Raw genomic sequence first — 142,897 nt, 5'->3', positions numbered from 1 at the left:
CAGTAACCAGAAACTTACAAGGTTCAGCTCTGCTCACAGTGGCTGGGTGACACAGTGGAGAGACCCACAACAAGCCTGGCACATGTTGTTTGGGTGGAGATCAAGTGGCAGTCTACAGGCTGCAATGCAAATGCCCCAACCTGCAGTTCCCTCTTATGGCCACTTGAGGCTGTGAATCAGTTCCCATAGACTAGATCTTAAAACGCACAACTTTACAGTAGAAATAAACATGTTTACAGCTACAAACATCTCTAAATCTCTAAAGTTTTTTGTGTGGATTTTGTTTATGTGTAAACTTTGACCAGTACAAGGATACCAGTCAAAATCTAAACTGAAGCCACCTACAATAGAATCAAATCCAGTGCCTTATGAGGATCATACACAAAGCTCACAATGTACAGCACACACACACAAACAGTGTGACATGTTCTTATTATAAAAGCCTCTGATTTCCACAAGTCAGAGGCTTCAGTTTCTCTGCTACCGCCTGCTCTGCTGGGCTCCTTCACAGCTCCTCTGCCTGTCCTGCCTGACAGCCTCTCAGCTCCGCCTCCTCACCGCTGCTGGCCACCTCCCCAGGGGTTCTGTTTACATCTGCAACTTCCTGCATGGCCTCCTGAGAGCTTTGCTCTTCTCCAAAGGCTTCCTGTCCGGACTCCCGAGGGGCTCTGCCTTTGTATGCAACTTTCTGCACAGCCAAGCGCTGCCTTCACTACTCCTGTCTGTCTCCTCATCCTCTGGGTCATCCAGGTAAGCTACCTCAACACTGAAACACCGTTCTAGGTAGACCCAGGTTATCCTGTCTGCTTTGCCTCCATGCTGTCATCTGGATCGTCCTCTCCTGTCTACTCAGCCTACAGGTTGGGTGCCAGGAGATTTCCTGTCTGCCTACAAAACCTTCAGGCAGCAACCGCCTGCTCCACCCATCCCACCTGTCTTCCCTGCCTCAGACCTGTCCAGCTAAACGGCCTCTCCTCTCTACTCCAGCCTTGGGTTGTTCTGTTGATGCCTCGGGGCCACCCAACTGTGTGGGCTCTTCTGCTGACCTGTCTGCTAGAACTTGAACCCTCCTACCTGGTCTGCTGATGGCAGTGCAAACTTTACTTGCTTGTGCAAACTCTGCAATGTGGCTAAAAGACTGTCAACACCTGAGTAAAAGAACGATCCACGAAGCTCACCTTTCAACACTAAATTCACAGATAACCATTATTGGAAAGGTTTGAACATCTACAGGTTCCCCGGCAGAGTGGATACAGCATTTGATGAGGACCACGCGATGTGGTCGAAAGCTACACAGAAAGCAGAAACTCAGTCAAATTTCAACACAGATGAGAACAGCTGTCAGAAATGACAGCTCAATTTGCTAATGATGAGAGCGCGTGACTGCTGACAGCTCCAGAACAAGTGAAGATTGAGGCCTTGAGTTTAAATTACTTTTTCAAATTTAAAGTTTTAAATACATCAGTTGTCAGTAAGAAAATATCATGAATTCATTCATCAAATCACTGCAGACACTTCAAAAGCTTTCCGAGAGAGGAAAACTCGTCAAGTCAGTGAGACGGTGACCTAGAAACAGGCATCGCCTTCATATTTAAGCAGTCGCTCTATGTGTGCATGTGTGTGTGTGCGTGTGTGCGTGCACGTGTGAGGCATTGTATCCTCGTGCTGACTCTTGTTTTGAGTTTTTTGCAACATCTGTGCACTGTGTCTTACCGGCACATTCAGAGCAACACTTCAAGAGCCCTCCCAACAATAACAAACACAAAGCAGTCTAAAACACACTCCAACAATCTGCAGGCGCAGTCAGGACGGGTGTGTGAGGGAGAAACAAAGGCAGCGTGCTGCAGAGAGAACAAGCAACACCAGTTCTGCTTTTGTACTGAGGGAGGGCAATGCGCTGTGTGATGTGCACGCTCCCAATCCTGCTCTTCTCTCACACGCCCGACGCTCTGAGATATTTCATGTGGTAAACAATCTCAAGACTCGGTCCTTGAACTGAGTTTGTCACAAAGCCAATATGAGTTACAGTCGAAGCCTTCGGAAGATGGCGTATTGATTTTCTGACAGGCTCGGATGTAGTAGCACCTTCCAAATGTGACACAGCTCTGCATGTTAATGAGCCCGCAAACAAAGAAGGGCTTAAAGCACTGCTAACCTGTGATGGATACAAGTAGGTTCATTTAAGAAGCCAGGCTGGGTTTTTTTAGAACGATGAGTAGACTTATTAGCATTTTTCATCCACATGCAAAACAGCCGTGACATTTATGGTCCGTAGCGTAAGGCCAGTGTGGAGAGGCTATCATGACAGAGTACCGGATTATTGTTTGCAAAAAAAAAAAAAAAAAAGAAGAAGTGTTCTTCACCACAGGATGAAATAAACACAGCATTTAATTTCAGATACTGTCCAGAGGATTACGTCCCGACAATCACATTTAGCAGAAATACATTTGGTTTGGGCAATTTTAGTGACATCATCATTTTACACTCCTGACATTTATGAGGAGAGAGGCGGCAGTTGTGTAACGTGGTAACAAAACAGATGGAATTGCAGTCTTCGCACAGTAATAGCTGTCATTGTGTTGTAACTGTCTAGTGTTGTCCATGTAGCTGTAAAATTGTGTGGAACTGGAGGCGCAGTAACATATTAGGAGTGACATGATGTAAACATGCGAAGCCAAATGAAAATGCAGAAAATAAAAATAAAGGCACGAGAAAATGCATTTTGAAAAAGTACAGTTATGAATAAATAAATAAATCTAAACAGATGGCGGTATAAAAATACAAATAAATATGAAAACACAAAAATCAAAAAGAGAGTTTAATAATTTCAAGACTTTAAAATTATAAATGTACATGAGATATTAAAGTGAATAAGATATAGAAAAATGAATTGTATAACATTTATTTAAAAACTATTTTACAAATTTATGAAAAAGAAATAATAATTGGAAAGATCGTTTAAAAAAAATCTTCAGTTTAATTATTGACAAAAATCAAACAAAAACAGTCACTATGCAAACTGATCTTCAACATGTTATGGTCTGTTATACAAATGGCAGCACCACTAACAAAGAAAACTAGTGTAGGTAATCTGTGCAAACCAAGGTCCACCGCAGCATCACCTGACTCGGCTGCCTGGAAGAGAAGGTGTCAAAAGAGGTGTGAAGAGACCCAGAATCGAGGCCAGCAGATGGAGGTCTGATGTAGGTTAAAAGCTAATACTAAGTAGCTCTACTGTTTGTACTTTTGGCCAGTGTAGACTCTCTAGAAAACAAATCTGATTGCCTTAGACTCCATCTCACTACAAAGTCTCATACACAGCCCGAAATAAAGAACTGATGCATGTTTATCGTCATATAAATATGTACAGTAACATCCCTGATACAGCCATCCAGATACAGGGATAACACCATCATGGAGGGAACACAGTAACACTGAATAAGGCCTGTGGTGGTGGGCTTTGTCTTTATATCAACAGAGGCTGGTGTGTTGATGCCTCAGTAGTTATCACTCATTGCTCGCCACTGACTGATTGTTTTTTAAGGTGAAATTCTGCTGGGTTCTTTCTATCAAGAGAATTCAGTGTAATTATGGTCATGCCAGCTTACATCCTTCCTGGTGTGAATGCTAATGAGACACTGCACGAGCTCCACAATGCCATCAGCAACCAAAAAAACGACCCACCCCAAGGGTTTTTTTTTTTCCCCCCATTGTTCCTGGTGCTTTCAACCATACCAAACTAAAACCAGCAGAAACAAAGTTTTACCCACAACACTTTTCCCAACATTGCCAGAAGGGACGGGAATATGTTTGACCTATTTTACTCCAACATCTGTGACTCACACAAAGCAGTCCCTGTCCCCCACCTGGGTCATTCCTACCACCTTTGTGTTTTTCTCTTCCCAGCATACAGATCACTGCTCAAACTATTCCGGCCAATAAAAAGAACCATCAGAGTTTTGCTCTGTGGAGCCATCACAACCCTACAGCACTGCTTTGAGAGCACAGGCTGCAATATATTCATGGAAGCAATCACTTATGACTAGCACATCTGCCTGGAGGAATACATAGACTCCGTTCACAGCGAAGTAGATCAAGGCTATCACTGTAGTAAAAGACTGTAACCACACATGTCAGCCAAACTAGAAACCATGGCTAACATCTCAAGTCCACCTCTGGGTCTTTTATGAGCTAGACAGGCCTGTAAACCGCCAACGGAAGGCAGCTGGGTGGATTTTGACTCTGAATTACCTCTACACCCACCATAGAGAAGCAGGTGCTCCATCTGGCCATGGCTGATTTGAGGAGCACATCATCAATATCTTAGCAAATCTTATCTCAGTAACTATCTCCTTGTAGCACTGACTTCCACTATAATGAAGTGCTTTGAGGAAGTGGTCTAAAGCCCTATCCTCTCTTCCATCCCCACTGCACCAACCCCTCTACAATTTGCCTGCCTCCCCAACCTCTCTACATCTCCAACACCCGTCTGCTTTACCACACTTTGACAAACGTCATGTCAAAATTCCAGCTGGTGAGAAAACTCCTTCTGCTCAACCTCAACACCTCAGGCTGTATGCTCAGCGCTCCGTTATTCACCCTGCTCACCCATTACTGCAACCCCAAGTCTGAGTTCAACCTCATCATGAAGTATGCTGAAGACATGATCAGCAGTAATGATGATGCATCAGACAGAGAGGAGGTAGAACGTCTGGTAAGCTGGGACCACAACAACACAACAACACTCTGTCTCTTAAGGTACACAAAACCAAAGAGGCCCACCAGCCTTCACTGCTAATTCAGTGATTTTTAAGTAGAGTCAGAAGCAAAGAGTTCTTTTTGTGCACATCTCTGACACCTCTCCCATCATCGATCCTTACCGTCCCCCCATCACCCCTAACCAGTCACCACAGATGGACGACCCTCCCTGAGCCTTTTTTTCCCTCCCACTAAGTGTTTGCTCAAAGAGGGTTGTTGGGTTTTCTCTGTATTATTGCGGGGTCTTCACCTTACAATGTTGAGCACATTGAGGTGACTGTTGTTGTGATTTAGCACTAAATAAATAAAACTGAATTGAACATTTAACAGAGGAACTGCAGAAAGCTTCCTGCAGAGCACAGTGAGGCAGGTGAGAACATTCATAGGAACATCCTTCCCCTTATCCATGTTCCAGACATGCTGCATTCGCAGACCCTCTGCTATTGTGAAGAACCCCACCCAACCCACATACAGCCTGGCTGCCCTTCTGCAATCAGGCAGAAGGTTCTGCAGCATTAAGAGTCAGACTGCGAGTCTCTACAGTCACTGCAATCTATCAAAAGCCTAAATCACCCCGTGTTTGTTGTTGTCTGTCTGGTTTTGCTATTTATTGTTGAATGTGCACGGTTGTGTGTTTATTGGTTATGTACTTTAGTCCATATGAAACTATATTTGCGTTCAGCTATATATGTATATGGAAGAGTTACAGTAAAGCTGACTCATTTACAAATAAGTGAAAAAAATGCAACAAAAAAGGGATTAAAAAATTACAATTCATGAAAATAAGTAGTTTGTATTTTATATTTCACATTTGCGGAGCTTCTTTGCTTTCTGCAGCTCTGGTTTGTCTTATTTTCTCTGCAACATTAAACATGTCTATTTTGATTTATTGCTGTTAAACAATAAAACACTGTAGAGATATAGAGACAAACAAACAAATAAATAAAAGACGGTGTGCACAAACAAAAAGACAAATGTCCCTAGCCCACAGGGAATTGAAGGGCCTGCGCCCTTAATTCATGTGGACACCCAAAGTGTGTTTCTGTCCTACATTCATCCATTATGGTGCAAGGAAGACACCAATAAGTGGACAACAGGATGCAGCGGGTTACTTTCCTTTAACCTGTTTTAGCCCGTTTGCTTCAGTTTTTCATCCACATGTCAGACAATTATTATTTTTTTGTGTCAATCGATATTTCTGTCCATTCATCTGTCTACAGTTTGTTTATCCACATTTTCTGTCTCTTCCCAGAGACTGAAAAAAAAGGAAATGACTGTCCACAAACCCCTCCCTCGATTTATGGACGCTTACAGATGCATCATCACTGGCATCTGGTGAGTGTTGCTCTGTGAAGGATTACATAAACACTCAAATATAACAGCAGTGGGTAAATTAAAGCCAGTGTCCCTCTTTACATCACAGCACTTTTAGTCCTCCTTCATACTGGTCCCCCATGCTGAGACAATGCCTCACATTTTCATTAAGTTTTCAAATGCCAACAATGCACAGCAGACTCTATCCAAAGGGTGTGAAACAAGCTTTCATCATGTTTTTGCTGTCTTTATCTTTTGATCACCAGGAAACATTTTAGCGAATTAAAGTCAGTCAAGTTATGGTGATTTCAGTGAATCTAACAGAAACTACTACAAAGAAAAAGGCATACAGTTACAGTAAAGACTGTGAGGCTTTCCCTAGTTTCCTTTTGAGGGTTAATAAACACTGTATATTTAGCATGCTAAATGCTAAATATCACTGATATTTAGCATTTAGCATGCTAAACCTGTAATGCTAAACCACCTGTAAAATTAGCAGCAATGTAAAACTACACAACCTACACAATCTTTTCCCTGCCTTTAGCTTGTTGGGCTCTGGTCACCCTAATGAGGCTGTGCACTAGAGTAGCATGTTAACATGCTGATCCCATTAATTAGTTTCTGTTCAGCAGGATTTGCAGCATTTTCAGTGGAAAAACCTTTAAATGACAATTTGCATATTAACGAGAGTCACATTTGTAGGCAATGCTGCATCTGTGCTGTGTATAAAGCTGGGGAAACATGCCGCCTGCTGAGAGTGAAGAAGTCACTTGGATGAGGGATAAAATGCTTTTCCCCCAATGAAAATGCTGCATCCAGATGAATTAACTTTCTGTCATGCCTTACCTGGATTATTGATCATGCACCAAAACATGAACATGCTGATGTCTAAGGCCAGTCAGAAGGCCAGAGGGATACTGGGATAGTTGGGCACTTGTGAGGAGCAGCTGAGTAAAACCATAGACTGTATATAACAGATGGACCACTGCAATGCCAGTTATTGGTTACTGAACTAACATGGACAATATGACTGCAGTGCATTTTGCTAACTATTATACTCAGGGTAATGCTGTTATATTTAATAATGTAACAATTCTAGAACATAAATGTAACATATTCCCAAATTTGGTAGGTAATGTTGTTGCTAGGAACCTTGCAGCATAATGTAATTTGAATACCAAGAAATGAGAAACACTGATTAAAAAAAATTTCTAAACAGCCTGTCTGAACTGCCATAGTTAGCCGTGAGCTGCTGCAACACTGTGTGCCGCTATTCTGTTGCAGCAGCTTACGGCTCCGTCTCAGTATAGTTTGAGATGCTTCGTACACCTTGGACATCACAGGGCTAACACAAAGAGACACTTGTTCAAATGTAACACCAGTTGCCTTAACGTGTATGTGTTTGGACTGCAAGAGGAAACCAGTGGACACAGAGAATCCACGCAGGCACAGGAAGAACTGTAAACTGTATAAAAGGCAGAATAAATAAGATAATATAAGAACATGATAAATATTCACATTAAGAACACAGCATTGTATTTAGTGGTTTTCAAGTTCAGTGTTGGTTGGGACTTGGTGGGAGTTGGTGATGCCTTGTTTCTATAATCCTCTGCAAAGCCTTCCTATCAGCTGCAGAGCGGCTCCCGTACCATACAAGGACACCATAGGTCAGGACACTCTTAATGGTGCAGCTGTAGTAGGACACCAGCAGTTGCTGTGAGAGAGTTTCCTGAGCGTGTAATGGTTTAGTCCCGGGGTTTGGAGTCAAATATGACCATTTTTGGATGAGCAATGAATAGCAATGAGCAATGAGATGTTTTTCTTTTCTTCTCTTTCATTTCTCTTCGACTGTACTCAGGGGGGGATGTGGGCCCATCTTTGCCCCCTCCTCGGATGAAGGTATCCTTTCTGGGCTTGGCATCTGCACACCTGCAGCTCATTTCCTCGTCAATCTCTGTGCACTTAAGGAACGACTAAGGCTGCTATTTGTCACCAGATCATACCATCATTTAGCATATGAACTATGTAGTCCAGTGTATAGTAGCTGCTCCTCACCTGTTTTCCAGTTGTCTGCCTGAAGCCTGTATCCAGTCTCTCAGAACTCACTCCTGTGTTCCAGTAAGATGTGCAGAATACACAGATTACACTGACCTGTGTCTCCGTTAGAATCCACTCTCCACAGTGGAATCAAACCTTAGTCAACTACCTGCCTCTCCATCCCATTCTCCATCCAACTCAGCTCCAGTCATCTGGAAACCTACCTGCCTGTCACACATCAGCGCTGCCCCTTCCCATCCTCAGAGTCTAGTCACAGTCTGCCCTCAGTAACTACTATGCTTTTCTGTTCCTCACTAATTTTTTTTTATTTCCCTGCTTTCAGAAACCTCACTTGTTTGACAGCACCGTTAATAGATCCCCAATCCACCCGCTATTGTTAACCTCCTCAGTTCTGTAAACAAATATTGAAAACTTTTTTATTTGTGGTCTGAGTCAGTTCAGTTCAGTTAAATTCAATAACTTTTATTTATATAGCACCAAATCACAACAACAGTTGCCTGAAGCCTCTTTATATTGTAAGGTAGAGACCACCGATGAGCAAGCACTTTGGAGACAGTGGGAAGGAGAAACTCCCTTTTAACAGGAAGAAACCTCCAGCAGAGCCAGGCTCAGGGAGGGGCGGGGCCATCTGCCACGACAGGCTGGGGGTGATCCTGCGATCTAGTAAGTGCAAAAATATGACAGTCTAAGAAGTTTTGCATTTATGAACTGCACGGTTGTAACACACTGACATTAACTGGTGGATGTGAGGCAACTTCTGGAGCCAGCGCCTAGTGGCCATTACAGGAACTGCATTTTTAAGTATCACATATGGCTTCACACTTCAGCCAGAGAGGTTATAATGTTTATGTGCTTCAGGTAAGGATGATAGTTTTGGGGGTAAACAAATTTCAGCTGTAACCGTGTGTTTGACAGCACTGAGGGCAAAATTCTCCCATGCTGGAGTATAGCCTGACAGGATAACAAACACCTGACAATTAGTATAGAACACAAAGCTCAGCTAAGCATGAATTATTATTTCTTTTAGTTTTCTGTTTTGCATTCTGAAAAAGCTCATTTTGATCCGAGATGTTGCTGGAGGATTAATGCATTTAATCTTACAAAATTTCATTGCAGTCAATACAAAAGCTGCTTCCATCAAAACCAAATGTCAGCTTCAAAATCAAATGTCAGCTTGCTGTATGAGGGGATCAGTGAATTATTTGAATTCATCATGTGAGAGCCAATAATAAGGTAGCGGACTGACAGTCCTGTTTATAGTTAAAATGTGTAGAGAAAAGTAATAGTAATCCATCAAACAGTTGCTGAGACATCTCCCAGAAAACCATAAAAGTCAACAGCTGGTGGCAGAATAAATGTGAAAAGCACCAAAGCTGGCATGATTTACCCTCTGGGCACCACAAATAGCGGTCACCTGGCACCTTATGATGGTCCTGGTGGAAAAGTTTGTCATCTGAGTTTAACCTCGAGGCATAATACTAACCAAGCACCAAACTAATGGAAGCCGTTGTGGAGCAGAACATTTAAAAATGAACCCGACATTCGAATCATTCGAGAATATATGTCATTTTTGAAGCAATGCTAGTAAAAACAAAGAAGAGATTTGTTTCATTTCCAGGTTTTTAGATTATGCAAGTGATTACAGCTTCTGTAATCAGTAAACATATGTTCGCAGTATGAACTGATTTAATATAAAAACAGCACAAATGTTCTTTGTATGAGCTGAAAAATGCAACAAATATAAACGTGCTGTTGGTGCCTTTTGTAGCATTTTAATGCCGTGTTCTAACAAGTAATCGTGTTTACTGTGAGGCCATCCAACAACCTTCATCTCCAGTTTTGGTAAGTGAAATTATAATATTTTATTAGCCTCCTGGGACCAATGAGCAGATATCTGTCTGTGTGATTAACTCAAAGTTTCAAAGTCCATGAATACAGATTACTGACCAAGTTAATGGTCAGGTTTATTAGAGTTAACTTTCATAATTAGCACTAAACTGTTTGTGTATTATTAGAAAGTTAATTTTGACCCAGTGATTTATTGCTGAAGGTAAAGTTGGTCTGACTCATTGCTATAGGTGGCAAATTAAAGACAGTCCCTCAAAACCACAAAATGTCAGTGTCCTGATGGTGGAAGAGGAAAACTCAGGGGCTTGGCCCCCAAAGAGGAATTCATCATCTTGCTGCAGTATTTTTGCATGAAATCCAACAAAGACCAGACTTAACAACCTGGTTAAATTGGCTGGTAAGATTTCAGGGAGGTCTCAGGTCCAGCTTGTGGACTTTTATAACAGGCAGGTGCTTAGGAAGGCGACCTCTGTCCTGTTGTGCTCAGATCATCCTCTCTTTAATGATTTTCAACTGCTTCCATCAGCTCGTCGTTATAAAGTGCCTGCAGTGAAGACAAAGAGACACAGATTGTCTTTTGTACCTACTGCTATTATCATAGTTAATAACACTAAACCATGAGTGTTGTTGCCATTGCACATTGCACTTTTTTGATGAAAAATCTAGGTTGTTTTCTCAGGCTTATGTTATATTATATTATTTTGGAGTGTGTATGTGATGTGTTGGTTGTCTGTTTGTTTGTTTGTACGGACATACTGCAAATCAATTTCCCGTTAGGGACAATAAAGTTACTAATAACCAATAACCAAAGACTTTAACTTGCAAGAAAGTCAGACGAATCCAGCCTTTGGGCATTGTGAATATATTGTTCAGAATTTTATGGCGAGCCATCCAAAAGCTGTGGAGGCATGTCACTAACGGCCAGGAACGTCACCCCTATGATGGTGCTGAGGGAAAAGCTGACGGATCACTACAATAAGTAGCCTGAATTCTCCGGGAAGCATGAGCAAAATTTAAAGCCTTCCAACCGACGTTTGTTGAAGTATTTCCATCTGTAAAGTGGTCATCTGACTCATGCTGATGCTGCCATCCACGGAGCTGTGCCTGGTTTAAAATGGGCAAGAGCTTCACACACGCACAGCATTAGGACATGTAATACAGGCGTCACAGAGAGCGTGCAGGACCAGGCACAGGTCGTGGAGAATTGATTATGTCTTGTCAGCGGTTTCGGTGTCAGGCTTTTATTTATCAAGTGGTTGTGTTCCCATGGCCCTGGCAGAGCTGCAGCAGGTGTGAAGGTCAACAGGAGAGTCATATTTTAATCAAAGACCAAGGAGCTAAAAATAAAACTCCCCCAGCGTGCTCTGCACTGTGAGACTCAAGGAGATGTGAAAAGGCTCTGTAGCGCACACGTTTTAATTATCACGCATACACACTGGGGTTGTTGTTATGCATAAATGTCTGCCAGACAGGGCTGCGCCGAGGAAGCGATAGCAATGCTCCTGGAGTCTGAACTCGAGCCAAGACTGACAGCAGGAATCAGACTGCACCAACAAAGTGACACGGGCAGCAGTTACTGACGCGTGTGCCAAGGCTCGACACTCGTCTGATATGTGTGTGCCTGTGTGTGTTTCCATCTGCTTTTATATTATATGCAGAGTAGATGCTGCGGTCAAAATAATTGCCTCATCACTATATATCACCAGGGCGTGTTGATTACTTTGGTGCAACACCGAGTGGAAGCCAAGGTGTGAATTTATAGGCAGGCTGAAAATTAAACGCCTTGGAAAAATAAACAGGTACATGAATACTGAGAAGGTGCAGAGAGAAACAAAAGACAAACACACAAGAGAGCAGAATTTTCTTTTTGTTCATTAACTTGCTGGGCTTCGTCGGCTTTCCTCAAATTGGAAAACACGGCTGATGTTTGAGGCCAAATTGCTTCATCTTATGAGGGCTGCTCTGTCTCGTAGCTCCAAATACTATCAGGAACTAAATGTACTACTCAAAATATGAGCTAAACTCCAAAGAAACTGATTTTGGTGAAGTCGGGTATTTATAAATCCGCTAAAAGTTGTTCACAAATCCTTGAAATGTCTCTCATGCAGACATAAGGCCTTAAAATGACAATAAAGCCTTAAATCCACCTTTCACAACTTAAAAAACTGCTGCAGACAACACGAGTGTCTATCTGAAAATTATTGCAAAGTAAATTGATGGAGACTTTGCTGCAGACCAGATGCAAGCTCTAAATCATGGCGTGAATGTTATTTTTCTGGCTTTCATTGTGACTCCAGCAGCATAACAGTAGGGCTAACAAAAGCAACCCTTAGTATAATAATGGCTGTAATTTCTTAATGGTCAGTGCTGTGATTTTACTCAGCCCCTCCAGTTAAAGCTGTAAGTCTGCACTTTTAGCTCAAATTCATTATGTAATCGTAACTTGATTTTCTTTTTTTCCGTGTCCCAGTATGAACCTAACTGCAGCTTTCACACACAAGTACACACACAATGCTGGCATAATGGGCAGACTGTGGGTTTCCAGGCCCATCCAAGACATCCCTGTGCTCCCTCACTGGAAATCATACATACTTTTAAAACTACAAATCAAGTCAAACTATATTTGGTAGGAAGTCATTGTAGTTATAACAGGTTCAAGCTAATGATTTGGTTAATGATAGCTAAATAGAGGTAGGCAACATGACTGAGGAGGACACAGACCTCATTAGGAAGCAAATGGGAAAGTGTGGAGGTGATTCTCACTCACTGTCGCAGTCAGAGTCCAGCTTTCCCCACGGTGATCCGTTTAATCTGCTGAGCAGCTACCAAAGACGCCTTCTGTTTTTGTGGCTGCATTTCTCTGAGTGCACAACACTGGTTGTAATCGTGCAATAATTTAAATATAGTTAGCTTGAATATCCTGTGCAGCCTTTAAAATGATTCCAGTCTATTGTTTTCTTAATTTTATAGACTTAATACGCTCAGTTTCACATTCAAATGTTTCAGGGAAAAAGTGTTTTCTGTGTACATCCGCTTATCACTATTCATATATGTGAACTTATCATTACAACTGTAACAAATATGTTTGCATTTTGTATTAACATTTTCACCATGAAAATTCAGAAAACTATCAATGGTGTAAACACAGGCACTACCACAGGGGAGCACAATAGACACAAAGCTAAGGCTAATGAGAGATGGGAGTATTTACACACAGAAATAAAGCAGGTGAAGTGGAAACAGTTGGGACAAATAGACACCACAGAAATATAATTACCAAAGTAAAGCAGGAAAAGAAGAACAATGACTAAAATCAGGAAACAGAAGCCAAATCTGTAACTACAACTAGTAACCAAAATACAGTCAAAAATAAAATTATCAGGAAACTAAATGTAATTACACTCAGTCTCTCTGGATCTTACTGTTTATCTTTAAACCAGTAAAGACAAACAGTAAGACAGCAGAGCAGTGTGCACTCGCAGCATGTTACACTGTTAGCAGTCCCACTATGACGAATAATGGAATTACTTATGCAATAAACTCAGTTTGGCAAAGCTGTAAAATAATATTGCACAACCTAATGTGCAACATAGGTTATAAAATATTTTACCAAGAAGTGAGATTCATTTTTTAAAGCGGTCAGTTCTTAAGTTCTTTTTTTGTTGAACCACAAAAAAATTTTGTTGAGCACTGACCTATGAATCATTCAAGCATAAAAAGGCACCTAATTCAAGAGATGAACAGTGTGGTGCCCACACATACACGTCTGCACATAACAGAGAACCAATTTTAATACACATATTAGCAGCCTGTCGCAAAACCATGTATATGTTTGGGTTTTTCCCCCATTTCTTAAGTTGAATCAGTGAAAAGTGTTTAAAAGGCATGAAATTTCTATTTTTATTTTTTGCACCAACAAGTTGATTCCCAAGCTGTTAGTTGGAAGTGTGACGTATCTGAGCACAGTGTGCAGCGTGATCTTAAAAATTTGAGGAAACTGGACAAAGTGGAGGTGGAGAGGTGGGCCTACTGTTTCCCAGACAGGCAGCTGTGCACCTGCAGTGCATACTCTCATTAAGACTGTGTACTTAACGACTGTGGCTGCCATTCTCTGCCTGATTGTCTTGTCGGGTCTAGTGTTTGCACAGTGTACAATCCTCTGTGCTCGCTTCGGGGCAGATCAAACTGTTTGTGTCTAACTTTACTGCATAAGGTGGTTACTTCTAATTGGATCACTTCCAAACTCTTGCTGCCTTTAATTCTGATTGGATAGTCTTGAATATTTTCATCCTGTTTGTATTCATTGATGGAAGTGTCAACACATTTCATCGTAGTTTTTGTCATTGTTTTTATTTATCGTCTCGTTTTTGTCAGAAAAAAAAACTAAGAAAAGTATCAGTCAACAAAATCAACACTGCTGTTAACTCTACATTCTTTAGGAAGGGAAACAGGGAGAAAATGCTGCACACAGTGGAGGCTCTGTCACAGTTTGAAGCAGCCTTTCAGTCAGTGGTTTAAGATCTTGTTGGATTATTAACTCACCTGCAGCAGATGGCTGCCCCTCCCTGAACCTGGTTCTCCTGGAGGTTTCTTCCTGTTAAAAGGGAGGGCCGGTGTCCTGCAGGTTTTAGATGTGTCCTTGATCCAACACAGCTGATTTAAATGGCTAAACTACCTCCTCAACATGTCTTGAAGTTCTCCAGAGGCCTGGCAATGAACTAATCATTTGATTCAGGTGTGTTGACCCAGAGTGATATCCAAATCCTGCAGGACACCTGCCCTCGAGTTCCCCATCCCTGTCATAGGGGGTCATATGATTGTTGGGGTTTTTTTGGACGTATTATTTCAGGGTCTACCTTATAATATAAAGCGCCTTGAGGTGACCGTTGTTATGATTTGGTGCTGTACAAATAAGTGTCTGATATACAATACAGTAAAAGCACACCTGAATAGAAAAAAAAAAGCACACAATGCACTGAGACAGAGCCGGGACACCAACACTATTGAAGCAGTGTGGGATCATCTTGACATAGAACAGAACAAAAGGCGGTGAAAACCCAAAGAAAGGCCTTGAATGTCCTTCAAGAAGCCTGAGTTGTCAGTAAACAAACAAATATAAGTGCAATAACTAATGAAGGTTACACAATAAACAAAGACTAAACACAATGACTCACTTTCATTTGTCAGTGGATACAATCAAGACTTTTCTTTTAAGACTGATTTAATTAACACTTTTAACTTAAACACACTCTTGATTATATGGAGCCCATGCATCCATGTTCTGTTCTTTTTTCTTTTTTTTTTGCCTGTCCCATTTGGTTCTTTAGCCGTCAGAATTGTTGTCTGAAGACCAACAAGGATACCCAAAGGATTTACTTTGAAAAATGGATCATCATGGCCTTGCCGTATTGGTCCATTTGATCGACCTTTGTTGTTATTATTTATTTTATTATATTTTCAGTTGTTACAGACGGGACAGACATGACTGAGGGATAGGAAAGAGAGAAAGAAAGATGAAGGAAAAGAAAAACAGAAGGGAAGAGGGACAGTGAGAAAGGGCACTTAAAAGAGAAAGAAGAAAAAAAATCTCCTGGCCTGGATCACCTGTTGAGAGAAAAAGAAGAGAAAACAAGCAAAAAAAAAAAAAACCAAAAAAACAGAGCAACATACTAAACACAACACCATCACGTTAATCTAGCTACGTGTAAACAGCAGTAAATACAAAATGTTGAATGTTGTTGTGCAGCAAGCAGGACCGACAGCGCACAATGTGCTTGGAAATAGCCAATAAAGGTGTAGTTTATGTCTATGAACAGTGGACACCCGTGAGCAAGTTTCTGTTCTCTACTGAAGTGGACCCATTAATTCCTCCGGGTTTACAGAGGTGACACCTCACATTGTAATATAACTGTTTTTCCTGAAGCACATATATAATTCAAATAGGCTATAATTTCACAACTCTTCAGCTGCTGTGTTATCTCAGAACAAACTTTTGCTTACAGAACGTGTTTTGCAGTCTTTCTGCTGCCTCATCCTTATTTACTGCAGCTTGTTTTGAGTTTACAAAATGATACAAAAAAATCAGGTACTGAGTAATAACAGCTTTTAGAAAATAACATGCCTCACTAAATATGAGAATTTCTTTTTAAAAATCAACATTGTCCCCTTATAATGACTTGAGAGCTGCTCTTTAAGGACACTGCACTTCACTGAAAATAGGACCGCTTGATGAATGTGTCCTATTCTTGAGCTTTCATGAAAAGAACTTTTTCACCCTGAAGCTAGACTTTTGTCTTTGGTGCTACTGATCTCAAGTGGTAGCTGACACTTTTGTTACCTACTTATTATTATGAAGTATGAACAGTAAAAAAGGTGTAGCCAGCATTTTCTGTAACAGGGCCAGAATGGAGAGAAAGACTGGATAGAAACATGCAAATGACTAAAACCCTTTTATTTTGGTCTATAAGCTTCCTTGTTCTACTTTTATCTTGCACTTGATTCACAGATTACTTTCTGAGGATGTTTTGTGATTTTAATTGTAAATTATTTTTAGTGATTTAAAGTTCGGTAACCGCTAACAAGCTAGCCCTGTCTTATTTTCCCATTGTCGAGTAGGTGTTGTGGAGGTGGGCATCTCACTACATCTCCTCTGACAGAAGATTTACTTCTGAGCATTTTCAGCTGTGTGGAACTCACCGAGGCTACATGAGGCTACAGAGAAGAACAAGGATTACTTTACATCTCAATCATGTTTTTGAACATTGGTTCCTTGCATATTCCTCCTGTCTGCATCTAATCCCGGGAATATACGTGCTCCATGTCAGTGCATCTTCACCTTTCTGAAGAGGTTGTTTTCAGATCTCATTAGGAGTCTTTCATTTAGTCCGCACAGGGTCTTTTATATAATTGTCTCTATGGCACTTTGGAATCTGAAGATCATCTGTAATTACCCCGAGAGACTAAAACCCATTTTTGTGGTGCAGAAACAGTAAACAGGGTCATTTTTGTACCACAGATCAGGTTCGTTAATTAAAAGAAAACCCAAATAATTAAGAGACATTAAAATAGTTCTGAGTCAAGAACTGCTCAGATAAATTAAGAGTGACTTATATTTCAAATTTGCTGCTTTTTAAAAAAAAAATAAAAATGTTTAATTAGATTTTTTTCGTGTATCAATCACCCACACTTTGGAAATCTCTGCAGCTCCTGAATCAAACTTCCTGGCCTCATTATCTTGTCGGTGCAGCTTGTGTATTTTGAGTTGTAGGGAGCAGAGAGTCACTTCTGAGACATCTCTGAGATGAACTGTGTTGCACTGAGTGGGATTACACTTATTGTTTTGAATGGGTGTGAGGTGGCTGCAGCTGTGCCTGATTATATCACTTTCTTCTTTGTCCTTTATTCAGATTTCGTTTTTGCTTTACGTTAAGGGTCTGTGTTTTTTCTCCACTTACCTCCTCCGCTCCTTTTTTCACATCCTTGTTATTGTCCTAATTGAGCTCACCTGTGCCTTATTATCCCTCCCACAGTGACTGCAGGGAGTAGACGGACTCATTGCAGTCTTTGTTAAGAGTGTTTCTTCTTCATGTTCCTAAATCATCTTCTGTTGGCTGCCTGTTTACTGGCTTTCATTTCTTTTGAATTTTGACATGATTTTGGACTTCATCAGCTGCTTTTATAATCTTTGTTGTTGTTGTTGTTTACCTCTCTGCTAGGCTCCACTGCCTCGTGTTTAGCAGCTGTTTTCTCCTGTTGAATTTATTTTTGACAGTGTTCTGGACTCTCCCGACTCATCGAGCAGCGCTTTTTCTTTCTTTTCTTTACGAGCAATTAAAGTTTCATTTACCTCCTTGCCAGGCCGTCGTCTTTTGTCTGCACTTGGGTTCATGTTAATCTTGTATAATCTCTGCACAGCCAGAACACTTACATGGTGAATAAAGAATCTGACTCTCTTAGCTGTTGTTTCATCACTTAAGCTCTGCTCATTGTGCCGACACAACAAAAGAGAGACCAAAACTAGATGATGCAATTTCTGGAAAAACTGTGGGCTTGGTCTTTGGCTTGCTGTTAAATAGTTTAAAGTGGAAATGTTGGCTTAAAAAAAGCTAAAGGGAGATAACAGTGAATACGTGCAAGTAATGCTTGTACTAAGAAAAGTTCAAATAGACTAGACGTGCTATTTAAGTACAAGTGCATTTGCACAGATGGGTTTAAATAGGCTAAATAAGTGTACAGGTTCATTTTAGCTGGGACTGTATTGAGGCTTTGCAGACATGTGAATAACGCCCCAATCAAACAAGCCTGGAGACCTGTCCGCTGGTGATCTGGCAACCACGCTTTCCCTCACGAAAAAGAACCATTGCTCCATCAGATGTGAGTGTTTCCTGGTGTCCTAGTCATGCTACAGACTGGTCAGTGACCCCTGAGTGAGGTAAAAAAGAGAAACAGTCAGTCAGTCCTCTACGTAGTGGAGGTTTGAGTTTGCTCACTGGGTGCAGAATGTTTCTTTATCGCTTTGTTTTGGCTACGTTTTACCACAAGTCTAGCGATAAATCTACAATAGACTAAGGTTAAAATCCCAATCTAGTAAGTGTCCCCAGGCTAAACCTGGAACGCTAATGGTACCGAATCCCTCTTTGTGGGAGTCAAGCAGAGAGAGGTTGAACATAGGCAAAGTAGCGCTAAGTGACAGAGAGGCTCTCTTTCCACTGAACAAACTCATGTCTCACACTTACCATTACCCACACGGCCCATATACATTGGCAATGCATCGCTGTGGTGTCTGGGAGTCCCTAGAATTTTAGAAGAATCAGAAGAATTTTAATGCAGCACCTTGTATAGGAATTTCTTTTACTTATGTATTAATCACATTATTTTATTGTATAATGCCTTGGTGCCACTGGATTTAACATGTTCACACTCATACAGTAAGACAAATGGTGGGGGTCCAGTAAGGAAGTTGGGGGAAGCAGACAACTCCACAGGAAGAATCTTTTGTCTGTTTGAGGACTCTGGGAGGTAGCAAGTTCTGCCTTTTGCTCCTGAAGAAGGTATTTAACTGAGAGCCATGCTAGGCTCAGAGAGACTCTGCTGACCGTCTGCCCCGCGGTCATGTAGGCTCTCCACAAGCTTGGTTTTCTGTTCTTTGTGTGTTTGGATTAAAGAATGTTAGCTACCGCTCACCGCTTGTCTGCAGGCTTTATTTAAATGGAAAACTTCCACAACAACCTTCTTTGCAATCAATTTCATCCAGTGAGAGCAAGCAGGCTTCTGGAACTACCACCAGCCAGCTGGGTAATACATAGTTTTCCTTAGGAACCAGTGGTTATCTGACAACCAGTAAGATGGACAAGTCATGAGTGATGTGCATATGAGGCCTCATGAGAATTCTCACTTGAGTTAAATAATGCACAACAAACATATAACAAGATTGTTTCTTTTGGAATAATCCCACCAATAAGTAATGGGAAGCTGAGCTGCATGCATGACTTAATGGATGTATGCGTGTGACAGAGAGGTGCAGCTCAGTAGTGGTGTGCGGATCGATATTGAAATATCGATTCTTCCGATCCCAGTAATTTATGTTCTAGAATCGATTCTCATATTAAAATATCGATATTTTAGTACTTTGGGGTAAATTTGTAGTTTTTCATTAACAGGAACACAGTGGAAAGAAACTATATCATTCAGATGGTCTAAATTGGAAGAAACTACTTCCTCTTGCGCCTTTCATAGTCATATGCGAAATACAAATGTGTCGCAGCCCCTGGCCAGTGTTGCCAACTCCTCAGTAAGGAAAATCGCTATTGGCTATGCTAAAAGTCTCTAGAAGTCGCTAAACGACGTCATCGCCTAATTTGCATAATTGGTCATGCTAATATCATTGTAACCCACGTTGTAGGAGAGAAAAGAAGAAGAGACATAAAGTGAGTAAAAAAACGTCCTAAATGCATTTAGAATTTATTTAGAATTACAAATTATTATTATTTTTTTTTTTTTTAGTGATTATTGTTTTTTGGGTTTTTTTATGTCACAATTCCAACCTTATTCCTTTATCTGCGCTTGGACCGGCAAAAGTGACCCGAAATAGGCACTCTGGTGGAGTTACTTTGTGTGTGTGTGTGTAAGTAGTTTTAAACCTTGTGATCCACAAAACAACATAACAGTAAAAGAAGAACTGATTGCGTTACAGTAAGTGCGGGAGCAGAGGCTTCACTCATACGCGATTCATTTGCAGTTTGGACGCATAGGTGGGAACATCTCCTGCCCTGATAGTAGCTGGGGGAGGACTATCTTCTGCCGCTTTGGCATGCACCCTCTTAGTGATGGTAAATTTGATTCTTTTTACTGAATCGAGTGTTAATGAGTCACTCACCAAAGTGAATCGGGTTTTTTGAGTCATTTGATTCACTGAGTCAGTTGACCAGAGAGTGCAAAAATTTTACATTTTCACTCAAACTTAATTTGTTTCCCTTTTCATGTAAATCCCACTGCTAAGATGAATGATTCAAAAAAAAAAAAACAACAACAACTATTTTATAGAGAAAAAAGAGCAAAAACATTTCTAAAATTAAGCAATTTCCTATCAAAATTGCTTAATAAACATTTATTTTGTTTATTTGTATTTTAATAATATATTCCTTAAGTGTGTCAAATATATATTTTCTCATCTAAATGTCCACTGCGCTGTGAGCCAGGGGGCGGTAATGCGCCTTAACATTGGTTGCCAACCAAGAAGAAGAAGAAGCTGTGAGTCAGGAGGGAGGGGGTGAGTGAGTGATTCGTTCACTCGCTCTATGATTCAGCACAGGAGGGAGGGGGTTAGTGAGTCCTGAGTGATTCGTTCGCTCTTTGATTCAGCACAGGAGGGAGGGGGTTAGTGAGTCCTGAGTGATTCGTTCGCTCTTTGATTCAGCACAGGAGGGAGGGGGTTAGTGAGTGAGTGAGTGATTCGTTCACTCTATGATTCAGCACAGGAGGGAGGAGCGAGTCCTGAGTGATTCGCTTATGCTTACGATTCAGCACAGGAAGGGAGGGGGTGAGTAGCTCAAATGTGTTGTTAGCATGTTAGCAGCGCAATGCTACTCTGAACCGAGGAGCTATTTTCTTGATGTGAGCTTCTACTCAGGGTTTTTTCTTCCAGTTCAGAGCAGAAATGCTTTTGTTACGAAACTGGCTGTTGTTTTTTTCCCCCACAATTTTAATTATAAGCTAGATATATTTCTACTAATGGAATTAGTTTGCTAACAGCAATAGGGATGAGTCAGTGAGTCAGTTGGGCTTGTGAATCATGATTCACGAGTCAGTAAAGTGATTCTCGAGTATTGAACGATTCGTTCACGAATCGAACATCACTACACCCTCTGCTTGTTGAGAAGAGCGATACGCGCTTTCACGTCAAAAAGTTGTCATAAATAAGTCTCCAATAACACCAGAAAAAGTCACCAGATTTGTCGCTAGTCGCTTTTTAGAAAAAAATTTTCTAAGGGGCTCTGAAAACTCGCTAAATATAGTGACAAAGTCACTAAGTTGGCAACACTGCACCTGGCGTGCGCACTTACAACAATGGCTGAGCATAAACAAAGTCATGTGTGGATGTATTTTACCTCCACAAACAGCCAAGACGCGGTTTGCGATACATGTGGCAAGACAGTGAGGTGTTGTGGCAACACCACTAACCCTGTCAAACACCTCAGAGTAAATCATATCACAGAATATGATGAGCTTATGTTGAGGCGAACTGAAGAGGAGGAGAGGGACAGGTGCTGCTAGGGCGAGACAGACGTCTCTCACGGAGTCCTTTAGTGCTGCAGGCAGGCAACATGCTCAAATAGCACACAACTTCAGGTTTTTTATTTCTATATGATTATTCTGCATCATTAAGCAATAAGAACAAGTAGTCTGATGTCCTGTAATCATTGTGAAGCTATATTATTATATTATTATTACAATTACAATTACATAATGCAATTCTATATTGTATTATGAAATACAATGAAACATTAAGTTTTTGTACAGAGTATCGGTATCGGATCAGTATCGTCGATACCACCCTGGATTTTACTTGGTATCGGATCAGAAAGGAAATCAGTGGTATCGCACATCACTACAGCTCAAGAGTTCAACATCATGTAAATACAAACAACATCTCCTTCCAATCAAGCACTTCCAGATTTCTAAGCCAAACTGTTTGCAGCTATGCCTCAGTAATGTCAAAGCAGTGTGTATATCAATCCCACTCAGGCGGTCAAAGCTGAAACTTTTAGGCACCCGCGGCATTTGGATCATGATGCACGCTTGACTATCAAATCACTCCTAAATCATTATATAAACAATGACATAAAACTAAATGTCAGGTGCAAGGAGAGCGTCTGCAGATTCTGCTCACATGTGGAAAGTAAGTCATGTAAACATCTTCTCAGTAGAAGCTCTCTCATTATGAGGGGGCAATAAACTCCCAAAGGAGAGTAAAGCTAAAGAAGGGACCCTTGAAGCTGGCCTGCAGAGGAATAAACACCATAGTTTGATGCAGAGCGAGCCTAAAAGGCCTATGTAGGCTTGATATATCTCATTTTAATGAAGAGCTTTCTCGAAAACATGTAGCTGATTCTAAAATCAAAATTAATGAGACACTTATGTGCAAATCCTTCAGATTTATCACAGAGAGAAGAGGCCCTGGTCCTGATGGTCTGGGAGGGAAAATACAGAAGTATTGCATCCATTTACCATCCTCTTTGGAATGACAGAAAGTTCCCAGCATATGGAAAGAATCTGCTGTGATGACAGCGCCAAAGGGTAAGTCTCTTACTGCACTCAGTTATCATAGTTCTGTGGCCCTCACATCAGTTATTATGAAAACATTTGATCGCATTGTTAAATCTGAAGTTTTATATGCAGTGTGTGACATGCTGAAGTCCACACAGTTTGCCTTTAGGGCACATTGGGAAACGGGCTGCACTGTTAAAACACTGCACTAAGTGGCAGCGAAAGAAATCAGATCCATGCATGTTTGCTTTTTATTAACTTGTCTTCTGCTTTTAATTTCATTCAGCCATATTTTCTTACACAAAGGCTTTCATCTGATTTCAATGTCGCAGTGAGTCGGCTCACTTACTTTTTAACAACCAGATCCCACAGAGTTGGGTTAATGTACCTGGTAGGTGCTCATCATCCACTGGATCCCTTCGGGGTTGTGTGCTTTCACCACTTTTATTTGTTTTATTTGCTAATTAAGGTCAGAGCAGTCAGATCAAGAATTATTGTTAGGTGTGTCGATGACTCTGTAATTATCTTCTGCAGGGAGTGGAGCATTATCACAATCACAATCCTTGATTAACTTAACTGGTATAACTGGAGATATCATCATGAAAATGCAGCTAAAGCCTAAAGAAATGATTATTTATTTTTGGATTGGGCCCCTTCCCTTCGTCTCTGAACCACCGCTGATTAAAGTTACATTTTTCAGTGCTAGTTTTTTTTTTTGTTTGTTTCAAGGAACTTGCAATGTTTTCATGTAAATATAATTTACAATCATTTATTGAGTTAGTACTTCTCTTTTCTATGATTAATCCTAAAAAGAGGAGCAAATGGGGAAGACGGTCAGAGATGGCTGAAAGATCACCTGAGCCGTGCTTTACAAGCTTCATCTATTTGATGTCAGGGTGTTTTCAAGCACACAAACCATCATTTCAGACCCTCAACATTCTCTACATGTTGAATTCCAGATGCTGCCGTCATGGTGAAGGTTTGATTGACACCATGAGATTCAGATTATGGTAACAGTGTAGTTACATTGTACCTTATGTATGCTTACGTGTTGTCTTTAAAGCATGTGCCCTGTGGCGAGATTAAACTTTGGACTCTACATTTCTACTCATGCCTGTTCCTTTAGTAGAATCAGTGTCACCACAACAGTTTTATCTGCAATTTTCCTTATTTTTATTCCCTTCAGGAGTCACCACAGCCGATCATCTGCCTCCATATCACCTGTGCATGTCCTTCTTCATGACATCCACAAACCTCCTCTTCCTCTTTCTTCCTCTTTCCCTCCTGCCTGGCAGCTTCATCTTCAACATCCTTTGTCCAGTATTTGCACTATTGCACCTCTGCACATGTCCAAACCATCTCAACCTTGCATCTCAAACTTTGAGCTGTTCCTCTGATGTACTTTTATTTGCTCTATGGGCTGTTTTCACTTACTCTGCTGTCAGCTTTGTGGTCACACTAAAGCAGGCTACTTAAGGAAAGATCTCCTTATTAAAAAGAGTATTTAAGTAGAAATGTTTCGATGTGAAATGCTCAAGGGATATCACCCAGGTGATGGAGTATTGCAAAAATAACATATAACAAGTAGCGTGATGTGAATAACTCCAGTATTGCATGATTTTAATTCAAAATCTCAGCACTATTTATAGCACTTAGATTTTCTCTGTTGAAAAATTCACAGGTTTTCAGCATTATTCTTTATCTCTGAGCTAAGAGAAGCGCCGTGTGAGTTTTACAATGTGCAGCTTTCAGAAAAAATAAAAGCACTGATGAAAGGCATTGATAAACTTAGATACATAAAATTACAGGAGATACGATTTCATTGGCAATTCCTTCTCCTCCCTGCTGCACAGGAGTCACATGGTGACCTGCTTTAATCTGATGTGACTCTCATACAGGCTAACAGAACTACAATTAGCATGCAGCAGAAACACCCTCGTGGATTTCAGCATCTGTATGTCAGCACACAAGGGGGATCTGATCATTTAAAGCCTGGTGCTGATCACGTCTCTGCATCGCTTTCATCAAGCCCTGAAGGGGTGCTGTGATCCCACGGCTCGCATGAAGATCAGAGGTGCTGATGGTGAAGTGATGTGCTTCATTTCAAATAATCATGCATTATATAAATCCCACTGTTCACTCGCAGGTGACCCGAATTCAGCAAGAGCACGGTGACACAGGTCACTGACAGCTGGAAACCACTTCTCAAGCTCTCCTCTGCCCCCTGCTGGTGCACTTCACTCCATGCATGTGCCAGAATCCAGTAAGGACATGCAGGTGACAGTGCCGATGCACAGATATAAGGTGTCAGTGAGGATGTAAGAGACTGCATTATTCCATAAACACTCATGTATGTAATAATAAAATATATTTTAGCTTTAGCATTTATAAAGCGCTAGTCAAAAGAGCAAAAAATATAATAGTCAAAGACAAGATTTTGAACAGTGAGACAAATGTTACACAAAAGCCATAAAAAAATTGGGATTAAAAAAAAAAAAACATCAATGGTAAACAAAAATGAAACGGTGAAGAGGACAAACAAAGGTGGAGTCAGACACTGAAAGACACCACGTTTAATGCCAAAGGTTTTAAGACGTTATTTTAAAGTATGTCACTGATTCTGTGAGGCTGATCTCCTCAGGCAGGTTGTTCCAAAACCATGAGATCCTGATGGCTCCTTGTAACCACCAAGAAGGGCAGCATGTGAGGAATTGTGAGCTGGCTAATATGGAGCTTAGGGACGGATCAAGATGAGCTTTGACCCACTGAGGTGTAAACCTAACCCTAACCTGTCAGAATAAGCCTACTTGATATTCTTTTAATGGTTACTAAATTGTTCTCCCAAGTCTTAACAAGCAGCAGTCTGTTTTACATTTCTCCAAAATGTAAGGTTAGCACTTCTGATGACTTGGATATCAGAGGGTTAAAAGAGATGATTAAAAGTTGGTTCTAAATGATCCAGAAACTCAGAAGAGTTCATGATGGGATTTGATGCCATCAGTGAGAACCAGTAAGAAACCAAAGAGGGTCACTTTGAACCAGCTGGAGATGAGATGAAGGTTGTTGCAATATTTAAACCGTAAGAAAACAAATAATTTCCCACATTTGTCATGCTGTTGTGTTTTAGAAGCTTTGATTGATAAACTTTTACAGATTTAATGAAATTAGAATTTCATTATAGCTTAATTTACTTTGCTTTAACGTGGAGCTCCTGAGCTGCACGGACTCATCGAGCCTGCTCAAACTATAAGTCGTGTTGTCAGAGAATTATCTGAAGACGTCTCAAAGAACTTCTAAACGTTCACATGGATTTAGGTCAGGTCGCAGTAAGGGATCTGCGTAACAGTAAGCCTTCTTTGGTCTCCCAGTAGTTCTTCAAAGCTCTGAGATATGTTTGGACTTATTATCCTGCTGCACTGTGGATGCAGAGCTCAGGGTGGAGCAAGTTTCTGAAGAACAGAGTGCTGTTTCTTCTCGGTCAGTGTGGAGTCGATTTAGTCCAAGTCTAGAGTAGCTAAGCATCTCAGACACCATGGCATCCTTCTGTTTCCTGTTTGCCTCCTTGCCTTCCCCCTGCTGTTACTCCCACTAACTTCTAACTGGGATTCATAAGGAAATAGGACTTTTTTTTCCTCCATCGTGAAATCCTGGTATGTCTGTCTTAGTCTGCTCCAAGGGTTTAGCCTTATTTGCCATCCTTCAAAGTGATTTACAGGCTCCGCTCATCCTCAGAGACCAATGGAGGAGACAGACAATTTTTATATGACTTGCCAGACTGAGACGATTACTCACATTTGGGATGAAACAGAAACTGATGCCCTGCATTAATATAGCAAATAGTGCTGTCGTTCCTATGATGGTTAATCAAACGCTTAATTATAAAGGCATGACTGCCTTGTACATCATGAAGACTAATAAGGATTTTATGAAGCCCTTAATTGGAGAGGATGTAAAAGTGATGGTAAAGTTTATAAGATAATTACAATTTTAGTGGTTTTGATGTTAAAATGTTTCCATGTGGAAATGTTTCCACAGCAAAATGCTTTTACTAGGAAAACAGTAGTTACTGGATGTAACTCCAGTTCTATGAGGTTTTTTGGAGCTCCCTAACAGGCTTCATGTTGAGTTTCTGTGGCCACACTTTTTCTGCACTGGCTATAACCACAGCTTAGCTCCACCCCTGTATGAGACCACTATGACACTGGCTTATTTTTATGGAACTATTGCTGATTAGAATCTGACACTGTCATTTATTTTTGAGGTTTTTCCACCTTTGTGTTGCTAAATTTCCAGCAAAAGTGGAAACTTGCTGGAAACTTGAGGCACAGTCATATTTCTAGCCCATTAAAATGGCTTTAAGTATTGATTCTCGTAAGAAGATTTACCTGCTAAGTTTGTTTCCGCAGCCACTGGATGTGCTTTTCCATTTCATGCAAGTAATAAAAATTTGAACCGTAACTTTTAAATTTATTTACATTCAAACCAGTAAATTAGCCGATTTAGAAGAATCTGGCTTCTTTAGCCTCTGCTGTTGCAGAGAAAGGAGTCAGGTAAGGCAGCAGACTTTAGTCTGAGGGAGTTGGACTTGTCATGTGTTTTCCAACTCATCCCAATGTCTGAAAAAGAGACCACTTCCTGGAAAACCTTGTGCAATACCGCCCAAGCTAAGGGTGCATGAATGCCAACCTTTCAAAAGCTGTGCTCATCTGAGTCAAGATGGCACTACTGTGAGACAGACAGCTCGCAGCGTGAAAGCCATGCAGAGCAAGGACACTAATGGCTAAACATCTCCGAATGCACAGACCCACATCTGAACAGTCTAAGAATTTTATTTACTTCTGTAATTTGGCAAAATAGGCTTCAATACCTCACAAGTACTGCCAAATGTCAGCATCAGGGGTACAGTACTACAGGGGGACAAGGCAAATTAACTTATTATGGTATACAGAGTTTAAGTTAGAAACACTTCATACAATCTCTTTATTTAAAATAAGCTGAGAAAATGTCCCTGTGAGTGGTCTGGAGTTTCTTTTAGAGTTTTGTTTTACTTGTTTAAGTAAGATTTAGAAACAATAGATCTGAGGCTGTGTTGCATTTCTGCACAGTTACAATAATACTGGCAAAACAAATCTGCACATGATCACTGACCGGGAGTCATTAAAACACAGCAGGAGCTGTATCTAAATCCAAACATGACATCAGTAAAATAATGATCACAACTCTGCTAAGAGAAGGATTTAAAGTAAAGCAGGCCTGTGAATCTGTGCTGCTCAGTTCAGAAGTGTTTGTAGTTTGTTTATATAGATAATGCAGTATAAGTACACACCAAAGACCAGCAGAAACTGAGTTTAATGCTGTCACGATTAAACAGGCAGGACTTAAATGCAGGAATGATGCAATAAACGGAGTTTATTTACAGCTAGACACCAAGTGATATTTATATACAGTGATGGGGGGGGAAGAGGGCTCCAGAGAATCCAGTGAATCCGGGAAAGGGAACACACATCCAAGCTCCTCTTCACCAGTGTTGCTCAAGTTACTTGAAAAAAGTAATCAGTAACTAATTACTGATTACTTCCCCCAAAAAGCAATCCCGCTACTTTACTGATTACTTATTTTCAAAAGTAATTAATTACTTAGTTACTTTTTAACAACACGATTTGCAACCTGAATAGGTGATAAAGTGATAGATCTTTCAGCCCAATTCGACTTTTTCTACGTAATCCATCATACAAAATGTAATCAAATGGAAAAGTCTCTTTTTTTTTTTTAAACTTGTTTTATCAGTTTTAATCTTTTAACTTTATGCATCAAGTAAAAATTGAATTATATGCAACGTTCTCTGACTTGAAGAAATTAGTTTAAACCTATTTTCTGCACATTCCAGCACATAAAATAAAATATTTTTTGTGTTTACACTTTCAAATAGATGCAAGTAAAACACAGCAGAAAATAAATAAAGTCAAAGACTAGCGGTCCTGTTGCTCTATTTTCACCTGTAAAGCAGAAGTGGGGTAGGCGGAGGTTTGCCCTGGTGCAGGTGTGCCGCAGCGGTCAGTAGAAGAATCCGCGAGTTTCTCTGTAAATTTCCCACTACGTCGTTGCGCACTCGGTGCTTGTTTAGGGGTTTTTTCGCTGTAAAAAGAAGTTTTCTTCCCACGCACAACGGACGCTAATGTTTTTGTCACTTTCTATGGAATCAAACTCAAAGTAAGGTCAGTACTTCCACACTTTAAACGCTGCACGCTCATACTGTCTCCCGCACTCGATATATTATCCATTGTTGATCTGCACACAGCTGTTGTCACGAACGTCGCACTCGCTTACGTCACGTCATGAGACATTCTCGCAAAAAAAAAAAAAAAAAAAAAAAAAAAAAAAAAAAATCACGATTTTAGTAACACAGTAACGCAGCGTGATTACGGGAAAGTAACGGTAATCTAATTACCGTTTTTGCGATAGTAATCCCTTACTTTACTCGTTACTTTAAAAAAGTAATCAGATTACAGTAATGTGATGCAAGTAACAATGTTACACTCACACTCACGCTCGCTCGACAGGATCCGAGGAAAACAGGAAGGGTTCCAGCAGGTTCTGCACAAGGACAGGAAACACATCAGAAAACCAAGATACCACGATGATGGAAACGGGACTCACGAGGAGAGTTGTGGCTACGCTAACTGTGATAAGGACTGGAGGACCCTGACAAATGTACCAGTATCAGTTTACAGTGCATTTGTTGCTTTTAGGCTACAACTACTATAATTTCTCATTATCAAGTTTTAAAAGCTCTTTGGAAAGCCTTCAGTTGATCCAAAATACTACAGAGAGTACTGGCAAAGACTGATGATGTTGCTCCCATGTTCGATTCTCTTCAATGGCCTCCTGTAAACCCCAGAATTTAAGAACTATCCTTCCATATCCTTCCTTGAATAATCAGTCCTCATCATATTTTTAAAAACATTATAGTATCAGTGTATAAGCTTAAAAGTAAGGGAGCATCTTCAGCTAATAGGCTCGTTTCCTGTGGAACCAGCTCCCCGTTCGTGTTTAGGAGACACACTTTCTCTGTTTTTGAATTAAAGCTAGCATGGAGAAACTATTATTAGGTATAGACGAACACAATCACGTACTATAAAGTGTGGGGAAAAGGAAACAAACAAAAAATATTTAGGAAATAGTCTGAAAGGGACATTCAGAATAAACTAACACAGAAAAAGAGAGACAGAAGGAACACTGGAGGTGTCATGATCCTGGGTCCTTTTGACCCAGCGTTTGGTGTTTTCTGTTCTTCCTCTGTTTAGTGTTTACTCTGTTCTGCCGTGTGTTCTTGTATTTAGTCCGCGTTTCTTAGTTTGTGTCCTTTCATGCGTAGTTCCTGTTTTATTGTGAAGGTCTGCGTCTCATGTGAGTGTTTTCAGTTTGCCTCCCTAGTCTCGTCACGTTAATCACTCCCAGCTGTGTCCCCCACCTGTGTTCTCTGTGTGTATTTTAGTTGTGTCTTCTGTCATAGTAGTTGCTGGTTCGTCTGTGTTGTTTCCTCTCGGTCTCCCTGCATTTCTCCATGTGTATTTCCCCGGACCTCCCTGCATCTTCGTTTCTGGTTTGTTTTGTTAGTTTTATCAAGTTTAGGTTCCAGTTTCATGTTCCCAGTGCCTTTGTTGTTTGTTTTTTTCCTTTGTTAATAAATACTCACCTGCACCAGAGCTGCCGTGTCCTGGTCCTAAATATTCCACACGGTTTGCCAGGGCAAACCGTGACAGGAGGAAAAGCAGAACATTAGAAGATAACACTATGAAATAAATCTATGATTTAGAACATAAACCATGCTTTCGGATACTGTATCACAAGTATGAGCAAGACTGTGGCTATTAAAAAGATTTGGTAACACGGTACAAGCAGAGGTGGAAAGAGTACTAAAATATTTTACTCAAGTAAAAGTACTATTACTTTGCTGAAATTTTACTCAAGTACAAGTAAAATTACCTGTCTAAAAATGTACTCAAGTAAAAGTAAAAAGTAGCTCATTTCAAATGTACTCCGAGTAAAAGTTACATAGTTACTTTTCTGTCAGCAGGAGGACAGCCGCTTCTGAGTAGTGCAAAAAAAGACAGTGGGATATAAATCTCAAAGTAGTTCTTTTTTAGTGAAAAGAAAAACTTACAAATTAAAGTGCAGTGGCAGTTAAACTGCAAGTCTATACATGAAAATGGATAATGGTCACCAAACCAATCAACCAAACTGTCAGGTATCACAGTGTTTTCAATACAAAACCATATCATTCTTTCACATGAGAATGTGTTCTAAACTGTCAAATAAGAGAACAAGTACTGAACTGAACGGCAGCTGCTTTAAAAATGTTTTTTCATTTTTTAAACTTGGCCCTGCCCTACTGTACCTCTAGATTAAAGTTCCTTTGTATCCATCCTAGAGTGTTACTCTCTGAACTTCCTGTTAATTTTGAGGAGCAGTTGATTTTCAAAGTTAGTAGAGTTCATCCTTGCTCACTTTGCAGTGAACAGTAGTCCAGCACAGCTAAAGAGACGCTCGAAGGCAGCTGAGGCAGGCAGGCCAGTGTTAAGTTTGAGAGAAAGTTTTTTGACGTCCCTAATAAGACATCAATGCATTACATAGCTACCGCTGGTAAATTATACCAATATACCTCGTGTTTTGTTTTATTGGACAGTAACAGGCTAGTTAACGGGAGGTTGCAAGTGCTAATTAACAAGTAACAGAAGTCAGCTGTCTTTGACTAATCTAAGGTAAGTGAGCGCTCTGTTATTCTTTTGCCTGCAGTGTGAACATATGTGGGTTAAGTAAGAAAGTAGCCGCTTCTGTCTTTAATTTAACTATTTTTTTAAATAAATTATTATTATTAACAAACAGGAAAAACGTAGGTAAACACATTTTCTTTTGGCAATTTACCAACCCAGTAAAAAAAATGTAAGTTGCGTGGACAACAACGTGCCCGATTACAGCAAGTTGCTAGTACCAACCAACGTTATCTGTGTTCTTCACAGATGTCTTAACGTAATGTGATTCATTTGAACACAGCCTTTTTGCTACCATAACGGTACGAGTTGTATTTAACTTACCTCTACATGCTTGCGCAGGTTTGATGTGGAATTTTTAAAAGCTGCTAACTCGGTCTCTCTGGGCAAACACAGCTTACACTGCACAATAAAGCTGTTGCCTTTCTTGCACTTGAAGCCGAAATGGTCCCTTAAATACGGCCAGGGGTTCACATCCGTTTCTTCCAGTTCAGGGTCAGCAGAATTCGACGGGGCTTCTTTTTTCGCTGGATCCGAAACACCGATGTCAGACTCCATCTTTAACGTGACCTTGGCGCCAATTTGTTCTACTGCCCATCATTCCCTGCAGTATTTCTGAAGCGCAATGTTTTTTTTTTATTTTTAATTTACTCAGTAACGGGTGTGATTGAAAACGTAGCGAACTACAATACTTTTTAAAAAATATACTTAAGTAAAAGTACGATTACAGACTTAAAAATGACTTTAAAAAGTACAAATACACAAAAAAACTACTCAATTACAGTAACGCAACTAAATGTAATTTGTTACTTTCCACCTCTGCTACTGGCCTGCATTTACCAGTAAGTACAAACTCTCCACAAGTACCACTTAACTCAGGTTTCCCACGGCACCTGTGCAGAGTTTCTGTTTATGACCGTGCTCTTGTTTAAGTTGACTCCTCTCATTAATAAATCTTGTAAATAGTTCAAGCGATTTGCAGATGAATTAATGTACTTTAATATAAAAATGGAAGGTGATACAACCTCAAAAGCGTGGTTGCCTCTAGATTTAAAAAGAGAAATAAGGTCTAGTAGTTTCACTATATAAAGAATAAATGCAAAATTTAAAAAGAACTGTTATAGCTGGATATATCGACGACTTATTCAATTATATGAAATGTTATGGCTTCGTGTGCCACAGTGTTTTTCTTTAAACTACTTGGGAACACTTTTACTGGCAGTCGGTGATGTCACTGAAAGGCAAGATTCTGTTGCCATAGTCTCCTGAGTTTATTTTGAAAGCTCACTTACAGAACTCGCTTAAACAGCTTAGAAAGGACCAGCACACACATTTGAAGAAATATTCACTACGTTTTCCTGTTTCAAACATTGTAAAAATTAAGATGAACAAGGAAACGAGAAAAAGTACAAGTCCAGCAGATAAGAAAGATCCAGGAGATCAAAGTAAGTGAACAAATACATCAAATCTGTGTAAAATCCCCCAAATAACAGAATCTACATTTCTAAAAATGTTGACACTCTGTGTAAAAATGAATCATTTGAATCCTGTGTTTGAGTGAAAATAGCAGAAATACAACATGTCTAATCAAAGAAAGGTTACTGGGGCACTTTGTCTTTGGTAAAATAACGGGACAAGTTTATTCTTGGACTCAGCAGTAAAAACAGACCAACAAGTGTCATGAAGATCTAAGACTTAGTAGACCTAGTATGGACTGGTGTTGCTCTGTTTTTATCAAAAGGATAAACTTATTAGAATGCCATCAAAATCCTTCCAGTCCTGATGTCGAGCACTCTTTTTCACTACTGTGTTGTTGTTGTTGTTGTTGTTGACAGACTCTAAGAACAGGATGGCTAAAAGAAAGGCCAGTCCTGAAAGGAAGACCCCCGTAAAAAGGAGGAGGGTCACTGAGCAGGCTGCTCCTTCCACCAGCTCAGACGCTCATGAGGTCAAAGGAGTGAAGCGTAAGGTCCAGCAAGATGCAGCGGGCACAACCAGTCCAGCAAAGAAGCCTAAACTTGCTGAGCCTACGAGCGGTGACAAGGAGCAAGCGTCTTCCTCCTTGGACGCTGGTAAAGGTAGACTAATTAGTTGAGTGAGGGGTAGATTAAGGAGATGAAGGAGATATTTGTGTCTATGATCTAATGAGCTGATGTGCTTTTGGTGTTTTCCACATCTGCAGACTGCAGTCAAAGCACAAATGGGTGCATGAAAGATGGCAGGAGGAAGTCTGCAGGAGACAGCAAAGAGCCACCCAAGAGAAAGAAAGGGGACAAAACCAAACACAGCGCCCAAACTTCAGCAGCTGACCAGAGACGTAAGTAGCAAGCAGCTTGGCTTTTATACTCTGGTGAAGAGCAAAATGAACATTTAGGCTACAGCAGAGAGTCATTTGTGTCACAGCTGTAGTAAAACAACACGTGTGTTTGTCTTTTCAGGTGAATTCCAGGCCAGATACGTGGAGGAGCACCATCTTGGAGGAGGCGGCTGTGGAGCAGTGTTTGCTGGCTACCGGATAACGGATCGTTGCCCAGTAAGTGTTCAGATGGTGGGAGTAAGACAGGCAGTAACGCAGATAACGGATAATATCGTAAGCTGAGACGTGTGCTGTTTCACACCTTTAGTGATGTCATACGGAGGAAATGCTCACCAATGCTCTGTGTCTTTTAGGTAGCCATCAAACACATTCCAAAGGACAGAATCCCCATCAAAGTGACGGTAAGTGTGCAACACTTGAACTGTTTTTACATTCCTGGACTGAGTGCAGCGTTCACCTGTGGAACGTCTCTTCCTCATCATCCACTTTGTTGGAATATATCAGGGTGAAAACGGGAAGCGGGTCTCGGTGGAAGTGGCCATTATGCTGAAGCTTGCAGCTGAAGCGGATGGACCAGTGGGAGCGTCAGCACCCGTGTCTCTGCTGGACTGGTTTGACCTCGGCACAGAGCTGATCCTGGTGCTGGAGAGACCCATCCCCGCTGTGGACCTGCATGATTACATAACAGCAAATGGAGGATGTTTACCAGAGGAAAAGGCCAAGGTAAGTTGACTGGAAGAGCCTTAGACTGTACAGCATTCAATCAAAGCACAGAGTATCAGAGAAGCGTCAACCCATTGACTCATTACTGTCTTTTTCATCTTTTCCAGGTCATTCTGAAGCAGCTGGTTGATGCAGCGAAGCACCTGGAGGATAAACACATCTTTCACCGGGACATCAAGAGTGAGAACATTCTGATTGAGACCGGCTCAGATGTGCCTCGTGTTCGCATCATCGACTTTGGACTGAGCTGCTTTGCTAAGGAGCGATCGGTGTACCGCCTCTTCTATGGTAACATATTCAGCTCCTGCTCTTCACACATGTAGCAATTTGTGCCTTTTGTTTTACAAGAAATTGTCATTGTGTCTGTTTATTAGGTACACCTATTCACACCCCTCCCGAATGTTACGGCCGCAAAAAATACAGGGCTGGACCCACCACGGTGTGGCAAATGGGAGTGGTGCTGTATGAAGCGCTTCATGTGGGGGACTTTAATACCATGACGTTCCTCCAAAAGGAACTGAAATTCAACAAGGATCTGTCGCCACGTAAGAAAACGTCACGCTTCAACATTCACTGATGGCTTGGATCACTGGAACTATCATCTTCATCTTTTTCCTCCTTTCTTTCTCTCCAGACTGCCGGAACTTCTTGGACGCATGTTTAACCAACGTCCCGGAGAAGCGCCCAACGCTGGGGGACCTCCAGCTTCACCCCTGGCTCAGATAAACCCGTCTCTCTCACACACAGACACACACTTCATATATTGTCATATAAGTGTGATACATTATCTAACTTTCTTTTCTTTGTCTTTTTTTTTTTTTTTTTGTCTTTTTTACAGGAAAAAATTGTTTTTAGTTTTTTTGGCCTATTCTAAATTTTGTTGTCCTGGAGTTCCTGTAACCCCCCCCCAGCCGTCCCAGGAAAGGGGATCTCTCTTTGAATGGGCTTTCCCGAGGTTTCTTCCCATCGATCTGGCCCCCCGGGGAGTTTTTCCTCGTCTTCATAGAGAGCTTGGGCTGGGTCAGGAGCTCCATCAAAATTGGCCTAATTTGATTAGTTAAATGTAATAAAATACTTTAATGTAATCAAATAAAATTTAGTAAAAGTCTGAACATTTAATTTCCATCAAAATAAAACTTGTTAAATTCAACTTTGGTGAGAATACTCTTTTATTACCATTTCAAGGATTGTTTTTTACCCAAAAAAGAAGAAAACTGAAAATGAATCAGGTTAAAGTATAACTACTGGCCAGAGGTGGAAAGAGTACTAAAATATTTTACTCAAGTAAAAGTACTATTACTTTGCTGAAATTTTACTCAAGTACAAGTAAAATTACCTGTCTAAAAATGTACTCAAGTAAAAGTAAAAAGTAGCTCATTTCAAATGTACTCCGAGTAAAAGTTACATAGTTACTTTTCTGTCAGCAGGAGGACAGCCGCTTCTGAGTAGTGCAAAAAAAGACAGTGGGATATAAATCTCAAAGTAGTTCTTTTTTAGTGAAAAGAAAAACTTACAAATTAAAGTGCAGTGGCAGTTAAACTGCAAGTCTATACATGAAAATGGATAATGGTCACCAAACCAATCAACCAAACTGTCAGGTATCACAGTGTTTTCAATACAAAACCATATCATTCTTTCACATGAGAATGTGTTCTAAACTGTCAAATAAGAGAACAAGTACTGAACTGAACGGCAGCTGCTTTAAAAATGTTTTTTCATTTTTTAAACTTGGCCCTGCCCTACTGTACCTCTAGATTAAAGTTCCTGTGTCCATCCTAGAGTGTTACTCTCTGAACTTCCTGTTAATTTTGAGGAGCAGTTGATTTTCAAAGTTAGTAGAGTTCATCCTTGCTCACTTTGCAGTGAACAGTAGTCCAGCACAGCTAAAGAGACGCTCGAAGGCAGCTGAGGCAGGCAGGCCAGTGTTAAGTTTGAGAGAAAGTTTTTTGACGTCCCTAATAAGACATCAATGCATTACATAGCTACCGCTGGTAAATTATACCAATATACCTCGTGTTTTGTTTTATTGGACAGTAACAGGCTAGTTAACGGGAGGTTGCAAGTGCTAATTAACAAGTAACAGAAGTCAGCTGTCTTTGACTAATCTAAGGTAAGTGAGCGCTCTGTTATTCTTTTGCCTGCAGTGTGAACATATGTGGGTTAAGTAAGAAAGTAGCCGCTTCTGTCTTTAATTTAACTATTTTTTAAATAAATTATTATTATTAACAAACAGGAAAAACGTAGGTAAACACATTTTCTTTTGGCAATTTACCAACCCAGTAAAAAAAATGTAAGTTGCGTGGACAACAACGTGCCCGATTACAGCAAGTTGCTAGTACCAACCAACGTTATCTGTGTTCTTCACAGATGTCTTAACGTAATGTGATTCATTTGCACACAGCCTCTTTGCTACCATAACGGTACGAGTTGTATTTAACTTACCTCTACATGCTTGCGCAGGTTTGATGTGGAATTTTTAAAAGCTGCTAACTCGGTCTCTCTGGGCAAACACAGCTTACACTGCATAATAAAGCTGTTGCCTTTCTTGCACTTGAAGCCGAAATGGTCCCTTAAATACGGCCAGGGGTTCACATCCGTTTCTTCCAGTTCAGGGTCAGCAGAATTCGACGGGGCTTCTTTTTTCGCTGGATCCGAAACACCGATGTCAGACTCCATCTTTAACGTGACCTTGGCGCCAATTTGTTCTACTGCCCATCATTCCCTGCAGTATTTCTGAAGCGCAATGGTTTTTTTTTATTTTTAATTTACTCAGTAACGGGTGTGATTGAAAACGTAGCGAACTACAATACTTTTTAAAAAATATACTTAAGTAAAAGTAAGATTACAGACTTAAAAATGACTTTAAAAAGTACAAATACACAAAAAAACTACTCAATTACAGTAACGCAACTAAATGTAATTTGTTACTTTCCACCTCTGCTACTGGCCTGCATTTACCAGTAAGTACAAACTCTCCACAAGTACCACTTAACTCAGGTTTCCCACGGCACCTGTGCAGAGTTTCTGTTTATGACCGTGCTCTTGTTTAAGTTGACTCCTCTCATTAATAAATCTTGTAAATAGTTCAAGCGATTTGCAGATGAATTAATGTACTTTAATATAAAAATGGAAGGTGATACAACCTCAAAAGCGTGGTTGCCTCTAGATTTAAAAAGAGAAATAAGGTCTAGTAGTTTCACTATATAAAGAATAAATGCAAAATTTAAAAAGAACTGTTATAGCTGGATATATCGACGACTTATTCAATTATATGAAATGTTATGGCTTCGTGTGCCACAGTGTTTTTCTTTAAACTACTTGGGAACACTTTTACTGGCAGTCGGTGATGTCACTGAAAGGCAAGATTCTGTTGCCATAGTCTCCTGAGTTTATTTTGAAAGCTCACTTACAGAACTCGCTTAAACAGCTTAGAAAGGACCAGCACACACATTTGAAGAAATATTCACTACGTTTTCCTGTTTCAAACATTGTAAAAATTAAGATGAACAAGGAAACGAGAAAAAGTACAAGTCCAGCAGATAAGAAAGATCCAGGAGATCAAAGTAAGTAAACAAATACATCAAATCTGTGTAAAATCCCCCAAATAACAGAATCTACATTTCTAAAAATGTTGACACTCTGTGTAAAAATGAATCATTTGAATCCTGTGTTTGAGTGAAAATAGCAGAAATACAACATGTCTAATCAAAGAAAGGTTACTGGGGCACTTTGTCTTTGGTAAAATAACGGGACAAGTTTATTCTTGGACTCAGCAGTAAAAACAGACCAACAAGTGTCATGAAGATCTAAGACTTAGTAGACCTAGTATGGACTGGTGTTGCTCTGTTTTTATCAAAAGGATAAACTTATTAGAATGCCATCAAAATCCTTCCAGTCCTGATGTCGAGCACTCTTTTTTACTACTGTGTTGTTGTTGTTGTTGTTGACAGACTCTAAGAACAGGATGGCTAAAAGAAAGGCCAGTCCTGAAAGGAAGACCCCCGTAAAAAGGAGGAGGGTCACTGAGCAGGCTGCTCCTTCCACCAGCTCAGACGCTCATGAGGTCAAAGGAGTGAAGCGTAAGGTCCAGCAAGATGCAGCGGGCACAACCAGTCCAGCAAAGAAGCCTAAACTTGCTGAGCCTACGAGCGGTGACAAGGAGCAAGCGTCTTCCTCCTTGGACGCTGGTAAAGGTAGACTAATTAGTTGAGTGAGGGGTAGATTAAGGAGATGAAGGAGATATTTGTGTCTATGATCTAATGAGCTGATGTGCTTTTGGTGTTTTCCACATCTGCAGACTGCAGTCAAAGCACAAATGGGTGCATGAAAGATGGCAGGAGGAAGTCTGCAGGAGACAGCAAAGAGCCACCCAAGAGAAAGAAAGGGGACAAAACCAAACACAGCGCCCAAACTTCAGCAGCTGACCAGAGACGTAAGTAGCAAGCAGCTTGGCTTTTATACTCTGGTGAAGAGCAAAATGAACATTTAGGCTACAGCAGAGAGTCATTTGTGTCACAGCTGTAGTAAAACAACATGTGTGTTTGTCTTTTCAGGTGAATTCCAGGCCAGATACGTGGAGGAGCACCATCTTGGAGGAGGCGGCTGTGGAGCAGTGTTTGCTGGCTACCGGATAACGGATCGTTGCCCAGTAAGTGTTCAGATGGTGGGAGTAAGACAGGCAGTAACGCAGATAACGGATAATATCGTAAGCTGAGACGTGTGCTGTTTCACACCTTTAGTGATGTCATACGGAGGAAATGCTCACCAATGCTCTGTGTCTTTTAGGTAGCCATCAAACACATTCCAAAGGACAGAATCCCCATCAAAGTGACGGTAAGTGTGCAACACTTGAACTGTTTTTACATTCCTGGACTGAGTGCAGCGTTCACCTGTGGAACGTCTCTTCCTCATCATCCACTTTGTTGGAATATATCAGGGTGAAAACGGGAAGCGGGTCTCGGTGGAAGTGGCCATTATGCTGAAGCTTGCAGCTGAAGCGGATGGACCAGTGGGAGCGTCAGCACCCGTGTCTCTGCTGGACTGGTTTGACCTCGGCACAGAGCTGATCCTGGTGCTGGAGAGACCCATCCCCGCTGTGGACCTGCATGATTACATAACAGCAAATGGAGGATGTTTACCAGAGGAAAAGGCCAAGGTAAGTTGACTGGAAGAGCCTTAGACTGTACAGCATTCAATCAAAGCACAGAGTATCAGAGAAGCGTCAACCCATTGACTCATTACTGTCTTTTTCATCTTTTCCAGGTCATTCTGAAGCAGCTGGTTGATGCAGCGAAGCACCTGGAGGATAAACACATCTTTCACCGGGACATCAAGAGTGAGAACATTCTGATTGAGACCGGCTCAGATGTGCCTCGTGTTCGCATCATCGACTTTGGACTGAGCTGCTTTGCTAAGGAGCGATCGGTGTACCGCCTCTTCTATGGTAACATATTCAGCTCCTGCTCTTCACACATGTAGCAATTTGTGCCTTTTGTTTTACAAGAAATTGTCATTGTGTCTGTTTATTAGGTACACCTATTCACACCCCTCCCGAATGTTACGGCCGCAAAAAATACAGGGCTGGACCCACCACGGTGTGGCAAATGGGAGTGGTGCTGTATGAAGCGCTTCATGTGGGGGACTTTAATACCATGACGTTCCTCCAAAAGGAACTGAAATTCAACAAGGATCTGTCGCCACGTAAGAAAACGTCACGCTTCAACATTCACTGATGGCTTGGATCACTGGAACTATCATCTTCATCTTTTTCCTCCTTTCTTTCTCTCCAGACTGCCGGAACTTCTTGGACGCATGTTTAACCAACGTCCCGGAGAAGCGCCCAACGCTGGGGGACCTCCAGCTTCACCCCTGGCTCAGATAAACCCGTCTCTCTCACACACAGACACACACTTCATATATTGTCATATAAGTGTGATACATTATCTAACTTTCTTTTCTTTGTCTTTTTTTTTTTTTTTTTGTCTTTTTTACAGGAAAAAATTGTTTTTAGTTTTTTTGGCCTATTCTAAATTTTGTTGTCCTGGAGTTCCTGTAACCCCCCCCCAGCCGTCCCAGGAAAGGGGATCTCTCTTTGAATGGGCTTTCCCGAGGTTTCTTCCCATCGATCTGGCCCCCCGGGGAGTTTTTCCTCGTCTTCATAGAGAGCTTGGGCTGGGTCAGGAGCTCCATCAAAATTGGCCTAATTTGATTAGTTAAATGTAATAAAATACTTTAATGTAATCAAATAAAATTTAGTAAAAGTCTGAACATTTAATTTCCATCAAAATAAAACTTGTTAAATTCAACTTTGGTGAGAATACTCTTTTATTACCATTTCAAGGATTGTTTTTTACCCAAAAAAGAAGAAAACTGAAAATGAATCAGGTTAAAGTATAACTACTGGCCAGAGGTGGAAAGAGTACTAAAATATTTTACTCAAGTAAAAGTACTATTACTTTGCTGAAATTTTACTCAAGTACAAGTAAAATTACCTGTCTAAAAATGTACTCAAGTAAAAGTAAAAAGTAGCTCATTTCAAATGTACTCCGAGTAAAAGTTACATAGTTACTTTTCTGTCAGCAGGAGGACAGCCGCTTCTGAGTAGTGCAAAAAAAGACAGTGGGATATAAATCTCAAAGTAGTTCTTTTTTAGTGAAAAGAAAAACTTACAAATTAAAGTGCAGTGGCAGTTAAACTGCAAGTCTATACATGAAAATGGATAATGGTCACCAAACCAATCAACCAAACTGTCAGGTATCACAGTGTTTTCAATACAAAACCATATCATTCTTTCACATGAGAATGTGTTCTAAACTGTCAAATAAGAGAACAAGTACTGAACTGAACGGCAGCTGCTTTAAAAATGTTTTTTCATTTTTTAAACTTGGCCCTGCCCTACTGTACCTCTAGATTAAAGTTCCTGTGTCCATCCTAGAGTGTTACTCTCTGAACTTCCTGTTAATTTTGAGGAGCAGTTGATTTTCAAAGTTAGTAGAGTTCATCCTTGCTCACTTTGCAGTGAACAGTAGTCCAGCACAGCTAAAGAGACGCTCGAAGGCAGCTGAGGCAGGCAGGCCAGTGTTAAGTTTGAGAGAAAGTTTTTTGACGTCCCTAATAAGACATCAATGCATTACATAGCTACCGCTGGTAAATTATACCAATATACCTCGTGTTTTGTTTTATTGGACAGTAACAGGCTAGTTAACGGGAGGTTGCAAGTGCTAATTAACAAGTAACAGAAGTCAGCTGTCTTTGACTAATCTAAGGTAAGTGAGCGCTCTGTTATTCTTTTGCCTGCAGTGTGAACATATGTGGGTTAAGTAAGAAAGTAGCCGCTTCTGTCTTTAATTTAACTATTTTTTAAATAAATTATTATTATTAACAAACAGGAAAAACGTAGGTAAACACATTTTCTTTTGGCAATTTACCAACCCAGTAAAAAAAATGTAAGTTGCGTGGACAACAACGTGCCCGATTACAGCAAGTTGCTAGTACCAACCAACGTTATCTGTGTTCTTCACAGATGTCTTAACGTAATGTGATTCATTTGCACACAGCCTCTTTGCTACCATAACGGTACGAGTTGTATTTAACTTACCTCTACATGCTTGCGCAGGTTTGATGTGGAATTTTTAAAAGCTGCTAACTCGGTCTCTCTGGGCAAACACAGCTTACACTGCATAATAAAGCTGTTGCCTTTCTTGCACTTGAAGCCGAAATGGTCCCTTAAATACGGCCAGGGGTTCACATCCGTTTCTTCCAGTTCAGGGTCAGCAGAATTCGACGGGGCTTCTTTTTTCGCTGGATCCGAAACACCGATGTCAGACTCCATCTTTAACGTGACCTTGGCGCCAATTTGTTCTACTGCCCATCATTCCCTGCAGTATTTCTGAAGCGCAATGTTTTTTTTTTATTTTTAATTTACTCAGTAACGGGTGTGATTGAAAACGTAGCGAACTACAATACTTTTTAAAAAATATACTTAAGTAAAAGTAAGATTACAGACTTAAAAATGACTTTAAAAAGTACAAATACACAAAAAAACTACTCAATTACAGTAACGCAACTAAATGTAATTTGTTACTTTCCACCTCTGCTACTGGCCTGCATTTACCAGTAAGTACAAACTCTCCACAAGTACCACTTAACTCAGGTTTCCCACGGCACCTGTGCAGAGTTTCTGTTTATGACCGTGCTCTTGTTTAAGTTGACTCCTCTCATTAATAAATCTTGTAAATAGTTCAAGCGATTTGCAGATGAATTAATGTACTTTAATATAAAAATGGAAGGTGATACAACCTCAAAAGCGTGGTTGCCTCTAGATTTAAAAAGAGAAATAAGGTCTAGTAGTTTCACTATATAAAGAATAAATGCAAAATTTAAAAAGAACTGTTATAGCTGGATATATCGACGACTTATTCAATTATATGAAATGTTATGGCTTCGTGTGCCACAGTGTTTTTCTTTAAACTACTTGGGAACACTTTTACTGGCAGTCGGTGATGTCACTGAAAGGCAAGATTCTGTTGCCATAGTCTCCTGAGTTTATTTTGAAAGCTCACTTACAGAACTCGCTTAAACAGCTTAGAAAGGACCAGCACACACATTTGAAGAAATATTCACTACGTTTTCCTGTTTCAAACATTTTAAAAATTAAGATGAACAAGGAAACGAGAAAAAGTACAAGTCCAGCAGATAAGAAAGATCCAGGAGATCAAAGTAAGTGAACAAATACATCAAATCTGTGTAAAATCCCCCAAATAACAGAATCTACATTTCTAAAAATGTTGACACTCTGTGTAAAAATGAATCATTTGAATCCTGTGTTTGAGTGAAAATAGCAGAAATACAACATGTCTAATCAAAGAAAGGTTACTGGGGCACTTTGTCTTTGGTAAAATAACGGGACAAGTTTATTCTTGGACTCAGCAGTAAAAACAGACCAACAAGTGTCATGAAGATCTAAGACTTAGTAGACCTAGTATGGACTGGTGTTGCTCTGTTTTTATCAAAAGGATAAACTTATTAGAATGCCATCAAAATCCTTCCAGTCCTGATGTCGAGCACTCTTTTTTACTACTGTGTTGTTGTTGTTGTTGTTGACAGACTCTAAGAACAGGATGGCTAAAAGAAAGGCCAGTCCTGAAAGGAAGACCCCCGTAAAAAGGAGGAGGGTCACTGAGCAGGCTGCTCCTTCCACCAGCTCAGACGCTCATGAGGTCAAAGGAGTGAAGCGTAAGGTCCAGCAAGATGCAGCGGGCACAACCAGTCCAGCAAAGAAGCCTAAACTTGCTGAGCCTACGAGCGGTGACAAGGAGCAAGCGTCTTCCTCCTTGGACGCTGGTAAAGGTAGACTAATTAGTTGAGTGAGGGTAGATTAAGGAGATGAAGGAGATATTTGTGTCTATGATCTAATGAGCTGATGTGCTTTTGGTGTTTTCCACATCTGCAGACTGCAGTCAAAGCACAAATGGGTGCATGAAAGATGGCAGGAGGAAGTCTGCAGGAGACAGCAAAGAGCCACCCAAGAGAAAGAAAGGGGACAAAACCAAACACAGCGCCCAAACTTCAGCAGCTGACCAGAGACGTAAGTAGCAAGCAGCTTGGCTTTTATACTCTGGTGAAGAGCAAAATGAACATTTAGGCTACAGCAGAGAGTCATTTGTGTCACAGCTGTAGTAAAACAACACGTGTGTTTGTCTTTTCAGGTGAATTCCAGGCCAGATACGTGGAGGAGCACCATCTTGGAGGAGGCGGCTGTGGAGCAGTGTTTGCTGGCTACCGGATAACGGATCGTTGCCCAGTAAGTGTTCAGATGGTGGGAGTAAGACAGGCAGTAACGCAGATAACGGATAATATCGTAAGCTGAGACGTGTGCTGTTTCACACCTTTAGTGATGTCATACGGAGGAAATGCTCACCAATGCTCTGTGTCTTTTAGGTAGCCATCAAACACATTCCAAAGGACAGAATCCCCATCAAAGTGACGGTAAGTGTGCAACACTTGAACTGTTTTTACATTCCTGGACTGAGTGCAGCGTTCACCTGTGGAACGTCTCTTCCTCATCATCCACTTTGTTGGAATATATCAGGGTGAAAACGGGAAGCGGGTCTCGGTGGAAGTGGCCATTATGCTGAAGCTTGCAGCTGAAGCGGATGGACCAGTGGGAGCGTCAGCACCCGTGTCTCTGCTGGACTGGTTTGACCTCGGCACAGAGCTGATCCTGGTGCTGGAGAGACCCATCCCCGCTGTGGACCTGCATGATTACATAACAGCAAATGGAGGATGTTTACCAGAGGAAAAGGCCAAGGTAAGTTGACTGGAAGAGCCTTAGACTGTACAGCATTCAATCAAAGCACAGAGTATCAGAGAAGCGTCAACCCATTGACTCATTACTGTCTTTTTCATCTTTTCCAGGTCATTCTGAAGCAGCTGGTTGATGCAGCGAAGCACCTGGAGGATAAACACATCTTTCACCGGGACATCAAGAGTGAGAACATTCTGATTGAGACCGGCTCAGATGTGCCTCGTGTTCGCATCATCGACTTTGGACTGAGCTGCTTTGCTAAGGAGCGATCGGTGTACCGCCTCTTCTATGGTAACATATTCAGCTCCTGCTCTTCACACATGTAGCAATTTGTGCCTTTTGTTTTACAAGAAATTGTCATTGTGTCTGTTTATTAGGTACACCTATTCACACCCCTCCCGAATGTTACGGCCGCAAAAAATACAGGGCTGGACCCACCACGGTGTGGCAAATGGGAGTGGTGCTGTATGAAGCGCTTCATGTGGGGGACTTTAATACCATGACGTTCCTCCAAAAGGAACTGAAATTCAACAAGGATCTGTCGCCACGTAAGAAAACGTCACGCTTCAACATTCACTGATGGCTTGGATCACTGGAACTATCATCTTCATCTTTTTCCTCCTTTCTTTCTCTCCAGACTGCCGGAACTTCTTGGACGCATGTTTAACCAACGTCCCGGAGAAGCGCCCAACGCTGGAGGACCTCCAGCTTCACCCCTGGCTCAGATAAACCCGTCTCTCTCACACACAGACACACACTTCATATATTGTCATATAAGTGTGATACATTGCCTAACTTTCTTTTTATTAACTTTTTTACAGGAAAAGTGTGTTATTATTTTTTTTGGCCTATTCTAAATTTTGTTGTCCTGGAGTTCCTGTAACCCCCCCCAGCCGTCCCAGGAAAGGGGATCTCTCTTTGAATGGGCTTTCCCGAGGTTTCTTCCCATCGATCTGGCCCCCCGGGGAGTTTTTCCTCGTCTTCATAGAGAGCTTGGGCTGGGTCAGGAGCTCCATCAAAATTGGCCTAATTTGATTAGTTAAATGTAATAAAGTACTTTAATGTAATCAAATAAAATTTAGTAAAAGTCTGAACATTTAATTTCCATCAAAATAAAACTTGTTAAATTCAACTTTGGTGAGAATACTCTTTTATTACCATTTCAAGGATTGTTTTTTACCCAAAAAAGAAGAAAACTGAAAATGAATCAGGTTAAAGTATAACTACTGGCCAGAGGTGGAAAGAGTACTAAAATATTTTACTCAAGTAAAAGTACTATTACTTTGCTGAAATTTTACTCAAGTACAAGTAAAATTACCTGTCTAAAAATGTACTCAAGTAAAAGTAAAAAGTAGCTCATTTCAAATGTACTCCGAGTAAAAGTTACATAGTTACTTTTCTGTCAGCAGGAGGACAGCCGCTTCTGAGTAGTGCAAAAAAAGACAGTGGGATATAAATCTCAAAGTAGTTCTTTTTTAGTGAAAAGAAAAACTTACAAATTAAAGTGCAGTGGCAGTTAAACTGCAAGTCTATACATGAAAATGGATAATGGTCACCAAACCAATCAACCAAACTGTCAGGTATCACAGTGTTTTCAATACAAAACCATATCATTCTTTCACATGAGAATGTGTTCTAAACTGTCAAATAAGAGAACAAGTACTGAACTGAACGGCAGCTGCTTTAAAAATGTTTTTTCATTTTTTAAACTTGGCCCTGCCCTACTGTACCTCTAGATTAAAGTTCCTGTGTCCATCCTAGAGTGTTACTCTCTGAACTTCCTGTTAATTTTGAGGAGCAGTTGATTTTCAAAGTTAGTAGAGTTCATCCTTGCTCACTTTGCAGTGAACAGTAGTCCAGCACAGCTAAAGAGACGCTCGAAGGCAGCTGAGGCAGGCAGGCCAGTGTTAAGTTTGAGAGAAAGTTTTTTGACGTCCCTAATAAGACATCAATGCATTACATAGCTACCGCTGGTAAATTATACCAATATACCTCGTGTTTTGTTTTATTGGACAGTAACAGGCTAGTTAACGGGAGGTTGCAAGTGCTAATTAACAAGTAACAGAAGTCAGCTGTCTTTGACTAATCTAAGGTAAGTGAGCGCTCTGTTATTCTTTTGCCTGCAGTGTGAACATATGTGGGTTAAGTAAGAAAGTAGCCGCTTCTGTCTTTAATTTAACTATTTTTTAAATAAATTATTATTATTAACAAACAGGAAAAACGTAGGTAAACACATTTTCTTTTGGCAATTTACCAACCCAGTAAAAAAAATGTAAGTTGCGTGGACAACAACGTGCCCGATTACAGCAAGTTGCTAGTACCAACCAACGTTATCTGTGTTCTTCACAGATGTCTTAACGTAATGTGATTCATTTGAACACAGCCTCTTTGCTACCATAACGGTACGAGTTGTATTTAACTTACCTCTACATGCTTGCGCAGGTTTGATGTGGAATTTTTAAAAGCTGCTAACTCGGTCTCTCTGGGCAAACACAGCTTACACTGCATAATAAAGCTGTTGCCTTTCTTGCACTTGAAGCCGAAATGGTCCCTTAAATACGGCCAGGGGTTCACATCCGTTTCTTCGAGTTCAGGGTCAGCAGAATTCGACGGGGCTTCTTTTTTCGCTGGATCCGAAACACCGATGTCAGACTCCATCTTTAACGTGACCTTAGCGCCAATTTGTTCTACTGCCCATCATTCCCTGCAGTATTTCTGAAGCGCAATGTTTTTTTTTTATTTTTAATTTACTCAGTAACGGGTGTGATTGAAAACGTAGCGAACTACAATACTTTTTAAAAAATATACTTAAGTAAAAGTAAAATTACAGACTTAAAAATGACTTTAAAAAGTACAAATACACAAAAAAACTACTCAATTACAGTAACGCAAGTAAATGTAATTCGTTATTTTCCACCTCTGGGTACAAGGTACAAAACTGAAAACACTGGGTCAACGACCCAGGTACCCTAACAATTTCAAACTGCTGTCCATATTTATTACCAGTTCATTTACGTCTAAAATGATGTCTTACTCCGAATTCAATTTTCTTTTTTGCACTCCTTTAGCACTTTTGTTTTGTGCTAAAGGAGTGCAGATTTGATTCCATGTTTTCCAGTTGTGTGTCTGTGTCCATTGCCGTTGCTCTGATTTCAGATTGAGCGCTTGACCATCTTCTTTGTGAGAGCTGATGAAACCAAATATCATCTAGTACAGAAATATCAGGCTCAAATGTCAGAGTTGCTGGACGGCTCAGCTGGTCGCCTCTGTGGCTTTTCATGCAGAGGCTCAGGGTTCAAGTCTGGGTCTTTTTATTTTTCATAGATCATGTATATTTTTAGTTTAGAAGAGCACAATGAATGAGTCCAGCTTAGAGGTGAAGACGGGAAACAAGCACGAAATAGAAGTGATCCTTTACTGTGGCTGATACAAAGCCGCAAAACTATAAAGTCCATAACGGTAAAAAGGAATGCAAAAGCATGAAAGACAGACAATAAATGAATGAAACACCCAAGAGTAAAGTGTGCTGAATGAGAGGAGAACATAACAGAAACACAGTCATACTGCACCCAACTGGGAAGCAAGGACAATGGCCCACATTGTTCCACGAGACAAACTGGACCAGATTAAAAATCTGTGATGTTCTGCTGTCTTTCATATATATATATATATATATATATATATATATATATATATATATATATATATATATATATATATGGCTCAAGAATCTTAAAAATTACTATTCTTTGGTCGTCATAAGAGCTGGAGAAATTGTTTAGAACCTTTCCTTTAGTAAAAGTAGCAAGAAAACACAGATAAACACAGGTACACCCAAGTGAATTCTCAGATACTAACTGATACAGCGTATGCATCTGTTCATATTGCCCATTTTTTTTAAACCATATATGGCAGGAGTTCCCCTCTCCATCACTAAAGACTTCTTTACACTGCACTCCAACTCCTCTACATCACACATGTTGCCTGAGGTGGCTTGCAAGAGAAAACACATCTGTCAAAACAAATCAGAGTGATTGTTTCTTCGCTAATGCTAGCACTATTCCACACAAGACACAGATCGTTTCTGATCTCAGAGCAGTAAAGGCAAAGCCTTGGACAGTTTATCCGGCATGCTGCTCTCAATTAAGGTTCTACGGATGTAAATGGAATCAGAAGCGAGCGGCGTTAATCCAGCTTCCAGAGACAATAGCCAACTGTGGCCACAAGATGGCAGTAATTTAAACAATTGTGCAAACAAGCTAGAAGCTTTATGACAGTGCAGTCCTTGCATGTAAGGCGAGAGATTGCTTCAACTTTGGTCTTAATTAATGTCTGCTTTTTACATTCCATGGGGCAAGCCTGCCTACACACACACACACGCATAGATACAGTGTAATTAAGGGCACAGGTGCGGTCAGAAAACAAGAGAAAGCAATTATAAGCAGGTGAAATAATCACAGAGAAACTGCCTTGCCCTTCCCCACAAAGGATTAGGTGGGAAGTAAAACTGAACACAAAAAAACCCTAAAACATAATCTTAAAAGTACACTGGATGCTGATGGCATGAACACAGAAAAGAAAGAAAGAACAGAAATATGGAATGAACAAAATGCATAAGAAATAACCAACTCAGAATATAAGCTAGGACTAAATAAAGACCAAGGGCTCTAATATTTATGGAGTTTAGAGGCTTTCCTGCTTTAGGCCTAATTGGCAATTAGAACAAACAAAAAAAAAAAACCCCAAAAGAATCAAAATAATAATAAAAAAAGCTAAACAGAAACCCATAATACACCATAGTAACCATAATACACAAAGTTAATAAATGAAGAAACTTGAGATTTACGTGCAGATTGGCAGGAAGTATCAGACAAGTTGGAGAATTCAGCTGGTCATCTCTCTGTGGATTTTAACTCAAAGTTTCAAGCCCAGAAAAACTTATATTATATCATTTTATAATCATAATGTAAGAACCTCCAGGTGCTACTGATTTAGCACCTGGCTCCACAGCTGCACATCTCAGTAGGTTAAATGAAGGGTTAGAGATCAGAGGGTGAGTGTTTCAGACTTCTTGTGCACTGTCCATGAGGAAGTCGGTACTCATCTGTAGTGTCCAGGTAAGAGACACTATAGATGTATAAACCAGCATGAGTATGCTGGTTTATGCTGCAAGTTAGATTTTATGATGGTGTATCCTAACTGCATACGACTCATGCTCAGTGTCTCGCTTTAACAGATAACCCATCTCTGATGCTTCATATGATGATCCACTCCACCCCCTCTTCCTTTCAGCCTTTTTATGTGGCAGGTCTAATCTGCAGGCACTGGAGGGCTGGTGCAGCTCGTTTTCACATCAGTGACACTGATGTGCCAAAAGCCCTCAGAGCCTCTCCTCCCTGAGATACCATTTTGGTTGCTCTTTGATTTGACTTTTGCATACACCATTTTTTTGTTACAACACACTCATTTATACGACTAATTCTGCCGACTACAGACACCACAGTTAGCTTGAGTTCTTTCCTTGTTTATTTATTTAATTTAAAATAAATAGTCTTAGTTGGCATTTGTGTAAATCTCCCTTTTTTAAAGGCCTTGTGACTATTTGTTCACCTGTAGCGGAAAATCCAGCTTGTTTGCACACTCTCCTGGTATAAGTTCCTACATAAGCCCTCTGACTCCCTGTTGGCATTCTTGGTTGCAGTCTCTCTCTCCCTTAGGGTTTGCAGTATATCGAGTGGAGCAGAGCTTCATAGTTACCACTTCATCAAACATGAAGCCTTTTCAAGCACATGCCAGAGCTGTCAGTGTCTCCACGCTTTAAGCAAGACTTGTTTACTATTCTGCATTTTCTTTATTAAACTCATTTTGACCCTCCAGACCTGCTCAGACCTGTATCTCTGGCCCCTGCTTTCCACTCCTGTTGGTACATTCCCTCAGCTTCTTTGCTACAAAACAACAGCCCCCCTTCACCCAGCCTGCCAAACTACCCGCTCTCTTTCTTATTCCCAGGGCGTCAATTAATGCTGTTTTGTCAAAGCTGCTGGCGTGTCTCTGTTACGCAGCAGTTAGTGGTGCATTAGGGCATCACAGTCCGTTCATCTGGGTGTTTTTTTCACACAAGAGATTGCCTCGCTTCACAGCACTGGATACTTGATACACAATCCACTAGACAGTGATGATAGATGATTGACAGGTGTAGTCTTTCTCACACAGTCTTCTGCAGAAGTACAGTAAGGTGTACCTGACTCACAGGTGCTGTCTACGTCCAGATTCTAATGTCCAACATGTCTCCTCATCCTCCGTTCATTTTATCCAAGCTGTCATGGGGTGAAATGTAGGTGCACCCTGGACAGGTCTCTAGTGTATCACAGGGGTAACACTGAGAGACAGCTATCCACTCTCACACCTATGGGTGATTAACCTAACCCATGCATGTGTTTGGAGTGTGGGAAGAAGTCAAAAAGGCCACTCAACCACAGGGAGAAATCTAAACCTCAGTGGCCCCAAATCTAGCAGAATGCACAGTGTGGCCGAAGAACTGGCTTTATAAAGCGGGCTAGATGTTGACTAAATATTCATCAATCCATCTTATAGACAAAATGACAAAACAAAGGTGAAATGAAGTCAAAAGCTAAATACAGTGCAACAAAAGACAAAGACAAAAAACTGCAGTAAGTTCATTTATTTAACAAGTGCATTAAAGCTTTAAAGAAAAAACATCCTGACATTATTCTGCAAGATTTCAATTTTCTTTTTTTGCTCTGTCCTTTGCACTGAAGTGACTGGTGCTGCAAAGAATGAGTCCTCTGTGAAATACCCAACAAATGCAATTTTGCACGAAGCATCTGTATGAAAATGAATGTCCAAAGACAGGAAATAGTTTAATATATGTGAGTAGGTCATGTTCCCCTTGTCCTCTCAGGTTGAGACCAACCACCTTTCATCACCAGATCAGTGGGATTCTTCCTGATGTGTCAGCCTGCCTGTGCAAAAACCTGTGGAAAGCTGAAAGAGCTTATCTGTGCCAAAGCTAGTTAAACTGCATCCAAAGTAACTTTGAATCCTTGGATTGAATATTATTTAATATCTGATGTAACAATTGTTTTTTGTCTCATCTGTTGTATAAACTTGAGTTAAAACTGTAACAGAATTATCAGTCATCAACATAATAGATCTGGCTAACAACCTTCACATAAGGAATTTCAGCTAACACGGGTTAACATGGTCAAACTTTAATATCTAAATCATATCAGTTATGCACAAATGAACATATAATTTATTTTTGCAGGTTTTTTTCAGTTGTCATTGTCTTACCTTCCATCAGATAAGGTAGAAAGAACTCTGAATTTTTCCAAAAAGATTTTGTAGAAAAATTCAATCCTTTGTCATGTTGTCTGTAAAGCTAGATTGGGATGTTTAGTGAGCATTTAATGGCACTTTCTCACTTTCACATATAAACCAGCCTCTGTCACTTTATCGTTCATTTCCTAAGGAGACATCGAACAGGCGACCATCTGCCTTTGACGAAATATATGCTCACTAGATGAAAGCAGCAGAAAGACTTAAATGTGTGCTGACAGTTTCCACATTTACAGTCCTTTGATTCCTTCATGGATGCCATGTTGCTGCTGTTTGTTGCTCAACAGCTTTCTGGAATATCGCTTGACTGTTTTCAAAGAAACAAAATGAAGCAATACCAAACATGTGATGGAGAGGCCTCCAGGAGAACAATGGCTGATTGTGTGTGCCCGAACATCCCCCTCCCCTGCTGACTCAAGGATGCTTCCTGATCTGAGAGCTGAAGAATGTCATGCAGAGTCATCACTTCACTCATGAGCTTAATTAAAAATCCCTTTGTCCATTCAAAAGTGTCAGCTGCAGCTTTAATCTGTTTTATTATGTTCCAAGCAGCAGCAGACGCTGGCAAAGTTTCAAAACTCATTTTCTTTATGAAGCCATTAAAAAGACATTTGTCTAAGTGAATAACAACCTACTATAGAACAAATTAGTCCTACACTTAAAAAGCTATAACCAGCGGTTGTGCCTGATCCAACTTTAACTTTAAATTTGATCTTAATTCCCAAACATGAGAAAGTGGCCAGAGTATTTGCTGATAAAAAGCACAAATTAAATCTTTTTCTTTGGTGTTGTGAAATTTATCCTCAGCACTGTCACATTTTAATCTTCAAATAACATTCATGATCCCAGCTGTGTATTTGAATGAATTTGTCAGTATGCTCCTACAACTTTTCAAAGTTGTTTACATGAATTGGTCCAATATTGTGGCGAGGATAATTGAAGGTTATGTGCATACATCTAATCGTCTAATCACTACAACGTGATGTTTTTGAGTGAGCATTGCCTAAGGGAGCTAGAGTAGCAAGAGTTAATGCCGCAGAGCCGTTACTGTGGAGTATCTTTGCACAAAGTACTTTGAATCATACACAGCAGCAAACCAGATGTTTATATTTAGTTTGAAACAGAACCATGGATGTAACAAAGGATGAAAAATAGCCCAACTGTTATGACTGTAAATTGTAAAGTTTTCACAGGACTGCTGTCATATGAAAAACTAAGTACAAGCCATGAGTCAGTATTTGTAGAGCCACCGTTCGCAGCAATAACTGGAACTATTGAAGTTCCTTTCTGTATGACCTCCAGTCTGTCATATTGTGGGGACATTCTGGCCCACTCAGCTTTACAACAATACATCAGATCATTGAGGTTTGCAGGCATTTATTCATGCACAGCTCTGTGAATGTCTCACCACAGCATTTCAATCAGGCTGACTTCTACATTACGACTGGGTCATTGCAGGACACGTTTCTGATCATTTTTAGTCATTCTGTTGTAGATTTGCTGCTCTGCTTGGGATCATTGTCCTGGTGTATGACTCAGTTTGGTCCAAGCTTTAGTACTTGGACAGATGGCTCGCATTTGACTCCATTATCAGCCCCACAGCACTGATATGCTGCGTTTGGTTTTCCCCAGCGTGGTGGATCATGGTCAGAGATCTCCACTTTGCTCTCATGTGTCCACAGGTCATTGTTCCAGAAGTCTCGTGGTTTGTTCAGATGCAACTTTTCAAAAAAAGCTGTGCTTCCATGTTTGGTTTTGTTTTAGAGATAAGACGCTTACTCCTTGAAACCCTTCTTAACAAACCTCTTGACTCTTTTTTCCATGGACTTAAATATTTAACATGTTAACTGAGGCCTGCAGAGTCTCAGATGAGCATTGCACATTCTGACATTGGGGTGAACTTAGTGGGATGTTCACTCCTGGGAAGATTGTGGCATGATCCAAACAAACATAAGGTTTATCTAAATACATTTCATTTGCTAATTTTTCTTCATATAAAAGTGATCAAAAAACGTAATTATTTAGATTAAATTATTTAAGAACATTTTCCACAAACAAAGGAAACAGTACAAGTATGATAAACACAGACAGACATTTAAAAAACAAAAAACAATTTCTGTGTAAAACATAATTACATAGGTTCTTTTAATTGCTAAGATGTCTTCATTAATCACATAACATTCACCAGAGAACCACAGAGGTTTAGGCAGAATTTCAGCTGCACACTAAATAAGCCTAAAAGATGTTATCTTTTATCAAATCTGGATTTTCACTTGGGTGTTCCAAATAAGAAATTCCATCTAAAGCGGTGGACATGAACATAATCATAACCTGAACCCTGCACAGGTTCAACACACACAGAGTTTTGTTCCATAATCAAGGAATAGGCTGTATGTATGTAAGACTCTGTATTCAGCCTGATGCTCATCTGGGAAACACAAAGTTCAGACACTATTAAACTTCAGACCCTCCTACTTCTTTGTGCACAGATTCAAGAGATCTTTCAGGAACAGTGATGCTATTTTCCAGAGATTTGATTGGTCGGTAGGAGATTTAAAGCGGTGAGCTCTAATCTGGCACATGACCTCCTCCAGAGCAGATAATGTTGACAGTATGATTTACCATAGGAATGCACTCCGGTGAGAACAAGTTACCATGGTGATGTATCAAAAACGGGTTAACCCCAAAGTTTAAGATGAAATCCTGCTTTTTATGTAATTTTAGATCCTACTTATAGAACAGGTCTCAGAGAGTTCTAGTGGATCTTAAGCCAAGATAAGGGATGCAGTCAAACAGTTAAAAAAACTACTTCCCCTTCCTAATTACATTACCTTGAAGTAAAATGTCATGAGTAGATGGATTTATACAGACTTAGAAAAACCTATACTGGGCTTTATAGTTTTTGAAGCAATTCTCATACCAGAAAGTTCATTCTCACCACTTTTAATGCAGTTTTCCATTTCTCATAATAATCTGTGCAAAAGACACTGAAGCAATCTGAACCTTTCTCAAATGTCAAACCACTCAAAGTCCATCACTTAGCGACTGTGGAATTAGGGCCCAAATCCAAACGAAGGTGAGCTGTTTATTCTGGCACGTGTACAAAAAATCCAGAGCTAATATACATAAAGCGTCAAAATCCAAAGATGTGCACAGGTGTACACAACCAGAAACACATAAGGGAGGTTAACAGCATGCTGAAACAAGGACTGAAGAAAACATTTTGTACAGGAGGGTAATTATGAGAAGTGGACACAGCAGGGTAATGAGAGGCAGGTGAACAAAGATGAGACAGAAGTTAAAACTAACAAAGACACTAGAGACACACAACAACAGAAATATGACAGTTAAAAACAGCTAAAAGTTATCAGAAACTAGATTCAAGGAATCGCAACAGAAAATCCCAAACTAAAAGCTAAACCAGAAGAACATGTAAAATAAATCTTACAGACCATGATGTTGGCCAATGAATAAAAACTTCTCACCTCTGTGTTAAGGTCCCAAATGTTTTCATATTTCTTCCCAAACCTCACTGTACTCTTTGAAGAGAGTACTGCAAAAAAGTACAGGCCTAATGTAGAGTAACAAGTGTTAACACAAAAATGAAACTTTAAGGATTTATATCAAACTTCATACAAATATTGCAGATCCATTCATTTGATCCATTTTCTTCTGCTTCTCCGAGGCCGGGTTGTGCAGCATCCTAAACAGAGAAGCCCAGACCTCCCTCTTCCCAACCACATCCTCCACCTTATCTTGGGGAACACGAGGTGTTCTCAGGTCAGCCAGGAGATCTAATCTCTTCAGTGTGTTCTTGGTCACCCAGATGGTGTCCGTGTAAAGTGCCTGAACCACCTCAGCTGGCTCTGAGCTCCTCTTGAATGTCTGAACTCCTCGAACTAAAGTAAAATTGAGAAACGCAAAATGACACGTGAAACTATATGTCTTAGAAAACAAAGAAAAAAATGCTCCAACATAGAACCCAGCAGCAGGAGTTATTTAGTACAGTAGAGTCAACACACATGTATGTATACAAACAAAATGTAAAATTACCATAAAAGTAAAAAAAATGAAATATTACAGGAACATCCTGTCTGTCATCTGTGTCACACCACATCGCTGTTCCTACATCACATCCAATCACTTCCCTTGAAACACAGAGGGGAGTGTCTTTTATATGCCTTCCTGAGCCTCAACAAGTCGGTGGCGTGATGTCCTCACAGTCACAACATCTGAATATGAATTTCTCAATCATACACCTTCCACCTCGAAACAGAGAAGAATTCCTTACTAGGGTTTAAATGACTTCAGTGGCAGGAACTTCATTATTATCTGTTGGTGGCTTTCAATCCGTTCCCCCACATGGCTCGAGTGGTGAAAACCTACAAATTTCCACATTGGGTGGCATATTGGCTTTCACAGTCAGCCTCTCATTTGGGGGAATGAGGGCACTGGAGAGGCCATGTACAACAGCTGAAGAAGCCAGTCTGTGGAGCAGCTCCCAAGGATGCAGCGTGGTAAATTACCCCATGCTGAGCATTAGCAACACTCATTGTGATGGTCTGGCACATCCACTCAGGCCTCTTTACTTTATTCAAGTCAAATCCTGCCTCATCCACACACATAAAAATGTGCAGCATCTCATTTGTATCCAACTCAACTATCTTAGCTTTGCAAAAAAAGAAAGCGCCTAAGCTTGACGATTGTGCAGTCAGACATGTCTGTCTCAGGTGGAGACACTTTCAGAGACGATGCTTTGAAAAATCCCACCTTCATCCACAAGATCTTTTAATCTAATGGCATCATTTTCTCTCACCTCTGCCACCTGCTGCTCGTCTTAAACGTGAGCCACGTGTCTGTGTTTGAAGAAAACCTCTTTTTACATTTGCATGAATCCATACAACCAGGACTACACTGAACTCCATAGCAGAGCGTTAAAATATCATAGGTTTGTTTTGTCCTGTTCCTTCATATTTGAGCTCAGCCAAACATTTTCTAAATTTTCACCTGATTTCATACATCAATAAAATCCTCTGAGCAGATGTGAAAAGCCATTACAGCCCCACAGACAGGAGATTTGATTTCTGTAATGAAAATGAAATACCACTGTGTCAAATGTATCACTTTTTTATAACAATAAATCTACAAACACTTCTGTACATTGCCTGGGGGAAAAAAATCCTCAAGCCAAAGAATTTTTAATTAAATAATAAAGATGATAAATATGACAGCCGGCTGCCGTTGGTGAGTGATGAAAGCAGACAGAGAGAAACCTGGATCGAAGGGAGGATCTGAACAGAGTCCAGCACTAAGCCCGTCTGTGGATTTCTGCCCTGATGTGAATAACAGAGCGAGAGAAAAAAAATCACTGTGCTTTAACTTTTCTGCTCAAAGAAACCAAAGACAGACAGATTTATAGTTAGATTTACCGAGCTCCTCATCAGAATAGCCGACATAGCAAAACCAGAAGTCGTTAAAAGTCACCACATTTATTTATTTTGAAGCATTATTTAGATTTAGCATAATTTAAATGATCAACAAGATATAAAAGGTGCATGCATAGAATCACCAGTAACAAAACAGTGAAAAAGTTTAAAAACTTTGCATCAAAAACACCTTTTTCCTCCTAAATTCTGCTTCTGCTGCCATCTTTTCTGTTACTGATTTCAGTTCGGGACTCTTTGAGCACTGCGTCTCTGTCTTATAACGTCTCTGACTGATCTTGGTTGGTTTTCCTTCTTTTGTGATCGTTTTCCCCCCTCTGATTAGTTTCACCTGTGTTGTCCTCAACACCTGTTTCCAGCCAGTCACCCTCCGCAGCTACTGGAGGTTTTTGTTATTCTTGTATTCAAATGTGCGAGCACCCTTGTGTTTATAGCTATTCCTTTTGACTTTACAACAAGAGCCACACACAGCTCACACTGATATCACATTCATATCGTATCATATCATATATTTTCACATTAAATCCTCCAAATGTCTTAACATGAGAAAAGGAAATTTAATTTCAGCAGTATGTCACATTTTTTCTACATGATGAAGAAATGCTGCTGTGGGATATGAAAGACATCTGTCAGCATGGCACGTGCCAATTCTGGCCCCCAGGCCTTATGTTTGACACCCCTGCTCCAGCTCAGCGCCCCATCTAGAGTTGACTTTTGTTTTAGCTGGACGCTAAACAAGCATACTTTCAGAAACTAGAAAGTGTTACCTTCCTACATTCAGTTTTGCATTACATTGTTCTTGTTAAAGGCTTTTCTAGCTGGCAGGATATCGGTGTAACCCAGAGTTTAAGTGAAAAGTTTCAAATTTCCTTTGATATTTACTGTAAATGCACAAATTAAGAGAAACACTGAAGCCTCTCAAAGTTAACGTTTGAAAAAGATTTAACCACTAAAACACCCGAATACACACACTGACTCATTAGGGCTAATTATTGGACCTGAAGGTGACTTCTTCCTTGCAAATGAGTGGGGACCAAAATGAAAAAAGCTAGATTTTAAAAAGAAGAAGTCCAATTTCAAGAACTGGGGTCACAGAAAAAGTTTCAAAGGGATAAAAAAAAAAAAAGTTATATTATCGTATATCAATCAGGCTCAGTCAGTCAGGCATATATAGTCATGTAAGATAAGATAAAAAAGGTGGGAAAGTTAAAGATAACGTGCCAAAAATATTTTAAGGTGACTGATAAATAATTTAGTGAAGTTTTTATACCTGTCCACAGAAGAGGAACTCATCCATCCATCCATCCATTCGCTTCCACTTATCCTTTTCAGGGTTGCGGGGGGCGCTGGAGCCTATCCCAGCTGTCATAGGGCGAGAGGCGGGGTACACCCTGGACAGGTCGCCAGTCTGTCGCAGGGCCAACACACAGGGACAGACAACCATTCGCACTCACGTTCATTCGCACATTCACACCTGGTGACAATTTGGATTATCCAATTAACCTAACCCCACAAGCTGCATGTCTTTGGACGGTGGGAGGAAGCCGGAGTACCCGGAGGGAACCCACGCAAACACGGGGAGAACATGCAAACTCCACACAGAAAGACCCCGGCCTGATGTTGGAATTGAACTCAGGACCTTCTTGCTGTGCGGCAACAGTGCTAACCACCGTGCTGCCCGTTTTTGCAGAACTCTGCAACAAACAAAACCAAGTACAACCTGTGATTGAATACTTTCAGAACTAACTTTAACAGCAATAACTTAAAGTAATAGTTTCCTGTATGACCTGATGCAGGTCGATGGACACTTGGATGAGCTGTGACTGAAAGGCTTTTGTTTTGTTTCAGTTCTTTGAGGTTTAGAAGAGCTTTAGCTCTCAGACAGCTGCAGTCTCATTTGAATCCTTTGGCATACAGAGGAGTTCACGATCGACTCAATGTCTGGAAGACACCCAATCCTGTGGCTGCAGAACAAGCCCAACTCATCAGCCCTCCGTGCCTGTGCTGACAGTCAGTATGGGGTGTTTGTGCTGATGTGCTGTGTTTGGTTTTCTCCAGACGTGGTTGATCCTTGACAAACATCGCCATTTTGGTCTCATCTGTCCAAAGGACATTGTTCCAGAAGTGTTGCGGTTTGTCCAGATACAGATCGAAGCTATTCTGCATTGTTCTTTTCACAGAGAACAGCTTTCTCTCTGCAGACCTTCCAAATAAACCACACTTGTTCGGTTTTCTTCTAATTATACTGTCATGGACAAACATTTTGAGGCCTGTAGTCTTTTTGAGCATTGCAGTCTGACCTTGGGATGAATTTGCTGGGACGTCCAGTAACAGTTTAGATTCTTTTTATCATGAAAAAAAGCAAAAAACGACAAAACATTTAACATCTTTTCAGGTGGGAATATTTGATGGTTTTGTATCATTAAACTCCAGCTATCAGTCAGTTTTGTATGGAAGCCCATTTCTGCCACAAAAAAAAAAACACAAAAAAAAAAGTATCCATAACTCGAAATTTCAAGTTATTTTCTTGAAATTTCGATTTATTAACTCAAAATTTGGAGAAATGGAACTCGAAATTTGGAGAAACATACGAGTTAGCTCTGCCAATCAGTATCTACGTGAATGAGGTCACTTTCTTGTTACCCGGAAGCATACGGCGCAGAGTAACGCACTCAAAACCGGATCGTAACAAATTGGCGCTTTTCCGAGTACGTTTGCTGATAGTAACGCCATGTGATTCCGCTAATAACACAAGGATTTCATCATTTTTGAAGCCACACTGAAAATACTCAGCAATCTTGTCCATTCATGACTGGATATAAACCGGTAGCTTAGCTTAGCATTTGTACCTGGGGGCTAACAAGGAAATGACGTCATTCACATAGATTACTGATTGGCTGCCCTAACTCGAAATTTTGAGTTACTTTTCTCAAAATTTTGAGTTAATAAGTCGAAATTTTGAGAAAATAAGTCAAAATTTCGAAAAAATAAGTCGGAATTTCGAGTTATGGATTTTTTTTTTTAGTGGCGGAAACAGGCTTCCATAGTTTTGGCCTCCTCTAAAATACATGGTTAGCAAAAGGTCAGCACAACGGATGCCATCAGAAACAACACTGCATTATCCTGCTGTTATATCTGTCCTTGTTTAATGCTGATGAACTAGATTATTATTTTGGTTGAAGTAATTACCGGTCTGTTATTGAGGTTTATCCTAATACAGGCTTTTAAAGATGCCCTCTGTTTCACGCATTGATTGATTAAAAAAAAAAAAGCTGAAAAACTGAGATTAATAATCTAATAATTAATAATCACAATCCGAGCAGGGACTTTGACCTCCCGATTAAAGGTCCACGAAGGGTCCAGATTGGTATCAGAGTAGTGCAGATGGGTCGCTGTTCCACTGGAGATCAGCAGAGGGAAACGTAGCTCTCTTTCCTGCGCTCCTCCTCAGACAATAAAAACAAGGCGAAGCCCACACAGTCGGCAGCATCTCGGCTCCATTCAAAGACGTCTGAAGGGGGGGAAAAAAATCAGAAATATGGACACACGGCCGCCGGTCTGGGACTAGAGATGTAGCTACAAGGATGCCAGCAAACTGCATCTTCCGTTTGCTCCTCTTCGTGTCGGTGTGCGCGGTCTGGGAGGCGCTGGCCAAATCTCTTCCAGATCAGGGAGCACTGGGTAAGCTCGCCATACGGGGGATGCGGCACAATGAGGAGATGGGAGTGGTTGCATTTTTACGGCTTTTGTCGACAATCAGTCGATCTGTGCAGCGATGCGCCCTGATTTTATGGCAACCTGAAAGATATTTACGGTTAATTACAGGCGAGGCTTTTTGCCGTGCTTGCCCCGGGATAGCGTCGTCTTTTGGCGGTATAGATTCTTTAATATCTGCGAGTTGCTTTGACAGAGAGGCCACGCTGGTGGCCGTGAGCTGGTTATGCTCCCGTGCTGTGCAGATGTGAGAGATTCAGATGTGAGTGCAGGCCTGAGTCTGTTGTTCCTGTGCAGTGTCAGGCCCAACTAAGCCGGGCCTTCATGTGTGTCATTGTTGCTTTGCACAGTGAGTAACAGTGAGAGCAGGAGGGCCTGCGGTTTTGGAAATGTGTCAGTCCCTGAGCCAACATTTTAGATTTCTTCACTCCAAAATCAATTTCCCTGCAAACCCCCCCGCTATTGTTCCGTTAAATAATGCTTCAGCAGAGGCCTTAACATACTCCGTGTTTATATTATTGTGGTGCATGTTTAAGGACATTATGTAATTACATTGTATTATGCATGCCTGAAGCTATTTTTGACATGCATGAATGGTCACAGGCACAGAGAGTGGAGGAATGTAACTGAGTATACAGTATTTGAGTTACTTGCACTTGCAGTGCTTTCCTGTTGTGACCTTCTCCGTTTACAGCTCCACACTGTAGAAGGAAATGTTCTTCTTTTTAATCATCGTCCTTATTTGTAGAGTCTCAAAAGCAAGCTAATAATAAACTGGAACTACAGAAGATTGCGAAACCGTTCCTAAAATGTTCTTTAGTGGTCCTGTATCTTTTATTATGTGTGAAAAGTGGATTTTTATTGATAATTCTTCACTTTAGTTTTCATATTGTCACCTTTACTTTTAGAATAAGGTTCTGAGTGCTGCTTCCACCTCTCCTTTAAGAAATGTTTTGTCTGTTAAACTAACTTTTTAACATAGATTTTGCACCTTTGCTTTGAGGGAGGAAATTGTCATTTAATTGATGCGTCAGGCTTGTTTCGGGAACAGCTCAGCAGTTCTCCTGACCTGCAAGCATTTGCACAGTGCTACAAATCTATTCCTGTATTTAGAAATGTCAGATTGCTGACACATTCGGGTCTAAGTTGTGCCGCTTTATGTACTTACTGCTCGGTTACAGCCCAGGCAGGTGTTCTTTGGGTCAGCTACTGTCATGACACACCTGAGATCAGGCCCTTGCACTGTGGTCCTGTGACTGAGTCGGAGCAGCCAGATTCACCCTGAGCCAACATTGTTGGTCGAAGACAAATGTGGCCCATGAGAAAACTGCACATGTGGCTGAAAGCAAGTCCAAACATGTGTTAGTTAAAAAAAAGCACATTTTTCGAATCATTTTTTTACCCAGTAAGACCAAATATTGGCTCACTCGTGTCCTTTTTATGATGTTACACTGAATTTCTGTGAACATTTCACTCTTTTCTAACAGTTGGTCATTTAATTGACAAAGCCTGAGTTAGTCGAGGCCAAACATTACTAATAAGTAAACTCCAGATGTGAAACACAGACCATACATTGTTTGCTATCTGGCTTGGTGGAGATGTTGCTTGTTTTGGAAGGAAACAGATTAAATCAAAACAAGCTTACACCAAAGCGTAATCCATCTGCAGATTTTTCTTTGCATCCATATTGAGTCAGGTTTACTCCTTTTTGCATATGACTTTAAAACATAACGTCAGAGATAACAGAAACAGTTCAGGTATGATAAACACAACCGGAGCCTTTAAATAATCTTCCTGTAAAACATATAATGGGTTCAAAAACAATGCCACTTTGACGTTTCAGTCCCTAAAGAAGAGTTTATGGCGATTATATTAAAAGAAAAGCACAAACTGTACAAGAAATAAGAGGCTTCCTGCCTTTGATTTTGACAACCATTCGGTGAATTTAAGTTGTGTTTTGAGATGCGTCCACTGAATCACTTCTGAAGGACACTGAGGGAGGGAAAAATTACCACTGTATCTCACTGTGGCACTGTGACTCTCTGTGTTTGTGTCAATGGAGCTGCTTCAAGCCTTCAAGTGAGGAGCCCAGATTGAGGAAATCCTCTCTACACACACACACACACACAAAGGAGCCTTTATTGGACAATTTATGTTAATGGATGGCAGCATTTATGCATGCACCATGGATATGGACACACAAACATACTGCTTATTATCTGAATGCAGCCATTAGCTGCTGTCTCTGGAAGAGTTGTGCATCGAGGGGTTTGTCGCTGGAGGCCTGCGCGGTTTTAGCTCGCAGTCCTTCAGGGACTGAAACACAACAAGCCAGCTTTTTGGAGTGTCAGCTTGTATCCATGGGAACATCCCCAGCATGACCCACATCTACGTCGTCCAAGAGACGAGATGAGAAAATGTTCCCGAGCTGACAAGAATGATGAGGGGATGAGGGGCGGAAATAGCCACGCAACGGATTTATGACGGGTGTGGCTGTGATGACTACAAACATCATCATCAAACTAACAACAACAATCATCCCCTGCTGGAAGTGATTAGTCTGCAGCAGCAGCGCACACAGCTCACCGGTCAATACATTTAAAACTCTGAATGCATTCTTCATCAGTCACATCTGTTGACTCATAATATACATGCTGTGGGGTCAACATAAGTTACACCTCCTGATGATGTTATAGTCGCCGATGCCCTTAAAGGAGACCTATTATGCTTTTCCTTATTTTCTGTCACGTAGATATATTGTTACTACGGTGGATGCACAATAGATCATGCTGCAGACTGACCTAAACTTTCAGCTTTAAGCTATTTTTTTCTGGTCTTGGATCTGTGTGATGTCAGTAAGAGGAGATACCTTTAAGCTCCTCATCTCAGGCACAGAAGCCCCACCCACCTGATGTTCAAACCTTCAGTTTACAAGGGTCAGCCAATCAGAAGAAAGCCGGCTTAAAGTGGGAGGAGCTAAAAGGCTTAGTAAAGGATAAATATGATTATTTAGATTTTTGTTCCACTCACTGTGTGTTTATACACCACTCTGCTTTAATTATTACTTATTATTTATCTCTGGCTTTCTTCCACAGCGGTTCTTTGTCCCCCTCCACTCACCCCCGAGCCAGTCGTGGCAGATAACTTTCCTTCCCTTAATGGCTATGCCAGAGTTTTCTTCCTGTTAGAGGGGAGTTTTTCCTTCCCGCTGTCGCCAAAGCACTTGCTCATCATTGCGGTTTTTGCTGTGTTATTTTATAACATACTTCAGAACATAAAGCACCCTGAGGTCACTGTTGCTGTGATTTGGCGCTATACAAATAAAACTGAATTTAGTTAAATAGAGTCATGCAAAAGAAATTTCATTGTTTTAAAAAAACGAAACTACCTTTTTTATACATGAAAGTAAGTTATTACTGAGAATCACCATGACTTTTTTTCATCAGCACAAAAAATATTTTTGTCAGCGAAACATCCTGAATATCTGTGTGTCGATATATAACTAAATATTGGGCCATTTTGCTTCTATTATCTTTCTTTTTTGGAAAAATAAAGTTAAAATGTTTATTTAACCCAATTTTGTCACTTGTACGTATGTAATTTAATACTTACTTAATAGGAATATATTTGCATATTTAAACATAAACTTTCTGAACACTTAATTACTTTAATTTGAACTTATTTAATGTAAGTAATTAACTGAGGAAATTTAACATTACCATTTTTAAACATAACTTTTCAGAAAACTTTTAATACAAAAAACATCTCTGTTAATGTGATGAAACCTAAAGCCTGATTATCTCCTCAGGCAATTCTAATTATTATAGTAAATAAAATACAAAGTGTATTTAATGTTTTTATTTCACCTGTTGGGGCACATGCTGTGTTTCATGGTAATTATGCGGCCTTCGCTCTGTGTAGGTCATTTTGAATGACATTGTAACGCTGCTGCATAATTATGCCGTCCTTGTAGGACAGCTGAGGGTGACTTGATAAATTGATAAAACTGCAGTTTAATGAGACGACACAAGACTGGTGAATCGGAAAGCTTCGCTTTTAATATGACAGAAATGTTATAGAAGAAATGTCTTTTATTCTGTTCAATAATTGGCAAAATATTAGCCTTGTTTGTTCAAAACACTCATCAGTTAGCTACTGGCTAATTACTCTCCCTCTTTTTCTCCTTGCAGAGGTGCAAATAAGAGTCCAGGTGTTCGACAACAGCGACCTGTCCCCGTTGGCAGACGCTCAGGTGGAAGTACACGGTAACCAGACCCTGTTGGCGTCCAGCCGTGCTGGCAAAGATGGCGTGGTGAGAGTCAACTTCCTGTACCGTGCGGGAACATGGGTCATTATTACAGCCTCCAAACAAGACTACGTCACCAACTCTGTGCCCTGGCACTCCAGCCGTATCCCGCGTAAGTCCAGCACATTTTATGACTTGTTTGCTTTTTTCTCTTCTTGGCAAGTACCGTAACGGTAACGTTGAGCTTTTAAAATGTCGGGTATAGAAACATTAGATGCTGTGTCCATCTTTTATATACATCCAGTAGATAATAAAACCTATGTGGAAGCTGTAGAAGGAGTTGACAGGTGGAAGTTTAAAGTATTTTTTACCTGTTGACCTACCTCATCCATTTTAAGGTTACTCCAAAGGCTGCGCTTGGCTTCGATACTGCTGTGATTAAAATGGAAGCAGCATTTCTGTTGCATAAAGCCTGGTAGTGCCACAGCTGAGGTTTTTTTTAGAACAGGATCACAGGATCTCTTGTTTTTAATTGTGGGAATAAAAAAATGTCTTTTTTGTTTTGTTGCTGGAGTTCTCAGTCGGGCCTGTCGATGAGGACGAGGAGACTGGATTTAAAAACTGCGTCATGTGTAATTCACCCACAGAATCCAGTTTTTTTCCTTTAGCCTTGAGGTTATGGAGCTGCTTTTGCCTAGATGATGGTTATTTTTATTATTTTGAGTCTTAAAACAAACTCTGTCTCAGCAGTGTTCCTGCACCTGTGAAATCTGCTGATTTCATTTTCTTCTTCTTGTAGTGTATGCAGCAGTCAGCCTGTACTTGCTCGTTCAGAGGCCGGGAACTCTTATTCTGTACGATGACGTCTTGCAGGTGCTCTCTGGGTCTCCAGGTAAAAACAGCCTCTAAAAAAGCCTCATGCAGAACATATTTAATATAATATAGACTCATTAGAAAACGATAGTTCTGTTGTGGTGATTTGGATTGTTCAGTTTGGCCATTTGAGTTTTTATTTTTTATTTTTCAATACCAAAATTATTGCAAATCATCACAATCTCGCTATCTCGTTGCCTTTTAAATGGTTGTTTTGAATTGGGTCTGCAATCAGTTGCTGTCTTGAAAGCAATTTTGGTGTGTCAAATTAGCAATAAAATTCAATAAGGACAGACAGCCGGATATCAATTTGCATTTGAAAAGAGGCAAGTTGCTAATTACATGCAATCTGTTTGTGACATTTTGGTGATTAACTGCAACAAAATGCAGAAAATAGCAAATCTGTTGCACAGAAGTTCACACTAACTGGCTTATGTTCAGAGTTCAGCCTGAAACTCGAAGATCTGAAACAGAAATGTAGAAATGAATCCACAGACAGCGATGCAGTTGCTTCAGGGGCAATTTAACTGCACAATTACAATGGTGCTCGACAGCCTCATGTCAGGTTTCCTGGGTCGTTGACCCGGTATTTTCAGTTCATATTCACTGTTTATCTTCCGTATGTTCCACTTCCTGTTTTATTGTGTTAGCCCTAGTCTGTGTGCATTATGTTCTAGTTATCTTCCCATTTATCATTAGTCAGATTAAGTCCAGCTGTTTACTCACCTGCCCCTAATCGCTCATCATTTAGCCTGTGTATTTAAGTCCCTCAGTTTCATCAGTTCATTGTCTTGTCATTGATGTTGTCACTGCCGTTTCTGTGTGTGTTTTCAGTTCAGTCAGCCAATATTTGTTCATCCAGCCCATAATAAACACCGTGGTAATCCTTCATAAATCAACGTCCTGCGTTTGGGTCATCTCTTCCTCGCATCCACACACGACACCTCTGACACCTCACCTGCGTAGGAATATAACCAGAATACAACCAACTGGCAGATGAGATAAGATAAAGATAAGAAAACCTTTATTAGTCCCACACGTGGGAAATTTGTTTTGTCACAGCAGGAAGTGGACAGTGCAAAAGTTATATAGCAAAAATTAGAATACAATACGAATAATATACTGTACACAACTGTACAGAATAGAATAAAATAAAATACTATATACAGTAGAATAAAATAGAATAAAATATACAATAAGAATACAAATTCGATATACAACTGAGTAAAAATACAACTTTGTATTGAGAGTGGACATTCAGAGGTTGAGGGAGTTGCACATTAAACTTCTAGGTGAACATTTGGTCACCACAACTATTGTGATCAATTACTGAGTATGAAACAGTTCAGTGGTTCCTGTTTTTACCCTCCTGTGACTGAGCCGTTACACAACAGCAGAGCTCTGAGACTGTACTGTATTCGCTCCACACCCTGTATAAATGAAATCCCCGGATCCCAGCAGGGATTTTGATCAGGTTTGTTTTCTTTTTCCTAATTTTACTTACTTCAGTGCGAAGTAATGCATATTTGTGAACATGTAACCAGTTTTTCTTGTCTATAGTTAAACAGTTACTGGATCCAGAGTTGGATCCACTCCAAAAATTAACCACTTCTGAGTTGTAGCAGTCTCCACCTTTCAAGAAATTTTGTGGCAAATCCTCCATAATCCTGCTAATAATGAGATAAACAAACCAACAGATAAGCCATAATTAAGGATTCACACCCCTCTCCACAACCTTAAGCCTAGAAGAGCTGTGCATTATTATTACAAATATAGCTCAGTCGCAGCCGCCTCCGTACAGCTGTGATGCACTCACACATATATCGTTACACCTTTGAGCTTTAGAAACAAACACGGTGGTTGTAGGCGTGACAGACTGTGAGGAGGGGGATTGTTTCTTCTTCAGGGGCTCGTAACCAGCCACTGGTGCAGCTCCAGAGGAAGTCCATTCAGCTGCCGTCCAGCTCCAACTACACAGCACTCACTGCTGCGCTGACCACAGCCAGGAGCCAGTATGAAATTGGGGGATTCCCCTTCCTGCTGGGCCAAGAGACCAACAGCTCAGGTCAGTGTCAGTCTGTCAAACTGATGTTACAGTGTGGTCAAAGTTTCTGTGCCTTTCTGGATCATCTGAGGAGGTTTCATTTCTAGGTCTTTCCAATAAAATCTTAATACCACAGTTTGCATGGATATTTTAGTGTGCTTTAGAAATAGTTGTCCCAGATCTGACTATAAGCTTGCTGTAAATAAATTGCTGCTACTTTGCTAATTTATTGTCATTTATAGTCACTCGTATACCACCGTCTGGTAGCAAAATGAAGATCAGAGTTATTATTCTGTTCATTTTTAGCTGTATTTGTGCCTTACCACCAATACAGGTGCAGAAACTGGGTGGATGGACTTGACGGCGCTGGCAGTGGTCAGCATTCAGCTTTTTGATAAAGATGGCAGCGTGATACGCGTTTCAGATCCGATCCACATCTCTGTGCCGCTGCCATCAGACACCCGAAACAGGATGGCCACGAGTGTGCCCGCTTGGCTGTATCAGCCAAAGACGGGTAAGCTGTGTGCTAAAACTTACAAATAGTCTTTTATTAATGTAAACTATGTATGTATGACTGTACTTAGAGGCTGCTGATCATTTTCTTTCCTCCAGGGCTGTGGGTTCGGAACGGGACGGGCTACATCAAAAAGGACGGGACGCAGTTTGTCTGGAACGTCGTGGTTCCTCAGATGGGATACTGGTTGGCTGCCTTTCCGACGTCTTCAGGTATTGAAAATGAAATGGCTGTTATTGGTAAAATGTTAACTGGTGACTCTTCATGTGCCTTTATACTGCTGTGGAAACACAGATAACAAGAAGCTGGAGAAGCCTTTACTATAAGATTCACTTTATCGTCCCTGAGGAACTCAATAATAAATCAATAAACAAGGTGATTTTGTAGGACAAGGTTAAATAGCCTTGAGTTTGAAGCACTGATCGTATGAAAAATGATAGCTTCCTTAAACTTGCATCCGTTTTAATGGCCACCAGGGGGTGACTCTTCTGGCTGAAACAGACACCAAGATGGTGACAGCAAAACCAATGGGTGGTGTCATGTAGCTATTATCAGCTGAAACAAGTTCCTGATTATTTCATGATCAATGTAAATCAAATTCTTTCCTCCTCCCTCACTTTACAAACAAACTAGCAGTTGTTTGGACAGTATAATAGGGAGCTGACATGCTATGAATGAATCTGAGTTAACTTTTGCAATGATGTCTTGCAGGTTTAGGTTTGTCTCATCCAGGCTTGAGGGATATCACCACCTACCACACTCTGTTCCTGCTCTCCATCCTGGGATCGCTGGCCCTGCTGGTGCTCATCCTGCTCTGTGTGCTGCTCTACTACTGCAGGTGTGGGGAGCATAGGTCCAGGTCTCACTTTTAGGTTTCTGTTTGTAGCAAAACATGGGTTTATTTTAGTCCTGCAAAGCCTATTTTTTTCTACTATCAATAAATTAGGACCACACCCACCTGCTGTTTATGAGGGGTGACCAATTATAAGGAAAATAGCTTACCAGAGGATGGGCTTGTTCTACACATCTAAAACAGCTTGTTCTAAATGTGGGCTTAATTAAGGTCCGAAGAAAGCTTATTTTGAGCAAAGATACTCCAGTAGACATGTTTCCTTTTTTTTACTATAAAATAACATGAAAAATTAATTCATTAAAAGTTTCTTGTGTACAATAAGCATTCATACTTTATTTGAAATGGAACTTCAGTACACAAATAATCCACCAGAGGGCAAAAAACATGCGTCAGATAGTGTACCTGTTTTTTCCAGTGATGTACTGACCTTGCCTATGATAAAGGTCTTAAAAACTGGCTTTATGGGGTTCCTGCTTCATTAGACAGTTTTTGAAATCCCTCCCCTTTTTTGGAGCTGTTTTGCTTCCTTCTGACTTTCAGTTTTTGTTTATCTTTCAGACGGAAGTGTCTGAAACCACGTCGACAGCAAGGCAAACCTCACACGTCCAATCTAAACGGTGCTAAGAGAGACCAGGGCACATCCACGTCACGGCTAAATCTGATCTGTGGAGGCCATGTCGAATCAGGCCCCTCCAATGACAAATCTGACTTGTCGCCATCGCGAGACTACCAGAGTTCAAGGGAGGATTTAACTAAGCATGTTCCAGCCCACATGCTGCGACACGCAAAGGGTAAAAATGCATCAGGTTCCCAGCGGGGTGAAAGCTTCCCCATGAAGGTTACACGTGCCACAGAGACCAACAACTTGGACAGCCCTTTGCTGCATGACGACTACAACCGGAACTACAGCCCCAAAGACAACAAGGAGTCCGACTATCACAGACACCACAACGCCAACGACAATCGAGGGTACTCCTCTGATCCCCCGTCCCCACCTCGCTTCCAAGGCTACGTCCCAAGCCAGTCCGACAAGCCTCCGGATTATTCCGCAGCAGCAGCAGACAGCCTTGCCCGACCTACTTCCCTCAACACCCAACCAGGTCAGATCATCTTTTGCAGCTCCATTGACCAGATGAAGGAGAACATGTACCGCAGCATGGTGCCAACCCTGGTTATCCCCGCCCACTACATGCGCCTGCCATCTGAGTTTTCTGGCAAAGATGGCAAGGACCAGAAGGATCAAGACAAAGATGGCACACAGATGGGAGGAGGCCAGCAGCACCATCACCACCACTCCCAGAAACAAGGCCAGCAGCAGCAACAGCAAGGAGGATCTCAAGGCGACGACTCTGAGGAACCGAGCTGGGCATCTGACTCATCCGGGGGACCTGTGACCATCCCAGTGCTATTCAACGATTCCACCATGGCTCAAATGAACGGGGAACTGCAAGCTCTGACAGAGAAGAAGCTCCTGGAACTTGGAGTTAAGCAACACCCGAGGGCGTGGTTCATCTCTCTTGATGGTCGAGCTAACGCTCACGTGCGCCACTCCTACATAGATGTTGGGAATGACCTCAGTGGCGGTGGTGGATTCGGAGGTGGCTCCAGCAGCACTCCGCGGGATGTCAACCTGGAACCACCTCTGGAGGCCCAAGAGCGAAAATCAGCTGGAAATAGAAAGGGAAAAGATGAGCGCTGGGGAACGGGAGGACGGAAGGGCCACGGTGTTAGCAGCAGCGGCGGGAAGAGTTACTCCAAGCTGGCCTACCCTGACCACAGCGAGCCCAGCAGCAGTGAGGGACGTCCCGTCTCTCCCGAGGAGAACTCCCTAACCCCTCTTCTGGACGAAGGCCCGTCCTCCCGAGGATCCACCATCCCTAGAAGAGGACGCAGCCGCGTGAACAGCAGCCGCAGCAGCAACAGCGAGAACCGCCGCGACTCCATGACCAGTCCAGAGGATGATTCCGAGGACAAAGATGAGAACAAGAAGAGCCCCTGGCAGAAGATCGAAGACAGGCCTCTGATGGTCTTCCACCCCAGGAAGTGAGCTTTTTGAATGAACACTGGAACTATAACAGCCTTGTGAAAGAGGAGTCTTTCACATCACCGAGAGGGAGGTCACAATAAGCACAGCCACTGCTTCACCAATCCATATCCAGGTTGTTGTTTGACCTTTGTGTTTGCCAGTTACTCTCGTAGCCTCACTGTCAGTTAATCCCTCTGGTTTCCACTGAGTTGTAGATTGAAATCTGTCCAGTTTATTGTGAACCCCGTCTCCTATCACCTGTCACTGAACCATGGTCTGAGCCATTGCACATACTGACTGTGGAAATAGCCATTTTATAGAGCAAAATATAAGAATAGAGCACTTGCTAATAATTTGATAACTTATTGATTGATACTTACAGAGTATTTGGAAGTGGATGGCATTTTTTATGGGACTGATGGGAATTCTTGGCAAATTAGGTTTTTTTCCCTGGACTAATTCTACCCAAATGCTCACAATGACTGTAGAAGATGTGAGCTTCTTTTTTCTTCTCTACTCCAAAACAGCTTCCCTGTCTGAAGAAGTTGTGAAAGTTTGTCCTTGAGCTCTTGTGAACAGATTACAGAAATATTATAAAGTCCAACGTGCAACTTGCATTTTGCTCCTTCAGGGATGTTCTTGATTTCCTCTTCCTCCTGTACTGTGTTCATGTGTTGTAATTACTTACTCAAATAGTAATGATTTGAACTGTTCAGCATCATCTCCATCTTCTCTGTAATATCACAGTGATCTACTGTACAATTTTGCCAAAAGTACGCATTTCTGCCTTTCTTCTCTTGGTGAGAGTTTTGGCCAGCAGAGACTTTGTTGCATTTGGGTCATTCCAGTAAAAATCAATCAGTGCCTCCCACCTGACCCTGTTTGAATCAGCAGATTTTTTTATACAACAACTTTAGCATCTGTAATAAAGAAATGTAAGGTTTCACCTTAATACTTCGGATATTTTCACAGTTATAAGCCCTCAAAATACCTAAGAGTGGTTTAAAATTCAGCTCTTTTTAATTCACATTAAAGCTCTGTTAAAAACTTCAATTTCACACCCACTCTGTCACAACCCAAAGGGTCTCAGGACGAGTGGATGCTCTGAGTATAGGTCAACATATGAGAACACTTGCGCTGAACAAAAGTAATGGCCAAAGAAAATCTGGAGACCCTCAAGGATTTTGAAAAACGTCTTTAGAACCTAAAATTTTTGGATAAATGTGATTTATCAAAATGATTAAACACAGTATGTGAGCACCAATGTCATTTCTTGATTCCACAACTGTGCGCTACATTCTGGTGTGTTGAAAGATCACTGTGCAGGAATCACAGTTGGAAGATGAGCCTGATATAGAGACGAAGATCAAAACGGGAACCATTCATATGCTATAGCTTACTATCCCACCCACTGGGTGATATAATCCTTGAAAGTTTACTCAAAATGCACATTTTTTGAGTTTTCTCTGGTGAAATATTAGAGTTGTTTATGTAAAATCTGTGTTCATCAAAAGCAACATTATGGCTTTTAGACTGTGACACTTGGAGATGGTGTAACATTGATTTGCTCACAGTTTCTAACATTTATGATGTTAAAAACTCAAGTAAAACCCTGTGTACTTTGAGGGCCTTTAACTTGGACAGTATTTATAGAATGAAGGTAAAAATTTGCATGGCCTCATTAAATTTGAGGGGTAGGTGGGGGGGAGCCGTGGAAGCTTCTGAGGGGGTCAGGTGGGAATTTTTTTTTTTCAGATTTGGCTGATTTTATATGGAATGACCCATTTATCTTGTGTAAATACATGCCCAGATATTTGAAAGACCATTTGGTATAGAAAGGTTGCATGCATATGAATGTATGAAATAAACAAAAGGCACCAAAAGCCCTCCCCTACAAGTTCCTGCTAGACAACCCCTAAACGCCAAGAAACAAGCGTAGTTCCAAACCGCTTTTACTTGAAGACTTACTATTTCTGAAATATCCTACTGAGATCAGCGGGGGTTGCCTGTAGACAGAGCCTGAACCACTTCTCTCCTGTAAGTGCCTTCTTTCACATAGGATCGAGTGATAGGCATGCCGGTCCCTTTTTAAAATGCAGTCAGCGGTCACCTAAACTCACTGTCGCGATCGGCAGCCACTGATAAGCACACTGCATTGCGGTAACAACAACAGCAACACGCGTCACTCTGGGGAGCATGCCTGCCAAAACAGACAACTTTTCTTGCGGCTATTCCGTCCTTGGATATCTTAATTTCTTGTATCTATCCTCTTTTTTCACTGAACCTGTAAATGGTATGATCTATATGAGATTTTATGTGTATACAATGTGCATGTTAAATGTAGAATAGGGTGTTTTTAATGATTTTTTTTAACTATTATTATTGATAACAAGGATGTTTGGCACAAAATGATGCATTGGACTGTGTTGCCAAATGAACTTCATGAAGATACACTGACTTTTCCCTTAATCCAGTTCTAACGAAATTCACTTCCGGTCGTAAATGTTTACAACAATAACATACTGACCAACACGCTCCTGCTGTTACTAGCATCACCACTGCCTATTCAACAACTGTGAACTTAGCGAGGCTGACGGCTGTTTTGTTGGTGGTTTTTGCAGAGTAATGGGTTGCTTATGAAGGGAAAACGGCTGTATAAAAGTCATGCTGACATGTTGGTCCTTTGTACCATTCGCTTGCTGTTCATAAGCCTGTGTCAGTAGCCTACGGAACAAGCTGAAAATGTGATGTAACTTAAAGTCTGAAGAATAGCACAACCATGAATCGAATCCTGCTAAATGTTGCGCCCACTGCTGTAAGTGTACTTTTATTTTTTTGAACCAGATATGGAAAGTATTGAGTTGTGCAATCGTGGCTTTTCTTGCTTGTTTATGTTTTGCTAATGAAGTGTTTTCTCAGATTTGGTGAACGATTTGACACCGAATCCCTGAGAGGAAACTTCAAATCTGGCAACCTACCGTGCTGGATGTTTTTGATAGTTAAGAGCATCAAGAGGACTGAGCTGTAGGCCTTCATCATGTGCAGTAAATCATCGGCTTCATTCACCTGGTCAGTTGTTTGTAAACTGTAAATTGATTCAACTTTCTGTACATGAGACAAAATAGAAATAAATTTGTTCCCACGGTCTGTCTGTGTTTGGGATTTTATTTTGAAAACCACATCAAAACTAGCCTCTAATTAGGTCAAAAGTCCATGAAGAAAAATAGCAAACTCAAGCTGTTGGAAAAGTTAATGTAGCAGAACAAACAGATGACAAATAGATGTTCTACCAAAGGATACTGAGGGCAATCAAGGGGAGAGGAAACAGCTGGAGGAAAAGAAACAGCTGAAATTAATCAAGATCAAAGATACAATTAAAGTAAATCTAAATACAAGACACAAAACACAACTCACTACCAAACTAAATCAGGAAGCAGGCAAAAAACCTGACAAGAAGATAAAAGAATAAAGTAAACCTGAGGTATCAAATATTTAGAAAACTAAGTGTTTTCAAATAAATTAAATCAAATCAATTAATTCACTTTGATTAAAAAAAACATACCAAAATAAAGCAAAATACACAACAATAATGTTTTAAATATTCTAATCCTCTAGGCGTGGGATGTATGCACATATAATTAAGCCCACCCCTTCTTCATAAGTGCTGAAGTATTGTTTCAGCTTCCTTGTTGATAGAAACTTCAGGAACATCAACATACATATTTGCACATAATTTATGCACTGTTTGAAATCCAAAAAAATGTTCATATATAGTTTTTTATAATTCCGTAATTTTATTTCCGCACGTCAAAGGAAAATACCTCCAATTTTGGAATGTTGACTGCAAAATCTGAGTAGAAAAGGAATATAAAAACTAAATAAACAGAGATATTCTTTGAAATTCAACCATCATTATCTTTTTATTATACCTAATAAAGACCATATGTTTTAAGCAACTTTTGCCATGGTTTTTCTCCACACACACAAACACGAAAACCGTAGGTTTGACGTTGCCCACCGCTACGTCCTTCTCTTACAGAAAACGTGCTTTCAATACTTTGTGATGTTTGAATTCTTACCACATCTGTGCCACTGTCGTAAATTTTTGTAAATTCAAATAATGCAATAGATAAAAAGTTAATTTAATATTCTATTCTATTTTTATTTTATTTTGTTGTTGTTGTTTTATTTTCCTAACCCTGGAACGCTGCAGTGTACTGGCCCTTTAAGACGCTAGCCTGTAGAGTCACGTGTCAGGCGTCATGTGATATAAGTATTATCAGAGACTGTTTGCTTTGTGCGTTCTGGATGTTGCAGGCTGTCACTACCACATCAAACGGTACATGTATGTGACCCTTCAGACGAGGTAAGAGGATGATTTACGTTTCGTACGTTGATTTAAAACAAACAAAAAAAGAGAACATCCGCTTAACTTCATTTAAACCAGCTAGCTTTGTTTTTAGCTGCATAGCCTGCTACGCTAACTTGTATTTTTATTACAAAAGCTAGCGTTAGAAAGCTCTCTCCTTTCAGCTGGTATTTTTTATAAGTTGCAGGTTATTTTTCTTAAACGTTGTCACTCCTTTTCCCCCCTGTAGTATAATGCAGTATTTCCTAAAAGCATAACATCGACTGACAGTGTACTGTTGTTTTTCAGGAGTATGCAGAAAAGTGCCCAGTGCTGATAACGATTAAACTCTTTCTACCTGCTCTCGGGATTCCTGCTAATCATGGTAACTGTTTTATTTCGTATACATTGCTTAAGTATTGGATTTGTAAAGGTTTAGTTTGTGTATATTTAAGAAAAAAATAAATAAAAAGTGGGCGGAGAGCGACTAAACCCCATCCCCGAGCTTTACCATATATTGACATATGGCTGCACAGGTGAAGTTTAGCAGTCTTTCACGTTATGAATTGTTGCAGTTGTTCTTTTAAAGTCGTTGACAGTAATGTTTATCTTTTATTGAAATGTGAGCTTAACGTGTGTTTACAGAGAAACTAGACCTTCCATTATTGCCCTGTTGGTGCAGCCTTTTCTTATCTATTTTCATTTGCTATGTACCAGATCTGTTTGTGTCTTTTAGTTTATATTGCCCTCCCACGTTAGATTTGTCGTGGCGTTGCACTTTGGCATCGTGTGCTACTTCTTAAGTATGTCTGTGTAGGTTCCCACTTATCTGGGTCATGGTAGTCTTTAGATCTGGAATATAAGGCAGCTGGACTTCATAAGGTTTTGAAGATATTTTACTTGTCATCCAAGAGGCTTCTTCAGTTTTAGAACAACTACTCGAGAGGGAATGCTGTCCTTTCACACCTTGTCTCAGGTGACTGACATCATGCTGGGCTGGAGCAATGCCTGAGGTTTCACTTGTCTGCTCAGGTGACAGGATTAACCTGCACAAACACTTTGGGTCACTGCTCCCAAAATGACCTGGGACAGTTTTTCTAAACCTAAAAAAAACTGGGTAGAAATTTTAAGACTGAGCCACTATATGAGCCATCATGACTCCTTTCTAGTTTGTAGCCAGTGTGACAATTTGGTAAAAGTTAGAATCTGGCAGGTGAAACTAAAGTGGATTACCTGTTTGAATTTACTTTAATGATTTCTACTCTTGAACTAAATGCCATGAACAGCACATCAGTCCAGAGCTCAAAGATCTTATGAACTGATCAGATCATTTCAGCAGCACGTTACTTATAGATCTGCTCTCTGATTAAGACGGTGGATCTGTATACGACAGTAATTAACATAAGCCAGGAAATTTATCAAATGTCAGCATCCTGAGCAGTCTCTAATCTTTCATCTTCCCCTCATGTTTGCAATTTTTTTTTTTCTCTACATCTTCTCGATCTCTGAGAGTATTGCACATTAATATTTTATTGTTGAACAGTCTCTCTAATTGGAGATCGGGCTGAGAGACAAACTGCACAGAAGCAGTTTGTGTTTTGTGCTTTTTGAAACATTGCATTTTAATTCTTGCGCCCCTTTTTTGCAGTACTAGTAGCTACTTAAGAGTACTGGGACTATAGGATCTTTGAAATTGAACATGTCTCTATTACAAACCAGATGTCTTACTTAGGTTACAGAAAAGAGAAGGAAACGAATAAATAGAAACCTGTGAAATGCAATGATGTAAAATCTTTAAATAATAGAATGCAATGATTCTAGTAGAACAGGAACTCATGAAGCTAAATGGGTATTGAGGTGTATAAAATTTGAAAGGTTGCATTTGCCTGTGCTCATGGCAGTGGAGCTGAATGCCATCAGTAATAGATATGGATGCTTTCCAAAGAGTGAGAAGTGCAAAAAAACACCCCAACGCTAACCTAGTACAAAAATATGAAAGTGAAAATTGACGTTCTGAGCAGACGCATAACGCTATTTTAAACATGTTGCATGTGTTCAGTTTGAACATCCCTTTTTCGTTCTCGGTACAGAATCTGCAAAAGATGAGAAGTCCTTAACTACAGCAAAATGTATTTGTTGGAACTTGGTCTCAAGTGACAGAGCTGTAAAAGCAAGCTTCATTTTCATATTTGGGCAGTTTCAGGCGCGAGCTGTCATCTTCCAACTCTTAAGAAGTTTTTATTCTTCCACGTACTAACAAATCAATATTTTTCTTTAAATTGAGCTCCATAATGTATGAAATGTCTCAAACTGCCGGGAGTTGTCAGGTTTGAATTGAACTGTAATTGGATGTAAAATGAGGAGTTCTATAAGACTAAGCTTTTATAAAAGTTAAAGTTTATGTTTGGACTACTTGAAGGCTTCTTGTTAACAAAATTAAATTCCAAGAGGCTGCATGAGGCAAACTTTTCACTTGTAATAAAATTAAAGCATCTCCATAAACTGCAGCTGTCTGCCCTGAGTTTAAAATCCCTGCCACAGATGCTACTGCTTGCCGTCTACCAATCATGCAGTGCATACTGTTATTAAATTATATTTGAGGAAATATTTGTGGTTTCAGCCCAGAATTGCCACCTTGTCAGAAGCATCCAGACTTTTAAGAGACATTTCAGAGTGTTTTGTTTCAGTTGTGTTTTCTCGTGATTTCCTCTTAACCTGTGCTTTAGCAGTGTGTATCATCATCATCATCATCATCATCATCAAAGTGGTCTTGATAATCTGTTTTCATTCCTGATGCTCATTTGAGGAAAAACAAAGACAAACAAGATGAACAAGAGCTCTTCCAGGAACGGTGTTGCTATTCTTCTGAAGACTTAATTGGTCTGTAGGTGGCGATTTCTTACCTGTTCTCTAATGTGGAATCTAACCGGCACTGGAGCAGATAATAACATCATGGCTATGTACTCCAAGAAGAAGTGAACCACCTTCATAACATGGAAAACGTTTTATTTATTTATTTTTTTAAATCTGGATGGATGAAACCTCAATTCACTGCCTGTAAAATGTATAGCAATTAAAATGTTATCACAAACTTGTGACATGAGCCAGCAGGAACGTCCAATGAGTTTAGTTTTTCTGGGACAAAAAGTCACTGCTTTATCACAACAGTCCAGAGGAAAATCAGTCTTAAATTGCATTACATATTCAGTAATCGGTTAAGTCTGTTATTCTGTTCTTTCTACTTGAGTTAAAAGGCCGTTAATGATGCTAGCGGCCAACTAAAAATAATAGACATGAGTCACTTTCAGTCTGAGTTTTTGCAAAAGCCAATAATTGAATCTTGAACTCGTGACTTGCCATTTATAGTGCTGCTGTTTAGGACATAAAGTGGTTATGATATGAAGGGAACGTCAGTCTCAGAAGGCTCTGGGTTTGTTTAGTGGCGAAATCCAGTTTCAGTTGAAATTCTTTTGCAGCTGCTAAACATACTTGTCTTTGTTTCCCTCCTCCTCACTCACAGCCAGAATAAAACCCAGAAATCCCCATAAGGTTTTGTATTAATCGCTCACAGCCCTGTCCTCTGTTCCCTGTGTTCAGACTCTGCAGATGGGGTTCTTGTGTTTGGCCCTGCTGGGTCTGAGCTCGGCGCTGGTCTGTCCCAATGGACTCACATGTCAGAACAAAAACACCTGCTGCAAGAATACTGAGGGGGGATACGGATGCTGCCCGCTACCACGTGTGAGTTACCCGTCACTGTTGTGTCTGACCTGGATATTAATCAAGTACACTATCATGCTTCTATAAGAATTAAGACGAGGGTAGCAGCCAGGTACTGCTAAACAAATGCACTTGATTCATTGATCATCAGTGCGCGTGAGCGACGAAGAGTTTGCTAGTCTAAAGCATTTGTGTGTTTAACACAGTGCTGAAGAGGGAAGATGCCAGTAATGATCTCAGAGGAGCAGTTGTTGCTGCCCATCAATCTAAGGGAGGGTTAGAAAGCCATTTCCAGTCAGTCTGAAGTCTGTCATTCTACATAAGTGGAAAACATTGGATACAGTTGCCAGTCTTCCCAGGAGTTCAGGTCCCGGCACGTTTACCGTGAGATCAGACTGTCCAGTGCTTAAACTCAAAAAACAAGATCTGCATCTCACACTCTACATGCCTCAGCGTGTTAAAGTTCGTGACGCACAATTTACAAAAAAAAAAGATAAACTAAACAAAAAAAAGAAATGGGTATGACTTGTTTTCAAGTGTCAGGAAAAAGTGCCTTGTCATGGCAGCACAGCTTAGGTTTGCAGAGTTGCATGTGAATATTCCACAAGAGTTGCAGAACAATGTTTGTTTGGCACTGTATAAATAACGTTTGATGTAATCTGTCCAAATGACAACAGCACCTCAATGGACTTTATATTATATGATAAAGACCCTACAATGATTCAAAGAAACCCCCAAAATTGGATGACCCTGATGAACAAGCACTTGGCAACAGTGGGAAAGAAAACTCCCTTTGAACAGGAAATAAACTCCTGGAATCAGGCTCAGGGAGGGGCAGCAATCTGCCACGACCGGTCGGGTGTAAGGGGAGGAAGACGTGACAAAAGATGCTCTGTGGAAGAAAGCCCGAGATTATTAAAAACCTCATCAACAATCATGGGACGTGCCCAGCAGCCTAGGCCTGTTGCAGCATAAATAAGGGAGGGTTCAGGGTCACGTGTTCCAGCCCCAAGTACATGCTTTATCAACTCTGATCTTAAAACGTCATTCCAAATGTCAGCACAGTGGTGGAGAGCTGAGGGTTTGTTTCACAGCCACAGCGTTGTACTCTAGTCAAATGGTCAAAGCGTGGTCCAAACTGGATCATGCACCAGCACAATGATTGTAAGCACAGCAGCAAATCTACAACAGAATGGGGGGGAAAGACTGAAGTTATTGCAGTGGTAGGTCAAGCTGCAGACCTCAACCCAACAGAAATATAGTCAGGACCTTCAGAGAGCTGTGCACAAATCAATGCTACATGCTTCAAGGATCCGTAGCAACACTGCAAAGAGTGGGAAAATTCCTCCACTGCAAAGTCCAAGCCTTATGGTCATGTAGAAAAGAATTACTTTAAGTTGTTGTCTGTAGCGATCTGCTGAGTCACGGCTTGTACTTGGTTTTTCACATGACGGCAGAGGGTCCTGTGAAAATTAACTTTCTCATGACCATGAAAAGTACTTAATGCAGAAAAGAGTATTTTTATTCATTTAAAACAGTCATTAGAGGGCCTTTAATGGCGCAGTAGGCGGGGTCACATGGCAGTTTACCCACATACACCACTCTGGCTTGTTCTGCCACAGTAAATGAGTAAAACTGGAAACCTGCAGCATGTGAGCTGTAGAGTACAATTTTCTTAGAAGCTAGCTGTGAATAAGGCGAGCACTCAAACTCGGGCCGTTTCTCAGCCATAAAGAGCTCTCACTGAGAACTGAGTGTGCATTGTACTGATCGAGGATGACACGGGGTTTTATTTTCCTCTGTGCAGGGGCGTCTTCCTTCTGACGGCGTTTTAATTTTGAGAGCTTGTTCATATTGCTCACACGCTGAAGGGGAGTTCTTTTAAAAATATAGTATTAGAAAGTTTAATAGAACAAAACAGTCAACATACAGTTTCATAGAATGACCTTGAACATTATGCATATTATTGACAGTATATGTTATATGACTTTTGCACAAGAGTTGCAGGATATTTTGTACTATAAACTAATAAAACTCAGTATTTATGTTCTGCTTGGGAAAAATAGTATTGTAAAATAAAATTTCAGTTTGCTGTCACTTAAAATTGATTTAAATTTTTAAAAGTTTCCTCTCAGTGAACCTGTTTCTCTTACACTGTTTGAATCCCTCTGTAGGCAGAGTGCTGTTCAGACCACCTCCACTGCTGTTACGAGGGCACGCTGTGTGATTTGGTCCATGAGAAATGCGTCAATAAAACAGTTTCCCTGCCGTGGATGACACGACTCCCGACCCAGCCTCAGGTGAAGGGGGTGGGGCAAAGCTTAGCTTCTGTCTTTAGACATCTTAACGTTGATTGCCCCACCAACAACCATTGGAAGATTATCTTAAAGGAATCCCCAGTGAACCAAGCTCAGTTTTGTTATCTGGATACGTTTGCTCAGTTGGTGTTATTTGTCAAAATAATGGAATTGTCTTATCTGCTTTGTACGTTTCTCCCGCCCCAAAAACAAACGACGTAAAAGAATAACACTCATGGGTAAATGAGGTGTTTGAAGAGGTGCGGGGAATGTTTTTGAAACGTGCAGAGTATTGAGAGGCACAATAGTGTTGGTTTCACGATGGCACTACAAGCACAGATGCTTCTACCTCCCCCACACAGGCTACCTGATCTCTTGGTGCAGCGCCAAGATGTTTCCACGGACTTGATCTCTCCAGCAGTTGTTTGTTCTCTTGTCTTGCAAGGAAAAACAATATTTTATATATGTATATTACGCTGTGGCTGAAGTGATTTTCAGTGTGTTTTAATTGATTATTGATTACTTGAACTGTTCATATTTGAGTGTTTTTAAACCTTTTGTTTTGACCATGTGGCGTCCTTGCATTTGTATGCGTTGGCTGTGACGTGTGATTGCTTCAGCTCGAGGAGACGGTGAAGGCAGTCGTTTGTCCGGACCAGGTGTCCGAGTGTCCGGATGACACGACTTGCTGCCAGCTTCCTGACAGCTCCTGGGGCTGCTGCCCCTTAGCCAAGGTGACACACATAAGCACAAACACCATCTCTTTGCCTAAAATCACTGACTCGCACAAGCCCCAGGTTTCTCACACCAAAAAATGATCAGCTGTTTCTTGCATGAGTTCTTGACAGGCTGGCTTTGTAGGTTTGTAGCTGTTTAAAATGAAATGTGATGTATTTCTTCACCAACACTGTATGTTTAATACGCACTTCAGTTTGCCTCAAGTTTCACACACATTCAAATGGTTTCAGACCATGTTTATAGATGTAAAGGATGCACAGGCTTAGAAAATGCAACAGCTTTAAGAATCTTTAAGTTTATTTGCAACCCTTCTACTACCACAAATTCCTGACACTTCATTTAGTGATGACTCTGTTTTAAGTTCTTAGCGTGATCATTCATTTTATATTAAAAAAAAAAAGTGTCATTAGACTTGTGGTCTACTGTGGTTGTCTGTGTTGCGTATATTTGCCAATGTCTTCAATCATGTTGCCTCAACACTCATTGAGGGGTGGTTGTGTGGTTCTGAAGTTGCTTCATGAACAAATTGGCTGGCAACACAGAATGACACTGCACGTCTGCCACAGACTCCACATTTTCTGAAGTCAAAATTAGTGAGTCTGACCTTTTGCTGAATCACTTATAGCTGCTGATTTCAGCACTCTGAAGCTGCAGCTGCCAGTAAAGGCAAAGAGGAGAGACCTTGATCGATCCTGAAAGCAGCTAAAACTATAGAAATGTCAGAATCTAAAGTAAGTGTTAAAAATGTCAGACACTTAGGACTTGATTTAGACACACCAATAATGAAAACTTTATGCATTTCAGCTTTTTCATATTCTGATAATGGCTAATATTGTGTGAATATAAGTCTTATAATCTCTGTATACTCCTGGTGGAAAAACCTTTAAAAACGTCTGTGTTCAGAGTGAAATGACCAGTTTTAGACATTTATTTGCTTCAAATGAAACACTTAGAACTTCTTCAGTATTTAAAACTCATTGAAGCTGCAGCATTTCCTTGGAATCAGATGGTGTTTGTTGGCTGCACATTCAGCAATCAGTGCTCATTTGCTTTAATAGAAAGGCACATCTGCCTGTTTTATTCAAACTACTCTATATACTGAATTTAAATGTCTCACGTGCATCAATTGTTCATTTTTCATGTCCCAGTTGTATATCTGTAGTGCTGGTGTGCTTCACGATCCCGTGATCTTCTCTCTGCAGGCGGTGTGTTGTGACGATAGGCGCCACTGCTGCCCTGAGGCAACGAAGTGTGATATCGCTCACTTGCGGTGCGTCTCTGCCTCGCTGGAGTCTTTCCCCCTGCTGGTCAAACTACCTGCTAGAAGGAGAGGGAATAACCCAGGTGGGGATTACCTCATATAAATAAACAGTGAAATGTGGTGATCATGTATTCACTTACGTTTCTAAATTTATATGCAGATGATACTGTAGTGTTAACAGAAGACTGCGTTTCTTTTTAGGTCTTACTACTTTTGTAGCTTCCATTGGCAGTTCAATATCGTGCCCTGATGGGAAACTCAGCTGCCCGAACGCTTTCACATGCTGTCTGCTACCCAGCGGAGAGTACGGCTGCTGCCCATACCCAAAGGTGCATATAAATGCTGTAGATGTAGTACAAGTGATTTGAATTCAACAGTTTCCAGCGTTTTTCATATTTTTATGTCGCTGAATTAAAGCTGTTTGATTCTTACTGTACTGATTGGAGGAAAACATTGACACGAGGGTTCCTAATAAGGCTAAAACATCCTGTGTTTGAATCTCATGCAGGCCACATGCTGTGAGGATCACCTTCACTGTTGCCCTGCCAACATGGAGTGTGACCTGAAGCATTCACGGTGTAGGCGTGGCGAGACCGTCATGCCCCTGATGAAGAAGATCCCTGCTGTAGCCAGTGACAGTAAGTCTTATCTTTAAATTAAAAAACAAACATTGAGTAGGATTTTTATTGATGGATCCCGTGTCACTTCTGTCATCCCCTCAGTCAGTTGTCCAGACAAGAAGTCATTTTGTCCTGATCACACCACATGCTGCAAGATGATCAACGACACCTACGGCTGCTGCCCGATGCCCAGTGTAAGTAGTATGAAGTCACTGAGCGATGGGGTCAGTTTAGATGAACAGAAAGTTGCAGAGAGACTGACTCTTACTAGCTAAAGGTCATTGTGAAGCTTTTTAATATTTTATCAGGTGTTTTAGTCTTTTTAGATATCAAATAAGTGGCATATTTAACAAAACGAAGGCTGCTTTTGCTCAAATGTAATGAGTCCCTGTTGGAATTTCCTTTCATTTATGAATTTGAAATACTTATGGAGAGTTGATTCAAAGTGTTAAGACTTCCTTTTGGTAGTTTTCCTCTGAAACTCTCAATACGAGGTTGAAAGAAATGCTACAACGTTGCAATGAATGAAGTAATCATTAGACTGAAAAACCAGAATAAGCTGCACAGTGCTTCAAAATGAATGGATAATTAGCCAAAAACACTGCAAAATCAAGGCAGGGATATTCTTCAGTGTACAAGTCCTTCACCTGAGCTCTGCTCAACAGCTTTTCAGTTACTGAAAGCACAAAGACTCATAAATGAAGGTAGTTGCAGTAAAGGCCCAGGAGAGCAGCTCGGGGGAGGAAAGGCAGTATTTGATGAGGTTGAGTTCTCACTTTCACACAATCATTGATTGCAAAGATTTACTTCTTCTTTCAGGCCATCTGTTGTTCAGATCGCATCCACTGCTGCCCTGCAGGCTCAGAGTGCGACCTGTACCACAGGACCTGTGTGTCTACCCAGAGAAACCCCACCATGACACTGGCAGAAGCTGCAACCGAGCTCCTTAAAGTCCAGAGAAAAGGTGAGTGAGACGGCCATCGTCACATCTTCTGTGATCAAACTGTAAATATTTAATGTGTTTCAGAGAAAAACATGTTTTAATACAAACTGTTTTATTAATATCTTCAGTAATGTTGCCTTAATCTGTTTTTGACTGAAATTCGTCAACTTTACCGTTTTGAGTGGAGTGGGAAGAAGCTTTTCTCCATCTGTTTTCATCTTGTCAGTGATTGGGTTTCTTTGTGCCAAAATTTGACAAGGAGGAAGAAGAATGTGTGAAATGTATATCTGGTTGTGCTGCATTGTGGGTTTTTTATTTTTCCCTCAAAACGTTTCATTGAGTCAAGCAGTGTTACAGGAATCTAAAAATGTTAGCAGCTGTGGTGGTGATTTGTATTGTTCTGCAGACCTTTCAGTCCATTCCATCCCCTGCAACGACTCTGTGGCCTGTGCTGACGGAAGCACCTGCTGTAAAACACTGAAAGGAGACTGGGCCTGCTGTCCGTTACCACAGGTACACTTTTCCTTTAATGACCTGTTCTCCTCTCCGACAGGGACTCTGTAACTCATGTGAGTTATTGTCCATTAATAAACATGAGTAGAGCTTATTAACGGACTCTCCTTTAGGTAATGTAGTAGTTCTTATGCTAAGTCTGGGTTGTTCCTCATCCCTGCAGGCTGTGTGCTGTGAGGACCACCTGCACTGCTGCCCCCACGGCACCATTTGTAACCTGAAAAGCTCCACGTGCGACGACTCCACAGGTAACGCCGTGACTCCCATGCTTGGACACGTGCCGGTATTTCCTTTACTGGAAGACAGTAACAACAGGTGCGACAAATCAACGACATGTCCTGGGAAATCCACCTGCTGCAAGACTGCGAGTGGCAGTTGGGCCTGCTGTCCGCTGCGTCAGGTAATCCGGGGCTGAAGTGAGGACTGCTTTCTTCTGTCCTGTCTCTAGTATTCAAAATGCTGAGCTCATGAAAATCCTGTAACCACAAGTACATCAGGCTCAAACCATCAAGAGAGAACTGAGCCAGATGTTTCTGAGGGCAAACTCATGCTGACGTGAGTGGGCGAACAGTGGCGCAGGTCAGCGGGTGAGCTAGTAACAATGCGCTAATTCGTAAACAAACATGATGCCAATTTATTTCAATAAAGACTCGCAAAGAGCAAATGAGTGGGTGTTAAACAAGCAGACTCGATGAGGGAGCGGGTACCGATCACCGCCTTTGGAAAGACGTGCTAAATTAATGCTGCCCAGGACGCTCACACAGGAGATCTATGATCTTAAGAGTTTAAATTTGTAAATTTAAAAAAAAAAGGTAATTAGCTTAAATGGCTTTCTAGTAGTTCGGTGTAACACTCCTCTGGTCTGTATTGTGTGTACCCGGCAGGCTGTTTGCTGTGATGATCACATCCATTGCTGCCCTCACAGCAAAGTCTGCAACCTGGCAGCCGAAACTTGCGATGATCCTCGGGGCTTCTCTCCGCCCGTCTCCTGGCTGACAAAGGTAGCAGCTCTGACCTTGGAGGTGGAGGATGAGAAATGCGATGAGAAGACCAGATGTCCGTGGGGCTCCACCTGCTGTAAAATGAACTCCGGACAGTGGGCCTGCTGCCCTTTACCACAGGTCAGCATCTCCTTTCTGCCTCCTGATCATATGTGCTGGCCAGATTTAACTTTGATGTGCAAATAGCCAAGGGTTTGTTTGTTCTTGGTGTCAGCTGTGGTTATTTCTGACATCCAGTTCTAATTTTCCTTACTGATACTTGAATTATTTTTATCCAGAGCACATTCAAACACAACAGAAATTGTAATGATTTTTTTTTTTTTTTTTTTGTCTGGCATAAAATCCTAATTCCTGTGTGATTCCCAGGAGTGCTTTCATGGTGCATAAGTGGCTCATCTTTAGGTCATGACCTATTTCTGGGTGGTTATTTGTTTACTGTAGATGATTTGACCAGTATTTCAGGAAGTGGGCTTGTAGATTCCAGCTTCCAGGTCTTGAAAGTTCACACTCATCTGTTAAGCCCTATTTGCACAGGATTAGTAGTACCAGGGGACCTTATGTGATTTAGACACATGCACGCCCCTCCTAATCCTGAATTAAATTCATTAGAGGTCCCCAGGTAATCCTAGATCCAATGTGAACAGTGATTACAGCCCAGCTTAAGACATGTGATGGTTAGAAAATGTCAATCAAACCCAAGTCTGAGGATGGAAAATAAGAAGTCAGCTGTGGCTCTGAGTGCATTTCAGTAATGTCTCATTCACACTCGTTTAAACACAACATGGAACGGGACAGCAGCCTGCTTGTAACTCGGGGAAACTTCATTTGAATATGTATTGAATTTTTATTTGGTCTGTAACTGTTGGCAATTAGATGTGTTGACCAGCCTGAAAAATGCTCAACCTACATGACCCGCATTCAGTCACAGACCGGTATCAGACCAACTTGATCTTATTGCTGTTTCAGTCACATGGCAGCTGACTGGGTGATCAGGCCTGGGCCCGTCCTCAAAGTGGCTGTTTCAGTGACTTCATTGCACACGGTTTCAGTTATTTTGGTCAACCTATGCTCTCAACCCTGTTCTCCCTCATGTGACTGTAGAGATTTTCTTTACTTCTACTTTGAGACAGCTAGTATACCTGAGTGGATTTTTCAGAGGCAAAGACAAACTGATCGAAATTCAAAAGTCTGAATTTAAATGTATAGATGTGTTAAATCATCCAAAATACTCCTCCTCTTTTGCAAAGATATAACAGGAAACACTGAGATTTACACCTGGAACCAGTGGTTTAACAACAGAACTCTTAATAGTAGACAATTGGTTGGTGTTTTGAAGCTGACTGGTGGATCATATGGTGTCAAATAAAATGAGGATAACTTTTCAGCTGTTTCATCAACAGAAGAGCAGCCTGTGATGTTTTGAAGGATTTCAGTCTGTGATGTAGAACTCATTCCTTGTTTCGTTCCAGGCTGTGTGCTGCAACGATCACGAGCACTGCTGCCCCAAAGGCTACAAGTGCAATGTGGCAGAGGGCACCTGTGACAAACCCGGTGGCCTCAGTGTGGCCTGGCTGCAGAAGATCCCAGCCCTGCAGGAGGAGCTCGGCCAGACTGTTTCCCATCCAACTCAGAACATGTGCGACGCCCAGACCAGCTGTCCCAGAGACACGACCTGCTGCTTCATGGAAAAGGAACACAAATGGGGCTGCTGCCCTCTGCCGAACGTGAGTTTAACCCCTCCCTTTTTAAATTATTAATTCTTTTTAAATGGGAGAGTGTCAGTTACCCGTGTTGCCCGTCAGGCTGTCTGCTGCAAAGATGGAAACCATTGCTGCCCCAGCGGACACACCTGTGAGCCCCACCACTTCTCCTGCTCCAGAGGTTCCCATGTTATACCGTGGTTCGCCAAAGTGAGCGCTGTAACGGAGCCGGGCGCCGTGATCGACGTTAAATGTGACAACGAGAGCAGCTGCGCTTCAGGGACGACCTGCTGTAAGCTGAAGACCGGAAAGTGGGGCTGCTGCCCGCTGTTCAAGGTTTGTGCATCAGTGATGTTCAGACTGTCATTAAATCCTCGAGTTTTCCCACAAAGGTGCTCATTTGATAAGATCACAAACTGATCTGTGACATTTCTGCAGTGTCTTGCTGATGTAGAATATCATTTGGTTTCACAACAGACTAAAATGAATCAGACAGCAGTTTCAAAAGTGATTTAAAACCTACTTTCTTTCCTGTTTAAACAAATTTGGTGCTTACAGCAGGAAATAAATTTACCATTTAGACCATATTTTTGAGTGTTCAATAGTATATAAGGAAAAGCTTAATAGGAATCACTGAAATGCTTCACTCGTGGCTGTAACATGTTAATATCTGGCATCGTGGTCTCTGCTCAGGCTGTTTGCTGCACTGACCACGAGCACTGCTGCCCTCAGGGCTACACCTGCAACATGCAGACAGGAACATGCGAGAAGAAACAACACTACCACCACCTCAGCACCATCCCTCAGATCGAAGTGCTACAGTCTGTGAAGGAGGCAGAGGACGAGGAGGATGTGGCGTGTGATGGCAGGGGCGAGTTTCGCTGCTCCAAACGAGACACCTGCTGTAAGATCTCCGCCACGGAGTGGAGCTGCTGCCCCTCCCCCAGGGTACGTTCACCTGTCAGTCCCTCCCACTCATTTACATTTGAAGTCATTCTTCCAGCAGTGACTTTAGATGGTCCTTGTTCTAGGCTCGATTTTGGAATGTTTATGTTAAAACTTAGCAGGTATACTATATGTTGCTGTGCTACTACTCATCTTTGACAATCGACTTTTATTTTTGCTGAATTCATTCAGCTCATGTGTTTGTTTGGAATAAAAGAAGTTTGAGCCTTGCCGATTGATTCAGTGCTGAACACGCTCTGTCTGTTCTCAGGCCGTCTGCTGCTTTGACTCGAAGCACTGCTGTCCTGCCGGGTACTCGTGCGACCTCAAGGCCAGAGGCTGCACCTTGCAGACCCAGCTGACCTGGGACTCATGGTTTGGGGACCGAAAGAGAGACACTGTCTCCCACTGACTCTAATCCACTGAGGTGCAATGATGATCTCAATTTTTCCATTATATCATCTACTACTGGTGTTGTCTGTGGACAAGAAGGGCTTCTTCCTGTTTCATTTCGAGGAGGTGTATTCACTGAGTTTTTTGCACTCTTGCGTATTTTTGAGTTTTGTGTGGTTGGGGGGGATTTGGTCCACATATGCAGGAAAAACATTTGTTTAATTGCTTTTTGCCATTGAAGGAATTTTAGTGAAGTTGAAGTAGTTTTCAAGGGGAAGCAGGTGAAACCTAGCCTGCATTCTGGTTGAAAATATTTATTACACTCCTTCAGAAGCACTCCACATCTAGGTTCCAGGACAGCTTTACAGTGCGTCTGTTAAAGGATTACTCCGGTCTGTTTCAACCTGCGGTGTTATCTGTTAATGTCAGATCTGAAGTTTTCTTATAGGTAACAAACCCCATTTGAAAATAAAATTCAGTGAATTCGTCTCTTTTGAAAGTCGATTGTTTCTGCTGAGAGATAGATAGATATAGATATATATATATTTTTTTTTTCCCCCCCCCTTCAGACAGAGTAGCTTAGCATGAGTGAACTTAAAATAATGAACCCATACAGGGAGCTTGATGCCTGCTCTCAGTACATTCTGTCTGAAATTGGCTGCTTCACTCCTTTAGCTCTACGTATCTTCTGATTGGCTGCCCAAAACTTTAAACAACAGGTGGGTGCAGCGGGCGGAGAATGCACTCTTCAACCTTTAAGATAGAGGAGCAGGTTTTTGTACCAAGGTTGGCAGTTCCTTTGAGTTTGTGGAACAAATCTTATGCATATTTTGATGACATTTGTTGATACTTTCACGAAAGAAACTCCCTGATCATTAGTGTTTAAACATGAGTGCACAGAGCTGGTCTACTCTCTGGAAGAGAATCATGAATGTACAAACTGCCTTTTTGTGAGCAACATTTCCTAAATAATCTGACTTGAACCACGTGTCTTCTCTAAAAGGCAGTTTTTGTTAAGTCAGCAGAACTGTTTCATCTTTCCTGATAGTTTATTCATTAAAACGGCAAAGTTGCAAATTAACCACTTGAACAGTGAAAAACCACAAATCTGGACAAACTAACAGGTAGCCTTAATGCAGCTGTTAATTTGACTGTTTCAGGCTTAGAGGATGAAATCGAGCTGTCAGATTAGAGCTGCTGTGATTGTGGGCACATTTACTTTATGGTAAAGTGTTTTTGGTGTCTGGAGACTCGATGTTTCACTGACTCTTAAGAGTTAAAAAAAACAAAAAACAAAACATTGTACAGCAGACTGTCAAACATTTATTGTTGTACATGCAAACTGAAATGTAGGCGTCTGTAAAGGTGAGAAGAAAATTTTAGACATTTCACTTCCAGAAACGAAGGATTTATCGGAACGTTTCATGGCTGAGCCAGTTTTTAATCATAGAGGTTTTCATAACCATTTCACGCTTTCGCCACAACTTGGCTGCTTGTTGCTGTTTTAATGTTGCCGCCAACAAGCAGCAACATTAATAGAAAAATAAATAACAATAATTAAAAAAACATTTCTTTCCTCCTCATTTGGAAGCTGACGGGACACGAACGAGCATCGAGCAGTTTGTGCCTTCTTCAGTAGGAGTTACTTGTATCCTTTGGAAAGTCTTTTGTTTTGTGCAGTTGTAACATTGATTTGAATCTTTGTCTTTATGGAAACGTAACACAGGCGCTCAGGAGAATCTTTTGGAGTTATTTGTGGATTGAGACTTGGTCAGTGTCACAGTTGGTAATATGTTGTTTGAGTTTGTAGATTCAGGAGTTCCTAAAAAGCTGAACGATCTCTTAAACTTAAGTAATTTCAATGACTTTTAAATAACTGTCATGTAAAGTGGTTTACAGATTGGCTCCATCTGAAAATAAAAGTTCATTTCGCTGATTTCCTTTGCTTGTTTGTGGTTTTGTTTTGTTAAAATGTGTGCAGGTGTCACTCAAAATGAAGGAAACACTTACTGTGTTGTTTAACTCCAAATCAATCACACTTCTGTGAAATCAAACTGTCCACTTGGGAAGCAACACTGACAATCAATTTCACATGTTCTGCAAATGATACAGACAACAGGTGTAAATGATGGGCAATCCTCAGTAAAGTGGTTCTGCAGGTGGTGACCACAGACCACTTCTCAGTACTTGTGCTTTCTGGCTGATGTTTTGGTCACTTTTGAATGCTGGCAGTGATTTCACTCTCTAGTGGTAGCATGAGACGGAGTCTACAACCCACACAAGTGGCTCAGGTAGCACAGCTCATCCAGGATGGCACATCAATCTGGGGTGTGGTAAAAAGGTTTGCAGTGTCTGTCAGCGTAGTGTCCAGAGCATGGAGGCGCTACCAGGAAACAGGCCAGTGCATCAGGAGATGTGGAGGATGCTGTAGGAGGGCAATAACCGAGCAGTAGGACCACTACCTCCGCCTTTGTGCAAGGAGCACTGCCAGAGCCCTGCAAATAACCTCCAGCACGCCACGAATGTGCATGTGTCTGCGCAAACAGTCAGAAACAGACTCCATGAGGGTGGCGTGAGGGCCCTACGTCCACAGGCGGGGGTTTTGCTTACAGCCCAACACGTAGCAGCATGTTTGGCATTTGCTAGAGAACACCCTGATTAGCAACTTTGTCCATGGTGACCTGTGTTCTTCATAGATGAACTTTATCATATCTCTATCATATTTCAAGCTCAAATTTTTAATATAGAAAAATATTAATATGCACTTGTAATAAATGTTACAATATACCATAAAAGTACAATTGATTATCACAAAACAATTGTCATGAAATAAGAAACAAAAGCAAAATCCCAAAGTAGAAACTAACATTTTCTGTGTATGTGTACATATTAAAAATGCAAACTTCTTAAAAAGGGAAAAACACTCTAATTGGAAAACTAAAACAAATGCACAATAAAAGATTGTAATATTTTTTTGGCCAAAAAATGACTTCCTTACTGATGATATTGGGCACAACTGGAGAAACACTGCCAAAGCTGGGTTCGCATCTTAACCTTGTAAAGCTTTAACCATAAAATAATTGCTACAACATTCTGGCATTTAATTATTCTGGCGTGTTTACATAACCTTAAGACTTTATATACACCCATCATTTTTGTGCAGTTTATTGCTCACGGTAGCGCTGCATGGGTCTGACTGTATACAGCAGGTTTTTGAGGGGAAAAGGAAATCACACTGATGTAGAGGTCTCATTTTGACCTTCTGGAGATGCACAAACACTGTCAATCAGCCCACTGGTCTCCTGTCTGCTGAGCATCCGCCCCCTGCAGGCCTGGGGAGACATGACAGCACATGCGTCAGACTGACTGCGTCACTTGTCTTTTCAGCCCAATAAAGCGTTCATTCTCAGCACAAAGATGGGTTCAGTACCTTCCTGTAGAAATACGGGACGATATTCTCCAACAGCAGAATCAGCGGCAGGACGACCACTCTGATGCTAAGATCTGATCAGACACATTCAGTCATCAGCAGTCCGACAATCACTTCAACACAGAATTGATTGATTCACGCCCATGTTTGTATCTAAAATTTCACCAATTTCATTGAATACTGACCATCACAGCCCAACTACAGTTTGTCATTGTGCATTCAAAGAGCAGCGAGGGGAGTAACCTCCTCTGGATAGATTAATCAAGGTTTGTTGTTTGGTCGCATTAACGGGAGACATGTTGCATCATGAAAGTGAAAATATAACTATGAATTTGCATCTTAGCAAAGAGTGCTGGAACATAATGTGCACACTTCTATCATGGCCAACAGCCTATAAGGTACAGGAGCGCCTGCTTTTTATGCCAACAGGCTGCTCAGTTCCCACAATCTTTAAAGAAACGATACTGGTAGATTTCATATCTGTTCAGTTATTTAAAAATCAATATTTATTATCCATGACCTACTCCTACGTAATATTTTTAAACAAAATACAATATACATTATAATTCCCTTAAAAGTAAACACTGCCCCAACAGTGAGCTGTCTTGGAGAAAGTTTGATCTCGGAGTTTGTGTTGTGGTGTTTATGAATTGACTTGTGTCTGTGTTTTTGTTGTCTTCGCCGTCATGCTGTTTGCGTTTTCTCTTTACAAAAATGACATCTGGGTTTAGAAGAACACCTGTCAGCATTTCCTCACGTACACACAACATAGGTGTTAAACACGCGTACTATCAGCACTGAAGTCATTGCTGATGTCACTAATGGGCTTACCTGAGCAGGTGAGATCCAGGGTATTGACAGATGATGATGATGTTGCTCATTCTCTCAAAGCAAACGCAGACTGAACACAGTCATGTATGAGCTCCCACACAGTCCTGTCAGACACCCTTTTCTTTCCTAAAGAAATAGCAGAGCCACAGCCCAGATGTTTACAGAGAACAGCTGCTTGTCTCAGAGTCCAGCCAATACTGTGCACTGCTCTCCATTCTCCCATATTTTTCACCTCCACTGTGCCAGCACAGCGACTGGCTCCGCCCACCACCCTGACGTCAGGGTCTGACGAGAAAGCAGAGTATCATTAGTAAAGAAGTCAATGTACTTCTGCAAATAATAAGTTGAAAAAACTTTACTGCTCATTCTCTTCTGTGATTCATTATTTCTCTTTTAATTTGTTTATTTACCTGCTGAACTGTGTGTCCCTGTAGGCTGGACGCCTGTGGAGAAAAGCAATGAGTCCATCAGTATTAAGCAAGAACTTGACTGGGACTCAGCCATAGACGGGGGGAAAAAATAAATTATTCCCAAAAAGTTGATTCTGTTCATCTGGACGTAACGTTTTCAATGGGAGAAACGTTTCGTCACTCGTCCAAGCTCCTTCGCACAATAACTGAAGCCAGCCTACTAAATGAACAATGGGCTGTGTGGTCAGTTCCTTGATCATTAATGCAGTGCTATTACATGCACTTTAAATTGTTTCTGTTACAGAGTAAAAAGCAATATCAATAAAGTTATTCTTTGTTTTAAGTTAATCTTTTTTTTTTTTTTTTCTTTTTTTGTTTTCTTTAATGTTAATAAGGATACAATGTTGTGCAGAGATGTACTTATATTAACAATTTAGACAAATTATACTATTTATAGTTGCGGGCGAGAGTGGGGGATGCAAAATGTTTTCTTGTTCCTAAGGGGGGCGTAGCAGAAAATAATTGCGAAGCACTGCCCTAAAGAGTCAAATCATTGACTCATACCACCTCTCCATCAGTAAATTTGTCATTTTGCCACTTACTGTAAATCTAAATACTCTTGCTATGACGCTCCCGCATCATTTTAAGCTTTTCCCGGCTTCTCCTCACTTGCCATTCCTTCCTGTTCACCTCCATCCTCTTCCCTGCTTCAGTACATTCACTTTCGGTTCAACACATAAAATACTTCCACACATGACTCCCTTTACGCTCAGCCATTGTTGTGAGTGGGCACTAGTGATGTGTGGATCAATACTGAAATATCGATTCCTGTGATACCAGTTATTTATATTCTAACATCGGCTGTATAAATGCGTCGGGGAGTCCTTTAGTGCTGCAGGCAGGCAACGTGTTCAAATAGCGCACAACTGCAGGTTTTTTATTTCTATATGATAATTCTGCATTTTTAAGCAATAAGAACAAGTAGTCTGTTGTCATGTAATCATAATGAAGCTATAATTTGAAATAAAATAAAACATTAAGTTTTTGTACAAATTATCGGAATCAGATCAGTATTGTCGATACCACCCTGAATTTTACTTGGTATCGGATCGGAAAGGAAATCAGTGGTCCAAGGGGCTGCGACACCTTTTATACAGCCATATTTCACATGTAGTTCCTTCCAAGTTAGATAATCTGAATGATAAAGTTTCTTTCCTATGTCTTCCTGTTATTGATAAAGTACAAATTTACCTCAAATTACTAAAATATCGATATTTTAACATGAGAATCGATTCTAGAACATAAATAACAGGTATCTAGCAGTCTAGCAATGGAAGTGAATGGCTTCCATCAGTATTTTATCTTTCCCAAATTACAGATGCTGATTGATTTTGAGGGTAGAAAGACCAGTGAAAATGTCAGGCTTCAGATTTCATTGTGCAAAAAAAATGGTTTGAAAGTGGGTCAACATACATTATTCCTCCCATAGCACCAAGATAAACACAATGTTTTTTTCCTACCCTTTCTCTTGTTTATGTATGCTTTTGCATTTACACACACACACACCAACAATTATAATCATCTTAGCACCCATGACCACAACGGTCTTCTACATATAAAAAGGGATACCAAACATATTAAAGCTGACTTATACGTGTTGGATGTCTTCTTCTGTGCTTCTTCTTCTTTTTTAATTTAACAGCAGCTGGTATTTAACACAAAGCATCCTACCTGAGCTCAACAGCAGCATCACCATCAGAACCACAAAGTGATCCATTTCAAGGTGGGCTTCTCTCTGCACTGATCATTACATGTGCTACACTCGCTATTTATCTTCCAACAGGAAGAACTGGAACTTCCCTCTTCTTTGTCTGATTTTGGTGGTTTTTGATTCGATGTAAAGCGTCTTCATTTCACTCACGCTTGCTTTTTTTGAATTGACACAGATCTGTCAGTTCAGTTTGTCTCTGCATTAAAGGAGTCCATCATCATATCAGTCACAGCTCAAAGTCACAACATGTATTTTATTTGACATTTATTTTATATCAGAATTAGGGGTGGGCGATATAAACGGTATATGATACAAATGATACGAACTTGGCCAAGAGATTTTGACCATACCGCTGTACCGCGAAAGCGCATGTTGATGGTGTCATCAAGCTGTGCCTGTTTTGGTCAAAAGCATTGCAGTGGCTGCAAACAACATGATCTGCAAATTACGCCAGGTTACAGTAATCGCGAAGAGACGAAGCACGTTTTGGAATATGAGGAAAGCCAAAAACTGCGCTTCCTCCACTTCCGTACCATTGATTCATTAATGTTGAATTCTCTCGCAGCTGCTCTATTCCCATGTTGTTGCAGTAAATTAATGACTAACCTCGTATTGTGGATGGATTGTCTCAGTTGTTCTCCTGACTGAAGTTTGGTCCGTTTACCAGCATCCTGCCATGCCATTGCATTTGTCCCTCCCTAACCATCAGGAACCCTCCCGTTAACTTTTATCGGGTGGAAAAGTGTTAGCGTTCCTCCTCCAGCTTCACAGTGACTCCAGCTATTTTAGCATTATATTGTGCTAAAATTACTTGTAATTAATCTGTTTCTCTTCCACAGCATTTCTTTTATCCTGTCTTCCTTCTCTCACCCCAACCGGTCCTGGCAGATGGCCCCGCCCCTCACTGAGCCTGGTTCTGCCGGACGTTTCTTCCTGTTAAAAGCGAGTTTTCCCTTCACACTGTGGGTGTGCCAGGTCATATGATTGTGTGGGTGTTTTTTTTATTATTGTAGGGTCTACCTTTCAATATAAAGCATCTTGAGGCGACTGTTGTTGTGATTTGGTGCTGGATAAAAAAAATGTTTTAGTAATAAAAATAAATACAAAAATAAATGAACGTGAACATATTCGTCTATAGTGGAAAAGTATGTATTATTTAAGCTTTTTCAGCAAGACAATGAACCCAAACACGCAGCCAAGGACACTCTTGACTGGTTGCACAGAAAGGAAAAAAATAAAGCTGTTAGAATGACTCAGCCAATCACCTGACCTGGATCCAACTGGAAATCTGTGGAAAGAGTTCATAGAAAGGGCCCACAGAACCTTTCGGATTTGAAGACTGATTGTGTGGTGAATGGGCCAAAATCACACCTGAGGAATGCATCCAACTAGTTTCTCCATACAGGAGATGTCTTGAAGCTGTCATCACATATAAAGGCTTTTGTACAAAGTATCAAATACATTTAAGTAAACATGTTAAATACTTTTTCACTGTGTCATTTCTCATTATTACACATAATTTATGGGCATCTGTGGTTTGGTTTCTTTCTATGTGTGGACTGGATAGGTTGTTATCTACATATGGTGAGAATTTAATGTCAACAGAATCTTTAGAAATGTATTTATGCAGAAGAGAAAAAGTCACAGTTGGTAAGTGGGATGTATGTTTTGCTTTTTGTGTAAGGATGACCTCACCAAATTTAATGATCACATCATCAGCCAGGCAGATTTTCTAAAGATGTTTATTTCAGCCTCGAGTCTTTGCCTCCCAACCTGCTGTTAAAAGGTCAAATTAAGATTACAGGAGGAGGAAAAAACAACCTCTGAAAGGAGTAACGTGAACATATATTGCAAGATGGAGCCAAACCTTAAATGAAATGACAGATTACAAGCCATTAGAGTTCTCGAAATAAAACAGCAAACATCCACGAGTACATCAGAAAGGTTGCAACAACTGACCGCGTGCTTAGCAAATACCTTAGGCAGCAGAAACCAGAGAAACAGCAGGAGACATCACGGCAGGACTGTATGTACCACCGGCAGATAAAGGAAGTTGCTAACATCCAGAAACCCAACAGGTGGCTGGAAAAAGCTGGACTGAAACACAGCACAGAGAACGTGTTGAATCATGGCAGCACATGAACAAGCTCTGAGCACAAGCTCCATAGAGGCTGGAGGTCTCGAGGTCAAAATGGGTGGCCGAGAATGTACAAGCTAAGATCCTGTGGGACTTCCAGATACAGACGGACAAAATGGTGATGGCTAACCTGCTGTACATAGTAGTGGTGGACAAGCAGAGGAAGACGGCCATAGTGATAGACGTAGCTATATCAGGAAGAAGGAACACGAGAAGCTGGAGAAGTACCAAGGGCTCAGAGAAGAGCTGGAGAAGGTGTGGGGGGTGAAGGTAACACTGGTCCCAGTGGTAATCGCAGCACTAGGTGCAGTGACTCCCAAGCTAGGCGTGTGGCTCCAGCAGATCCCAGGAACAACAGGGATCCTCAAACCCCAGGCGTCTGATAGAAGACCCGAGCTTGAAGGATAGATCGCCCACAGGGGCGAGAGGGGGATTTTTTTGTGTTCCTTACATGGTGGAGGATGGCTTTGTCTCAATGCCAAAACAGAAAAATATGAACAGTCAGAGGTTAAAGTGGGATTTGGAGAGTGGGGGAACAATAAGATCTGTTATAGTGATTCAGCATGGGGAAAATACGAATTCAAAATCATTTCTGTTGTGAGCTCCAGTAGATTTTCTTAGTGGCCAAGCTATGATCAGCTGACCTGCTGCTTTTTGTAGATTTACACCACTGAATTCAACGATGTCAGCAGATGTTACACAGCTATCTTGGTTGAGTTTCATTTCCTCCACTAACAGTATACTGTATGTTCTCTTTATGCTAAACTGTATAAAGTTGGTATAGTGAATGAATTCAGTGAATGAATTGAAGTACCATCAGCTTTAATGTAAATTAAACTCTACTACACTTGATGAAAGCTAACACTGACAACACTTTACTGACAGTACTTTACTGTGAATTCACCACGTTAATGCAAGCATATTATAGGGATGTATAGCCTTCCTAAAATTGGTAAATGATAAGGACTTAGAAATAATATTTAGTTATTGCAAGTCTGATTTTACAAATCAGAATTTATCTGTTGCATGATTAAAATCTGCAGTTTACGCACCACAGAAAACAAGCAGTAACTTTGTGGTTTGTAACCTCAGAAGAGAGATAAGATGTTCAATCTCACGTTTAGCACCGAACCATGGCTCGGTTTCTGAGTGTCTAAATGAGTCTTTTAAAAAAACTGGACAGTCTGGGCAATGAGCTACAAGAACATTTTCTAACAATTTAAGTCCAAAGACTCGTGCTGACAGATTTCTTTCTTTGTCACAGGAGCTTTTTCTTCATCACATAGAAAAACAGTTAAATATGTAACTTCTTTACACTGACAGAAAGGGGAGTTTCAGGTTAAAGCGGACTGTTTGGGTGAATGTCTGAGTTTGACACCCTTGATTTACTCGGAAGGAGTGCAGGTGTCAGTGAGTTGTAGTCAGCATCTAGCTACAGAAGAGGAGCATAAAGGGAGTAACTACATGACATGATGTTTTACAGCATTTCTATCAGCTCAACAACATCATCACACGAACTGCTTGTGTGCTAGCTAAAGGCCCAGCTGCTTATTTCACAGAGAAAAAGGAAAGAGAGCTAACTTCACTGAGAGACGGAGACAGATAAGAAAGACAGAACAGGACAGGAAGAAGAGATGATAGATTTAAAGATAAGGACTGCTCAGTGGTGTTTGATAAACTGGATGTTAAAGCTGACATGTAAGTCGTCACACTTTTAAATCAGATACTGGGTCAGTACATGTGACATGTTTTTCATATTGTGAAACATCAAACTGAAGTAGACTAACTGTGTTTTAAAGGTTGCATGAAAATCCTCTGCAGTTTAGCAGGGTTCCTGCACCTGCTGAATCCCGTTTTAACCTCCCATACTCATTTTCCTGTTTAGAGGCAAAGTCACCCTCTACAGTGAAGGCAACAGAAAGTAGATTTTTTTTTTTTTTTTTACATTTTTCTTCTTTTTCTCTGCTCATGTTCAACTTAACCAATTCAAGCTAATTACTTTTAGCAGAATTAAAATTCATACTACTAATATTGTTTCATCATTACATTAATGTAGCACACGGTTCAGTTAGCTTTGTACAAAAATAGCTGGCGCCTTGAGGCATTGGTTGTTGTGATTTGGCACTATACAGGGAGTGCAGAATTATTAGGCAAATGAGTATTTTGTCCACACCATCCTCTGTATGCATGTTGTCTTACTCCAAGCTGTATAGGCTCGAAAGCCTACTACCAATTAAGCATATTAGGTGATGTGCATCTCTGTAATGAGAAGGGGTGTGGTCTAATGACATCAACACCGTATATCAGGTGTGCATAATTATTAGGCAACGTCCTTTCCTTTGGCAAAATGGGTCAAAAGAAGGACTTGACAGGCTCAGAAAAGTCAAAAATAGTGAGATATCTTGCAGAGGGATGCAGCAGTCTCAAAATTGCAAAGCTTCTGAAGCGTGATCATCGAACAATCAAGCGTTTCATTCAAAATAGTCAACAGGGTCGCAAGAAGCGTGTGGAAAAACCAAGGCGCAAAATAACTGCCCATGAACTGAGAAAAGTCAAGCGTGCAGCTGCCAAGATGCCACTTGCCACCAGTTTGGCCATATTTCAGAGCTGCAACATCACTGGAGTGCCCAAAAGCACAAGGTGTGCAATACTCAGAGACATGGCCAAGGTAAGAAAGGCTGAAAGACGACCACCACTGAACAAGACACACAAGCTGAAACGTCAAGACTGGGCCAAGAAATATCTCAAGACTGATTTTTCTAAGGTTTTATGGACTGATGAAATGAGAGTGAGTCTTGATGGGCCAGATGGATGGGCCCGTGGCTGGATTGGTAAAGGGCAGAGAGCTCCAGTCCGACTCAGACGCCAGCAAGGTGCAGGTGGAGTACTGGTTTGGGCTGGTATCATCAAAGATGAGCTTGTGGGGCCTTTTCGGGTTGAGGATGGAGTCAAGCTCAACTCCCAGTCCTACTGCCAGTTTCTGGAAGACACCTTCTTCAAGCAGTGGTACAGGAAGAAGTCTGCATCCTTCAAGAAAAACATGATTTTCATGCAGGCCAATGCTCCATCACACGCGTCCAAGTACTCCACAGCGTGGCTGGCAAGAAAGGGTATAAAAGAAGAAAAACTAATGACATGGCCTCCTTGTTCACCTGATCTGAACCCCATTGAGAACCTGTGGTCCATCATCAAATGTGAGATTTACAAGGAGGGAAAACAGTACACCTCTCTGAACAGTGTCTGGGAGGCTGTGGTTGCTGCTGCACGCAATGTTGATGGTGAACAGATCAAAACACTGACAGAATCCATGGATGGCAGGCTTTTGAGTGTCCTTGCAAAGAAAGGTGGCTATATTGGTCGCTGATTTGTTTTTGTTTTGTTTTTGAATGTCAGAAATGTATATTTGTGAATGTGGAGATGTTATATTTGTTTCATAGGTAAAAATAAATCATTGAAATGGGTATATATTTGTTTTTTGTTAAGTTGCCTAATAATTATGCACAGTAATAGTCACCTGCACACACAGATATCCCCCTAAAATAGCTAAAACTAAAAACAAACTAAAAACTACTTCCACAAACATTCAGCTTTGATATTAATGAGTTTTTTGGGTTCATTGAGAACATGGTTGTTGTTCAATAATAAAATTATTCCTCAAAAATACAACTTGCCTAATAATTCTGCACTCCCTGTATAAATAATTGAATAGAATAAAAATGTCCTCCAAGGGGTTACTTTTTCCTTTCTTACTGGGAGTACATTTTAAAGTCTGTCCTTTTTCACTTTTACTTGCGTAAAGAAGTTGAATCAGTACTTCAGCTTTTACTGGAGTACTTTGTAACACTAGTATCTGTACTTCTACTTAAGTACAGAATGCCTGTACTTTTGCCACCTCTGGTCATCTCAAGAACTTTAATGGCTTGTAATCTGTCTCTTCATTTAGGATTTGGCTCATCTTGCAAGAAATGTTCCTTCCGGAGGTTGTTTTTTCCTCCCCCTGCAGTCTTAATTTGACCTTTTAATAGGCAGGCAAACACTCGAGGCTGAAATTAGCTTCTTCGTCTGATGATGTGATAATTAAATTTGGTGAGGTCATCCGTACACAAAAAGCAAAACAAGCCCACACACTTCCTGTGACCTTTTCTCCCTGTATCATCTTACCCCACCGTCTCCACCCAGCTCCTTCTCGTCATCAAAAGTTGTTATGACGACCTGAGTAAACAGAAGAGCAGAGCAGAGACACAGCTGTGATGGTGGAGGTGGTCTATGTGTGCCTGTCCTACTTTACTTTGAACTTGGAAGGTCAGAGATGCCAGGCCACCTCTAGTGGTAGAAAGTGGGGCAGGGCGATATGACCAAAAATATTTATCACTATATACATTTGAAAATTTGCGATAACGATATAACTGACGATATAATTGACACTAGACAAACTACTTTACAACTCCACAACTTTATTAGTGCAAAAAACCCCATCAATGTATTTTCACTTAAACAAGCAGCTGTTTTTTATGTGCATTAAAGTTATATAAAAATTTAACAGTGCAAATGCAAATTCCTTGCTGACAGTTTAACCAAAAGGCATTTCCAGTGGAAATTGGCCGACACATCCTCAGCATAACCATGTATAATATCCACAAAACTTAAAAAGAGGTTATACACACACATTACGGTAATATTATGTTGAAGCACAGTACGTATCACTCCGCGAGGCTCCGGCTTACGATAGCCGTAATGCTCCGACAATCCATCAAGCGGTGCGGCTTCGTAGCTTAGCAAAGTCGCACTAAAACATTTGACAGATTTTCGAGCACCGTGTACCACATAAAATCGTTTCGAGGTCAGTAAACACAACCAGAATTCATACATAAGGCACACGGGATTATAAGGGGCACTGTCGATTCTCAGAAAAATCAAAGGATTGATTTTATGTGTGCCGTATTTTCCAAACAACACGGTAATAACGACGGCCCGCTAGCATGCTCTACCAAAAATAGTGCTTTGTTGTGTATCTGACGGACGAAAGTTAAACCAGTTCCACACCACTGAAGTAGCAGCATTTTTACAAACCAATTCTGGTTCATCCATTTCATTCAACGATCCACTTTCGTAAAGGACTCATTAAAATATGCGAATGACAACAGCTAACTTATCCTTAACCCATTTTTATAAGTTAAATTATTTTCATTTATAACATTGCACATAACTATGATAACGCGGTACATAGCTAAATTGTCAGTATAGCTCATAGAGCATGTTTAGAACCCTCATTACTCACCATATTGGTAATGGGCAATTAACATTGCTACACTCATGCTTTTTTGAGGTATAGTAAATAGATTTCAATAGATAAGCAACAGCAGTCTATTGCAAAAGTATCATGGCTCATCTATCATGGTCCTGATCCTTTCTGTAGGTAAGTTCTGCTATTTTTGCTACTGTTAGCTGCAATTAGCTTCTGTTAGCTGTTTGCTGCAGTTAGTTCCACTTCAGAGAAGTTTCACCAACACTGCAAGGCTGCCATTTAGCAAATAAATCATAATAGAGTTAGTGAAATCATAGTTTAGAATTGGTTTCAGTTACAAGGAGATTATTTATCTTTCAGCGTTAATCTGACGGCGTTAGCGCGGTTAGCTCGTTAACGCATTCCAGCCCCATACACGGGGCGATCAGCAATAACTCGCTAACTGAGATTTACCTGTTCATGCAGTTATGGCGTTAACGTCATTTTAACGAGATTAATGCTGACAGCACTACATTTATTACAAATGTATTAACCGTATTGTGCAACACTTGCACAATACTTTTGTATAAAAAAAATCAATGGCTGGCAATGGACAGATGCGAGGATATCGATTGTTACACCTTTAAGAAATATGTAGGATGGATGTTGTATCCTAAAACATGATAAGAAGGCTGATTAAGTTTTTTCACTAACTCATCTAAACAAAGAATTTTTAGAGGGTATAGCAGATTTGGAAGTTTATCCTAAAACAACAACTATAATCTCCACATTTCAACTTTTATCTCTTAATAGAATTTTGACTTTATTCTTAAACCAACAATAATATTTTTTTTCATAATATGAACTTGAAGCGCATCTTTCCTACCACAAGAGCATGAGATGGGCACAGTGAGCCTGATATTGGACAGCTAAGGGGAGCCCAAGTTATCCTGATTCAGTTTGTATGTCAGAAGATACCTGCATAGAGGACTGGTCCTCTCAACAAATTCATGATAGATTTAAAGTGTGTTTTTGTCATTATGAAGAAATATATATATATATATACACCATGGCTCAGGGGGTTGGGAAGCGCATCTGTAACCGGAAGGTCGCCGGTTCGATCCCCGGCCTCTCTGTCCTGGTCGTTGTGTTCTTGGGCAAGACACTTTACCCTACCGCCTACTGGTGTTGGCCAGAGGGGCCGATGGCGCGATATGGCAGCCTCGCTTCTGTCAGTCTGCCCCAGGGCAGCTGTGGCTACAACCGTAGCTTGCCTCCACCAGTGTATGAATGTGAGAGTGAATGAATAGTGGCATTGTAAAGCGCTTTGGGTGCCTTGAAAAGCGCTATATAAATCTAATCCATTATTATATATATCAGTCTTCCCTTTTGTTGACATTCCTTAAAGTGCAAACTCTTGTCTTTAGAGTCTAAGGAGCTTGGAAAGAAAAGCGTCTGGACTTCTTTAAGTTGCTTGAAGACGTTTCACCTCTCATCCCAGAACCTTCTTCAGTTCTAAGGTCAAATGGTGTCTTTAGACTTTTCGTATTCCCCCTCTGCCTCCCTGGGCCCAAGAAGCAACAGGCACTGCACCCAAAGCACCGAGGGCGGCACAGTCGGATACCTTAGGTGTTCTGCGTCACACCACACATAGGATAAAGGCTGCAGTTAGTTTGTGCCTGTCACATCCCCTAATTTTGGAAACAAATTGCCTGGGGTTTAATAACCTTTTGGGGCAGTATGTGGGGATGTGATCACAACTTTTAGTAGCGTGTAGTGTCTGGGCTCAGGGTGACATGGGGGGAGGAGACTCACTAGGGCCTCACTACAAGGGCCCGCCACCCCGTGAGCGATTTTCCACTGGAGCAGTCTCGGGATGACACCCAACTCTCAACCTTTGACCAAGTGATAGAAATTGATGGTCGGACCTACGTGCACATTGTATTACTGAATGATCCTAACAGAAAAAAATACAAAAAAAAACAGATACGTGGAGGAGCACCATCTTGGAGGAGGCGGCTGTGGAGCAGTGTTTGCTGGCTACCGGATAACGGATCGTTGCCCAGTAAGTGTTCAGATGGTGGGAGTAAGACAGGCAGTAACGCAGATAACGGATAATATCGTAAGCTGAGACGTGTGCTGTTTCACACCTTTAGTGATGTCATACGGAGGAAATGCTCACCAATGCTCTGTGTCTTTTAGGTAGCCATCAAACACATTCCAAAGGACAGAATCCCCATCAAAGTGACGGTAAGTGTGCAACACTTGAACTGTTTTTACATTCCTGGACTGAGTGCAGCGTTCACCTGTGGAACGTCTCTTCCTCATCATCCACTTTGTTGGAATATATCAGGGTGAAAACGGGAAGCGGGTCTCGGTGGAAGTGGCCATTATGCTGAAGCTTGCAGCTGAAGCGGATGGACCAGTGGGAGCGTCAGCACCCGTGTCTCTGCTGGACTGGTTTGACCTCGGCACAGAGCTGATCCTGGTGCTGGAGAGACCCATCCCCGCTGTGGACCTGCATGATTACATAACAGCAAATGGAGGATGTTTACCAGAGGAAAAGGCCAAGGTAAGTTGACTGGAAGAGCCTTAGACTGTACAGCATTCAATCAAAGCACAGAGTATCAGAGAAGCGTCAACCCATTGACTCATTACTGTCTTTTTCATCTTTTCCAGGTCATTCTGAAGCAGCTGGTTGATGCAGCGAAGCACCTGGAGGATAAACACATCTTTCACCGGGACATCAAGAGTGAGAACATTCTGATTGAGACCGGCTCAGATGTGCCTCGTGTTCGCATCATCGACTTTGGACTGAGCTGCTTTGCTAAGGAGCGATCGGTGTACCGCCTCTTCTATGGTAACATATTCAGCTCCTGCTCTTCACACATGTAGCAATTTGTGCCTTTTGTTTTACAAGAAATTGTCATTGTGTCTGTTTATTAGGTACACCTATTCACACCCCTCCCGAATGTTACGGCCGCAAAAAATACAGGGCTGGACCCACCACGGTGTGGCAAATGGGAGTGGTGCTGTATGAAGCGCTTCATGTGGGGGACTTTAATACCATGACGTTCCTCCAAAAGGAACTGAAATTCAACAAGGATCTGTCGCCACGTAAGAAAACGTCACGCTTCAACATTCACTGATGGCTTGGATCACTGGAACTATCATCTTCATCTTTTTCCTCCTTTCTTTCTCTCCAGACTGCCGGAACTTCTTGGACGCATGTTTAACCAACGTCCCGGAGAAGCGCCCAACGCTGGGGGACCTCCAGCTTCACCCCTGGCTCAGATAAACCCGTCTCTCTCACACACAGACACACACTTCATATATTGTCATATAAGTGTGATACATTACCTAACTTTCTTTTCTTTGTCTTTTTTTTTTTTTTTTTTTTGTCTTTTTTACAGGAAAAAATTGTTTTTAGTTTTTTTGGCCTATTCTAAATTTTGTTGTCCTGGAGTTCCTGTAACCCCCCCCCAGCCGTCCCAGGAAAGGGGATCTCTCTTTGAATGGGCTTTCCCGAGGTTTCTTCCCATCGATCTGGCCCCCCGGGGAGTTTTTCCTCGTCTTCATAGAGAGCTTGGGCTGGGTCAGGAGCTCCATCAAAATTGGCCTAATTTGATTAGTTAAATGTAATAAAATACTTTAATGTAATCAAATAAAATTTAGTAAAAGTCTGAACATTTAATTTCCATCAAAATAAAACTTGTTAAATTCAACTTTGGTGAGAATACTCTTTTATTACCATTTCAAGGATTGTTTTTTACCCAAAAAAGAAGAAAACTGAAAATGAATCAGGTTAAAGTATAACTACTGGCCTGCATTTACCAGTAAGTACAAACTCTCCACAAGTACCACTTAACTCAGGTTTCCCACGGCACCTGTGCAGAGTTTCTGTTTATGACCGTGCTCTTGTTTAAGTTGACTCCGCTCATTAATAAATCTTGTAAAAAGTTCAAGCGATTGCGTCTGCTCTTTGGTCCAACTGCACTCTCATTTCCAGTCTGTGACATGGGGGTTCCTGTCTTTCTTTCCTTTGCATTATTGTTAGGTTTTTACCTTTCAATATAAGGTGCCTTGAGGCAACCGTTGTTGTGATTTTGTGCTATATCAATCAAATACCCTCTGTAACCCTGTTGTGTTGCAACTCCAAATGGGAACATTTTTCGTGAATGCAACTGCTTCTACTGACATTTTGACTTTAAACATAAAATATTTTTGTATTTGTCAAGTAATACCACACACTACTCAAACAGGTGGTATGAACTTATTTCAAACAACTGCATAATTTGAAGGATACAGCTTACGTAAGCCAAATCTTTGTAAGCTGCAAAGACCATTAAAGTCAGGAGTGTTTGTTAAATGGGAAAGTTTAACCTACAACAGGGATACTTTGGACAGCATTGTTTGACACAGACAGGAGGATTTTTTTTATATGAAATATTAATAATGCACTAGAGCCTACATTAAATATATTACGTATAATCCAGCTGAATGAAATACAGTGGAACAATGGATTTCCATTCCATCTTGGGTTCTTAACATGCTAGGCTAGGCTCACACCTAGCCTAGCATCGGCAGTAACATCTGTAGCTTGTAACATTCAACACTTATACCACACTGTAAGGAACAACAAGAAAAGTAAAACAACACACTACATTCTCATAGCTCCCGATTATTTTTTTCCAAATGTTTTTGAGCTTAATCGGCCAGTAAAATACATTATCTAAACTTAACAGGTAGCTAACGAAAGCGAGTGACTCACCGAGATTTTCCAACACAAATAACTCCACAGATGTTATTCCCTCTGGGGTCAGAGTTCGGGGGCCTAATAAAAGAGCAGCTTATTAGCACTGTTATGTGTAAAAAAAAAAAAAAAAAAGGTCTCATTAACTGCTTTGCAGCACTGCATACTTTGTTGAAAGTACACTTGACCGCCAGGGGGTGGCATCAAGATGGCGGCTTTAACGGTGGTGTGTTTTTTCAGGAGCACCGAAAGAGCGCACAATTTGCTAAGTAAGTTTATTCTCCTTCCAGTTGAATATGCCCACAAGATTATTAAACATACAAAGCTGCATTTTGTACCATCAAACTGTAATGCTAAGACGTCTTCACATGCTAAAGTCAGTGATCATGGCTATGCTAACATCGAAGCGGCTAATGTGGGCCTAAACAAACAAGAAAGCGGAGCAGACTCAACGCCGCCAACTCTGTCCAAACAACCGCCAGAGGAGAAAAGAACAAAATCTTCAGAGGAAGATGGTATCTCCAATAAAACAATCTTTGAAGCCTTTCTGGGACTTGAGAAGAAATTTGAAACACAACTGGAAGATATCAGAGAGCAAAACAGACAGAGTGCAGCTATGGTCGCCAGTTTGGCTAAGGCTGTAGAGTTTAACACTGCATAGATGGTCAATTGTAAAATTAAAGTTGCTAAACTAGAAAATGCGAATGAACAGCTGCTTAAAGAAAAACGGCAATTTGATATATATATTTTTTTAATTTGGAAAAGAGTAGGCAAAAATAAATTTTATATCTTCCTTCTTAATTGATGGCATTGAATGTGAGGAGCCTAAAATTTTGCAAGATGAAGTTTATACATTCTATTCCAATCTATATTCCTCACAGTTCTCCCAAGCAGACTGTGATGTCTGATTTGATCAAATAAATAATTTAATCCCTCAAATTGATGAATCATTTAAGGAATTTTGTGAATCTGATTTTAGAATTGAAGAGTTAGATGCATCTGTTAAGAAAATGGCGTTTAATAAATCCCCTGGTCCAGATGGGCTTAAAGTTAATTTCTTCAATTTTTCAGGGAAGACTTAAGGGAAATTTTATTTAAAGCTATATTGGTTTTCAATAAAGCCAATATAGCTTTAATAAAAACAACCCAATACATTTAATCTTATGTAAGGAGTATATACATGAATGTCAATTTTTTTTAAGACCAAACCAACCTTAGTTCACTGGAAGAACGACTTAAACCTGTTTATTAAATCCGTGACTTTGATTAAAAAGAAAAAGGCTACATATTTTGCTTCCTTTTTGGAAGATTTAGATTTGTTGAATTAATACTTTGATAATTTCCTGTATTTCACATGGGTTAAAAAAGATATATTAAATATATTTGTTTATGCTTTTTAAAGAACATATTTTAACAACAACAAATAAATCCTCGCTAACAAAAAAGGAACTTCAAGCGCCAAATTGCTTTATATTTCTTCACTTAAATATACAGGCAGCAAGTAGGGGTGACATGGGGCCCCAAGTTTGAGGTGTTAGGCCTTAAACTGGACTAATCAACATAAGGATGGAAGCCACTGTGGAACTTTTTCAGTAAGTTGAGTTTTGTACGTGTTTTGTAAGTTAATCAGTAAATTAACACCAATAGCTAGTTAACCTTAGCAATTCACACAACAACTGGGTGTTGGGTAACTATGATGTTTTTATTTTAGAAAATAGTCCGTACACATGAATTAATGTACTTTAATATAAAAATGGAAGGTGATACAACCTCAAAAGCGTGGTTGCCTCTAGATTTAAAAAGAGAAATAAGGTCTAGTAGTTTCACTATATAAAGAATAAATGCAAAATTTAAAAAGAACTGTTATAGCTGGATATATCGACGACTTATTCAATTATATGAAATGTTATGGCTTCGTGTGCCACAGTGTTTTTCTTTAAACTACTTGGGAACACTTTTACTGGCAGTCGGTGATGTCACTGAAAGGCAAGATTCTGTTGCCATAGTCTCCTGAGTTTATTTTGAAAGCTCACTTACAGAACTCGCTTAAACAGCTTAGAAAGGACCAGCACACACATTTGAAGAAATATTCACTACGTTTTCCTGTTTCAAACATTTTAAAAATTAAGATGAACAAGGAAACGAGAAAAAGTACAAGTCCAGCAGATAAGAAAGATCCAGGAGATCAAAGTAAGTAAACAAATACATCAAATCTGTGTAAAATCCCCCAAATAACAGAATCTACATTTCTAAAAATGTTGACACTCTGTGTAAAAATGAATCATTTGAATCCTGTGTTTGAGTGAAAATAGCAGAAATACAACATGTCTAATCAAAGAAAGGTTACTGGGGCACTTTGTCTTTGGTAAAATAACGGGACAAGTTTATTCTTGGACTCAGCAGTAAAAACAGACCAACAAGTGTCATGAAGATCTAAGACTTAGTAGACCTAGTATGGACTGGTGTTGCTCTGTTTTTATCAAAAGGATAAACTTATTAGAATGCCATCAAAATCCTTCCAGTCCTGATGTCGAGCACTCTTTTTTACTACTGTGTTGTTGTTGTTGTGTACAGACTCTAAGAACAGGATGGCTAAAAGAAAGGCCAGTCCTGAAAGGAAGACCCCCGTAAAAAGGAGGAGGGTCACTGAGCAGGCTGCTCCTTCCACCAGCTCAGACGCTCATGAGGTCAAAGGAGTGAAGCGTAAGGTCCAGCAAGATGCAGCGGGCACAACCAGTCCAGCAAAGAAGCCTAAACTTGCTGAGCCTACGAGCGGTGACAAGGAGCAAGCGTCTTCCTCCTTGGACGCTGGTAAAGGTAGACTAATTAGTTGAGTGAGGGGTAGATTAAGGAGATGAAGGAGATATTTGTGTCTATGATCTAATGAGCTGATGTGCTTTTGGTGTTTTCCACATCTGCAGACTGCAGTCAAAGCACAAATGGGTGCATGAAAGATGGCAGGAGGAAGTCTGCAGGAGACAGCAAAGAGCCACCCAAGAGAAAGAAAGGGGACAAAACCAAACACAGCGCCCAAACTTCAGCAGCTGACCAGAGACGTAAGTAGCAAGCAGCTTGGCTTTTATACTCTGGTGAAGAGCAAAATGAACATTTAGGCTACAGCAGAGAGTCATTTGTGTCACAGCTGTAGTAAAACAACACGTGTGTTTGTCTTTTCAGGTGAATTCCAGGCCAGATACGTGGAGGAGCACCATCTTGGAGGAGGCGGCTGTGGAGCAGTGTTTGCTGGCTACCGGATAACGGATCGTTGCCCAGTAAGTGTTCAGATGGTGGGAGTAAGACAGGCAGTAACGCAGATAACGGATAATATCGTAAGCTGAGACGTGTGCTGTTTCACACCTTTAGTGATGTCATACGGAGGAAATGCTCACCAATGCTCTGTGTCTTTTAGGTAGCCATCAAACACATTCCAAAGGACAGAATCCCCATCAAAGTGACGGTAAGTGTGCAACACTTGAACTGTTTTTACATTCCTGGACTGAGTGCAGCGTTCACCTGTGGAACGTCTCTTCCTCATCATCCACTTTGTTGGAATATATCAGGGTGAAAACGGGAAGCGGGTCTCGGTGGAAGTGGCCATTATGCTGAAGCTTGCAGCTGAAGCGGATGGACCAGTGGGAGCGTCAGCACCCGTGTCTCTGCTGGACTGGTTTGACCTCGGCACAGAGCTGATCCTGGTGCTGGAGAGACCCATCCCCGCTGTGGACCTGCATGATTACATAACAGCAAATGGAGGATGTTTACCAGAGGAAAAGGCCAAGGTAAGTTGACTGGAAGAGCCTTAGACTGTACAGCATTCAATCAAAGCACAGAGTATCAGAGAAGCGTCAACCCATTGACTCATTACTGTCTTTTTCATCTTTTCCAGGTCATTCTGAAGCAGCTGGTTGATGCAGCGAAGCACCTGGAGGATAAACACATCTTTCACCGGGACATCAAGAGTGAGAACATTCTGATTGAGACCGGCTCAGATGTGCCTCGTGTTCGTATCATCGACTTTGGACTGAGCTGCTTTGCTAAGGAGCGATCGGTGTACCGCCTCTTCTATGGTAACATATTCAGCTCCTGCTCTTCACACATGTAGCAATTTGTGCCTTTTGTTTTACAAGAAATTGTCATTGTGTCTGTTTATTAGGTACACCTATTCACACCCCTCCCGAATGTTACGGCCGCAAAAAATACAGGGCTGGACCCACCACGGTGTGGCAAATGGGAGTGGTGCTGTATGAAGCGCTTCATGTGGGGGACTTTAATACCATGACGTTCCTCCAAAAGGAACTGAAATTCAACAAGGATCTGTCGCCACGTAAGAAAACGTCACGCTTCAACATTCACTGATGGCTTGGATCACTGGAACTATCATCTTCATCTTTTTCCTCCTTTCTTTCTCTCCAGACTGCCGGAACTTCTTGGACGCATGTTTAACCAACGTCCCGGAGAAGCGCCCAACGCTGGGGGACCTCCAGCTTCACCCCTGGCTCAGATAAACCCGTCTCTCTCACACACAGACACACACTTCATATATTGTCATATAAGTGTGATACATTACCTAACTTTCTTTTCTTTGTCTTTTTTTTTTTTTTTTTTTGTCTTTTTTACAGGAAAAAATTGTTTTTAGTTTTTTTGGCCTATTCTAAATTTTGTTGTCCTGGAGTTCCTGTAACCCCCCCCCCAGCCGTCCCAGGAAAGGGGATCTCTCTTTGAATGGGCTTTCCCGAGGTTTCTTCCCATCGATCTGGCCCCCCGGGGAGTTTTTCCTCGTCTTCATAGAGAGCTTGGGCTGGGTCAGGAGCTCCATCAAAATTGGCCTAATTTGATTAGTTAAATGTAATAAAATACTTTAATGTAATCAAATAAAATTTAGTAAAAGTCTGAACATTTAATTTCCATCAAAATAAAACTTGTTAAATTCAACTTTGGTGAGAATACTCTTTTATTACCATTTCAAGGATTGTTTTTTACCCAAAAAAGAAGAAAACTGAAAATGAATCAGGTTAAAGTATAACTACTGGCCTGCATTTACCAGTAAGTACAAACTCTCCACAAGTACCACTTAACTCAGGTTTCCCACGGCACCTGTGCAGAGTTTCTGTTTATGACCGTGCTCTTGTTTAAGTTGACTCCGCTCATTAATAAATCTTGTAAAAAGTTCAAGCGATTGCGTCTGCTCTTTGGTCCAACTGCACTCTCATTTCCAGTCTGTGACATGGGGGTTCCTGTCTTTCTTTCCTTTGCATTATTGTTAGGTTTTTACCTTTCAATATAAGGTGCCTTGAGGCAACCGTTGTTGTGATTTTGTGCTATATCAATCAAATACCCTCTGTAACCCTGTTGTGTTGCAACTCCAAATGGGAACATTTTTCGTGAATGCAACTGCTTCTACTGACATTTTGACTTTAAACATAAAATATTTTTGTATTTGTCAAGTAATACCACACACTACTCAAACAGGTGGTATGAACTTATTTCAAACAACTGCATAATTTGAAGGATACAGCTTACGTAAGCCAAATCTTTGTAAGCTGCAAAGACCATTAAAGTCAGGAGTGTTTGTTAAATGGGAAAGTTTAACCTACAACAGGGATACTTTGGACAGCATTGTTTGACACAGACAGGAGGATTTTTTTTATATAAAATATTAATAATGCACTAGAGCCTACATTAAATATATTATGTATAATCCAGCTGAATGAAATACAGTGGAACAATGGATTTCCATTCCATCTTGGGTTCTTAACATGCTAGGCTAGGCTCACACCTAGCCTAGCATCGGCAGTAACATCTGTAGCTTGTAACATTCAACACTTATACCACACTGTAAGGAACAACAAGAAAAGTAAAACAACACACTACATTCTCATAGCTCCCGATTATTTTTTTCCAAATGTTTTTGAGCTTAATCGGCCAGTAAAATACATTATCTAAACTTAACAGGTAGCTAACGAAAGCGAGTGACTCACCGAGATTTTCCAACACAAATAACTCCACAGATGTTATTCCCTCTGGGGTCAGAGTTCGGGGGCCTAATAAAAGAGCAGCTTATTAGCACTGTTATGTGTAAAAAAAAAAAAAAAAAAGGTCTCATTAACTGCTTTGCAGCACTGCATACTTTGTTGAAAGTACACTTGACCGCCAGGGGGTGGCATCAAGATGGCGGCTTTAACGGTCGTGTGTTTTTTCAGGAGCACCGAAAGAGCGCACAATTTGCTAAGTAAGTTTATTCTCCTTCCAGTTGAATATGCCCACAAGATTATTAAACATACAAAGCTGCATTTTGTACCATCAAACTGTAATGCTAAGACGTCTTCACATGCTAAAGTCAGTGATCATGGCTATGCTAACATCGAAGCGGCTAATGTGGGCCTAAACAAACAAGAAAGCGGAGCAGACTCAACGCCGCCAACTCTGTCCAAACAACCGCCAGAGGAGAAAAGAACAAAATCTTCAGAGGAAGATGGTATCTCCAATAAAACAATCTTTGAAGCCTTTCTGGGACTTGAGAAGAAATTTGAAACACAACTGGAAGATATCAGAGAGCAAAACAGACAGAGTGCAGCTATGGTCGCCAGTTTGGCTAAGGCTGTAGAGTTTAACACTGCATAGATGGTCAATTGTAAAATTAAAGTTGCTAAACTAGAAAATGCGAATGAACAGCTGCTTAAAGAAAAACGGCAATTTGATATATATATTTTTTTAATTTGGAAAAGAGTAGGCAAAAATAAATTTTATATCTTCCTTCTTAATTGATGGCATTGAATGTGAGGAGCCTAAAATTTTGCAAGATGAAGTTTATACATTCTATTCCAATCTATATTCCTCACAGTTCTCCCAAGCAGACTGTGATGTCTGATTTGATCAAATAAATAATTTAATCCCTCAAATTGATGAATCATTTAAGGAATTTTGTGAATCTGATTTTAGAATTGAAGAGTTAGATGCATCTGTTAAGAAAATGGCGTTTAATAAATCCCCTGGTCCAGATGGGCTTAAAGTTAATTTCTTCAATTTTTCAGGGAAGACTTAAGGGAAATTTTATTTAAAGCTATATTGGTTTTCAATAAAGCCAATATAGCTTTAATAAAAACAACCCAATACATTTAATCTTATGTAAGGAGTATATACATGAATGTCAATTTTTTTTAAGACCAAACCAACCTTAGTTCACTGGAAGAACGACTTAAACCTGTTTATTAAATCCGTGACTTTGATTAAAAAGAAAAAGGCTACATATTTTGCTTCCTTTTTGGAAGATTTAGATTTGTTGAATTAATACTTTGATAATTTCCTGTATTTCACATGGGTTAAAAAAGATATATTAAATATATTTGTTTATGCTTTTTAAAGAACATATTTTAACAACAACAAATAAATCCTCGCTAACAAAAAAGGAACTTCAAGCGCCAAATTGCTTTATATTTCTTCACTTAAATATACAGGCAGCAAGTAGGGGTGACATGGGGCCCCAAGTTTGAGGTGTTAGGCCTTAAACTGGACTAATCAACATAAGGATGGAAGCCACTGTGGAACTTTTTCAGTAAGTTGAGTTTTGTACGTGTTTTGTAAGTTAATCAGTAAATTAACACCAATAGCTAGTTAACCTTAGCAATTCACACAACTTGGGTTCTTTTTTTTTTTTTTTGTGTCCCGTTTGGATCTTTAGCCATCAGAATTGTTGTCTTAAGGCCAAGAAAGATGCAAAGCGGATTTATTTTACCAAGTGGATCATCATGGCCTTGCCATATTGGTCCATTTGATTGACCTTTATTATAATTATGTATTTATTTTATTTTCGGTTGCTACAAACGGGACAGACATGACTGGGGGATAGGACAGGGAGAAAGAATGAAAGAAAAAAAATCAAAGGGGAGAAGAGACGGTGAGAAGGGGGGGAAGAAAGGAAAAAACAAACAAACAAAACGCCTGGATCACCTGTATGGAGAAAAAAAACAGAAGAGAAAGCAAACAACTAAGAGCAACATAATAAAAACAGCACCATCACAATAAACTAGCTAGCAGTAGATAACAGTAGATACTAAATAATAAACGATATTGTGCAGCACGCAAGATTTCCATTCCATCTTGGGTTCTTAAAATGCTAGGCTAGGCTCACACCTAGTAACATCTGTAGCTTATAACATTCAACACTTATACCACACTGTAAGGAACAACAAGAAAAGTAAAACAACACACTACATTCTCATAGCTCCCGATTATTTTTTTCCAAATGTTTTTGAGCTTAATCGGCCAGTAAAATACATTATCTAAACTTAACAGGTAACTAACGAAAGCGAGTGACTCACCGAGATTTTCCAACACAAATAACTCCACAGATGTTATTCCCTCTGGGGTCAGAGTTCGGGGGCCTAATAAAAGAGCAGCTTATTAGCACTGATATGTGTAAAAAAAAAAAAAAAGGTCTCATTAACTGCTTTGCAGCACTGCATACTTTGTTGAAAGTACACTTGACCGCCAGGGGGTGGCATCAAGATGGCGGCTTTAACGGTGGTGTGTTTTTTCAGGAGCACCGAAAGAGCGCACAATTTGCTAAGTAAGTTTATTCTCCTTCCAGTTGAATATGCCCACAAGATTATTAAACATACAAAGCTGCATTTTGTACCATCAAACTGTAATGCTAAGACGTCTTCACATGCTAAAGTCAGTGATCATGGCTATGCTAACATCGAAGCGGCTAATGTGGGCCTAAACAAACAAGAAAGCGAATAGTTATGTCTATAACTTCTGTTCCCTGAAGGAGAGGAACGAGGTACAACACATAAGTATGGGATATCACGCCCTCGCGTGTCCTGGCTGAAGAAACCTTTAATCACGCCTTTAAGGCAGATGACGTGTGATGACACGCGCACGGCCCCGCCTGCACATATAGCCGCTGTCATCACAGTCATCCCTCAGTTCGATAGCCGCTCTTCACCGAGCCAAACTGCTTAGTGGGGCCACCTTGTGTTGTACCTCGTTCCTCTCCTTCAGGGAACAGAAGTTATAGACATAATTATTCGTTCCCTTTCAGTCGATTCACTCGGTACAACACATAAGTATGGGACATATATACACGCCCCACAGAGCAGCCACCGAACCGGAATCGGACCACCACATCCTTAGTGAGTGGTAGACCCAGCAGAAAGGACAGCATGAGCCTCCGAAGGGGCTGTAACGTCCAACCGATAAAACCGCACAAAAGTGTGCGGTGATGCCCAACTAGCTGCCGCACAAATATCAGCTACAGGCACCCCTTTAAAAAGAGCCCATGAGGTTGCCATCCCTCTGGTGGAATGAGCTCCCACCCCGTGGGGCAAAGCAAGACCACTGGTGCCGTATGCCAGTGAGATAGCTTCTATAATCCAGTGGGACAGCCTCTGTTTCGACAGAGCTCTACCTCTATTCGGATTAGCGAAGCAGACAAACAGCTGGTCACATAAACGCACATCCTGAGTGCGCTCAATGTAGGTGCATAGCACACGCACTGGACAAAGAGAATGCATCCTCCTCTGCTCCTCAGATGCAAAAGGAGGGGAGCAAAAACTCAGCAACTCAAACTCCATTGAGCTAGAAGATGCAGGCATGATCTTGGGAAAATAGGCAGCATTTGGACGCAATACGACCTTGTGGCCATCAGAAGAGAACTGCGTGCAGGAGGGATGCACAGAGAGCGCATGAAGGTCACCCACTCGCTTTGCCGAAGCCAAAGCGAGAAGTAATGCAGTCTTATATGAAAGAAATTTCATATCCACAGACTCAATGGGTTCAAACGGGGGGCTACAAAGGGCCTCCAGCACCAAAGACAAGTCCCAAGCAGGGACACTGGACTTAAGCACGGGCCTCAGCCGGCGAACTCCTTTCAGAAAACGTATGGCGAGGGGATGCGCACCTAGTGTCACCCCGTCAAAGCCAATATGACAAGCAGATATAGCTGCCAAATAAACCTTAATTGTCGAAAATGAAAGGCCCTTATCCAGCAGCTCCTGCAGGAATGTCAAAACATCCACAATAGAGCACTGAAATGGGAGAGTGTGGCGGTCCTGGCACCATTGCTCGAAGGCTCGCCATTTGTAAGCGTACAAGCCTCTAGTAGATGAGGCCCTAGCGCTCTGAATTGTCGCTATCACACTAGGTGGCAAACCCTTAGCAATCAAGTTTAACCTCTCAGCAGGTAAGCATGAAGGCGCCACAGATCTGGGCGCGGATGAAACAATTCTCCCGCCTGAGAGAGGAGATCCCTGCGGAGAGGAAGCTGCCAAGGACTCGCTGCTAGCAGGCTGATTATCTCTGCATACCACGACCTTGTGGGCCACCAAGGGGCCACTAGAATCAGAGAGAGGGAATGCCGATGCACTCTCTCTAGAACTGGAGATATCATTTCCACTGGGGGAAATGCATACAGGAGCACGTCTGGCCATTGGTGCGCTAGCGCGTCCAAGCCCAAGGGTGCATCGTGGTCAATTATGGAGAAGAACAGGGGGCAGTGAGTATTTACCCTGGAAGCAAAAAGATCTATTTGCGCCTTGCCAAATAGGTCCCAAATCTGAGCCACTATTAAAGGGTGTAACCTCCATTCTCTCACCAGAGGATCCCCTCTGGAGAGAAGGTCCGGCCCCAGGTTCAGGTGGCCCGGGACATGGGTGGCTCTTAGAGACAGAAAATGAACACTGCACCATAACAGCAGAGAGCGAGACAGGAGCAGCCCGGGCTCCCTCCAAGGACCGAGAGCTAGCATGCAAGACGCGGTTACCGGCAGCCTCCTCCGGAGGTGACGCGATGCACACAAACGGTGAGAGAGAGTCCAGCGTTGAAACGCTCTCATTTTTAACAGTCCAAGTGGCACTACGGCGATCATAGATGCCATCATGCCCAACAAGCTTAATATCGTCTGGAAACACAGTCTGCGTCCCAACTGAAACTGAGCGAGGCAGCGATGAAACGCGGCCACTCTGTGCTCTGACAAACGTGCGCGGCTGGAAAGCGAGCATATTTCCAAACCGAGAAAAGTAATCTGCTGACTCGGGATTAGCGAGCTCTTTTGAAAGTTCACAGAGAACCCCAGTGTCTGAATGTGTGACAGAACCAGCGACAGCTGTGTCTCCACCTGCTCTCTGGAGCAAGGTACGAGAGCCCAGTCGTCTAGGTAGGCTAAGATGCGGATTCCTCTCTCTCTGAGGGGCGCTAGCGCTGCCTCGGCACATTTCGTAAAGGTGCGAGGAGCGAGCGACAGCCCGAACGGCAGCACTAGATATTCGTAGGCTACGCCCTCGAATGCAAACCTCAGAAACTGCCTGTGTTTCGGGTGTATAACCACATGAACATAAACATCTGTTAGATTGATTGTTGCAAACCAATCTCCCGGGCCGACCGCATTCAAGAGCTGTCTGAGTGTTAGCATCTTGAACCTGTACGTTCGTAGATACGTGTTCAAGACTCGCAGGTCGAGGATGGGACGAGGCCCTCCCCCTTTTTTCGGAACAACAAAATAACAGCTGTACCAACCTTTGTCTCCGAAGCGGGGACCACTCGTATTGCTCTTTTCTGCAATAGCGCCTTTATTTCCTCTCTGAGTATCATGGCCGCCTCGGTGTTGACAGTCGTGTTTACGACTCTTTGGAAACGAGGCGGCTTGACCCGGAACTGCAACCGGTAACCCATGGCAACGGTTCGCAGCACCCACGGAGAGGGGGCGCAAGCGCGCCACTGAGGGAAGTGAGCAGCCAGCCGGCTGACCTGCAGCACCGTCGACGGGGCGTTGTCGCCCCCCAGTGTGTCTGCGGGGGACTGCATCACCTGCCTGACCTGGCTCATTCTGCCTGCAGGCTGAGCATTTGTGATTGTTTGAGAATAAACAACACTCTTTATTGATTGTAACATGGAAACATGTACATTTATACATTTTGTTGGAGGCACCTTTTCTGGGGCACAACAATGAAAAACAGCGGGAACACTCGATGTGGTCACCTGAACATTTAACACACCTGAACAGGGAGTTACCTGAGGCATTTTGTGTGCAGGGGTTTTGTGCTTGGGAGACAGTGTTAGGAAAGTGCAGCGCCTTCTGGGGCTGACAACCTGAACAGAACTTAAGCGGCACCTCTTGTGCGGCAACAGAGGGGTAAAAACAGCGTCTCCCTGCTGCTGGACCCCCTCTCCACTCGAAACCACAGCTAGGAGGGCTGAGGCTTCTTCCTCCTGGGCGTCGGGTCCCGCCGGGGGCCCGAGGGTGGGCCTTTGCTCCAGGCCGACTGGCGTGGCGCTCGGGCCGGAGGATGTGCTCTCGCTGGCGGCACACCCACTTCAGCAGTGGGCGCCGGTCTCTTGCCAGTCGGCAGAGGAGCGGCGGGCCTGTGAGAGCTAGCTGCGGGCTTGGGCTTGGGCTGACGTCTGGGGATGATGTCGCGCAGAGCTTCCGTCTGCTTCTTCCTCAGATCGAATCTAGCCTGAATGGCTTCAAGTGAATGTCCGAATAACCCAGCCGCAGACACTGGTGCGTCCAGATATACAGCTCTGTCCCTATCCGGGACATCAGAGAGGGTCAGCCACAGGTGCCTCTGCGCCACTACTGTCGAAGCCATCCCTCTGCCCAGGGAGAGCGCTGCACAGCGAGACGCACGGAGGATGTAATCTGTGGCGACTCTGACCTCGTTAAGAAGAGGTGCCAGCGGGCTGTCATCAGGAACCAGCGATCCGAGCTCCGCCAGGCACATTGCCTGGTACGTCTGGAGCATGGTGACAGAGCTCATGGCACGAGCAGTGCCAGCCTGAGCTCTATAAATTTTCTCCAGCTGCGAAGCAGAGAATCTGCAGTGCTTGGACGGCAGAGTTGCGGGGCCGCCGACACCATGGTTATGGGACGGGGCCAGATAAGCAGCCAGAGACGGCTCCATAGGGGGTGGGTTAGCTAAGCCAGCCCCCTCGGCGCCGTCCAATTCCATGTACTGTCCATAGCCGGGCACAGTGACGTGGGTAGACAGAGGTTTGTCCCATGATGCTGTTAGCTCGCAGAGAAAGTCTGGGAACATGGGAAGGCAGTTTTTGTCCGTTGCGCGCTCCGGTGGGAGGAAAAACCCCGCGAACCGCGACGGCTCCTGAGCTGGCGGAGGAGAGGGCCAGTCCACCTGCAGCTTTTCAGCAGCACGGCGAAACAGAGAGAAAAGAGAGGTGTCGTCGTGGCCGACCGGCGCAGCAGCGGCGGTACATTGGGCCGACAATGAGCTCTCCTGCTCATCCTCCGACAAACCATGGATGTCCAGGCCGATGTCCAGCACGTCATCGTCGTCCTGGGGAGCGCTGGCGGGCTTCAACCCAGGCTGAATGAAATACAGTGGAACAATGGATTTCCATTCCATCTTGGGTTCTTAACATGCTAGGCTAGGCTCACACCTAGCCTAGCATCGGCAGTAACATCTGTAGCTTGTAACATTCAACACTTATACCACACTGTAAGGAACAACAAGAAAAGTAAAACAACACACTACATTCTCATAGCTCCCGATTATTTTTTTCCAAATGTTTTTGAGCTTAATCGGCCAGTAAAATACATTATCTAAACTTAACAGGTAGCTAACGAAAGCGAGTGACTCACCGAGATTTTCCAACACAAATAACTCCACAGATGTTATTCCCTCTGGGGTCAGAGTTCGGGGGCCTAATAAAAGAGCAGCTTATTAGCACTGTTATGTGTAAAAAAAAAAAAAAAAAAGGTCTCATTAACTGCTTTGCAGCACTGCATACTTTGTTGAAAGTACACTTGACCGCCAGGGGGTGGCATCAAGATGGCGGCTTTAACGGTCGTGTGTTTTTTCAGGAGCACCGAAAGAGCGCACAATTTGCTAAGTAAGTTTATTCTCCTTCCAGTTGAATATGCCCACAAGATTATTAAACATACAAAGCTGCATTTTGTACCATCAAACTGTAATGCTAAGACGTCTTCACATGCTAAAGTCAGTGATCATGGCTATGCTAACATCGAAGCGGCTAATGTGGGCCTAAACAAACAAGAAAGCGGAGCAGACTCAACGCCGCCAACTCTGTCCAAACAACCGCCAGAGGAGAAAAGAACAAAATCTTCAGAGGAAGATGGTATCTCCAATAAAACAATCTTTGAAGCCATTCTGGGACTTGAGAAGAAATTTGAAACACAACTGGAAGATATCAGAGAACAAAACAGAGTGCAGCTATGGTCGCCAGTTTGGCTAAGGCTGTAGAGTTTAACACTGCATAGATGGTCAATTGTAAAATTAAAGTTGCTAAACTAGAAAATGCGAATGAACAGCTGCTTAAAGAAAAACGGCAATTTGATATATATATTTTTTTAATTTGGAAAAGAGTAGGCAAAAATAAATTTTATATCTTCCTTCTTAATTGATGGCATTGAATGTGAGGAGCCTAAAATTTTGCAAGATGAAGTTTATACATTCTATTCCAATCTATATTCCTCACAGTTCTCCCAAGCAGACTGTGATGTCTGTTTTGATCAAATAAATAATTTAATCCCTCAAATTGATGAATCATTTAAGGAATTTTGTGAATCTGATTTTAGAATTGAAGAGTTAGATGCATCTGTTAAGAAAATGGCGTTTAATAAATCCCCTGGTCCAGATGGGCTTAAAGTTAATTTCTTCAATTTTTCAGGGAAGACTTAAGGGAAATTTTATTTAAAGCTATATTGGTTTTAAATAAAGCCAATATAGCTTTAATAAAAACAACCCAATACATTTAATCTTATGTAAGCAGTATATACATGAATGTCAATTTTTTTTAAGACCAAACCAACCTTAGTTCACTGGAAGAACGACTTAAACCTGTTTATTAAATCCGTGACTTTGATTAAAAAGAAAAAGGCTACATATTTTGCTTCCTTTTTGGAAGATTTAGATTTGTTGAATTAATACTTTGATAATTTCCTGTATTTCACATGGGTTAAAAAAGATATATTAAATATATTTGTTTATGCTTTTTAAAGAACATATTTTAACATTGGACTCAACAACAAATAAATCCTCGCTAACAAAAAAGGAACTTCAAGCGCCAAATTGCTTTATATTTCTTCACTTAAATATACAGGCAGCAAGTAGGGGTGACATGGGGCCCCAAGTTTGAGGTGTTAGGCCTTAAACTGGACTAATCAACATAAGGATGGAAGCCACTGTGGAACTTTTTCAGTAAGTTGAGTTTTGTACGTGTTTTGTAAGTTAATCAGTAAATTAACACCAATAGCTAGTTAACCTTAGCAATTCACACAACAACTGGGTGTTGGGTAACTATGATGTTTTTATTTTAGAAAATAGTCCGTACACATGAATTAATGTACTTTAATATAAAAATGGAAGGTGATACAACCTCAAAAGCGTGGTTGCCTCTAGATTTAAAAAGAGAAATAAGGTCTAGTAGTTTCACTATATAAAGAATAAATGCAAAATTTAAAAAGAACTCTTATAGCTGGATATATCGACGACTTATTCAATTATATGAAATGTTATGGCTTCGTGTGCCACAGTGTTTTTCTTTAAACTACTTGGGAACACTTTTACTGGCAGTCGGTGATGTCACTGAAAGGCAAGATTCTGTTGCCATAGTCTCCTGAGTTTATTTTGAAAGCTCACTTACAGAACTCGCTTAAACAGCTTAGAAAGGACAAGCACACACATTTGAAGAAATATTCACTACGTTTTCTTGTTTCAAACATTTTAAAAATTAAGATGAACAAGGAAACGAGAAAAAGTACAAGTCCAGCAGATAAGAAAGATCCAGGAGATCAAAGTAAGTAAACAAATACATCAAATCTGTGTAAAATCCCCCAAATAACAGAATCTACATTTCTAAAAATGTTGACACTCTGTGTAAAAATGAATCATTTGAATCCTGTGTTTGAGTGAAAATAGCAGAAATACAACATGTCTAATCAAAGAAAGGTTACTGGGGCACTTTGTCTTTGGTAAAATAACGGGACAAGTTTATTCTTGGACTCAGCAGTAAAAACAGACCAACAAGTGTCATGAAGATCTAAGACTTAGTAGACCTAGTATGGACTGGTGTTGCTCTGTTTTTATCAAAAGGATAAACTTATTAGAATGCCATCAAAATCCTTCCAGTCCTGATGTCGAGCACTCTTTTTTACTACTGTGTTGTTGTTGTTGTTGTTGACAGACTCTAAGAACAGGATGGCTAAAAGAAAGGCCAGTCCTGAAAGGAAGACCCCCGTAAAAAGGAGGAGGGTCACTGAGCAGGCTGCTCCTTCCACCAGCTCAGACGCTCATGAGGTCAAAGGAGTGAAGCGTAAGGTCCAGCAAGATGCAGCGGGCACAACCAGTCCAGCAAAGAAGCCTAAACTTGCTGAGCCTACGAGCGGTGACAAGGAGCAAGCGTCTTCCTCCTTGGACGCTGGTAAAGGTAGACTAATTAGTTGAGTGAGGGGTAGATTAAGGAGATGAAGGAGATATTTGTGTCTATGATCTAATGAGCTGATGTGCTTTTGGTGTTTTCCACATCTGCAGACTGCAGTCAAAGCACAAATGGGTGCATGAAAGATGGCAGGAGGAAGTCTGCAGGAGACAGCAAAGAGCCACCCAAGAGAAAGAAAGGGGACAAAACCAAACACAGCGCCCAAACTTCAGCAGCTGACCAGAGACGTAAGTAGCAAGCAGCTTGGCTTTTATACTCTGGTGAAGAGCAAAATGAACATTTAGGCTACAGCAGAGAGTCATTTGTGTCACAGCTGTAGTAAAACAACACGTGTGTTTGTCTTTTCAGGTGAATTCCAGGCCAGATACGTGGAGGAGCACCATCTTGGAGGAGGCGGCTGTGGAGCAGTGTTTGCTGGCTACCGGATAACGGATCGTTGCCCAGTAAGTGTTCAGATGGTGGGAGTAAGACAGGCAGTAACGCAGATAACGGATAATATCGTAAGCTGAGACGTGTGCTGTTTCACACCTTTAGTGATGTCATACGGAGGAAATGCTCACCAATGCTCTGTGTCTTTTAGGTAGCCATCAAACACATTCCAAAGGACAGAATCCCCATCAAAGTGACGGTAAGTGTGCAACACTTGAACTGTTTTTACATTCCTGGACTGAGTGCAGCGTTCACCTGTGGAACGTCTCTTCCTCATCATCCACTTTGTTGGAATATATCAGGGTGAAAACGGGAAGCGGGTCTCGGTGGAAGTGGCCATTATGCTGAAGCTTGCAGCTGAAGCGGATGGACCAGTGGGAGCGTCAGCACCCGTGTCTCTGCTGGACTGGTTTGACCTCGGCACAGAGCTGATCCTGGTGCTGGAGAGACCCATCCCCGCTGTGGACCTGCATGATTACATAACAGCAAATGGAGGATGTTTACCAGAGGAAAAGGCCAAGGTAAGTTGACTGGAAGAGCCTTAGACTTTACAGCATTCAATCAAAGCACAGAGTATCAGAGAAGCGTCAACCCATTGACTCATTACTGTCTTTTTCATCTTTTCCAGGTCATTCTGAAGCAGCTGGTTGATGCAGCAAAGCACCTGGAGGATAAACACATCTTTCACCGGGACATCAAGAGTGAGAACATTCTGATTGAGACCGGCTCAGATGTGCCTCGTGTTCGTATCATCGACTTTGGACTGAGCTGCTTTGCTAAGGAGCGATCGGTGTACCGCCTCTTCTATGGTAACATATTCAGCTCCTGCTCTTCACACATGTAGCAATTTGTGCCTTTTGTTTTACAAGAAATTGTCATTGTGTCTGTTTATTAGGTACACCTATTCACACCCCTCCCGAATGTTACGGCCGCAAAAAATACAGGGCTGGACCCACCACGGTGTGGCAAATGGGAGTGGTGCTGTATGAAGTGCTTCATGTGGGGGACTTTAATACCATGACGTTCCTCCAAAAGGAACTGAAATTCAACAAGGATCTGTCGCCACGTAAGAAAACGTCACGCTTCAACATTCACTGATGGCTTGGATCACTGGAACTATCATCTTCATCTTTTTCCTCCTTTCTTTCTCTCCAGACTGCCGGAACTTCTTGGACGCATGTTTAACCAACGTCCCGGAGAAGCGCCCAACGCTGGGGGACCTCCAGCTTCACCCCTGGCTCAGATAAACCCGTCTCTCTCACACACAGACACACACTTCATATATTGTCATATAAGTGTGATACATTACCTAACTTTCTTTTCTTTGTCTTTTTTTTTTTTTTTTTTTTTTGTCTTTTTTACAGGAAAAAATTGTTTTTAGTTTTTTTGGCCTATTCTAAATTTTGTTGTCCTGGAGTTCCTGTAACCCCCCCCCCAGCCGTCCCAGGAAAGGGGATCTCTCTTTGAATGGGCTTTCCCGAGGTTTCTTCCCATCGATCTGGCCCCCCGGGGAGTTTTTCCTCGTCTTCATAGAGAGCTTGGGCTGGGTCAGGAGCTCCATCAAAATTGGCCTAATTTGATTAGTTAAATGTAATAAAATACTTTAATGTAATCAAATAAAATTTAGTAAAAGTCTGAACATTTAATTTCCATCAAAATAAAACTTGTTAAATTCAACTTTGGTGAGAATACTCTTTTATTACCATTTCAAGGATTGTTTTTTACCCAAAAAAGAAGAAAACTGAAAATGAATCAGGTTAAAGTATAACTACTGGCCTGCATTTACCAGTAAGTACAAACTCTCCACAAGTACCACTTAACTCAGGTTTCCCACGGCACCTGTGCAGAGTTTCTGTTTATGACCGTGCTCTTGTTTAAGTTGACTCCGCTCATTAATAAATCTTGTAAAAAGTTCAAGCGATTGCGTCTGCTCTTTGGTCCAACTGCACTCTCATTTCCAGTCTGTGACATGGGGGTTCCTGTCTTTCTTTCCTTTGCATTATTGTTAGGTTTTTACCTTTCAATATAAGGTGCCTTGAGGCAACCGTTGTTGTGATTTTGTGCTATATCAATCAAATACCCTCTGTAACCCTGTTGTGTTGCAACTCCAAATGGGAACATTTTTCGTGAATGCAACTGCTTCTACTGACATTTTGACTTTAAACATAAAATATTTTTGTATTTGTCAAGTAATACCACACACTACTCAAACAGGTGGTATGAACTTATTTCAAACAACTGCATAATTTGAAGGATACAGCTTACGTAAGCCAAATCTTTGTAAGCTGCAAAGACCATTAAAGTCAGGAGTGTTTGTTAAATGGGAAAGTTTAACCTACAACAGGGATACTTTGGACAGCATTGTTTGACACAGACAGGAGGATTTTTTTTTATATAAAATATTAATAATGCACTAGAGCCTACATTAAATATATTATGTATAATCCAGCTGAATGAAATACAGTGGAACAATGGATTTCCATTCCATCTTGGGTTCTTAACATGCTAGGCTAGGCTCACACCTAGCCTAGCATCGGCAGTAACATCTGTAGCTTGTAACATTCAACACTTATACCACACTGTAAGGAACAACAAGAAAAGTAAAACAACACACTACATTCTCATAGCTCCCGATTATTTTTTTCCAAATGTTTTTGAGCTTAATCGGCCAGTAAAATACATTATCTAAACTTAACAGGTAGCTAACGAAAGCGAGTGACTCACCGAGATTTTCCAACACAAATAACTCCACAGATGTTATTCCCTCTGGGGTCAGAGTTCGGGGGCCTAATAAAAGAGCAGCTTATTAGCACTGTTATGTGTAAAAAAAAAAAAAAAAGGTCTCATTAACTGCTTTGCAGCACTGCATACTTTGTTGAAAGTACACTTGACCGCCAGGGGGTGGCATCAAGATGGCGGCTTTAACGGTCGTGTGTTTTTTCAGGAGCACCGAAAGAGCGCACAATTTGCTAAGTAAGTTTATTCTCCTTCCAGTTGAATATGCCCACAAGATTATTAGGACTCTGTAGTTTTCTCTGGTCCCCTCCCCAATCAGACCAGGAGTGACATGTTTAGCCGCATGTTCTCCTTAAATTGCTGGCTGTCTGAGTGGTGTCCCAGAAACGATGTGGGCTTCATAGATAATTGGCAAACCTTCTGGAGGAAACCTGGTCTTGTTAGGAGAGACGGCATCCATCCCACTTTGGATGGAGCAGCTCTCATTTCTAGAAATATGGACAAATTTATTAAACCCCCCAAAATATGACTATCCAGAGTTGGGACCAGGAAGCAGAGTTGCAGTCTTACACGCCTCTCTGCAGCTTCTTTCCTCCTGCTACCCCCCCAAAAACCCATCTCCATAGAGACTGTGTCAGCTTCCAAAAAGACAAAAAACAAACTAAAAACCAGCAACAAACAACTTAAACATAAACAATTACAAAGAAAGAACAATACAGTATCCACATCTGAACCAAAGAGTAAAACAGTGAAATGTGGATTATTAAATATTAGGTCTCTCTCCTCCAAGTCTCTGTTAGTACATGACTTAATAATTGATCAACAAATTGATTTACTCTGCCTTACAGAAACCTGGTTGCAGCAGGATGATTATGTTAGTTTAAATGAATCAACACCCCCGAGTCATTCTAACTACCAGAAACCTCGAAGCACAGGCCGAGGGGGCGGTGTGGCAGCAATTTTTCACACCAGCCTATTAATTAATGAAAGACCAAGACAGACTTTTAATTCATTTGAAAGCCTGATGCTTAACATTGTCCACCCCAGCTGTGAAACTCAGAAACCAGTCTTACTTGTTATCATCTATCGTCCACCTGGGCCTTACACAGAGTTTCTGTCTGATTTCTCAGACTTTATATCTAATTTAGTTCTGAGCTCAAATAAAATAATTATTGTGGGTGATTTTAACATCCATGTAGATGCTAAAAATGACAGCCTCAACATGGCATTTAGTCTGTTATTAGACTCAATTGGCTTCTCTCAAAATGTAAAAGAACCCACCCACCACTTTAATCACACTCTAGATCTTGTTTTAACATATGGCGTAGAAACTGAACATTTAACAGTGTTTCCTGAAAACCCTCTCCTGTCTGATCATTTCCTGATAACATTTACATTTACAATAATTGATTACACAGCGGTGGAGAGTAGATTTTATCAAAGTAGATGTCTTTCTGAAAGCGCTGTAACTAAGTTTAAGAATATAATCCACCCACTGTTATCATCTTCAATGCCCTGTACCAACACAGAGCAGAGCAGCTATCTGAACGCTACCCCAACAGAGGTTGATTATCTTGTTAATAATTTCACCTCCTCACTACGTACGACTCTGGATACTGCAGCTCCAGTGAAAACTAAGGTCTCTAATCAGAAGTACCTGACTCCGTGGTATAATTCTCAAACACGTACCCTAAAGCAGATGACTCGTAATCTGGAGAGGAAATGGCGTGTCACAAATTTAGAGGATCATCATTTAGCCTGGAGAAATAGTTTGCTGCTTTATAAGAAAGCCCTCCGCAAAGCCAGAACATCTTACTATTCATCACTGATTGAAGAAAATAAGAACAACCCCAGGTTTCTCTTCAGCACTGTAGCCAGGCTGACAAAGAGTCAGAGCTCTGTTGAGCCAACCATCCCTTTAACGTTAACTAGTAATGACTTCATGAACTTCTTCACAAATAAAATTTTTATCATTAGAGAAAAAATTACCAGTAATCATCCCACAGATGTAATATTATCTACAGCTACTCTTAGTACCATTGATGTTAAGTTAGACTCTTTTTCTCCAATTGATCTTTCTGAGTTAACTTCAATAATTACTTCCTCCAAACCATCAACGTGTCTTTTAGACCCCATTCCTACAAAACTGCTCAAAGAAGTCCTGCCATTGATTAATTCTTCGATCTTAAATATGATCAACCTATCTCTAATAATCGGCTATGTACCACAGGCCTTCAAGCTGGCTGTGGTTAAACCTTTACTCAAAAAGCCATCTCTAGACCCAGCAGTCTTAGCTAATTATAGGCCAATCTCCAACCTTCCTTTCATATCAAAAATCCTTGAAAGAGTAGTTGTCAAACAGCTAACAGATCATCTGCAGAGGAATGGTTTATTTGAAGAGTTTCAGTCAGGTTTCAGAGCTCATCACAGCACAGAAACAGCTTTAGTGAAGGTTACAAATGATCTTCTTATGGCCTCTGACAGTGGACTCATCTCTGTGCTTGTCCTGCTAGACCTCAGTGCAGCGTTCGATACTGTTGACCATAATATCCTATTAGAGCGATTAGAACATGCTGTAGGTATTGCAGGTACTGCACTGCAGTGGTTTGTATCATATCTATCTAATAGACTCCAATTTGTGCATGTAAATGGAGAGTCCTCTTCACACACTGAGGTTAATTATGGAGTTCCACAGGGTTCAGTGCTAGGACCAATTCTGTTTACATTATACATGCTTCCCTTAGGCAGCATCATTAGAAGACATAGCATACATTTTCACTGCTATGCAGATGACACCCAGCTCTATCTGTCCATGAAGCCAGATAACACACACCAATTAGTTAAACTGCAGGAATGTCTTAAAGACATAAAGACCTGGATGGCCGCTAACTTTCTGCTTCTTAATTCAGATAAAACTGAGGTTATTGTACTCGGCCCTGAAAATCTTAGAAATATGGTATCTAACCAGATTCATACTCTGGATGGCATTACCTTGGCCTCCAGTAACGCTGTGAGGAACCTTGGAGTCATTTTTGACCAGGACATGTCCTTCAACGCACATATTAAACAAATATGTAAGACTGCTTTCTTCCATTTGTGCAACATCCCTAAAATTAGAAATATCCTGTCTCAGAGTGACGCTGAAAAACTAGTTCATGCATTTATTACTTCCAGGCTGGACTACTGTAATTCATTATTATCAGGATGTCAAAAAAAACTCACTGAAAAGCCTTCAGCTAATCCAAAATGCTGCAGCAAGAGTACTGACAGGGACTAGAAGGAGAGAGCAGATTTCTCCTGTTTTGGCTTCCCTTCATTGGCTTCCTGTTAAGTCCAGAATTGAATTCAAAATCCTGCTCCTCACATACAAGGTCTTAAATAATCAGGCCCCATCTTATCTTAATGACCTTGTAGTACCATATCACCCTATTAGAGCACTTCGCTCTCGCTCTGCAGGCCTACTTGTTGTTCCTAGAGTATTTAAAAGTAGAATGGGAGGCAGAGCCTTCAGTTTTCAGGCCCCTCTTCTGTGGAACCAGCTTCCAGTTTGGATTCGGGAGACAGAAACTATCTCTACTTTTAAGATTAGGCTTAAAACTTTCCTTTTTGCTAAAGCATATAGTTAGGGCTGGACCAGGTGACCCTGAATCCTCCCTTAGTTATGCTGCAATAGACGTAGGCTGCCGGGGGATTCCCATGATGCATTGAGTTTTTCCTTTCCAGTCACCTTTCTCATTCACTATGTATTAATAGACCTCTCTGCATTGAATCATATCTGTTATTAACCTCTGTCTCTCTTCCACAGCATGTCTTTTATCCTGTCTTCCTTCTCTCACCCCAACCGGTCGCAGCAGATGGCCCGCCCCTCCCTGAGCCTGGTTCTGCCGGAGGTTTCTTCCTGTTAAAAGGGAGTTTTTCCTTCCCACTGTCGCCAAAGTGCTTGCTCATAGGGGGTCATATGATTGTTGGGTTTTTCTCTGTATCTATGAAGCGCCTTGAGGCGACTTTTGTTGTGATTTGGCGCTATATAAATAAAATTGAATTGAATTGAATTGAATTAAACATACAAAGCTGCATTTTGTACCATCAAACTGTAATGCTAAGACGTCTTCACATGCTAAAGTCAGTGATCATGGCTATGCTAACATCGAAGCGGCTAATGTGGGCCTAAACAAACAAGAAAGCGGAGCAGACTCAACGCCGCCAACTCTGTCCAAACAACCGCCAGAGGAGAAAAGAACAAAATCTTCAGAGGAAGATGGTATCTCCAATAAAACAATCTTTGAAGCCTTTCTGGGACTTGAGAAGAAATTTGAAACACAACTGGAAGATATCAGAGAACAAAACAGAGTGCAGCTATGGTCGCCAGTTTGGCTAAGGCTGTAGAGTTTAACACTGCATAGATGGTCGATTGTAAAATTAAAGTTGCTAAACTAGAAAATGCGAATGAACAGCTGCTTAAAGAAAAACGGCAATTTGATATATATATTTTTTTAATTTGGAAAAGAGTAGGCAAAAATAAATTTTATATCTTCCTTCTTAATTGATGGCATTGAATGTGAGGAGCCTAAAATTTTGCAAGATGAAGTTTATACATTCTATTCCAATCTATATTCCTCACAGTTCTCCCAAGCAGACTGTGATGTCTGTTTTGATCAAATAAATAATTTAATCCCTCAAATTGATGAATCATTTAAGGAATTTTGTGAATCTGATTTTAGAATTGAAGAGTTAGATGCATCTGTTAAGAAAATGGCGTTTAATAAATCCCCTGGTCCAGATGGGCTTAAAGTTAATTTCTTCAATTTTTCAGGGAAGACTTAAGGGAAATTTTATTTAAAGCTATATTGGTTTTAAATAAAGCCAATATAGCTTTAATAAAAACAACCCAATACATTTAATCTTATGTAAGCAGTATATACATGAATGTCAATTTTTTTTAAGACCAAACCAACCTTAGTTCACTGGAAGAACGACTTAAACCTGTTTATTAAATCCGTGACTTTGATTAAAAAGAAAAAGGCTACATATTTTGCTTCCTTTTTGGAAGATTTAGATTTGTTGAATTAATACTTTGATAATTTCCTGTATTTCACATGGGTTAAAAAAGATATATTAAATATATTTGTTTATGCTTTTTAAAGAACATATTTTAACATTGGACTCAACAACAAATAAATCCTCGCTAACAAAAAAGGAACTTCAAGCGCCAAATTGCTTTATATTTCTTCACTTAAATATACAGGCAGCAAGTAGGGGTGACATGGGGCCCCAAGTTTGAGGTGTTAGGCCTTAAACTGGACTAATCAACATAAGGATGGAAGCCACTGTGGAACTTTTTCAGTAAGTTGAGTTTTGTACGTGTTTTGTAAGTTAATCAGTAAATTAACACCAATAGCTAGTTAACCTTAGCAATTCACACAACAACTGGGTGTTGGGTAACTATGATGTTTTTATTTTAGAAAATAGTCCGTACACATGAATTAATGTACTTTAATATAAAAATGGAAGGTGATACAACCTCAAAAGCGTGGTTGCCTCTAGATTTAAAAAGAGAAATAAGGTCTAGTAGTTTCACTATATAAAGAATAAATGCAAAATTTAAAAAGAACTCTTATAGCTGGATATATCGACGACTTATTCAATTATATGAAATGTTATGGCTTCGTGTGCCACAGTGTTTTTCTTTAAACTACTTGGGAACACTTTTACTGGCAGTCGGTGATGTCACTGAAAGGCAAGATTCTGTTGCCATAGTCTCCTGAGTTTATTTTGAAAGCTCACTTACAGAACTCGCTTAAACAGCTTAGAAAGGACAAGCACACACATTTGAAGAAATATTCACTACGTTTTCTTGTTTCAAACATTTTAAAAATTAAGATGAACAAGGAAACGAGAAAAAGTACAAGTCCAGCAGATAAGAAAGATCCAGGAGATCAAAGTAAGTAAACAAATACATCAAATCTGTGTAAAATCCCCCAAATAACAGAATCTACATTTCTAAAAATGTTGACACTCTGTGTAAAAATGAATCATTTGAATCCTGTGTTTGAGTGAAAATAGCAGAAATACAACATGTCTAATCAAAGAAAGGTTACTGGGGCACTTTGTCTTTGGTAAAATAACGGGACAAGTTTATTCTTGGACTCAGCAGTAAAAACAGACCAACAAGTGTCATGAAGATCTAAGACTTAGTAGACCTAGTATGGACTGGTGTTGCTCTGTTTTTATCAAAAGGATAAACTTATTAGAATGCCATCAAAATCCTTCCAGTCCTGATGTCGAGCACTCTTTTTTACTACTGTGTTGTTGTTGTTGTGTACAGACTCTAAGAACAGGATGGCTAAAAGAAAGGCCAGTCCTGAAAGGAAGACCCCCGTAAAAAGGAGGAGGGTCACTGAGCAGGCTGCTCCTTCCACCAGCTCAGACGCTCATGAGGTCAAAGGAGTGAAGCGTAAGGTCCAGCAAGATGCAGCGGGCACAACCAGTCCAGCAAAGAAGCCTAAACTTGCTGAGCCTACGAGCGGTGACAAGGAGCAAGCGTCTTCCTCCTTGGACGCTGGTAAAGGTAGACTAATTAGTTGAGTGAGGGGTAGATTAAGGAGATGAAGGAGATATTTGTGTCTATGATCTAATGAGCTGATGTGCTTTTGGTGTTTTCCACATCTGCAGACTGCAGTCAAAGCACAAATGGGTGCATGAAAGATGGCAGGAGGAAGTCTGCAGGAGACAGCAAAGAGCCACCCAAGAGAAAGAAAGGGGACAAAACCAAACACAGCGCCCAAACTTCAGCAGCTGACCAGAGACGTAAGTAGCAAGCAGCTTGGCTTTTATACTCTGGTGAAGAGCAAAATGAACATTTAGGCTACAGCAGAGAGTCATTTGTGTCACAGCTGTAGTAAAACAACACGTGTGTTTGTCTTTTCAGGTGAATTCCAGGCCAGATACGTGGAGGAGCACCATCTTGGAGGAGGCGGCTGTGGAGCAGTGTTTGCTGGCTACCGGATAACGGATCGTTGCCCAGTAAGTGTTCAGATGGTGGGAGTAAGACAGGCAGTAACGCAGATAACGGATAATATCGTAAGCTGAGACGTGTGCTGTTTCACACCTTTAGTGATGTCATACGGAGGAAATGCTCACCAATGCTCTGTGTCTTTTAGGTAGCCATCAAACACATTCCAAAGGACAGAATCCCCATCAAAGTGACGGTAAGTGTGCAACACTTGAACTGTTTTTACATTCCTGGACTGAGTGCAGCGTTCACCTGTGGAACGTCTCTTCCTCATCATCCACTTTGTTGGAATATATCAGGGTGAAAACGGGAAGCGGGTCTCGGTGGAAGTGGCCATTATGCTGAAGCTTGCAGCTGAAGCGGATGGACCAGTGGGAGCGTCAGCACCCGTGTCTCTGCTGGACTGGTTTGACCTCGGCACAGAGCTGATCCTGGTGCTGGAGAGACCCATCCCCGCTGTGGACCTGCATGATTACATAACAGCAAATGGAGGATGTTTACCAGAGGAAAAGGCCAAGGTAAGTTGACTGGAAGAGCCTTAGACTTTACAGCATTCAATCAAAGCACAGAGTATCAGAGAAGCGTCAACCCATTGACTCATTACTGTCTTTTTCATCTTTTCCAGGTCATTCTGAAGCAGCTGGTTGATGCAGCAAAGCACCTGGAGGATAAACACATCTTTCACCGGGACATCAAGAGTGAGAACATTCTGATTGAGACCGGCTCAGATGTGCCTCGTGTTCGTATCATCGACTTTGGACTGAGCTGCTTTGCTAAGGAGCGATCGGTGTACCGCCTCTTCTATGGTAACATATTCAGCTCCTGCTCTTCACACATGTAGCAATTTGTGCCTTTTGTTTTACAAGAAATTGTCATTGTGTCTGTTTATTAGGTACACCTATTCACACCCCTCCCGAATGTTACGGCCGCAAAAAATACAGGGCTGGACCCACCACGGTGTGGCAAATGGGAGTGGTGCTGTATGAAGCGCTTCATGTGGGGGACTTTAATACCATGACGTTCCTCCAAAAGGAACTGAAATTCAACAAGGATCTGTCGCCACGTAAGAAAACGTCACGCTTCAACATTCACTGATGGCTTGGATCACTGGAACTATCATCTTCATCTTTTTCCTCCTTTCTTTCTCTCCAGACTGCCGGAACTTCTTGGACGCATGTTTAACCAACGTCCCGGAGAAGCGCCCAACGCTGGGGGACCTCCAGCTTCACCCCTGGCTCAGATAAACCCGTCTCTCTCACACACAGACACACACTTCATATATTGTCATATAAGTGTGATACATTACCTAACTTTCTTTTTTTTGTCTTTTTTTTTTTTTTTTTTTTTGTCTTTTTTACAGGAAAAAATTGTTTTTAGTTTTTTTGGCCTATTCTAAATTTTGTTGTCCTGGAGTTCCTGTAACCCCCCCCCAGCCGTCCCAGGAAAGGGGATCTCTCTTTGAATGGGCTTTCCCGAGGTTTCTTCCCATCGATCTGGCCCCCCGGGGAGTTTTTCCTCGTCTTCATAGAGAGCTTGGGCTGGGTCAGGAGCTCCATCAAAATTGGCCTAATTTGATTAGTTAAATGTAATAAAATACTTTAATGTAATCAAATAAAATTTAGTAAAAGTCTGAACATTTAATTTCCATCAAAATAAAACTTGTTAAATTCAACTTTGGTGAGAATACTCTTTTATTACCATTTCAAGGATTGTTTTTTACCCAAAAAAGAAGAAAACTGAAAATGAATCAGGTTAAAGTATAACTACTGGCCTGCATTTACCAGTAAGTACAAACTCTCCACAAGTACCACTTAACTCAGGTTTCCCACGGCACCTGTGCAGAGTTTCTGTTTATGACCGTGCTCTTGTTTAAGTTGACTCCGCTCATTAATAAATCTTGTAAAAAGTTCAAGCGATTGCGTCTGCTCTTTGGTCCAACTGCACTCTCATTTCCAGTCTGTGACATGGGGGTTCCTGTCTTTCTTTCCTTTGCATTATTGTTAGGTTTTTACCTTTCAATATAAGGTGCCTTGAGGCAACCGTTGTTGTGATTTTGTGCTATATCAATCAAATACCCTCTGTAACCCTGTTGTGTTGCAACTCCAAATGGGAACATTTTTCGTGAATGCAACTGCTTCTACTGACATTTTGACTTTAAACATAAAATATTTTTGTATTTGTCAAGTAATACCACACACTACTCAAACAGGTGGTATGAACTTATTTCAAACAACTGCATAATTTGAAGGATACAGCTTACGTAAGCCAAATCTTTGTAAGCTGCAAAGACCATTAAAGTCAGGAGTGTTTGTTAAATGGGAAAGTTTAACCTACAACAGGGATACTTTGGACAGCATTGTTTGACACAGACAGGAGGATTTTTTTTATATGAAATATTAATAATGCACTAGAGCCTACATTAAATATATTATGTATAATCCAGCTGAATGAAATACAGTGGAACAATGGATTTCCATTCCATCTTGGGTTCTTTTTTTTTTTTTTTTTGTGTCCCGTTTGGATCTTTAGCCATCAGAATTGTTGTCTTAAGGCCAAGAAAGATGCAAAGCGGATTTATTTTACCAAGTGGATCATCATGGCCTTGCCATATTGGTCCATTTGATTGACCTTTATTATAATTATGTATTTATTTTATTTTCGGTTGCTACAAACGGGACAGACATGACTGGGGGATAGGACAGGGAGAAAGAATGAAAGAAAAAAAATCAAAGGGGAGAAGAGACGGTGAGAAGGGGGGGAAGAAAGGAAAAAACAAACAAACAAAACGCCTGGATCACCTGTATGGAGAAAAAAAACAGAAGAGAAAGCAAACAACTAAGAGCAACATAATAAAAACAGCACCATCACAATAAACTAGCTAGCAGTAGATAACAGTAGATACTAAATAATAAACGATATTGTGCAGCACGCAAGATTTCCATTCCATCTTGGGTTCTTAAAATGCTAGGCTAGGCTCACACCTAGTAACATCTGTAGCTTATAACATTCAACACTTATACCACACTGTAAGGAACAACAAGAAAAGTAAAACAACACACTACATTCTCATAGCTCCCAATTATTTTTTTCCAAATGTTTTTGAGCTTAATCGGCCAGTAAAATACATTATCTAAACTTAACAGGTAGCTAACGAAAGCGAGTGACTCACCGAGATTTTCCAACACAAATAACTCCACAGATGTTATTCCCTCTGGGGTCAGAGTTCGGGGGCCTAATAAAAGAGCAGCTTATTAGCACTGATATGTGTAAAAAAAAAAAAAAAGGTCTCATTAACTGCTTTGCAGCACTGCATACTTTGTTGAAAGTACACTTGACCGCCAGGGGGTGGCATCAAGATGGCGGCTTTAACGGTGGTGTGTTTTTTCAGGAGCACCGAAAGAGCGCACAATTTGCTAAGTAAGTTTATTCTCCTTCCAGTTGAATATGCCCACAAGATTATTAAACATACAAAGCTGCATTTTGTACCATCAAACTGTAATGCTAAGACGTCTTCACATGCTAAAGTCAGTGATCATGGCTATGCTAACATCGAAGCGGCTAATGTGGGCCTAAACAAACAAGAAAGCGAATAGTTATGTCTATAACTTCTGTTCCCTGAAGGAGAGGAACGAGGTACAACACATAAGTATGGGATATCACGCCCTCGCGTGTCCTGGCTGAAGAAACCTTTAATCACGCCTTTAAGGCAGATGACGTGTGATGACACGCGCACGGCCCCGCCTGCACATATAGCCGCTGTCATCACAGTCATCCCTCAGTTCGATAGCCGCTCTTCACCGAGCCAAACTGCTCAGTGGGGCCACCTTGTGTTGTACCTCGTTCCTCTCCTTCAGGGAACAGAAGTTATAGACATAATTATTCGTTCCCTTTCAGTCGATTCACTCGGTACAACACATAAGTATGGGACATATATACACGCCCCACAGAGCAGCCACCGAACCGGAATCGGACCACCACATCCTTAGTGAGTGGTAGACCCAGCAGAAAGGACAGCATGAGCCTCCGAAGGGGCTGTAACGTCCAACCGATAAAACCGCACAAAAGTGTGCGGTGATGCCCAACTAGCTGCTGCACAAATATCAGCTACAGGCACCCCTTTAAAAAGAGCCCATGAGGTTGCCATCCCTCTGGTGGAATGAGCTCCCACCCCGTGGGGCAAAGCAAGACCACTGGTGCCGTATGCCAGTGAGATAGCTTCTATAATCCAGTGGGACAGCCTCTGTTTCGACAGAGCTCTACCTCTATTCGGATTAGCGAAGCAGACAAACAGCTGGTCACATAAACGCACATCCTGAGTGCGCTCAATGTAGGTGCATAGCACACGCACTGGACAAAGAGAATGCATCCTCCTCTGCTCCTCAGATGCAAAAGGAGGGGAGCAAAAACTCAGCAACTCAAACTCCATTGAGCTAGAAGATGCAGGCATGATCTTGGGAAAATAGGCAGCATTTGGACGCAATACGACCTTGTGGCCATCAGAAGAGAACTGCGTGCAGGAGGGATGCACAGAGAGCGCATGAAGGTCACCCACTCGCTTTGCCGAAGCCAAAGCGAGAAGTAATGCAGTCTTATATGAAAGAAATTTCATATCCACAGACTCAATGGGTTCAAACGGGGGGCTACAAAGGGCCTCCAGCACCAAAGACAAGTCCCAAGCAGGGACACTGGACTTAAGCACGGGCCTCAGCCGGCGAACTCCTTTCAGAAAACGTATGGCGAGGGGATGCGCACCTAGTGTCACCCCGTCAAAGCCAATATGACAAGCAGATATAGCTGCCAAATAAACCTTAATTGTCGAAAATGAAAGGCCCTTATCCAGCAGCTCCTGCAGGAATGTCAAAACATCCACAATAGAGCACTGAAATGGGAGAGTGTGGCGGTCCTGGCACCATTGCTCGAAGGCTCGCCATTTGTAAGCGTACAAGCCTCTAGTAGATGAGGCCCTAGCGCTCTGAATTGTCGCTATCACACTAGGTGGCAAACCCTTAGCAATCAAGTTTAACCTCTCAGCAGGTAAGCATGAAGGCGCCACAGATCTGGGCGCGGATGAAACAATTCTCCCGCCTGAGAGAGGAGATCCCTGCGGAGAGGAAGCTGCCAAGGACTCGCTGCTAGCAGGCTGATTATCTCTGCATACCACGACCTTGTGGGCCACCAAGGGGCCACTAGAATCAGAGAGAGGGAATGCCGATGCACTCTCTCTAGAACTGGAGATATCATTTCCACTGGGGGAAATGCATACAGGAGCACGTCTGGCCATTGGTGCGCTAGCGCGTCCAAGCCCAAGGGTGCATCGTGGTCAATTATGGAGAAGAACAGGGGGCAGTGAGTATTTACCCTGGAAGCAAAAAGATCTATTTGCGCCTTGCCAAATAGGTCCCAAATCTGAGCCACTATTAAAGGGTGTAACCTCCATTCTCTCACCAGAGGATCCCCTCTGGAGAGAAGGTCCGGCCCCAGGTTCAGGTGGCCCGGGACATGGGTGGCTCTTAGAGACAGAAAATGAACACTGCACCATAACAGCAGAGAGCGAGACAGGAGCAGCCCGGGCTCCCTCCAAGGACCGAGAGCTAGCATGCAAGACGCGGTTACCGGCAGCCTCCTCCGGAGGTGACGCGATGCACACAAACGGTGAGAGAGAGTCCAGCGTTGAAACGCTCTCATTTTTAACAGTCCAAGTGGCACTACGGCGATCATAGATGCCATCATGCCCAACAAGCTTAATATCGTCTGGAAACACAGTCTGCGTCCCAACTGAAACTGAGCGAGGCAGCGATGAAACGCGGCCACTCTGTGCTCTGACAAACGTGCGCGGCTGGAAAGCGAGCATATTTCCAAACCGAGAAAAGTAATCTGCTGACTCGGGATTAGCGAGCTCTTTTGAAAGTTCACAGAGAACCCCAGTGTCTGAATGTGTGACAGAACCAGCGACAGCTGTGTCTCCACCTGCTCTCTGGAGCAAGGTACGAGAGCCCAGTCGTCTAGGTAGGCTAAGATGCGGATTCCTCTCTCTCTGAGGGGCGCTAGCGCTGCCTCGGCACATTTCGTAAAGGTGCGAGGAGCGAGCGACAGCCCGAACGGCAGCACTAGATATTCGTAGGCTACGCCCTCGAATGCAAACCTCAGAAACTGCCTGTGTTTCGGGTGTATAACCACATGAAAATAAACATCTGTTAGATCGATTGTTGCAAACCAATCTCCCGGGCCGACCGCATTCAAGAGCTGTCTGAGTGTTAGCATCTTGAACCTGTACGTTCGTAGATACGTGTTCAAGACTCGCAGGTCGAGGATGGGACGAGGCCCTCCCCCTTTTTTCGGAACAACAAAATAACGGCTGTACCAACCTTTGTCTCCGAAGCGGGGACCACTCGTATTGCTCTTTTCTGCAATAGCGCCTTTATTTCCTCTCTGAGTATCATGGCCGCCTCGGTGTTGACAGTCGTGTTTACGACTCTTTGGAAACGAGGCGGCTTGACCCGGAACTGCAACCGGTAACCCATGGCAACGGTTCGCAGCACCCACGGAGAGGGGGCGCAAGCGCGCCACTGAGGGAAGTGAGCAGCCAGCCGGCTGACCTGCAGCACCGTCGACGGGGCGTTGTCGCCCCCCAGTGTGTCTGCGGGGGACTGCATCACCTGCCTGACCTGGCTCATTCTGCCTGCAGGCTGAGCATTTGTGATTGTTTGAGAATAAACAACACTCTTTATTGATTGTAACATGGAAACATGTACATTTATACATTTTGTTGGAGGCACCTTTTCTGGGGCACAACAATGAAAAACAGCGGGAACACTCGATGTGGTCACCTGAACATTTAACACACCTGAACAGGGAGTTACCTGAGGCATTTTGTGTGCAGGGGTTTTGTGCTTGGGAGACAGTGTTAGGAAAGTGCAGCGCCTTCTGGGGCTGACAACCTGAACAGAACTTAAGCGGCACCTCTTGTGCGGCAACAGAGGGGTAAAAACAGCGTCTCCCTGCTGCTGGACCCCCTCTCCACTCGAAACCACAGCTAGGAGGGCTGAGGCTTCTTCCTCCTGGGCGTCGGGTCCCGCCGGGGGCCCGAGGGTGGGCCTTTGCTCCAGGCCGACTGGCGTGGCGCTCGGGCCGGAGGATGTGCTCTCGCTGGCGGCACACCCACTTCAGCAGTGGGCGCCGGTCTCTTGCCAGTCGGCAGAGGAGCGGCGGGCCTGTGAGAGCTAGCTGCGGGCTTGGGCTTGGGCTGACGTCTGGGGATGATGTCGCGCAGAGCTTCCGTCTGCTTCTTCCTCAGATCGAATCTAGCCTGAATGGCTTCAAGTGAATGTCCGAATAA

General features: G+C 41.4%; 9 protein-coding genes across 10 annotated transcripts; all 9 read left to right on the top strand.

Annotated features, from left to right (window-relative positions):
• The first annotated feature begins 34,059 nt into the window (after positions 1–34,059).
• Positions 34,060–35,280, top strand: LOC146381181 (serine/threonine-protein kinase pim-1-like). The gene is made up of 6 exons (XM_084938608.1): positions 34,060–34,068; positions 34,185–34,232; positions 34,336–34,554; positions 34,662–34,842; positions 34,929–35,099; positions 35,189–35,280. Exons 1-6 carry the CDS (start codon positions 34,060–34,062, stop codon positions 35,278–35,280), a joined length of 720 nt encoding a protein of 239 aa, XP_084794734.1.
• Positions 35,281–39,214: 3,934 nt separating this feature from the next.
• On the top strand, positions 39,215–40,435 carry LOC146381180 (serine/threonine-protein kinase pim-1-like). The gene is made up of 6 exons (XM_084938607.1): positions 39,215–39,223; positions 39,340–39,387; positions 39,491–39,709; positions 39,817–39,997; positions 40,084–40,254; positions 40,344–40,435. The coding sequence occupies exons 1-6, from the start codon at positions 39,215–39,217 to the stop codon at positions 40,433–40,435; spliced, it is 720 nt and encodes a 239-aa protein (XP_084794733.1).
• Positions 40,436–44,368: 3,933 nt separating this feature from the next.
• LOC146381179 (serine/threonine-protein kinase pim-1-like) lies at positions 44,369–45,589 on the top strand. Its single transcript, XM_084938606.1, has 6 exons — positions 44,369–44,377; positions 44,494–44,541; positions 44,645–44,863; positions 44,971–45,151; positions 45,238–45,408; positions 45,498–45,589. Exons 1-6 carry the CDS (start codon positions 44,369–44,371, stop codon positions 45,587–45,589), a joined length of 720 nt encoding a protein of 239 aa, XP_084794732.1.
• Positions 45,590–61,077: 15,488 nt separating this feature from the next.
• Positions 61,078–75,080, top strand: fam171a2b (family with sequence similarity 171 member A2b). Its single transcript, XM_084937090.1, has 8 exons — positions 61,078–61,344; positions 65,568–65,795; positions 66,423–66,515; positions 68,403–68,561; positions 68,875–69,054; positions 69,153–69,266; positions 69,766–69,892; positions 70,466–75,080. Exons 1-8 carry the CDS (start codon positions 61,248–61,250, stop codon positions 71,952–71,954), a joined length of 2,487 nt encoding a protein of 828 aa, XP_084793216.1. The 5' UTR covers positions 61,078–61,247; the 3' UTR covers positions 71,955–75,080.
• A 1,101-nt stretch (positions 75,081–76,181) lies between these two features.
• Positions 76,182–92,345, top strand: grnb (granulin b). Of its 2 annotated transcripts, none has more exons than XM_084937089.1 (17): positions 76,182–76,299; positions 76,591–76,666; positions 79,879–80,019; positions 82,173–82,298; positions 82,916–83,029; positions 84,236–84,377; positions 84,496–84,623; positions 84,803–84,932; positions 85,017–85,108; positions 85,734–85,878; positions 86,264–86,370; positions 86,534–86,770; positions 87,255–87,491; positions 88,841–89,095; positions 89,174–89,407; positions 89,804–90,019; positions 90,288–92,345. In XM_084937089.1, the coding sequence occupies exons 2-17, from the start codon at positions 76,664–76,666 to the stop codon at positions 90,426–90,428; spliced, it is 2,448 nt and encodes an 815-aa protein (XP_084793215.1). In that variant the 5' UTR covers positions 76,182–76,299; positions 76,591–76,663; the 3' UTR covers positions 90,429–92,345. The 2 variants fall into 2 exon arrangements, with proteins under 2 accessions (XP_084793215.1, XP_084793214.1); XM_084937088.1 differs by having other exon boundaries at positions 89,765–90,019; positions 90,288–91,707.
• Positions 92,346–106,008: 13,663 nt separating this feature from the next.
• On the top strand, positions 106,009–107,510 carry LOC146381176 (serine/threonine-protein kinase pim-1-like). The gene is made up of 7 exons (XM_084938605.1): positions 106,009–106,057; positions 106,177–106,277; positions 106,415–106,462; positions 106,566–106,784; positions 106,892–107,072; positions 107,159–107,329; positions 107,419–107,510. Exons 1-7 carry the CDS (start codon positions 106,009–106,011, stop codon positions 107,508–107,510), a joined length of 861 nt encoding a protein of 286 aa, XP_084794731.1.
• A 4,739-nt stretch (positions 107,511–112,249) lies between these two features.
• Positions 112,250–113,470, top strand: LOC146381175 (serine/threonine-protein kinase pim-1-like). The gene is made up of 6 exons (XM_084938604.1): positions 112,250–112,258; positions 112,375–112,422; positions 112,526–112,744; positions 112,852–113,032; positions 113,119–113,289; positions 113,379–113,470. Exons 1-6 carry the CDS (start codon positions 112,250–112,252, stop codon positions 113,468–113,470), a joined length of 720 nt encoding a protein of 239 aa, XP_084794730.1.
• Positions 113,471–125,839: 12,369 nt separating this feature from the next.
• On the top strand, positions 125,840–127,060 carry LOC146381174 (serine/threonine-protein kinase pim-1-like). Its single transcript, XM_084938603.1, has 6 exons — positions 125,840–125,848; positions 125,965–126,012; positions 126,116–126,334; positions 126,442–126,622; positions 126,709–126,879; positions 126,969–127,060. The coding sequence occupies exons 1-6, from the start codon at positions 125,840–125,842 to the stop codon at positions 127,058–127,060; spliced, it is 720 nt and encodes a 239-aa protein (XP_084794729.1).
• An 8,524-nt stretch (positions 127,061–135,584) lies between these two features.
• Positions 135,585–136,805, top strand: LOC146381173 (serine/threonine-protein kinase pim-1-like). Its single transcript, XM_084938602.1, has 6 exons — positions 135,585–135,593; positions 135,710–135,757; positions 135,861–136,079; positions 136,187–136,367; positions 136,454–136,624; positions 136,714–136,805. The coding sequence occupies exons 1-6, from the start codon at positions 135,585–135,587 to the stop codon at positions 136,803–136,805; spliced, it is 720 nt and encodes a 239-aa protein (XP_084794728.1).
• The last annotated feature ends 6,092 nt before the right edge of the window (positions 136,806–142,897 follow it).

Source organism: Perissodus microlepis, chromosome 8 (genome assembly GCF_051167445.1).
Source record: "Perissodus microlepis isolate ML-2025 ecotype Zambia chromosome 8, ASM5116744v1, whole genome shotgun sequence".
Taxonomy (NCBI): domain Eukaryota; kingdom Metazoa; phylum Chordata; class Actinopteri; order Cichliformes; family Cichlidae; genus Perissodus; species Perissodus microlepis.
This window is presented reverse-complemented; position numbering and strand designations above follow the sequence as displayed.

Excerpts from the sequence above, each read along its gene's own strand:
- grnb (XM_084937088.1), top strand. Across the intron at positions 85,109-85,733 it reads GCTGCTGCCCGATGCCCAGT|GCCATCTGTTGTTCAGATCG; the intron begins GTAAGTAGTATG and ends TTCTTCTTTCAG. Across the intron at positions 89,408-89,764 it reads GCTGCTGCCCGCTGTTCAAG|GCTGTTTGCTGCACTGACCA; the intron begins GTTTGTGCATCA and ends GTCTCTGCTCAG.
- LOC146381180 (XM_084938607.1), top strand. Across the intron at positions 39,388-39,490 it reads GAATCCCCATCAAAGTGACG|GGTGAAAACGGGAAGCGGGT; the intron begins GTAAGTGTGCAA and ends GGAATATATCAG. Across the intron at positions 39,710-39,816 it reads TACCAGAGGAAAAGGCCAAG|GTCATTCTGAAGCAGCTGGT; the intron begins GTAAGTTGACTG and ends CATCTTTTCCAG.
- LOC146381175 (XM_084938604.1), top strand. Across the intron at positions 113,033-113,118 it reads GGTGTACCGCCTCTTCTATG|GTACACCTATTCACACCCCT; the intron begins GTAACATATTCA and ends TCTGTTTATTAG. Across the intron at positions 113,290-113,378 it reads CAACAAGGATCTGTCGCCAC|ACTGCCGGAACTTCTTGGAC; the intron begins GTAAGAAAACGT and ends CTTTCTCTCCAG.
- LOC146381174 (XM_084938603.1), top strand. Across the intron at positions 126,013-126,115 it reads GAATCCCCATCAAAGTGACG|GGTGAAAACGGGAAGCGGGT; the intron begins GTAAGTGTGCAA and ends GGAATATATCAG. Across the intron at positions 126,623-126,708 it reads GGTGTACCGCCTCTTCTATG|GTACACCTATTCACACCCCT; the intron begins GTAACATATTCA and ends TCTGTTTATTAG.
- LOC146381179 (XM_084938606.1), top strand. Across the intron at positions 44,542-44,644 it reads GAATCCCCATCAAAGTGACG|GGTGAAAACGGGAAGCGGGT; the intron begins GTAAGTGTGCAA and ends GGAATATATCAG. Across the intron at positions 45,152-45,237 it reads GGTGTACCGCCTCTTCTATG|GTACACCTATTCACACCCCT; the intron begins GTAACATATTCA and ends TCTGTTTATTAG.
- fam171a2b (XM_084937090.1), top strand. The coding sequence starts at position 61,248 with ATGCCAGCAAACTGCATCTTCCGTTTGCTCCTCTTCGTGTCGGTGTGC. Across the intron at positions 66,516-68,402 it reads GGTGCTCTCTGGGTCTCCAG|GGGCTCGTAACCAGCCACTG; the intron begins GTAAAAACAGCC and ends TTTCTTCTTCAG. Across the intron at positions 69,893-70,465 it reads GTGCTGCTCTACTACTGCAG|ACGGAAGTGTCTGAAACCAC; the intron begins GTGTGGGGAGCA and ends TTTATCTTTCAG.
- LOC146381173 (XM_084938602.1), top strand. Across the intron at positions 136,080-136,186 it reads TACCAGAGGAAAAGGCCAAG|GTCATTCTGAAGCAGCTGGT; the intron begins GTAAGTTGACTG and ends CATCTTTTCCAG. Across the intron at positions 136,625-136,713 it reads CAACAAGGATCTGTCGCCAC|ACTGCCGGAACTTCTTGGAC; the intron begins GTAAGAAAACGT and ends CTTTCTCTCCAG.
- LOC146381176 (XM_084938605.1), top strand. The coding sequence starts at position 106,009 with ATGGGGGGAGGAGACTCACTAGGGCCTCACTACAAGGGCCCGCCACCC. Across the intron at positions 106,785-106,891 it reads TACCAGAGGAAAAGGCCAAG|GTCATTCTGAAGCAGCTGGT; the intron begins GTAAGTTGACTG and ends CATCTTTTCCAG. Across the intron at positions 107,073-107,158 it reads GGTGTACCGCCTCTTCTATG|GTACACCTATTCACACCCCT; the intron begins GTAACATATTCA and ends TCTGTTTATTAG.
- LOC146381181 (XM_084938608.1), top strand. Across the intron at positions 34,233-34,335 it reads GAATCCCCATCAAAGTGACG|GGTGAAAACGGGAAGCGGGT; the intron begins GTAAGTGTGCAA and ends GGAATATATCAG. Across the intron at positions 35,100-35,188 it reads CAACAAGGATCTGTCGCCAC|ACTGCCGGAACTTCTTGGAC; the intron begins GTAAGAAAACGT and ends CTTTCTCTCCAG.